General features: G+C 42.2%; 2 protein-coding genes across 4 annotated transcripts in view; both read right to left on the bottom strand.

The window, feature by feature from the left end:
- Positions 1 to 26,082, bottom strand: part of COL14A1 (collagen type XIV alpha 1 chain) — a gene marked incomplete at both ends in the record, with an annotated part of 120,352 nt that extends 94,270 nt beyond the window's left edge. The window contains 4 exons of the mRNA XM_082499253.1: positions 17,140 to 17,226; positions 19,493 to 19,636; positions 20,604 to 20,720; positions 25,995 to 26,082. Coding sequence (XP_082355379.1) covers positions 17,140 to 17,226; positions 19,493 to 19,636; positions 20,604 to 20,720; positions 25,995 to 26,082 — 436 coding nt within the window. The remainder of the gene's footprint in view (positions 1 to 17,139; positions 17,227 to 19,492; positions 19,637 to 20,603; positions 20,721 to 25,994) is intronic.
- A 24,827-nt stretch (positions 26,083 to 50,909) lies between these two features.
- Positions 50,910 to 129,207, bottom strand: DEPTOR (DEP domain containing MTOR interacting protein). 3 transcript variants are annotated; one of them, XM_082479090.1, is made up of 10 exons: positions 129,168 to 129,207; positions 128,879 to 128,974; positions 100,646 to 100,824; positions 98,511 to 98,634; positions 92,565 to 92,743; positions 77,607 to 77,792; positions 76,831 to 76,965; positions 73,617 to 73,687; positions 72,861 to 72,965; positions 71,851 to 72,137 (listed from the first exon to the last, which is right to left on the bottom strand). In XM_082479090.1, exons 2-10 carry the CDS (start codon positions 128,962 to 128,964, stop codon positions 72,000 to 72,002), a joined length of 1,203 nt encoding a protein of 400 aa, XP_082335216.1. In that variant the 5' UTR covers positions 128,965 to 128,974; positions 129,168 to 129,207; the 3' UTR covers positions 71,851 to 71,999. The 3 variants fall into 3 exon arrangements, with proteins under 3 accessions (XP_082335217.1, XP_082335216.1, XP_082335215.1); XM_082479091.1 differs by lacking the exons at positions 71,851 to 72,137; positions 129,168 to 129,207 and adding an exon at positions 50,910 to 52,077 and having other exon boundaries at positions 128,879 to 129,066; XM_082479089.1 differs by lacking the exon at positions 129,168 to 129,207 and having other exon boundaries at positions 128,879 to 129,066.
- Positions 129,208 to 144,179: the final 14,972 nt, after the last annotated feature.

Genomic DNA, 144,179 nt, shown 5'->3' with positions numbered 1-144,179 from the left:
ACAGATACGCCAGGATTTAAATGGGTTATTTTTCCCCTTTGCTTCAATGAAGTATGAAATCCCTGAGACAGTTTTCTCTGGCTATCTAGAAGGCAGTTAATCATGGGGCTGCAGACAAAATTGGCACTCATAAATCCTCAACATTAATTAAGCTGCATGTACAAATCCCCCTAAACCATGGTAAAGAGCTGGCCTGTGCTTGTAACTAAGTTACAGCTTTAATACAACAGGTAAAATAACAAAAAAAGAGCTTGCATAAGAGAAAAAGCTGTAGTTGTTTGGTTATGTCTCAATGACCAATTTAAAAGAAGAATCGCAAAAGTCTGTGCCACTGCACTGTATTGGAGTACTGATCAGTGAGCTAAGCAGCAATAAATACATCACAGATAACTTGATTTTCTCTTTCTCTAGTTCACAGACTTTCGAATTCCTCTCATCCACTAAAGTAATTATTCCCTGCCACTAACAAATTACTAAATAGCCATGTTGCAACCCCTCAGGCAGGTTATGCTGATGTCTTCAAGCCCGAAACATTTCCTTCTGTTTGAGATTCTCTTCCATTCACTTATTTCTTTGATCTTGTACTTAAGGTACCATCCAGCTAGACAGATAAACAACGCATATAGGCACATCGGTTATGCAATATCATATATGGTGGATAGTTAAATTTTTAAACTACAGAAAGACTAATAATAAATCTCAAAATAATTTACTGAATATTTTCTTCATAGAATCATAGAATTGTCTAAGTTGGAAGAGACCCTTGGGATCATCGAGTCCAACCATCTACCCTACTCTACAAAGTATCCCTACACCATATCCCCCAACACCACATCTAAACGTCTCTTAAACACATCCAGGGATGGTGACTCAACCACCTCCCTGGGCAGTCTATGCCAATGCCCGACCACTCTTTCTGTGAAAAATTCTTTCCTAATGTTCAGTCTAAATCTGCCCTGTTGGAGCTTGAAGCCATTCCCTCTTGTTCTGTCATTAATTACCTGTGAGAAGAGACCAGCACCAACCTCTCTACAGTGTCCTTTTAAATAGTTGTAGAGAGTGATGAGGTCTCCCCTCAGCCTCCTCCTCCTCCTCAAACTAAACAGTCTCAGCTCCTTCAACCGCTCTTCATACGATTTGTCTGCTAGGCCCTTCACCAGCTTCGTTGCCCTCCTCTGCACTCGTTCCAGCACCTCGATATCTCTCTTGTATTGAGGTGCCCAAAACTGGACACAATACTCGAGGTGTGGCCTCACCAGTGCTGAGTACAGGGGCACGATCACCTCCCTACTTCTGCTGGCCACGCTATTTCTAATACAAGCCAGGATGCCGTTGGCTGTCTTGGACACCTGGGCACACTGCCGGCTCATATTCAGCCGCTTGTCAATTAGAACCCCCAGGTCTCTTTCTGCCAGGCAGCCACACTTCCCCAAGCCTGTAGCGCTGCATGGGGTTATTGTGGCCCAAGTGCAGGACCTGGCACTTGCCCTTGTTGAAACTCATACCATTGATGTTGGCCCAATGATTCAATCTAAGTGTCTCTGTAGAGCTTCCTATCCTCCTGGGAATCAACACCCCTGTTTAACTTGGTGTCATCTGCAAACTTGCTGATGATACACCCTATGTCCTTATCAAGATCATCAATAAAGACGTTGAACAGAAATGGTCCCAACACTGAGCCCTGAGGCACACCACTTGTGACCGGCCACCAGCTGGATTTAAATCCATTGAGCACCACTCTTTGGGACCTTCCTGTTAGCCAGTGCTTGATCCAGCAGATCGTATGCTCATTCAGGCCGTGCGAAGCCAGTTTTTCCACGAGAATTGTATGGGGGACAGTATCGAATGCTTTTCAGAAGTCCAGGTATACAACATCAACAGCCTTTCCCTCATCCAATATTCTGGTTATCTTGTCATAGAAGGAGATCAGGTTCGTCTGGCAGGACCTGCCTTCCATAAACCCTTGCTTCCTTTCAATGCCATTTATAGCTACTTTACGGTGTTTCAAAGGCTATAAAACAAAATGACAAGTCTTATCTCTAAACACAACTAAATTTAAAAAAATAAAACAAAAAATCTAATAAAGAACCTTATCCTAAACACTTTAGTACAGAGGTTTTTGTAACAATTTCACTCTATAGAGGAAAGCAATTTGTTATCTTTAATTTGTACACACATGAGAAAAAAACTAATCTGATTTCGCAGAAAAGGTCTGCATAGAAAGTAGTAGGACTCTAATGACTACATTGTATATGATTTTTTTAAAACATCTTCCAGAAACAATGGCAAATTCTAAAGCTGTAAGAATTAATTTAAAATTTACACTGAGGAAAAGACAATTATTTTAATTAATCCAGACAAATTATTGGCTGCTATCCAAAGCATACAACTGTTATGGGAGCTGTCAAAACCAAAGGAGAGGCCTGTCACAAGGTACAGACTATGCTTAGACATCTGGGTTTGGTTTTAGTTTGGCCAGTAGCTACTTCAAATTTACAATGTCCATAATCAAATTGAAACTGCTGGCCCTTACCTAAACCATTTAGTTCAATATACACACATACAGTTAAACTTCTCTGATACCTGAAAAGCAGGGTGAAGGCAACCATATAAAAAAATAGTAAATAATTAAATAGTCCTATGGAGCTCAATAGAGGATCTTTTTCATTTCTTTTCCAAAGAAAAATCATTAAATATTCAATAAATAATTATTCAATACTCACTGAATTCAGTGATTCAACAATCTCAGTTGTTCTTGTTCATTTTTTTTTTTTTCCAATCAGTAATAATTATTGCATCATTACATTCTACTAGACCAGTTTGGGGGTTTCCCTCCCACCATCTGTTTCCTATTCCCAGATTAATAAAATACTAACAGTTGCAAGGCTGGCAAGTGACCTGTGATTCTGTTGGGACAAAACACGAGCTTCTGAGTGTCATTTTCTGTTTTTTTTTTAAGCTACAGCTAAACAGAATTGCCCCATCAAAGTCATAAACTTATCTCAACCTGCCTCTAACAGATACATCCTTATTGCTTGCAACTGATGCTTTATTACTACTTCCTAGAGAACAAAAAAAAAAAAAAAAAAAAAACAATAAACATTATAAAGCTCTTAAGGCAGAAAGATCACCTCCCTGCCCCCTATTGAGCTAAATTTGGATGTTGAGTTTGAAAGGTCTTGAGCATAGTGAGAAGGAGAGATGAGATATGGGGTAGGGAGATGAGATAGGAGTGGTATTTCACAGGCCACAGCCAATTTAGTTTTTTTGAAGGAGCTACCATCCCTATGCTGACAATCTACAGCTCTCACTCCTTTATCATACTTACTAGAACGACCAGAAATTTTACCACATTTTTAACCACATAAACAAACCAAACCCAAGCAAATACCCTGCTGAGACTAACATTTTCTTCTGAAACAGCTGTCCACACTACTATGCGGCCCTAGTTCTGCTAACTTTCCTGCGTACAAGGAAATTAAATATGCTCAAGCATCAAGCTGGTGTTCCAGAGAAGCTCCTTTGAGGATTCCAGTAGAACAAAGTACCAGAATACTACAGCTCAACTTACTGGGGCATAATGAGCCAAACAAGCACTTCATGAGCCAAAGACACATAACGGTCAGAAAAGGAAGCAAGACCCCCTCATTATACACAGACAGACTAGTATAATCAGTACAGCTAACCAGACAGGTGAGAACACCTTTGAGCTGGAAAACAGACCACTCAGCCAGGTAAGTTCTGTTTCAGCCACTAACTAGCACCATTTTAACCACAGAGCATAGCTCAGTTGTAACGCCAGGGCTTACTCAGCACACAGGGCACCGGGCAAAGGGTGCTGGCAGTGAGATAGCCCACAATCAGACAGTCCTGCATCAACAGGTCTAGCAAGAACACGAAGACTCTCAAATTTTGCAGCGAGGGTGGAAATGACCCTGAAGCCATCTTTCCTCAGTACAACCTCCTGCTTGATGTTGATCAACAATGGTAGCATCAGATGAATGAGACAGACTGCAAAACAAGACTCCCCTCACAAAGGGGAAGGAACAGCCTTGAAAGAGAACTTTACAGCAACCAGTTGAAGAGCAAAAGTTTCAGCACCTTCTTGCATTCAGGACAAGGCCATCTCAGGGATCACAGTCCCTGAATAGAGATACCAAAACAGTAACCTTAATCTCCCATTTTGCTGTCCAAAGCACAAAAGCAATGCACCTTGTTCATCAGGGTACTCAATACAACTGGAATGTAAATCCACGATAGAGAAGTTTGCTGATGAATGCACAGGTCTGTTATGAGCAGAGCTTTCTTATAGGAGGGTCTTGGTCTTGCACTTCAGTGTTTATTAATGTATCCGTCTGCTACCACCTCCCCAAAGCTTTTTTGGTTCTTCCTTCAAGGTTGCCATGCAAATTTTAAAAAATGTCCAGAGGTTCAACTTGTTACTATGTAGCTTCAGTTTCAAAGACTAGATAGTGTCTCATGGCAAAAGCAGTCACCACTCATAATATATATTTACCTTGAATATACACAGTCATGAGCAAGTCTACAGACTTCAAATTAAGAGAATTCATGCTGGAGATGATGAACAAATCTTAAGGAGTGCCTCCGCATGGTAGTAATAGAAGTATTTCTATAATGAAGCATGTCAACACAGACCCTGAATCTGACTTAAGGGAACAGCCTCTTGCTGCCAGCAGGATTCAGCCATGCCAATGCCCTGTGGATTGGATGGACGCTCAAGAGCTAATGCCTTGAAGAGATGAAAAGCAATCTGAAGAGAATGAAAGACCATTCATTCAGCTAAGCTTCTATTAGTCAGTCGTTCAAGAACATGAATAGTAGTCTCTCACTTCAAGTAAGAATAGATTGCACCAAAAAAAAGCCAGTGCCTTGGGGAAAGCTACCAAAGAAAAAAAGAGCCCAGACAGGAGATTTTCAGCTGGTAATGTTTCAAACTTGCCAAGCATTATACATATTTACTGTGCAGAGATATGAGGACAAACATAACTCAAGGGTTATGAACCTCAGTAGTTCGGATATGAGGAACTGGATCACTTTGACAAAATTGAAACTTACATTTAGATCCAAGACAGGCTGTCTCTTTTTTTACTCTGAGAGAGTAGAAAGGCAGCTATAAAGCTTTTTTTTTTCCTGCACTTCAAGTTTTCTAGATATCTATGTCAACACCGTGTCTAGTTTTCAATGAAGCAGATGCATTCAAGGAGAGTTCCTAATAAGGGACAGGGAGGGAGACTGTGGATAACAGAAAGGCAATCTGTCCAATCTCCAGCTTCTGCCTGGCCTGAACACTGTATGACAGGTAATGCACAACCATGACCATTTATATGACGATAAGATACTAACAGATGGAAGAAAAGCAGTTCCTCCTACAGAAAGGAGAAGCCAGGAGATAAGTGGAACCGCTGGGTAAAATGGAGACTGGCCATAATTTCTAATGCCAAGCTTTTTATTTCCTGGACAAAGCAAGGTTTGTCTGGCATACACAAATTGCAGAAGGTATCCATCAACCTCCATGTCAATACTCAATCTCAAACCAGGCTAAGATAAAGTTATTCACAAGTTTCTAGATATCCAAAACAGACAAGGCAAAATATGAGACCCTTCTTATGTTAAGATCAATCCCTCCCACCTAAATCTCTCTCTTCCTTGATCTCACTTCAATCAGCAATTCCTTCTGACAGGATCAAGATGCACTACACAAAGTGAACCCTTTCCCAATTCCAGCCTTCATAGCCACTTTTGAATCTTCAGTTTCAAGCTTACTTTCTCACAAGAATATATTTCTCTCTTTTTCAGACAATTTCAAACACTCGCAAGTAAACTAATGGCTATATAGTTTGGCCAGATGGCACATGCTACAGTCTCTAAGCGTAGCTTGCTTGGTTTTCTCCAAAGCAACTACCAAAATGATGGCAAAGGAAAAGTATTTAAGAATTATGTCCATGTCAGTGCTGATACTTCCTATCAGGTTTTCCAGTTGTGGGAGGCAGGAAGCAGGAGTCTGCCGAATGATCCTGGCCAGGTCCACAAAAGTATTGCCCTTGCAAAAGGAAATCCAAGTTGCAAGGAGTAGTCAAAGGATACAAAGGCTTAGCTATGTCCGCCAGAGAAATTCATATGATGAACTCCTGGAATAAGCATTGATCATCCACAGCACAATGAGCTAAACTTTCCAGACAGTAAAGGGGAGTTTACCCAAGAGTTTCCTTGCAACAGAGTCCTCCAGTGACTAACAAGGAATTTCTAATGGACAAAGCTCTGCATGGGGACGCACAGGTTTATAGGCTACCTTGGAAACTTAATTGATGCCTCCCATCAAATTCTACCTTCCGAGAAGCACAGAAACCAACAAGGCTTGGATAGGGTATCCTAAATTCCTATGTCAAAGAAAGCAATGGCATGTTCAGGTAAGCCTACTTCATCTTCTGTCTGTAAACAACTATTTGCATCCCCAGAAGTTGAGAAAGAAGGTGACGCCCATGAGCAGTCACACAGAATAATAGAAAGCCACCACTCACATGGCGTAAGTTAAAAAATAGTCAAAATAACCCCATGCTCTGCCAACCTAGCATGGATCGGGGCCTGCTGATAGGATTGCTGGGCAGGTTGCAAGTGGAGTCCAGAGCAGAAATCTTTTAGCACCACATCAAGATGGTGACCTGACCAACGGTGAAACCACTGACACACCAGACTGACTGCAGGCATTTAAGTGACAGTCCTATTGGCAAAGATCAGATGGTCAGATGCTGCTTTCACTAGTGAAAGCTGAGACAGGATGAATCAAGGATCCTCTGCTTGGGCTAAGGTTGGACAGAACAAAGCCAAGTGAATCCAAAGCCAAAGTGATAGTGTCTGAAACCAAAATAGGTCTATAAAATTATCCCTGGGTTAAGCAGCTTCAGAGTGGTCAGAAGAGTGTGGTGAGGGGACCATAATTATAAATGCTTGCCAAATCTTTGCGGTGGTCCAAAATGTTCTCGGAATGCTGCAGCGTGGTCCAAGCATTCCCCAATATTCTCAAGGGAGGCATAGGGATCTGAGGCGACCCCCCTAAAGAAGCATGGATAAATCTACTATTATCATTTTTATGTTCATATTACCTTTAATTGTTTAGCAAATGCTAGAACGAGTAGGTATACACCACACACACAAAAGCTATTCATAATCAGGTCAAAGACTGCATGTCACAGTGCTGAAAAGCAATTTTTGGTAAAGACTACTAAAATCCTTGTCAAGTTGGTAAGCACAGAACTCACAGTAGACTGGAAAAAAAGCAGTCCTGAAGTAATGTAACAGCCTACACAGAGCACACATCCCCAGCTGTGAGGCAGTTAAATGACAGCAAACATGCATCCTGTTTCAGTACATAGCAAGGTAATGCATCCACATACACCCTACAGACACTGCAAAGATGAAATATTCATGTCTCAATATGATGTATAAACATCTTTTAAGGAAACATAGACAGCCTGTCATTTAGACAAATGCAATCAATAGGTCTAAAGTTCACTATAATTTTTCACTCAGGCTTTAATTTACAAATGTAAAAAAACGAACCCTATCATACTGAAGTACTCCACAATGTTTAAAGAACTTACCGTATCTCCAAAGTAGGAAATGCATCTGTCCCTGTGCTGCAGCACCTAAGAAACTGATGCTAAAGACTAAGGGCCAGGGTTATGTCTACGCTTCGTATTGGAGAATAAGGCAGAAGTCCTCAAGCTAGCTAGTTCTGAGCAGGCTAGCACATTCCACAGAGAGTGCTGTACTGGACTATATAGCTGCACTGCTATTAGTTTTGTAGTAAACTTAGTTGCATTGAGTTCAATAAGCCCTTTGGTATTAGTAGTTCAGTGTTTGCCTGTTGTGCAAATAGAGCACAGACCCAGAAACAAAACATTAATTACAAGGGTCTCCTCTTCACCTTGCTGTTATCTTCCAAGATCAGGAACACATTTTTATAATTTTTGTTCACATTTTTATAACTCCTACTTACTTCATAACACGATCTGTTCATGGTTCACACTGATGGGTGTTATTGCGACTCATGGGACACAGGAAAGAGTACATGATTTAGTATGATATGTTTAGGGGAGGAACCAAAGGCAATGAAAAGAAGGGATCAAGGTAGTTTGGGGAGGAACAAGCATGGGAAAATAGAAAGATAAAGGGATTAAAGGGGGCCAGTTTCATCAACACAGGTGGCTGGATAGTATTTGTTTGGCCAAGCCCTGTGCTTGATCACCCCAGACATATTAGGCCTACATGGGCTACTACTGGGCTACAGAATTCAGTGATCCCAAACACAAAACAAAAAAAGAAATCATATTGACAGTGGAAGAGCCAAGTACTTTCCAATAAACTTTGCTTTGACCCTCAGACTGCAGAAGTGGATTAATGTGCAAGGCCTAAGATAAGGACTATTTACAAAGAACAGAATGGCACTGGGGAAAAATGCCCACACAACATAGTTACGATCTCTTTCCTCTGATTGCTCCTAATACAAGAGCTAAAGTGCCCTCCAGAAAGCTCAGGGAAGCACTGTTAGTAAGGCCAATTACATACGTTGTACAAAGACATAGTTAATGAGTTCCATAGCCTGGGAGTTCGGTAAGTTATTAAAAAAACAGAAAAATGTCATGACTAAAACCAACATTTGCAGTTACATTAGCCAGGATGAAGTGAGTAAAACTATGAAACACAGCCAACAGAGCAGAAGTTCAGAAGGTATTCATTCCTGTGGCTTAGTCAAATACCTCATAGCACTCATTTCACACTGTCTAGTAATACTTACTGAAGCATCTGACATTAACTAAACAGACAAGTTAATAAATTAGATAATTAGTCTCTTCTGCTGAGTAGTATATTAATATACCTCTGCAGATTTTTTCCTACTCTGCTTAAATAGTGCCATTCAACAGCTACAGAGTGAATGCCAAAACTTATTTGCATCAAAGGTGATAGCAGTATTCGAAGAAGAAAGTACATCAGTGTATTTTTCAAGTTTACTGCATCTCTTATTTCTATCTCTATCCAAAGACTGATGTGACCTCCCTGCAAGAGTTATTATAACAGAAACCTCAAATATGTATACCATGTCATTTTGAGGAATTTGCATTATCTGATAGTGTGCATATCACTGGAAAAACATTCACTTTGAAAAACTGTAGAAATAATGTAAATAATAACTAATGATGTAAAATACATTGGGAAGAAAAAAAAAAATCAAAACTATCGCACTACAAAAGAGAGTAACTGTAGCTATGTCTACACAGCTTTTGCAGGCAGCTGAGAACCTGTTTTCCAGACATGGACCAGGAAGCTAAAAGATGGGTTCACAACACAGACTACAAAAGATCTAGCACCGAAGAGACATTGTTTCTGCACAATTCAGACCACTGGGAGAGCACACTCTCCTGAAAGAAACTGCAGGCATACTTATTCCTGTTAATGCTTAGCAGATAAGTATCTCCTGACAGATTGTTTCAGATCTCTTTCTAGGAGACTTTATGATACTGAACCCTGATAGTGCTCAAAACTTGGAATTTAGCACAGTACAAGAAAAATCTCTTCTCCGTGCAGCACTGAGTAGAGAAGAAAACAAAGAGGAGAACGGGACCAGCACGTGTCAGAGGGAACTCTGAGTGAGCAGCTACTCTCCATGATATTTAAAACTTGTATGTATATATACATGTATGCATAATAATAATAGTATCACTAATAATATTAAATTCATTAATGGTCACTAGTAAAGGTGACTAATAATTAATTTTTTTTCAATTTTATCTTTTACCTCTTCCTCAAAATCTTTTATATGTACATTAATATGCAAACACAGGAATATTGATCAAGACACACAAAGTCACTATTCAATGTTATATTACCTACATAAAGATAATACCCAGCATCTGGACCTTTCTATTATACTTTCTTGGCCGACAAGGTATGGCATTACATAGCTCATTAAAAAGAACTTCTGCAGTTTTTTGCTATCTCTGAGGCCCACTATGATTTCTACACTATTTTTCATTCACCCAATGTCCAATTTTTCCCTTCCCAAGTTGTCCTTTCTAGACCCATAAACCAACAGATCAGCTATAAATTTTCTTTCCTAAACTTTTACCTGATTCTCTCAGTCTTCGACAATGAGAAACTCAGATCTAGCTTTTATTGTCATTTAATTTATCCTAGAGCTTCCTCTTGTGTACTCCGTTTGGGCAGGGAACTGAGGAGCAATACCCCTTATCTGAGGTCATCCAGCTGGCCCCACACTGGCCCAGGAGCTCAGCTAATGTTGCACCAGTTTGGTTCCTGGCATGTGGTTAAAAGTGACTCCATCAGAAAGAAGCATCTAAGGGATTTAAAAAGCTTAAGTTCTCCCAGGATTTTTTAACTAGGCCACGTCACTAGATTTTCATAGGAATCAGTAAAGAAAACACACCCGCCCATAATGGACTTGCTCCAGGGATGAAACGCAAGTTTCATTTGGGAAGGCTGAACTAACCAGCATGTTCTGTGCTGTGCACTGAAGATCTCTGACCTCCATAACAAGTCATAGTTACTATATGACTATATTACACGCACTTCACGATGAGAAAGTAACTGTTAGATTGCATCATACATAAATCACAATCTGTTATGGGAGCTTATTTCTCATTTTAATGGTCTACAGTCTGTAGAAGGTTTATCCTGTGAAAACTTGATTCAGAAGAGAAATCTGGTCCATACATGCTCTATGATGTTCTAAATCATCCCAATTTGAGATTCGCATATGGGAATTTTTGAACAGAACAGGTTTAAGACCATGTAAACACTTAACTCTAGTAACGCATTAATAGAGCACCTCTTGTATTGGGCGTCTGCCTAGGTTTGGCAGCAGGAAGGCTGCAGGGGTGGCCTTTTTGAGAAGAGGCCAGGGGCCACCCTGTGCCTGTGCACAGTGGTGGCACCTCTGGAAAACCATATTTAAGAAAGGGCAAAAAATGCTAGGCAGAGATAGGAGGAGGGGGGAAAAAAAAAAAAAAAAAAGAGTGAGAAACAGTAGAGGGAAACCCAAGGTCAGAGGATAAGGTGCTCCATGGTGCAGCAGATATTCCCTGCAACCTGTGGAAGATCCCCACTGGAGGAGAAGAAAGGTGTGAGAAGAAAGGAATGGCAGGGGGAAACTACCACATCCTGATTATAACCCCTCAACACCCCTTTTGCACTGCTTGCTTCCTCTCTGAAGGGACTTAGACCAAGTGTAACCTACAGTGATAACAAGGGAGGAAGCGAGGAGTCTGGGAGGAGGAAAGAGGTCAAGTTGAGCCTGGGAAAGCAGGGAGAAAAGCTGCTGTTTTCACATTTGTCTTTGTCCCACTACCTGCATTAGCAATTTACTTTTTTCTTCTTTTAATTAATTTAGTTGGCAATAAATTAAGTAAATTTTCCCCAAGTTGAGTCTGTTTGCCTACCATGGTAATTGGTAACCAGTCTCTCTGTCTTTATCTCAACTCCTGAGCTTTTTCTTTCCTGTTCTTCCCATTTTCTGCCCCGTCCTGCTGGGGAGGGGAGTGAGCAAGCAGGTAGGTGGGAGTCTGGCTGCTAGCCTAGGCTAACCCACCACAGGTCTCAACTAAAACCCCCAAAATAAAGTCCACAAGCAAGAAAATAAAACTGGTCCTCAGTGTTTTGTTGGTTTTATTGAAATGGGTCGCTAAAAACCTTTCAGGCACACAGAAAAATACTCTGCAGAGAAAGAATATAGTTGCATATTTGCCACAGGACATAGTCAAAACACTGTCATTCTCCCCTCCCCAAAGGGATTTGATTAGAGAATCACTTGTAGAAGCTCTTTGAGAAACTGTAAAACATCTGAGAAGGTACAGAATGCATTAACCCCTGTCACTGTACAGAAAGGAGCTTTGTACATGAGGGAGCTGGAGAAGTGCCAGGGTACAAGTACTCAAATATCAGTGCACGCTGAAAGAAGCCGAGTCTGTGAACTTTATCTCAGAGAGAAAGAGAAAAGGCTTCTGACATTATTAATATGAGAGTGCAGCAGCGATAAATCACTAAACTGAAAATGGACAGGTTCTGAAAAATATAGAAAGAACTTTCAAGACTTGAAAGTGGTTGTGCAGAAAAACTAGAGAAGGTTTCTGGAAATCAAATATAAAGTGAACATTTGACGGATGAGTGCTAGAGATTAAACCTGAATTAATTCGGCACAATGACATTACTAGATACACTGGAGGTCTGTTTGAGGTAACAGCATAGTACTTAGAGCAGGAAAGGAAGGAGTAAATCTTTTCAAACTAATTGAATGGGCAGGACACAATAGATGGAAAATTTTAATCTAGGTTACTGAAACTGCTGGAAAAATCACTAGGAAGCCACACAAGCCACTGACAGAGTGAAACCCAAATGCAAGCTAATTTAAGGGCAGAAGAAAAAGATAGACTTGGGAGGTTAGGAGAAGACATCCCCACCTCCTAGCACTACCTAGAGCCTCAGAGAGTTGGTAATCAAATAGTGGACAGCAGTGCAGAATCAGTCCTCCAAACCACAGATTAAAATCTGAGAATCTCTGAAACCATCTAGAATCATTAACATAAATATCTATCTTGTATTTCTTAGTGAAGAGCTTGTTTCTATGAGCAGAAGGGTTATGGTGAAATCTCTGTCCCACTGAAGCTGAAAGTGAAATTTCTGGATTTTATTATGTGACCCTGAAGAAAATAGCTAAGTATTTATAGACAATAAATTTCTATTATTTTTGCCTTTTATGCCTTTACGGAAAATCAGAAGCATACATGTAGATCAGATCACAAGAGTTATCATAACGCACAAACTGGAGCTTGCATTATTGACAGAGTCCACATGCTTTTTCATACACTTTAACAAGTGTATTACTGCACTTGTCATAGTTTTGTCCCAAAACATTGATTTCAGATCATCTGGCCTTCTAAATGCCAAATATGTCTGAGTACTCACCCCAGAGAATTTTGCCAAATAATTCTCCACATGCAGGAGAATAACTGATGATCTTTGCCTTTCTAAGCCAGCTTGGCCAAGCTGGACATTCACAAGTCCATGGGCCCTGATGGCATGCATCCGCGAGTGCTGAGAGAGCTGGCGGATGTTATTGCTAGACCACTCTCCATCGTCTTTGAACGGTCATGGAGAACAGGAGAGGTGCCTGAGGAAGGCTGACATCACTCCAATCTTCAAAAAAGGCAAGAAGGAGGACCCAGGGAACTACAGACCAGTTAGTCTAACCTCTGTCCCTGGGAAGGTAATGGAGCGACTCATTCTGGATGTCATCTCCAAACACGTTGAGGAACAGGAAGTTATTGGAAGTGGTCGACATGGATTTACCAAGGGTAAATCATGCTTGACCAATCTGATAGCTTTCTATGATGTTATAACTGGTTGGCTGGATGAGGGGAAAGTCGTGGATGTCATCTACCTTGACTTTAGCAAGGCTTTTGACACTGTCTCCCATAACATCCTCATTAGGAAGCTGAGGAAGTATGGGCTAGATGAGGTGACAGTGAGGTGGATTGAGAGTTGGCTGCGGGACAGAACTCAGAGGGTTGTGATCAGCGGCACAGAGTCTAGTTGGAGGCCTGTAACCAGTGGTGTCCCCCAGGGGTCAATACTTGGTCCAATTTTGTTTAATATATTCATTAATGACCTGGATGAGGGGACAGAGTGTATCCTCAGCAAGTTTGCTGATGATACCAAACTGGGTGAGCTGGCTGACACCCCAGGGGGCCGTGCTGCCATCCAGCGTGACCTGGACAGGCTGGAGAGCTGGGCAGAGAAGAACCTAATGAGGTTCAACAAAACCAAGTGCAAGGTCCTGCACCTGGGGAGGAAGAATGCTAGGCACCAGTACAGGTTAGGGGTGGACCTGCTGGGAAGTAGCTTGGAGGAGAAGGATCTGGGGGTTGTGGTAGACAGTAAATTATCCATGGCCCAGCAATGTGCCCTTATCGCCAAAAAGGCCAATGGAATCCTGGGCTGCATAGGGAAGAGTGTGGCCAGTAGGTCGAAGGAGGTCATTCTCCCCCTCTACTCTGCACTGGTGAGGCCACAACTGGAATACTGTGTCCAGTTTTGGGCTCCCCAGTTCAAGAGGGACAGGGAACTGCTGGAGCGAGTCCAGCGAAGAGCAACTAAGATGATTAAGGGCTTGGAGCATCTGCCTTATGAGGAAAGGCTGAGAGAGCTGGGACTCTTTAGCCTGGAGAAGAGAAGGCTGAGGGGAGACCTTATTAAGGCATACAAGTATCTAAAGGGTGGGTTGAAGGAGGATGGAGCCAGGCTCTTTTCAATGGTTCCCAGTGACAGGACGAGGGGCAATGGGCACAAGTTAGAACACAGGAAGTTCCGTTCAAATACACGGAAACAGTTCTTTACGGTGAGGGTGACAGAGCACTGGAACAGGCTGCCCAGGGAGGTTGTGGAGTCCCCTTCCCTGGAGATTTTCAAGACCCGCCTGGATGCAGTCCTGAGTAATGTGCTCTGGGCAATCCTGCTTTAGCAGGGGAGTTGGACTAGATGATCTCTAGAGGTCCCTTCCAACTCTGATAATTCTGTGATTCTGTGAAGTCTCACAAAGACACTCTGGGTTCTTCTTCTATAAACAACCTTGTGTAAGAAGGGTAGATGTTCACAAAAGGCACCTCATTACATCAAAACTTGACTTTAATACTTGCAGAAATAGTGAAATAAGCTTTTGCTATCCTTTCAGTCAAGACGAGCAGAAACCACAACCACTGACAACACCAATCTGGCCAATGGTTGTTTGCAATTTGTTTTGTGGGCAAAGATGGGTCTTTTTTTCAGATAACATATTATACTACCCAATGATTTCTTTTGTACTGTTAACTCTTAAGGTCTTACCAACTTGATCAACAACATAACACAGGCACAGAATGTATCAGAGTTGCCATTAAATCCATCAAATTTAGCCGTATACTAAATTGTTATGAAACCAATTAACTGCTGGCCTGAATTCATTCGTTCATACTCACATAATTTCCTGTCAAACATCTGCAGAAGATCAAGTTATTCTTCATGGTTTTGCCATAAAATTTTGCTCTTACTTCTTTAATACATTTCTTTCACAGACTTCCTGAATTTTTTTTGATCCAACAGCAATTTGAGGTGGAAAAGTCTTTCTGTATTAAACTAGGAAATTTTTGATACCATTACGCTTTGTGTATCAGTTCTGAATTCACTTTTATCCCAGCTATGCATTTTTTGCTGATGCTGTTATTTCTGCACAATGTTTTTGCTTGGACTCTCACCCTACTCCCACTGAAGTCATTCAGTTGGAATCTCCATCACTTTGAATAATCATTACACTGTGCAAAGGGAAGAAATATGCAACAGCTAGACATTAGGAAAAAAAAAAAATCTATTACTTTACAATAAAATAGAGCTGGATTGGGAATAGAGCTAAACAAAAATCAAGAATTCATAAAAATTAGCATAGCATTTTTTCTTTTTGGTCAGTTCTGCTGATCAAGAATTTTGTAGGTTTTGCTTTTCTTTCAAATACATACCCCAGGGTTCTAGTAAAACCTGCTACAGTAAGCATAAGGCAATAGCTTTTCAGAAGTTCTAGACAGAAGTATATTTTGCTCTGATACAAACTGCCCCAATACAACTTAAGAAGTTTAGATGAGTAAAAAGTTGTGCAATGAGGAGGAAAGCAATTGAACTGGAGGCTTTGCAAGTAAACAAGAATCCTAAAAAGGAGAGACTGCAGTCCAAATCTCCTCTCGCCAACTGCATTTTTGCCCCTACTCCATGAAGAAGCATAAATCCTCTCCCACAGTCTGGCAGACACTTTCCTCTGTCTGCATTCAATCAACATTTTCCTATTACAGGCTCAGTTTTCCCTCCTTAAACTTTTATCACTTGTCCTTCATTAAGAAAACAAATCAAATTTTCCTTCTTTAGTTCTCTCATTTCTTCCAACTCAGTCTTCCTCCAGACATGAAAGAAAGACCACTTATCTGCTACGCCATCATGCACTAGCAGACATAACTTGCTTCTTTAAGTGTTGTAAATACTAGCTAACATTTTCTCCAATGCACCCAATGTAATGAAGTCAAGGGTGCTTCTGCTCGAGAAATGCTGTATGGAAACAGACTTGTATAGTGTTAACAAATACATCATGACACAAATATGTATGGTAAGAAGAAAAACCCACTGAAGTCGGAAAAATTTGCATGGGCTTCAAGGAGTTTTAAGTGAGGACTTTGATACTTGCATTAGTAGGAGACAGAGATAAAATGGACAAGAGAAATGAGATCCTTGAAACTGTACAATTTATTTACAGAGAAACTATTTAAGGTCATATCAAGCTATTCTCATCTGTGCTTGTTCTGTACATCATGAATAACCACTGAAGGGAATAACTACTGTTGGGGCTACTTCATAAAGAAGATACTCTTTGATTTTTAGAATAACAGGAAATATAGTTATATATTAAGCTTGAAATAGATTTTACTGTCCATGCTAGATGAGCTTCTCATGACAAGCAGTACCACATTTCACCAGAAGATTGGCTTCTTGCAACCAGACAAAACAAAATCCTCCTTTTCCCCTCAAAGTATTTCAAGTGTTTTCATATATATAACCTACATTAGGACAGAGTTATCAAGTTATTATGCACCTGATTATACAATAATTCCAATTTGACCTTAGGTGGGAATCAATACTGCAAGTCTGTCTTGCAACCAAAATTATATGAAATTATTCTTATGTATATACACACACACATGCGCGCATGCAATTCTTTCACTACTTAAAGTGCACTCAGTGGGGAAGTACAGAAAACACGATTTTTTAATGCATGTTCAAAGACTGCTTTTATGCTATTTATGGTGGTATGTAGTGCTTACTGTATAAAGTGGTAGAACACAGAACTAAAAGCAATACCTTTGTTGTAGGAACTCTCCAATATTCCTGAAAATACCGATTTTTCCCATCTGTTTAACTTAACCCTGGGAAGCAGATTTAAAGTACTGACTTAAAGAAAATCTATACAATGGCAAAGTTAAATAAAAAAGCTGATTATTTTCAGAATGTCTCACAAGTATTGTGTTATGATCTGACCTTCTGGAGCTGGTTTACTCGCATTTGTTTTTTCCGGATCCTTCACCTTGGATTTACTTGTTTCTTTTCTTCTCTCTATATCTTTAACTGAAAAGTAAGGGCGGGAAAAATAATCAATCAAACTAGAAACAGTGCAGTCAGAAGCATGTAATATTCTTCTCCCAGGTAAAGAAGTTGCACACAACATCTTGCAATATGCTTAGGTAACAAGTAACTGTTACTGAGTTTTCCCTCCCTCCCTGTGGGTTTATTCTTTTCATGAATCTTCCCCCATCCTATCATCACTAAAGTTCTCAAAAATGACTCTCCTCACACAGGAGAGTCCAAATACAGTGACATCAGCACCTAAGCCCACACTGACAAGATCCAGCACTAGAAATATAGTCCAGAAAATTGGCAAAAACTAGCTGGGGAAAGTCCAGCATTGCAGAGTTCCACTTCAAGTCATTCAACACAAAAGCACATGAGCCAGCTGTTGCATTATCCTCTTTAAAGAATCAGCTTAGATCCCATGCCCAAATCCGTATTCAGGGCACCAAATACTCCCATCAGAGCAAAGTTGCTCCAAAGCTCAGACTTCAACAGTTTCCTGTCCCACAAGTGGGTGGGATACCTCCCTTATTACATCCCAAATCTCTCGTAACAGCTAAGCAGAACCTAGCTTGATTAGCAATTCCTAATATTACATTAGTAGCCAGTATCACTCTACTCAGTCTGAAAGACTGGCAATATTATTGGTAAAGTCATATATTAGAAAAAAAAAAATCCTTGCAGAATTTCCTTAGAACGCTAATTGGTGTCAATGCCTCAGCTGTCTGCAGTGGCCAGGAACAGATAAAGAGAATGAAACAGAGAATATCTTTCATAGAAAATAAAATTCTACTCCAATTAAAATCTTTAGTTTATGTAGGCCTGGATTATGACCAACATTCATCCAAGCAGGCCCTTTCACCAGTTATCTTCAATTACGTACTATGTACAATAACTTACAAGCAGCACTAGAATAAGAAAGTATACATGGCTATATAAAGAGTAATATTCTTTTAACAACAAAATTTTGTACAAATAATTCTCAAGCCTACAACATCAGTTACAACTCAGCAGCATTAAAAACATATTTCCAATGCACTAAACCAGAGGATATTCTCAAAGCGTTGTATATGTTTGACCTTTTTCCACCTCAAGAATTAGCAACCACTTGTCAGAGAAAGGGTAAAAAACATAGAATACAGGATAACAAAAAAAGAAGGATTTGTATACATGCTGTATCTGGTTTTACTCATGCAAGGCATCATGTTGTCAAATGAAACTCCAGCCTCACTAAGTACTACGTGCTTTCACCTGCAGCATAGAAACAGTATACTAAATAGAACGTAACCCCCATATTCTTAAACCAAGTTGCCAGCTCTACTTTTCCTGAAGAATAGAGGTAGCTTAAAAACCAGCCACACCTAATACTACAGAAGTTGGTGTAGCTTTCTGTGGGCTTCTCTTTAACGCTAAAGTAATCTGTGGTTTTGTGGGTTTCCTGACCCAGATAGGACTTAGAGTAGTAAACACACAGTTGCAGTGATGAAAAGCTAGAAAGATTTTGACACACACCACATCAAGCAGTCAGCGTATTTTATCTTGTGCTGGTTCTAAGAGAAAGGTGGTTTAGCTACAACGGTGGGAAAAAATTCAGTGTCAAGGGAATTCAGCAAGCTTCCAACTGTACTCCCAGACTGTCACATTTTTATCTTTATCGACCAGATCTCCACTGTCCATATTTAACCAATCTGTTTAAGATGCAGATCAAGACAAATCAGCTAATGCATATATGTCATTATGATATAGACATTAAGAGTATGTGTAGGTCAGATAAAAAAAGTCTTAAGCATATTTGACAGTTGAAGACCAGTAAGAATTTAACCTTTCATAGTACCATTAAACTAGCAACTAGCTGCCAGTTGGCACAGCTATAAGAATTTTTTAATTAAAAGTTGGACAAAGGGAAGGAAATTTTTTAAGTATCAGAATATAGCACTTCCTTTCTTGTTTCCACTCACTGAAGGTTCTCTTCCATGAGATACTGGCTAATTTCATAACAGAATGGGGAAGAAAAAGATTGCAAACCAATACAAAGATAGCCCAAAGCAAGAATCTCCTGTGCAAGAGCAACTGGATCAATTCAGGCTTCTAGCTGTATGTGTACCAGTTAAAAGCTATGGCTCTGATTAGCCTTCCACCACAGAAGGCAGCTGTCGCCCTTTGTCCTCTTATTGTCCCCCTTTGTGTCAGACTTTGTTACAACTTCATAAGTTACATTAAATATTTGATAAATTCTGCGCATCAGGCATAAAAAGAGACTTACTTCTGAACTGGCCTTGTGCTGGCTTACTCTCCTCATCTTCACTGAATGCAATGATCTGAAGGGCATAGTTTTGATCTGGAATAAGACCTTGAATAATTGCTTTGGTTGCAGTGTTTTGAAGAATTAATTGATTGGTTTTTCCACCTGTAAGAGAAAAGACAAAACAACCCATAAATACATAACTTTGTTTGGTTTTCTTATAGAACAGTAAATGTAATGACTTAAAACTAATTCAAGCTCTACAATGACCTGTGTTCCACTTTTGGGACTATCCATACAGCCAGGCTAGAGGGCATCCCAGAAAAGCGAGAGGTCAGGCAGTCTGACCAGAGACATGAACACTTTTCTTAGACAGACACACTCCAAGATCAATCAATCATCCTTTGTATCAGGGCCTCATGGAACAGCCACAGTGTCCAGCAAAACTTTTAATTAAGAAAAAAAAAAAAAAAAAAAGAAACATTTGACAAAAAGCTGTCAAGTCTGGTAACATGATACCCACAGGCTTTCACACTCCTCCATAATTAGCTGTCAGTTCTGAGCCCATCATACCCATATCATCTCTGAATACCCTCTTTGCCCACTTCCTTTTGGCAAGGAAATTCTCATGTACAAAAACAAATATTAAACATTTCTATGTATACATATACTTACAGATTGCATACACATATGTACAAATAGGTATTTTAGATGTTAAAAGTGTATCTTTATGAAAATTTAAACATGTACCGAAGTAGTACCTCTACACAGGTAGCTTGATAATAGCCACTTTGCTGCCTATCTTTACATGTCAAGGTTTCATTCAGAAAAAATTTAAAAGTTGAGGTTTTTTGTTTGGTTGGTTTTGGTGTGTTACTTGGTTTTTACGTTTGGTCTAAAGTCTTTTTGATCTTTTCTGGGGAGCTCACTATGGGAGACAGCCCAGAGAGATCCACCTCAAAGCTCTGACTGAAACAGGGTTCCTGTGTTCTCCCTTGAACACTTCCTAGACTTCCTTACGTGTCACTGGAAAAAGGTAAAGACAGAGGATACCAGCCACAGAAAAGCTGTTCAGCCTTAGGATGATAGCCCTTTCACCTTAAAAAAAAGAACATACAGACTTTTGTTTTACCTGAACTTGGAGTGACAAGAAGCTTATATCCAGTGAATTGCCCTTTGGGAGCTTTCCAAGAAATCTGTACGCTGTCAGGACTGACTACATTATATCTTAGTCTTGTTGGTGGGGACACTGCAAGTGGGGAAAGAAAACAACATTTTAAATTCCAATAAAAAGCAATTGCCAATTCTAAACAAACATAAAAATAAACACATATAGGAAGACAACACAGAATTTTAATGATAAAGGATGCAAGTTATTCAAAATGTCACATATATCAGTTTATTAGTTTGTAAAACGACATCCCCAGGTGCACTACTTCCCTCAGACAATCCTTTTACTCATCTCTTTATAAAAACAAACTAACAACCTAACAGCAGAGGACAGGAAGACAAACAGTGTTAGATGTTAAGACTCTAGCAGGCAAAGCTGGTAATAAAAATGCTCTTTGTTAATATATGGGAATTAAAATTGCTCTCCTTGCTTACACTGACAATCTGTGTTACCTGCCTCCTTTACCTCACATTACTGTGGGAGTTTCCCCATATTTAAGGTCAGTCAGGGCCAAATTTTCAAAGCTTTGTGAAGACACAGAAACCAAGAGGAAAGATAGGCATGCACGAGGCAAAGGGAACATCAGCTGCTCAATTTGCAAACCTGGCCTAAACAGCAAACACACCTGCCCAGCTGCAATCACTGCTTCAGTCTCATCAAGACTAAGAGGCTTAGTGTGCAGCCTGTGGTATCCAAGGCTGTCAATAAGGGGAAATCTTTACATGTTTGAATCAGAACTAACTCATCTAAATGGAAACGCAGCCAGGAAAGCAATCCAGAGGCTGAGCAACAGACAGTGCTAGAAAAACTTAGCAAACTCTTCCATCAACCTCACCCCTCCTCTTTGCACTACCTCCACAGCCCCCATGAACTTTTTCTTTCACCTTCCAAACCCTTGGTGCCTCTGCCACTACCACCCTCAAGGTTTCTGTTGATAAGTCCAAGAAATAAGGGAAACTATCTGAAGGCAAGAAGTAGCTATTTCTTTGCTCCAGGGCCCTAGATAGCTCTTAACTTACTATGCTCACATCCACAGTTTGTTGGTCCACGAGATACAATAAGCCAATAGTTCTCATAGTATTTCGGGGATTTAAGGATTGGAGCATAAGGAGCATCTGAGTCAACAGGCAGAATGTGCTACCAACAGTCTCTGGCCTCTCCATTTGACCTGCTACAGTCAATGCAGCTCTGGCAATAGCAGCAGCCAAAGACCTGTCCTGAACTGATTACTTTTTCCTACGTGCTTCTTTTTCCAAGAGTTTGGGAGAAGAAAGAAGAAGGAATGAGGCAGGCTATAGTTTTGAGATTTGGGGTGGTGTTTTTTAAAGCCATCTAACATTAAAAATATTTCAGGTCTTAGAAATAAAAATCTGGATGTTTAATACAAGAGATGTATTCCCTTGCATCGAGCCTCTCAATCCATAAGGGACAGCTTTGCCAGAGCAAAGGCAGGTTCTGTAGTTCTCTGTCTTGAGGGACTTAACACCAGAACACAGAAAAGAGAGTACGTAAGAACCAAAAGCAGCTTAGTAACACCTCCACATTCTCAAAGACCTGAGAGAAGAAGCTGAAGAGAGGCAAGGAGAGAGAAACTACAGGTAGCACACCAATTCCACACACAAAACTGTTCTGATTGGCAGCACTGGGCTTACACCCAAACAGTGCATTTCCCCAGTTGCTGGGCACAATCTTGTCAGACTTCATCTTCAGACTGCCTGTCACCTCCCTGAAGTTTAGAGAAAGAGGCTGCAAGTACGAGTGCGTGCAGGAATCACTGCAAATACAAAATCATTTCTTTGAAAATTTGGCCCTCGTACTGTAAAATGTTTTGCTGGACAGGTTTCTACAAGAACATTCAGCATGCTATAATTGAAATAAAATGACAAAGACTATGGTAAAAAGTTTTGAAAGCCAAGCAGACTGTAGTTACGGATTACAGCTTTTAATTCATACTCAAGACTCATTCTGTCTTTGAGCTATACATAAATCACAATTAATTGGGGCTAAATGAACCAAGAGTGATAAATCATATCTAGAAATTTGCAAAATATGCAATTCCTTTTATTATTTATTTTGTCTAAGGAATAGCAAGTAAACTTTTGAACAATGACAGTATGAAAGTGTAAGAATGCTGCACATTTTATTAGGATTAAGTGGTAAATTTGTATGGGGATTAAAAGGCAGAGCAGAGAGCAAACAACACCAGGGATTGACCAAAAAAAAAAAAAAAATCATGTTTTAATATTTCATAGTTCATTTTCTCTGCCATCTTCTTCCTTCCCCTGTCATTCTATTCCATCCTATTTTCAACTTAACAGTTTATAAAATCACCTTCTAACAAAGAAGCATAGTTCTGGCCTAATTGCTATTAGCCATCACCAACCAGGCAAATTTTGGGAGCCCCTAAAAAACAATCACAGATCTTACAAGCAAAGAAGGACACAATCACCAGAAGTTTTTCTGTTTACTACAGAGTTACAATGTGAAAGACTACAAAAGTTTGTGCCAGAGTAGTCTTTACATAACTAGTCAATTTTCACTGGATACTTTTTGTATCAAAGATGGCAGTGCAGGGGAACAAGCATTCCCACACAGCAATTAACGTTAAGGAAGAACAGAATTGTTGACCAGACAGATACTCCACTGTGTCTTAGTTGTGCAAAGACTAACTTTCTGGCATAGAAAAGTACATATAGCTAAGGAAGTTAAAAATCTAACACTTGAACAGACAACAAAATATTGATGGGAATTACTACACATTCACCAACCTGAAGAGGGTATCTTTATTTCTGTGGACCTTTATTGTCTGTGGAACAAAATCTCACTTCTTCCAGAAAGGGAAAAAAATGAATCCAAGCTGAGTCAGTTAACTGATAAAAATCAGTAGCTAGAGCTTGTTAAGTGGTTTTACAGGAATGCAAAAGCGAATGGCCATCAGCAACATTAGAGCAGTCACCCAATACAGACAAGTTCAAGGCTTCGGTTTATGCCACCAGATGAATTAGCACTCTAAATACATGACTCTTGTGGACAACTAGGGAAAGAGTGCTTTGAACTATTCAGTATCTCAATGGAAAGGAAAAATACCATAAATTGCATATGTGCAGCTCTCCATGACATCCAATACTCTGAGATTAGATACTAACTAAACCATGTGGCTTCCAATTTACTTTTGTCATAAGAATCGAACAAGTTAATACGCACTGCAATTACATTAGTAACACATGGAAATTATTGCTACACAAAGAAAAGTTTCCATCTTTAAATATAGAAATAAAATTCTTAAAGCAAGTTACTCCATGAATAAATGGAAAATTCTAAAGTATTTTTCTTGCCCAGCGCTATTTTTGTGTACTATGTAAGAACATAAGTAGACAAAAGCTGAATTTTTTTGTTGCTGCTGTTTACGTGACATTATGCTGAATGAGGAAGAAATAGCAGTGATGACAGAATAATTGTTGTCAGGTAAAAACTGAATGGCATTATGTGGTTTATAAGGCATTCAGGCAATAAATGAGGGGAAAAAAACAACATGTAGCTCAACGCAAATAACTCCTCAGTTGAAGGAATAAGTTGTAGCTTCAGGCATGTTGACTTCAGTCTCCCAAACATATTCTCCTTTCCAAGAAGTCACATTACACACCTTTACCTAAGCATCTTTGCCAAAGGAAGGAAACACAAGCTGGAACTAATACCAGCTCTTCCTACACCTTGGCAGAGTGTACAATTTCTTAAAACAGACAAACATACTGTTAGTGCTGTATTCAATTGTAAACAGCGAGCTGCATGAAGTTTACTGCAAAGGGTGGCAACCTTGAGAAAAGAAAGGATTTGAGAAACATCTTATTACTTGAAGTGCAGCAAGAGATATTTTTACTCTGCGAACATGGAATAGAGACTTCATATCACCTCATAACAGTCATTTTGGACCAAGGCAATAGTCCACTTAGCTTAGTATCACACTGCTGACAGCATTCAGCAGCTGATGCTTGTCGAAAGACTATAAGAACAAGGGAAGTATTGTTCTTCATTCATCAAGTACACCAACTCTAGTTTCTGCTGATGTGATGACTGAAAAAAAACTCTCTCCGACCTTCATTTCATTGTATTAATAGTTTGATAGTTTTCTCCCTTAGATATGACCGATTAAATCAAAGTTTAAAAAAGAAAAGAATGGTGGGAAACGTATGGTTTTCCAAGCTCAAGGAATTTTGCAAAACTTCATGGAGACGGATCTCAATCCCCAATCCTGTTTTGCAAATCTTAACCATATGTATTAAGACTGAAATACACAGAGAGAGGACGAACCATATGCTTTGCTTTATTGGCTTATTAAATCACAAACATTCTGGACCTCATTTCTGACCAGAATTGATGTGTTGAACATTGAAAACATGTATTTCTTCACTCACCTCACATAACCCACACTAAATATTACTGCTTACATGTGCCCCTAAGTTCTGGGAGAAGCTTGTAAAATGCTTGCAGATTCCCAAACATCCAAGATGGTAAGCTTCCCCAGCATCTGAGTGCCACGCTGACTGGACAGCAATGCTACTTGCATTTACAAGAACTTGGAAAGCCTCAGGTTGCCACTATCTGAATGTGCTCATGAATAACGCATTATACAAGACGCTTTAGAAGAGACCCAGGATCAAATTCTGCTTCCAGTTATGTCTATGAAGTCTCATATCAAAGGGATTACATAAATATAAAGTTGAAAGAAACATCTTTCTTTAGAAATCATAAAAACTCATTGACATTCTTTCTCCTTTATTCTCCAAGCAATAGGATAAATTTTCTCTAGAAGTCAAACCACTGTCAATACAATCCAACAAGTATTTACACCTAACAATCTCAGTAGTACCTTTCAATACCCACAAAGTAGATTTAAAAAAAAAAAAAGCTGCAGAAGTAGTCTGTGACATTTAACAGTCTTGTGCAATACTGTATGATGTAAGTGTTACAATAGCTACTGTTCCAACAAAGAAAAAAAAATATATATATATTCCATACAAGCTTAATATCATAGCTGGTTCTTCAAAGTTACTTGATTACATAGAAGACAGTCACAGCAATTTCTGATCAATACTTTCATGTATGTAAGAGTAAAAAAATGTTCCATATGACGCATTTTGAGACATGTGAATTTGCAAAAAGATTTATGCTATTTGAGATACTAGTTTCAAAGAGCACACATGAATACATAATTCTACTCCCCTCCCTCCTGCTTCATTTCAGTAGTACTGGATCCATGTCCTACTAAGAGGGAAGTAACACTTGCATCTGGAATAAGAAAGTCTATTTCTGCACATCAGAGTGAAAAGCGCCATCTTCTTATTTATAGCTTACCTTGGCCCTGGGCATCACTGATGAAGAAAGCTGTGACAGCTAAAAAAGCAAAGAGGAAACAGCTCTGTATCTCACACCGACAAAGCATCTTCCTCCCCTCAATACACACAGTATCAGCAGACCTGAAAACACATAGAACAAAAAGATTTATTAAACTTGCAGAGATAAAAGCATCCACTTTAATGAAAAGTGTGGGCGAAATCTGGATTCCATTAAAAAAACTTAGGAATTTGCCGTAGACATTGTTGGAGCCAAGATTTCATCCTAACAGCAGTTTTATAACCAAAGCATATCTTACCTGAAAGAGACAAAGAACCCTATTTGGGCTACTCGACAGTTCTGAAAATTCAGCCCAGGTAAAGAAAACTGATATTCTCTGCTAAGCATACATGAGTATTGGAAGTAGAGTTTGCTATGTATAACAAGGCAAAATGGGCGTTTCTATACAATCCAGTGTGCAAAAGCACCTTGTCAAGATACCTGTGGTTGAGAACTCTGAAGCTCTCCATAACAAAGTAAGACGAAAACTGTCATCTACTTTATATCCAGAAAGCATCCATTTTGTAATAAAAAAAAAAAAGAGAGATAACTTCCCTGCAAGCCTACCATAAAATAGCAAATACATATACTCAATAACTCCAGTGAAATAATCACTGATCAGTTCAACTGAGCAATTTTGCACGTCAGTTGTCAAAAAAGGCAGAACTTTGTTCTAGGGAAACACAACTCTTCTCACTGTCCTCTACAGCTTACTCTGTTTTTCTTTTTTCTATCTTATTCAACTTAATCTGTGCTCTCTGTTGTACTACCTGACACTTACGATGATCAATGCAGACAGCTCAGAAGGCATGCAGGGTATCAGCTGAGTAAGCACTAATTCTGTTTGCAAGCAATGCCATTGTCAACAATATTTACTCTAATTTAGTCAGTTAGGAACATCAACACTTGTGGAGTGCAGCACTATATGATGAGCACTCAAGGTAGTCCTAGGTGAAGCAGTTGGGTTAGAGGAAGCAATTATGATGCCAAAGAACAAGTTCCAGAAGGGGTAATTTACCTGCCCACAGGAAGCTAGGTTAAGAACAGCACAAATTTCATTACCTGAACTGGTCTTTAACACTTTCCAGTACAGTTATTCAACATATATAGAAGCACTTCTCAAGATACATCAACATGTTCATAACATTGTGTTTATAAACATTTATCTATTGCTCAACTTTACTGAACCAGTTTTAGTTGATTTTCTGGGCTAGGAAGAATAATTTTTGCTGCCCTCTCCAGTTAGTATTTAACAGAAGTAAATTAAGATGATTAATAGCAGATTTCTTGCTGTCAACAAAGAGTCAGCATTTGAAGGTTTACTTTGGTAATTTTTGGTTTATGTATTTCTGTTTTGCAGGTCCCTCCCATCTACCTGGGTCATTTTCTCTAATATTCCCAAGATACCATGATTGAAGTCACCTTTTATGTTTTCCTTGTTTTATAGGGAAAGCACAAAGCAAGTGGTTTAACCACTATAAGTGACAGACTGAAGTACCTCAACAATTATTAAACAGATAAGAGGGTAAGACCTGCATCTCCTTCTCTCTTCAAGTATTTACAATTTGCCAAGACTTGGTAGGACTACTGTTGCAAATCCCAGTCATGAATGCTTGATATGCCACCTAGAAACATGTAAGGGGCTTAACCATTGTGAATCCCAACCCCGCAGGAGGTTACCTAAGTTTTAGCCAAATTATCAATAAATTTCACACTACTTATATATATATATTTTGAATTCATCTCTTACAGCATAAACCTCTCAAGACAGAGGCAAATATCGAGATCCAACAACAAAAACATGCACCAAAAACTGTCTTGGGACACAACCTCCAAGATGGAATTCAGAAACCTGAGCAAAGCGCCCAGGCTTCCTTGGGCCATGAACACAGAACCAGACACCCAAGCACTGGATCCAGACTAGCCAGCACAGTCACCAGACAGTTGCCTAGTGATAGCAACAGAAAAAACTAAGACAGTTAAATCTTAAATGGTCTGAAATACACACCTTCTGTATCTCACACTGGGTATCGAGGCTTTTCCCCTCACTCAGGAATACAAGCTGGAGCAAGTAAACATAGACTCTTCAAAGACCAGCATACAACTCATTCTTCAGCGCACTCACCGCTGACAATGTGTGGATTTCTTTCCATGCAACGACTCCGGCATTAAAAAATTCACTCACAGTGGTGGCTCCATTCCCCATCTGCTAGATTTGATATAAACCCTCCTCCCAAATAAGGGCTATAAATACTAACTGGCAGGTAATCCTCCATAGAAACACTCTGTGTAGAAAAGCCACTGCACCGAGAAGTAAGATTTATTGGGATACATACGACTGGCGCTGGAAAAACTAGGCACAACTTCAGCTCCACAATGACCTGCGCTTCAAGGTTCACTGAACTAGGAAAGGCAACCACCAGTCTGCAGCCACCTTGTGGCTGACATGATCTGGGAATAAAGAGAAATATCCTATTCCTCCTACTTCTTATCTATCCCACCTTCTATTAACTAGTTGGTAAAACAATTATCTGACAGAATAACCCTGGCTGCAGAGATCAAACCCTCCTGAGCTCACAGCTCCTCTCCCAGGTGGGCTCCAGACCGGCTGCCTTCCCCGGGCCTGGCAACAGAGGACCTTCTCGCAAGGGAACAACCTGCCCGTGAGACCTCCCTGCCCGGCAGGACCCAACGCACACCTCCGTCCTCCCCACCGCCATGGTTGCAGAAGAGTACCCAGCCCAGGCGAGAAGGCAGAGCCGCCTGGGCACGGCCCTGGCACCCTTTCTCAAGGCCAGCAGGTTGGCACTGCCCTCCTGAATGGCAGCCCGAGGTTTATTTCTCCTATCTCGGTGGCTCGTTACGAAGCGGGGTGACCCAGTGCCCACCACGCTGGGCGAAAGGAAGAGCGTGACCTACCCCGGCACCGCCGCGGCCTCGAGGGAGCGGCCGGGCCCGCCGCCATGGCGGCCGCCCCCACACGAGAAGGGCGGGAAAGAGGCGGAGGGGGCCGGCGGTGCCGCAGAGCCGCCGGCTGTGCCACGAACCGGCGGGCGCGTTTCGTTCCCTTCCCTATAGCCCTCTCAAAGGCGGCTCCAGCCTGGCCTGAGGGGCCGCGGCTCACGGACGCGGCGCCGCGCCTGACCCCCCCCGCCCGCCTCCTCTTCGGACACCGGTACCCACGGGCCTCCCGGTGGAAAGCGAGTTCTCCCCCGCCAGGTTAAGAAAGAGGCAGCGGGGAACCCGTTGCCTCCGCCGAGCTGAGGCGAAGGACGTGCCCTGTGAGAGGCAGGGGCTGCCGGCCGGGAACCCCCCACCGCCCCGCCTGCAGCAGCCCGCCGCGGCAGCCCCCCGCTCAAACTGCAGCCTGCGGGCGCCGGGCGTGAGGAGCCGGGGCAAAGCTGTCTGCCTCGGCGCGCCGCGGGAAGGAGGAGAGGGGGGGCGGAGGATGCACCCGCGGACAGTACCCAGACCCTCCGTTTTACAGCGTGGCTGGTGTTTTTTTTGTTGTTGTTTTGTTGTTGGTTTTTTTTTTTTTTTTTTAATTAAAAGTAAGGCTTTTGCAGGAGTTTCCAGGGGGCTCCCCCTCCCCGCTTTCCACCCCTCCATCTCTTCCTCCCGCACCCAGCGCCGCCCCGGGCAGGTGGGCGGCAGGCTCTCCCGCTCCTACCCCCGACCCTCGCGGGCTTTAACTCCCCGGAGCCAGCCAGCCCCCTGCCCGCCCGCCTCGCCCCAGCCCCGGAGGCAGAAGCGGCGGAACTCACACCGACCTGTGCGGGCATCGGCGTTCAGGCGGGGCTGCGGGCGCTGAGGCGGTTGTGAGAGAACCGCTTCCCTCCCCTCTGGCCGCTTTTCCCTTCGCCGCGCCGCATCTGATAAGGCGAAAGGGTAGAGAAAGGAGGCGGGCAATTATAGAGGAGAAGGTGGAAAGAAGGGGGGGGGGGGGGGGGGGAAGAGGCACGAGCGATGCCTGCGATCCAACCCTCCGCCCCCCGGCTCGGCGGCGGGGGCCGGCCAGGTGCGCGGGGAGGCAGGGCCGGGGGCGGCCCCGGCGGCGGAGGGGGGGGGTCCCGGGCAGCCGTACATGGCAGGTGCTGTGCTCCTCCTGTGTTCTCTTTCTCCTGGCTTTGCTACCTTTTAACTCGTTTTCCTCTCCGCGAAGTTACGCGGTTCGCTTCGTTTTAAATGATTTAGAAGGTGTTTGCTCGGCGGTACGGCTTGGAGCGCGAGTGTCCTCCAGGGCCGGGTATTGCGATGCGAGGAGTAATGATTCATCGGGGAAATATTTATATTAAAGCGTTCCAGTAGTTGTCTGGCTTGGTATAAACCGGGATTAAAAGCATCGTAGTACATATGCACGTTTTTGCAATATGCATATACATTGGAATTGCAGAATCTATATTCGTACAGAAATATGAGTTACCCTGTGGTGTACCCTACTGAAATTACAATTAAGGCTACTACTCATGAAGTCTGTTAAGTCCCAAGAATTTAAGAGGTGAATGAAAATACTTATTACAATGTGCCTGGTCATCTGTATAAAATTACAAACTAAGCCACTGAAGGACTGCAGTTAAGAAGTGACAGGCGTAGGTGAAATGGCGACATGCATCCCGTTCTTAATGTAAGTCGGAGCCCCTTCTAAGGGAAGGGGAATGCAGTCAGTCTCAGGGAGACGACTGCGACTAAATTCTGCAAAGCGGGACCTTCTGTTGCTGAGTGGGGTTCCCAGTCCTGCAGGCTCTTGTCCAAAGTCACAGTGCACAACTGTCTTTCCACTGAAACTGCAGAAGTGTTTGAGCTTTAAAGAAACTCCTTAAGTCCAGTTGTTTTCTATAGGAAAGGTTAAAAAGCATTCCTAGATGTAAAAAGCATCTCCCAGATCCCTAGATCCTCTGCAGTTATTCTACTGCACCGCCAGCTGTGTGCAATGGCTAACACTTTGTACCAGACAAGAAAACAGCTTGCAAGATAACAATTCCTCTGAAGCAATTAGATATTCAGCTCGCTGATGCTAAATGCGATATATTTCATACCTTTTCAGTCCCTAATTTATGTATTTAGCTAAATGATAATGTCCAGGAGACAAGGAAGCAGATGGATAGGTCTATTTGCAATGCCCTTGAAGGCTCAGTAAATGGAGAGATATAAATCAACGTAATCCTTGACTGCTTGCTGGCTCATGTGTTTCAGGGCAGGAGAAGGAACAGCCTGCCAAAGGGAGACTCTGGCTCCCTCTCTCTCTCACACACACTTTTTCGTTGGTTTGGTTTTTTTTTTTTCCTTCCCCCAGATTGATAATGTAGTATGCAAAGTCCGTGAGCACCATCCTGTGGCTGCAGCTAGTCAGAGTACTGGGGCCCAGTAAAAAGTTGTGAGGATCCCACTGGCTGATAAATAGATTCTGTAACACTCTGCAGCCTTCAAATGGCTTTTACTTCAATCACCTGTTTGCATCAGCAATGAAACTAATATTTTAAGCTTATGCAAAGTATATACTTTCAAGGGTTCAAGGGTAACTCAGCTGATTTTATTAATATCAGTTTATTTTCCTGATTTTCAATGCTATTTTTACACTGTCCACTTTTTAGAGTGAAGCATGCTTGTTACCACTGAGCTTTACTCAGCTTCCTCTGGAAAGCACGGTAAATCTCCTTGCATAGTTACAAGGAGGAGCTCATGTTGGTCAAAAGTTCAAGCTAAAAGGTAAAGCTTCCTTGAAAGAGTTTGTATAAGTTGCACATCTGGAAATAGAGTAAGATCACAATGTGCACAATATTAATGTATAAATGATTTGCCAATATTTCCTTCTTGTCTTTCTTCAAAAAAAGATAAACCTGAGAGTTTTGAGAAGAAACTTACTGAGTGGGAATTGGCCCCATGAATTTACCTTCGACTATTTTGAATTGGGATTTCAAAAGAGCAACAATGATTTACAGCCGCCCCATTTTAAAAGTATTCAAACCAACAAGATATTGACCATCCTTTGCTTGGTTAGTATAGATTCCACGAAATTTCCATAAATAGGATTACATGGGAATGATATTGAAAACACAGCTGGGAACAATTCCACTAATCCAAGGCCAGTGCCACAAATAACAGAATTAGCACAGGCTGATGAGCTCAAAGTGAACTGGGCTGAATATCCAATAGTACGACTGAACCAAGTAACGGATTACTGACAGCAGTATTTGTGGGAACTGAACAGAAACCAAAAGAATGGATATTTTGGGTTGCTGTGGGGAAGAATTACACTGTAATTATCAACCCTCAGCTTTTTAGATTATCTTCTGCTCTTTAGGATATACTTAGAATATTTTTCTGACTTTTTCTGATGTATTAATAAATGTGATGTTAATTGTGCCATTTTGCACAAGACTTTTGGGAAATAATATCAAGTTTGGGGGATATTTTTAAATTGCAAATAATTAAAAACTAAGCAAGTCTTGTATTATTTTATTACAATGATGTTTTTAAAGGTGACTAGTGTTTTTATATCCTAAACTAATGTATCTTACAAAGAGGTGTACATTTTTAAATGCCCTCTTTCCCCTAGCATCCAAAAACTACAGTCACATTCAAAGATTTTGACTATGGATATCCATATTTGCGTGACTTGAACTTGTCCCTAGGCCTAACAACAATTCCTAGAAATGTTTTTTTCTATCTTTTTTCTATTAAAAGAAGTACACAAAGACAGAGGTAGTACTTGAGCATAGCTGACTTTTGCTTTAAATTTTGTAATTCTTATTCAATATGATGGTACATACAATGCTCTTTGGAAGGTGGTTTGCCAAGATCAGTCTGTCAACGCTTGCAATAATTAGGTGATTTCTGATGTCATGTGCTGAGAGATCGGAGAAGGACTTATGACTGTGTTCTTTCCAAATTAAAAAGACAAAAAAATATTTTAATGACAAATGTAGTTGTGATACACCATCTTTAACATATTAGCTATACTTGCTTTTTGAATTTTCTTGTCCTTGGTAGTTAAAACAACGTCACAGTTATTTTGTGATATGAATATGCAGTGAAATGACTTCTGAAAAGGGTAGCTATTTTTTGTGAAATATTTTTTTCTAGTGACTGTCTTTGTGCTACAGCTGTTCCTCTGTTATCAACCCCACAAATGGGGCTTTTTGCAGCTCTATTTTTAGGCAGGAACTGCCAGAGTAGTCCAGCTTTGCTTCGTTATCGGTTGGCAAGTCTGATGAGTCATTTTCATTTCCTTGATACTTTTTAGAAGATTTCAGAGCTGTCAGCACTTTAGTGAGCTGCTAGGTTTATTCATCTGAAGCTTATTACACATAATGAGGTAAATGAAAGGGATACGTATGAAGCCAGATTGATGCCATGGCCATTGAAGTGTAACTGTTCGTGTTTAGGGTTGGTCCTGCTCCTCCAAAAGTGCAGGGAAGGGAGCAAAACTGGGCAAAGGGAGAACAGGGAGATGGAAAAATGCAAGTATTTCTCAGTCATGTATTTTTCTGTATGAGGGTTCCAGAAGGTAATGGGAAGAATTATGAGTTTAGTGTTTCATAGAGATAGGTTTTCATTCTACATTTGAATTGGATGCCTTTAGATTTGTGAGGTGAGATTCATCTGTCCTGGGTTTGCACTTCAACATCTGAGCTGGTTGCTGAGCCCTTTTCTGGCCAATGCTGAGGAACAGACATGTTACTTGTGTGAGCCTGGAGACGCAGGGAGCAGCTAAGCTCCCTCTTCTTAGCCTCTGCAAAGTGTAGCTTATCCAGACCATTTATGGAGGGGGTTCAGCCACATGTTATGGTCCATGAGCAGCAGGGAGGCTGAGTTCAGCTTGCCGAGAAACTGGAGCCATGGCTGCTAATTCCTACACCCACAGCTTCCTTGCAGCAGGAAGTGAAAAGGCAGTCCACCAGAGAAGTGACATTGTCCTCTCTGGGTGTGCCAATGTGCTCAGACAGTAGTAGCTCACCTTACCTCACTGGACATGGAGGGCTCATGTGTGCTAGTTCTCCCTCAGGCTACAAGAAGAAGGAAGAGTTCTCTGGTCTCCTGCTGGGCAATGTTCTGGACCTATGAGCATTACACAGGATCACAGAATCGCTGGGGGTGGAAGGCACATCTTGAGATTATCTAGTCCAACCCTCCCTGTTCAAGGAGGGTTAGCTAGAGCAGGTTGACCAGGGCCATGTCAAGTTGAGTTATGAGTATCTCCAAGAATGGAGACTCCACAACCTCTCTTGGCAACCTGCTCTAGTGTTTGACCACCTTCACAGTTAACAACAACAACAAAAAAAAGGCATTTTCTTGTGTTCAGATAAAATTTCATGTTTCAATTTGTGACTATTGCCTTTCACCCTGTTTCTTGGCACCACTGAGAGGAGTCTTGCTCCCTCTCCTTTCTTCCCTCCCATCAGGTATTTATCCATGTGGATAAGATCTCCCAAACTTTCTCTTCTCTCAGCTGAACAGTCTCAGGTCTCTCAGCCTCTCGTCTTATGAAAGATGCTCTAAGCCCTTAATCATCTTTGTGACCTTTCACTGAACTCACTCCAGTAAGTCCAGTAAGTCCAAGTCCATGAAGCCTAGCACTTCACCCAGCATTCAGGTGTAGCCTCACCAGGACTGAGTAGAGGGGAAGGATCACCTCCCTTAACCTGCTGGCAATTATTTTCCCCATGCAGACCAGGAGACTGGTGGCCTGCTTTTCTGTGAGGGCATGTTGCTGGCATCGCTTGTCCATCAGGATCTTTTCTATAAGGCTGCTTTTCAGACAGTTGGCCACCGGTGCATACTGGTGCAAGGAGCTATTCCTCCCCACGGGCAGGACCTTGTGCTTCCCTTTGCTGCACTTCATGAGGTTCATGTTTCACCATTTCTCCAGCCTGCTGAGGTCACTCTGAGCAGTAGCACAACCACCTGGTGTACCAGCCATTCCTCCCAGTTCCCATCTGCAAACTTGTTCAAGGTGCACTCTCAACCATCGACCAGTTCATTAAAGAAAAAAATTAAACAGTATTGGCTCTAGTCAACTCCTGGGGTACATCACTAGTGACTGACCCCCAGTTGGACTTCATGCTGTTGATCACAACCTCTTGAGCCCAGAAATTCAGTCAGTTTTCTGTTCACGTCACTGTCCAGCCTGTGCTTCATCAGTGTGTCTATGAGGAAGTTATGGGAGAAAGCATTAATAAACAGCATTGCAGTCAAAACGCAAAATCTGTAATCACTGCTCCCACTTGCTCCCAGACTTCATGCCTAAACTTCATCAACCGGCACAAGAGCACTGCACTTAACGGGCAAATCCTGGGAGGCTGACAGCACGGAGGCGCGGGAGCCCTCAGGAAAGAGGAAAGACCAGACTTTATTATGTTTTGATCTGCCAGCACCTGGAAATAGGTAGGCAGAAATATGGCATTAGGCTGGCAAAAGGGAACAGGATTTCTTTTCACTGGATTATGCTGCAGTGCAGATTAAGTTGCAGTCCACCAATGGTACAATATAAAGCAGTGAGGGAAGGGTTCCCCCCATTTTTTACTGAATAAGCAGAAGACCTACAGATTCTGGCTGTCTGTGCCAGAAGTAATTTTCTTTGGAATGAAATCCAGGCTGAAATGAATATTTAAACCCAGTAGGAGCTGGAAGCAATACCATGGTGGTCTCTGTAATATATACCTTGAGTAATGAATACAAGAGATGTCTGGAACAAGGAAGAACTCCTTTCCAAATAACATATATCTTCGGCTATTACTTAAAAGAAGCAAAGCTTCTTGTTTGTCTCCTATTGAGCTTCTTGTCTGAGCTTCTACCATATACACTCTTGAACGCTGTAATTACACGTGTCTGGTCTGCCTCAATCTACTTTAAGCACTTCTCTAATACATGTGTCCATGAGAGTCAAATGCTTGACAAGAGGAGCAAGATTTGTTAAATGCTGTCCAATGATCAATTTTTCCAGCTTGTTGATTAATACAAAACTATGAATTTTCAGTTTTTCTAATTTGCAATTTTCAGAAAAGCATGTCTGTTCACTAGACTGAAAAATAATTGCGGAGTTGTATCCTAGAATAATATTACATGACATGCGCAAGTTATTTTTGCCACTGAATAAACACCTAAATGAAACTCTCCTTTAAAACAGCAGTTTATTCACAGATTTTGTTCATCTAAACTGTTTTCTTTGTTCAGTTTTAAACAGCCTGCTTCTCTTCGCTGCTTTTGTTTTAAGGGATTTTAAGTGGATGATGAGATTCTGAGATGGGTGCTTTGTTCCCGTGTACATTTTTAAGCATTGCAATTGAAATTTTCAAGAACAGACTTATTTTTCCAACATTTATTTCAGCATATGTTAAACATATAGTTAGCTTTAAAAATAAAATATTGAATTGACAGAAGAAATTTTATGAAAGAGAAATGGTACTGCTATTTGTATTTGCCAAAGAGAAAGCTATTATTGTAAAAAAACATAGCCTGTGTTTCAGACTAATTTTATACAAAATGTGAATGGAGAAAGCCAAGAGAAATATGAATATTTTATTTGTTGGAAACGGCTTGATAAAATTACCGCCACTCTAATACTCACTGAAGACATTCAGTATGCCTTCCATTTTTGTATTTCAGGAGCATTTAAGCAGCTGAAATAACTGTCAGTAAATTATTCCAATAAATATTAATACTAAATATCAGTATATTAGAAATCTCACTTTATCGGGTATGAGAAGGAGAATTTCCAGCAGTTTTAAACATTTTTTTCAGTTGTGAAACAGTAACAGACGGGGGCAGTCTTGGATAAAAATCTCCTTGTGTATTAAGAAGCCTCTGTCTTTCTAGCTTCTGTGCATCCAAGTACTGTGTCTGCTAAAATAAAAAATCAACTTTACTAGTCCCTGTGCTTTGATCTACATTGTAAGAGTCAGGAAAGGATCAGCTGTGAAGATCTGTATTACTCAGCCTCTGTGCAGGAGGGCTCCACTCAGCCAAAGCCAACTCATATAAAGCTCCTCTATGGAGAACAAGGTGCTACCATGGGATGGACTGTGGTGCTGCTCAGGGTTACTGCTAAAGTCGTAGAGTAGTACCTACACTGCCAGACTGGGCGTGACTGTTGTCAACGAGCTGTCCCTAAGGCTGAGATGGCCATTTGCTGTCTCGTTGCCAAGAATTGTTACTATAAAGAGAAGAAGGAAGCAAAGTTCTGGTTCTTCTCTGCATGTGTTGCAGAGCTAGCGCTCTGTGTCGCACATGCACCCAGGAAGTGCTTGGACACTTCCCACTGAACATGATTTAAGTGCCTTAAATATAAAGCCAAAAATAACAGGAAATTACACAGGAGGAAAGCAAGTAGATATACCGGCCTTAAACAAATAGCCAGCGGTAATTATGCTCCAAAGCGATTGATCTGCTGACTTAAAGAATTATAGGGTATTGTGACAAAGAATGTGCAAGCTGAAGAAAGGAGAGGCAGTAGTCTACAACCACAAAAAGCAGATAACATCTCAAAAGCTTTGGGGTTAGCCTTTTTTTTTTTCTTCCCTCACTCCCAACACTCTGAGACTATATTTTATGCATTTGTGCAAGTTTTTGCAGTATCTGGATCTTGCACTGAACATCACCTCAATCCACATTCTTCACAAAACCCAGGTAAAAATAGGATGTTCAGCAACACTCCATCCCTGATGCTACTCCGTTTTCTCATATTTGTTCATTTAATTCTAGTGACTGACTTTTCATCTCGGGGTTTTTGACGAAGTACTGTAATCCACATGTCATCTTTTTTTTGCTGTTTCCTTTAGATTATCACTGTTTGGGCCCTATTGTAATCTTTAATCTACTGGTGGCAACCTTCATAAATGCTACTTTAAATGTTCTTGTAATACTGGCACTGGCTGCAGTAATGGTCTTTGTCTTACACTTCACAGAAAAAAACTTGTCCAGGGCCTGTTTAAATTAGCACAGTGGTTGAGGTAAATCAGATTACAACAGGGCCTTGAGGAAAATAAAGCCTTGAAGAGTGCAATGTTTCTTACAGCACAATCTTCAGAGACCCTGGTGGAATAATAGATGTTATTCACTCTAGCACAAACAAAATCTCTGTCCCAAGGTTTGCAGTTTGGAAGAATATTTGGAAGAATAGCCAAAACATCTGCTTTAGGCCACTGGGCATTTCATAATGTTGATAATAATGACAGTAATTCAGCACACGGAAAAGAGTTACTGCTGTTTGGAACATCAGCCAATCTGTCCTATCATATATTAGAAAGGTTTGACTTGGGGAATTAGTCTTTAAAATCTGGAAGCTCTGAATGCTCTTGCACTGAGAAGCGAGCATGTGAGTCCTTGGAGTAACAAGCCGTATGTTCGTATTGCTGCTGCATATGCTGGCTTGTTAGAGCTAATATTAGCCTGCGTAAGATACTGTGTATACAGCCAATTAGACAGCAGATTAATTAAATCAAGATGGATCATCATCCTATTCTATCCTGTTCAATTCTTTTTTCCTGATGCCAGCCAAAGGAATAACTTGCCTCCCTATCTCCCATATAGCACAGGTAACTCTCCATAGGGACGTCGGACTATTCTTTGGCTGACAATCTTTGGAAAGCTCGCCCTCTCATCCTCCCTGCTCTCCATCATTGTTCAGACTGCCAGCCTGGAAAGCCTACCTGGGAAGCTGAATAGGAGGAGAGTGGAGTGTTGAGGCAATGAGCCTTCCTCAGTAAAATAATTCTTTGCTGGACCTAAGACATGCAAACTGTAGGAGTCTCCGATGAGGACTTGAATCCATGCAATGATAAAAGCAACTTGGTTGGGATTTGACTGTATTCCATTAAAATCAAGAGTGAAACTCATTGGTAGGGAAGAGGGAGGATAGGATCAGCTATCAAAGAGAGCTATAAGCACCTTTGAAATTTGGGAAGCTTCAGGCTCAGTTGTCACACACAGCAGCTCTCTCTGAGGTCATGAAGAGCCATCCAGATGTCCACCAGGTCACACAGAGCCATCCAGATGTCTATTAGCTGCTTCTGTACTGTATCGGTAAAAGAGGAACAGGCCGTAATAATGCACTTTGTTACCAACATCAACTGTTAAGCATAAAGGTACATTTCCTTAAATCATGTTTCTGCCCTTCTCTACATTCTAAAGTTCATTTTCTTTGCATTACATCTGCTGATAGTTTTAAAAACTCGGGCAGTTATTGGTTATTGCCTGCACTCTAAAGAAAAAAAGAAATAACTGGAAAAAGTGAAGAACAGCTTTGTTTCTCCAGTGTGGTACATTCTTCATATATTTTACCTTTTTAAAAAAATTCCACCCATGGCCTTGTGCCATGTTCAGAAAGCATTACAACCGCAAGACAGGGCAAGTAGGTTCAGATTCCTATGCACATTCTGTTCATTTTCAAAAATTTTCCTCATAAAACTTGGAAAATATTTCATAGTATATAAAATTTTCTCAGCAGAGGAACAAACGGGTGAACACCATAAGAGTGCAGTGCCATGATTAATTTCTGGATTCATATTCTGAGAGCCTAGTGTGCCACACTTAAAGTAACCCATTAAAACAAGAGCCTGAACAAGACTTGGTGCTTTAGTGATGCTGAATAGCCACCTTGTATATCAGCGGAACAGCATAATTCTATATTGGCAGTAGACACGATGAGCAGCCACTCTCTTTTTTGTTGTCTCTTTTTTTTTTCTAGACTGATTTAGAGAATTATCATAGTCAAATCCATGCTTCTCACGTTGAATAATATTTCCTGTTAAACGAAGACTGCATTTGGTGGGCAAGTCCAGTTCAGATTTCCAAAATAATTTCCTAATGATGAGTTGTCTTTTATCTTTCTGCTGTTAAAATCAACCTGCCTATAAAAGGTCAGACTAATTTTGCTTCTACGCTTATACTCAAGTGTCATTTTTGTACAATTAATGGAATTATTCCTGATTTTCAAGTGGGTAAATAAAACAGAAGCTCACCATAAATATTTATATTCACTATTGTCATTTGCCTCACTGCGTTCTCAAAGAATTTTTAGCACAATTTATTAAACTAGTGCTAATTTTCTTCACTTGCCTAGCAAGCATGTAAGATTTATATGGCTTTCTATATGTGATTAATGTCAGTAATAAAATTAGAATTATTGATAAAGGTAAAACTAAACATCTGAACTCTTGAAAATTCACAGTCTTCTTACATGAGTGAGTTGTCATAGTTCAAAGGATGTTAACCTGTCATACTTACAAATTCTCACTTAGGTTATTTTACTAAAAATATTATATGATCTGCAGCAATACTCATTATTTAGCTATGATGTTATTCCTTTGAAAAGCCTGTGGGCTTCCCGACGCTTGCTTTTTAGCGATATGCAGGAATGTGCTGGACAAATCAAGCCCTGAACTGAATGTGCTATCGAGGGTGTTTTGTACAACCGGCTTCTCGAGGAACCGCAGACTGTTTTTGTGGCTTCGCTTGGGTAAACATGGCTCTTGCTGCACGGCGCGGGGCCGATTGCGCAAGGCGGCATGCCGTTTGGCCTCCACATCCTCCCACACGCTGCGCCGGAGCGGTTGTAGAGTGCCCCGGGCCCAGGGCCTGATCCAGCCCTCCACAAGCTCTGCTGGCAGCCTGCGGGGTTTGGCACTGAAGCTTGCTGCAGGGGCAGCCTCTGGCTTGGGGAGGTTGGGAGGTAGGGGAACTCGGAGAGGAACTTGGAGAGGACCCTGGAGCTGAGGAGCTCGCGGGTTGGCTGCACGTGATGGGTACCTGGCACACTGGTGACGAGAGCCTGCCAAAATTGAACATACAGGGTTGCAAATAAATATACGGCTATGGAAGATTCCAAATACATAAAGGGTAATAATTTTCTACAGCCGTGGAGCCCATGGGTTGCAGTCAGTACAGGGGATTGTTGTCTTTCCTCGTTAGAGAGTGTGTGCCTTGCTTCCCCTCCAAAGTCCCTGGAGTAAAAGGGTTGTCCACTGGGCAGCAAACTGGCCAAGTTCTTGAGAGAGCAAGTTTCAGCTCTGCTTCTCCACAGGCCTCCTGGATGACTTTAGGTATCCAGGTTGCCTGTGTGTTTTACCTTCTCTACTGAGGATCTAGGAGCTCGTCTGGTGACACCTGGAGAATGGTGGATGTGGAAGTGGAGCGCTGCTGGTTGTAAAACCTATTGAATACGAAGATGTATAAGCCAGGTAGTAGGGTATACAGTCACAGCACGTTAGGTAACTGCTGGTGAAATCTTCAATGCTAATGGCCTGTGTGGGTTAACGGGTATTTTTGATGAACTTTTTTTCTATGTCAGCACCTAAATTCTCTATAAATTTCACTTTGAATTCCTCATTTAGTTTTGGGCACTGCCTCAGTCTCCCTTCTGCTACAGGGGGTGAGCAGAAGCTACCCTTGTACCAAGGACTGGGATGTCAAACACTGAGATACGTGACTGACTGTGGTGCAAGGGACATAGTAGGGAGAGCCATCACTGAAGCATATGGGAGGTATATAAATACTTCAGGACACCTGAGAGCTACCATACCTGCTATATTGCAAGCACTGGAATAAAACTTGGGTTTAAGTGGAAATACTCAGCTGCTGCCACCTCTGTTCTCATCTGCGGTGGCTGCAGTAGCTGCTACTCCTTCTTATGATCTCATTTCCCTAATGGGAGCAGGTTGCTGCCTTGCTGTGACTCACTGGGTGAAATCAGTACTTTTCAGGACAACTTAGAAACAGTAACACCCCCAAAGCAGGAAGAGTCTGCTGAAACATGCAGAGAGTAATTATGTATGGTCATTTAGATACATGGATTACAGCTCAACTGACAAATGTCTCTGGTCCCCTTTCCTGGTGAAACACAATTCAGAAACAAAGCTATCCTTGGGTGAGAGGCCACTTTGCAGCTTGACAAAAAGCATAAGAAGAAAGGAATAGGAAACACATTTCTTGGGACATTTAATAATAGCACATCATCACAGTCAGTTCTTCATGATATAAGTGTGCAATGACTTCTCGGAGGACTGGCTGGATAGCCAGGAAGTTCTTTCCCATCAACAGCGCTAATTGATTATACAGCTGGGTAACTCCAATAAAATAACCAGCAGTAAGACAGTTGAATTACAGAATCACAAAATCACAGAATGGTAGGGGTTGGAAGGGACCTTCGGAGGTCATCTAGTCCAACCCCCCTGCCAAAGCAGGTTGGGCAGGAATGCATCCAGGCAGGTTTTGAATATCTCCAGAGAAGGAGACTCCACAGCCTCTCTGGGCAGCCTGTTCCAGTGCTCTGTCACCCTCAGAGTAACGACATTTTCCTCATGTTCAGATGGAATTTCCTGTGTTCCGATTTGTGCCCGTTGCCTCTTGTCCTGTTACTGGGCACCACTGAAAGGAGTCTCGCCCTGTCCTCTTGACAACCACCCTTTAGATGTTTATAAGCATTGAGGAGATCCCCTCTTAGTCTTCTCTTGTCCAGTCTAAACAGATCCAGATCTCTCAGCTTTTCCTCATAAGAGAGTTGCTCCATTCTGTTGATCATTTTTGTAGCCCTCCGCTGTACTCTCTCCAGTAGTTCCCTGTCCTTCTTGAACTGGGGAGCCCAGAACTGGACACAGTACTCCAGATCTGGCCTCAGCAGGGCAGAGTAGAGGGGGAGGATGACCTCCCTCGGCCTGCTGGCCACGCTCTTTTTAATGCACCCCAGGAGACCATTGGCCCTCTTGGCCACAAGGGCACATTGCTGGCTCATGGTCAACTTGTTGTCCACCAGGACTCCCAGGTCCCACTCTACAGAGTTGCTTTCCCTAACCTGTACTGGTGCCTAGCGTTCTTCCTCCCCAGGTGCAGGACCTTGCACTTGCTTTTGTTGAACCTCATTAGGTTCTTCTCCACCTAACTCTCCAGTCTGTCTAGGTCTCGTTGTATGGCAGTGCAGCCTTCTGGTGTGTCAGCCACTCCTCCCAGTTTTGCATCATCAGCAAACTTGCTGAGAGTACACCCTGTTCTCTCAACCAGGTCGTTGATGAATATATTGAACAAGACTGGACCCAGTACTGACCCCTGGTGAACACTGCTAGTTACAGGCCTCCAACTGGACTCTGTGCTACTGATCACAACCAGTTGAGCTCTGTCATTCAACCAGTTCTCAATCCATCTCACTGACCACTCACCTAACCCGCATTATTAGCTGATATTAAGAGGTAGTTATTGGGGATGTCATTCAGTTGTTCACACATAGGCGTCTAGTGCCGTTTGAAGTATCCTACAGTATTTGAGACACCGTCTGGGACTTGGTCTCTAGATGTGAATTCAAGGCCATGGGCTTCCTCATAGGTCCTCTCTGTCCCATAAGAATGTCTCAAATATACTAAAGCATCTTTGATGGCACTCAACATTTATGTGTATGCAACAGAACCAAGCCCCTGCTTTCTGAGTTCAGATTTCAATTAGATACATAGAAGTAGATGCCATCACTCTGCTGCGATGCTTTTTCAGATTATCTGCAGAGTGGGGAAAAGAGCACTGCATTAGCCCACGTGCCAAAGGTCATCTTTGCAATTACAAGCCCATTGTTAGGAGTTAATCATGATAACTACTGGGAAAGGCTATCATCAAAGAGCCTTTAAAATGTGGACAATTTGACCCTAATTATGAAATTTTCATTCTTGTGTTACATGGCTTCCTGAAGATCTGCACATTAAGACAGCGTTGTCTGTTTTTTTTTGCAAAAGAAACAGTAATCAGCCAGAGTTAAGATAAATGAGTTTTGTGCCTTCGTCTTCAAAGTGCAATTTCCAACTGAACCAGAAGAGATTTTTTCTTGTGATTATGTAAGAGATAAGGTCAAGAGGATTTATATTTAAATGGTCTCTGGAATGGAATACTGATGCTGCTATAAGGAAGGTGAATCAATAACCCTCAGAAAATACTCTCTTAGGAGAATGAACAAATAATATGATCATGCAGATACATGTATAGCGGGTAATGAAACAAAGTTTTAAAAGTGTAGTATGTATTTTGTCATGAAAATTGAACATTTAAGAGAGTAACTCAGCACCCTTTTGTAAACCCTCCCTTTAAGTATATTTTTTAATAGATGATTTGCCTGCTGGAGTGTAACGGAAAATGAAATTTTGAATTTTTTAAATATTCAATAGGATCGTGTTGATTCTGGCAAAACAAACAAAGCGTACGCACATCCCAATCTGCAGTAGCAAACAAAAGGGTGCAGAAAGTTATCTTCAAAAAGCAGCTGGGCTGACAACGCTTATAAAACAAAACAGGCAACAGGAAAATGTAACATTAAGGTCTTAAATACTTTCATGTTTCTTCCTTTCCAAGTTAACCCATAAAAGCTAGCGGGCTCCCTCTGCTATATTTAAATGAGTTTTAAGAAAATCTTGGTTTTAGAAATAGTTTGCAGTTAAAGCAAGGCTGTTAGAGCACTTTGAGATCAGAAATTGAATGGATTCCTGATCCTGCAAACTGCTAAGCACTTCTTCCGAGTGGAATCACTTAATATTTCCCAGGCTTTGCTCAACATCACGCTTAATTAAACTTTTGCTAATAAATGTGAAGAGCTCAGTTTAGCCCCATTGCTGGACTCCATCGACAAAGCAGTCGTTCAGACAAGCCTGCTTATCTGCATGTGTATTTAGTTTTACCTAATATGTGCAGTGTTTGCACATATATATAAATACTTTATAAAGATTTTACAAATTGAAAATATGAAAAAAAAGTTTTGGTCACTTCGCAATGTAAATTAAAATTGTTTCCTTAAAGGAAATGTTTTGTTCGGGCAGCTTGTTGTATTTGAAACTGAAATATTTCACAAAAAAACATCTATCATCTACTATGTTCTTATCTAGTGCATTTCATGCTTGAATGTTTGTAAAGGCAAAAGTATTAATTACAACTTTGTTCTTATTGAGAAGACAGGGTTAGGAATGTGAATTGTTAACTTAGTCATAAAACTACAACATTTTTCTGCTGTGAGATGCTATTAAGAAACATAACGTGACAAAAACCTTTCTGTACACACTGTCAGGGCACCTGCCTGACGGGTGCTCTTCTGGCTTCAACACTTATTTTGCTTCTGATTTAAAACCATCAACAAGAAGTTTAAAACAAGCTAACTTGATTGGTGGTTTGTTTGTTTGTTTTTTTTCAAAAACTAATGGTTTGTACGTAATATATATTTTCCAGCTATCATCTAGTAATAGGCATCGTACCGCAGGTTTTACTACAGTAACATTTTCGCAGGGAGGCCCAGTGGAGGTTTGCCTGAGAAGTGCAGGTAAGAACTAGTATTCCCTGAGTTGTGCTTGGGTACAAACAGGCAAGTGTGATTTCTGTTCATCACATGTTCCACCGGAAACATAAGGGGGGAAAAGTAGCACTTCCTAATTGGAAAAAACATAAATAGATGGAGAATTATTTATTTTTTTTCTGTTTAGTACAAGATACTCTAACATTTGAGGAGGAAAACATAAATCCTAATGATTAAATTCTCCAGTCATTTACAGTTTGCAGTGAAAACATGAGTTTATGTGGTTCTGGCCCAGCTATGGTTGGGAGGCTGTGCTCCAGCCGGGACAAGATGGAAGGGTGGAGCAGAGGGGCTGTGGTAGCTCATCCAGAGGACAGGAGGAAAACGACACTCTTTGGAGGTCTCACATCTTTTCTCTCCATAATCTGAGAAAGCCAATGAAAGCTATGACCCATACTGAGTTACGAACCATATGAAGCTCCGTTAAGAGTAGGTGGGTGTGGTGGTATTTTATATCTCAAATTAATTTTATTCTTTGGGAAAGAGTGGCTGGAAAGCTGCCCAGCAGAAAAGGACCTGAGGGTGTTGGTCAACAGCCGGCTGAATATGAGCCAGCAGTGTGCCCAGGTGCCAGATGCCAACAGCATCCTGGCCTGTTTCAGAACTAGTGTGGCCAGCAGGACTAGAGAAGTGATTGTCCCCCTGTACTCGGCACTGGTGAGGCCCCACCTCAAGTACTGTGTTCAGTTTTGGGCCCCTCAGTACAGGAGGGACATTGAGGTGCTGGAGCATGTCCAGACAGGGGCAATGAAGCTGGTGAGGGGTCTGGATGAGGAACAACTGAGGGAACTGGGGTTGTTTAGCCTGGAGAAAAGGAGGCTGAGGGGAGACCTGATTGCTCTCTACAACTACCTGAAAGGAGGTTGTAGCAAGGTGGGGAGTTGGTCTCTCCTCCCAGGTAACAAGCGATAGGACAAGAGGAAACAGCCTCAAGTTGCACCAGGGGAGGTTTAGATTGGATATTAGGAAAAATTTCTTCACAGAAAGGGTTATCAAGCATTGGAACAGGCTGCCCAGGGAAGTGGTGGAATTGCCATCCCTGGAGGTATTTAAAAGACGGGTAGACGTGGTGCTTAGGGACATGGTTTAGTTGTGGTTTTGGCAGTGTTTGGTTAATGGTTGACTCGGTGATCTTAAAGGTCCCTTCCAACCTAGAAGATTCTATGATTCTGTGATTATGGTAACTTTGTTCTTTCATCTCAATGCTTTGTTTGTATGTTAGTTAACATTTGAGAGTAAAGCAGCAGCCAGTTCACCCGTTTTCCTGGAATCTCAGGCTTGATAAATAAGCTCCGCTAATTTATGAAGAACTAGTGATGATGACCATAATAAGGAGCCCCTCAAAAACAGACTAGTAAAAATGACAAAGAAAACAGGGCCACTAAGACCTCCAACAACCAGTTTTTGAGCTGGAAGCAGAAAATAGGACTACTGTTAATGAGGTGGCAAAAGAATTAGAAGAATAGGAAAAAAACTAAATATGTCCATAAAACACTTGTAGGGGCAAAACACTCTGGTGGGCATGGGCTGTCCTTTACACTGTGTTCCCCAGCTTGGCCTGCTTGGGTGCATGCAACAGCAGGAGCAGTGGGACAATTTCCCAGTAGAGGAGGCGTTCAGGTGCTCAGGCACGATGTAGATACCTCTTTGAAGTGGCCTGCATGCCACTAGCTGCCCACATACAATAATCTAGAGACCATTTTGTAGAGGTCTCTGGGTAGAAGCGTCTTAGGAACAGAAGCAAGAAGTTGCACGTAAAATGAAGAGAATTTCCTTTGGCTCTGACCTCCTGCAAATTCTGAAAAGAAATGATGATTATCATTTGACAAGGCCATACAAAAGCTAGCAGACAACTGTTGTACTCTAAGTTCAGCAAGAGCTACGGTGACATAGGATGGGAAAGCTATGCGTGTGTGGCAGTACTTTTTATGTAAGAGGCAACACAATGATTTGTGCTGCCTAGTGTACAGTACCTGCTTCAAATGCGTGCTCTTGAAGCTAAGCATTTAATTTTAAGTGTGTGTTTATACGAGTTTCAACAGTACTGGAAATGCACAGCTCCCATGGATGATATGAGAATGGTTACCTAACTGCAAAACAACAGCCATTTTTCTAGAGGACAGTCAGTTTGACAGTTATAGCTATTCCCTTCTGAATATTTCTGAATTTTGCTGAGGAATTGAAAGCATAAAGACTACCTATATATGAAACACTGTATTTATAGTATAAATTCATTTTATCATTGAGTCCTGTGACATTCTTTGACATTCCTAGATTGTCTCTTGCATTAATGGCTCAGTCTCGAAATGAATGTGTAAATATTTACCTATGTGCAAGTTTGTAGAAAAATCTAATGGTTTAAAATCACTCAGCTTCTCTGGAACATCAGTGATTTTTATCTGCACTGTGTGTATACAAAAGGAATTATTACATTAGCAGTTACTATTTCTGGTTTTATAAGTAACACATATAAGTGAAAAATATAAGCCACATCACTCACCAGATAGAGAAAGACAAATTTTAAAAGTGTGATTTATGGAAACCTTTAATGGCGGTTTTATTGTAAAAGTGTAGAAGTTCTCTCACTTTGTTTGAAGAGTGGTGTGGTCTAGCTTTACTTATACATGTGACATACACATGCTTTTTCATTTATACAAGTGGTCTAGTTCTAACTATACACTGGGAAGTAAATACTCATAATTGCAGCAATTGATTTCTCAGTCTGTCTTACATTAGGCAAACATTTTTGCAAACCATATTGTCTCGTTTTTTCCTGTCTCTAAAATTAGAATAATTCTCCTTTAGCAAAATTAACATTAAAAATTAGTAGTTAATTCCCAGTGGTCTCTGAAATTATTAGAGCATTACCCCATAATCTGATCATTCTGTCTCCATCCACAGGGAAAAGGAAACCTCCATGCATCAGAGCTGTCAGTGCAGATGAAGAAAGAAGTCAGTCACTCCTTCTTCTTCTTCCTAATCCTCAGACTGCTCTTTGACTATATCTACGTTAGTACATCACATCGGTACAGGACTGTTCTCTGGTCCTAAGGCCAAGCGGTGCAACAAAGCCTGCACCCCTATGCCCAAATTCTGATCTGTTGTTATTGTCTGAACTACACTTGGGCAATTTTCTTGGAGGTCTAGACCATGCTAAGGGGACACGCTGACCATTAAACCAGTAACTGTGGAACAGTGTTTGCCACATCCCTAGCTCTCTGGAGTTATTAGTGAGGATATAACAAGAAAAAGGAAGAAAATACCGAGAGAAACATGCCTACTGCATGACTTTTTCCTCCCAAACCTCTTCCTGGAGGTATTAGCATAGAAGAGGGTAGTAGGACAAACCCACTGATGCTGCAGATGCTGCTATGACACCACTATGTCTTTTTGATGCTGACAATTTTATTTTCAGCTTCTACAGAGATCTAAAATGCAGACAATCAAATTCTGATATAACTGAAGCGGTTTAGTGCGTTATTTCATGAGTGAAATGCCTTCCATGGATTCTAGCTGCGGAACCAGTTGTTTTCAATAGTATACATACGGTGTTTGATTTTGACAATCAAAATTATGTATCTTGTAGGAAATAGAAGAAAAATAGGAGAAATATTGCACTGAATTAATGCTTCAATTAGCTTAACTGCTACTTGAATTTAATTAACTATTATATTGCTTGAAGATGTTCCATAAATGACTTGCAAATGTACACGTGCAGAAGAGTGGCACTAATCTGTGTTCTTAAGGCATAAAGATTTATTAGAGGATCTCATAAGATCTATAGTAACCAAAAATGTGATCCATAAAAGAGTAAGTAAGTCTTACAAAAATGCCTGTGTTTTTAATGAAGTTACTACTGCTGATGCCAGAGGTTTTTTTCCTTTCTGGTTTCTTGCCTCAGTCCACACTGTGATATTCATGCATCTCTTGAAATGCCTCACTTCTGTGAATAATCTTACGTTTCCCTTGGTACTTTGCAGGAAGCAAGGTGCTCTATTATATTCAAAATTCTGTGCCCTCTGAAGTGCATGAGAGTTTGACACTGACTCCTGCAGGATGTCTCGGAGGTTATGTATCACCATGTGCAGACAAACTGCCATTTAATTGGAAATGATGCATTTCATAGCTTAATTGTTAACTCTGCATCCTTTTTTCTAAAATACAAAATTTCATTGCAGGGATAATTTGAATATCTTTGTCACATTGAGGAGGGAAAGAATTAATTAAATTCCAGATTGCCAATCAAGTTGAGAGCAAAATATGGAAATCCCCATTAAACAGCAGGCAAGTAACGGTGCTCAAATTGTGATAGAGACTAATGTATCTCGCAAATGAAAATGCCATCTCCAATCTGTAACATAAAGATACACACAGATTTCTCCCTGCCCCCATTCCCACTCTTCTTGCTGAAGTCTAAAGTGCACTCTGTGATGCATTATTAAGCTAAATTCTGACCCAGTTTCTTAATTATCTGTAAGCTACAGGGAACTTGTAGCAGAATATTAACTAAGGCAAGAGATGTAAGACAGAAGAATCCATGATGGCATTAGAGAGAATCATTAGCATTTTGCTAAAAAAATCCTTCACATTTCAATATTTAACCTAGTCTAACGAGTAGAATTTCTATTTTAAAGTAGTACAAACTATATACCAACAAAGCCACCAAAACAACCCAGGCAAAAATGAAAGGAAAAGAAAACAGACGTATTTGGGGAAGCATTCCCAGATTCACAAAATCAAAAACTTTTAGCATGCTGGGACATTTCTGGGACAACAGGATTTTTTCCAACCATTCTTAGTGGATACTACTAACGGTTGTTACACTCTCATATAACATTATGTGCTGAACTACTTATTTTAGATGAACTCTAGAATATAATCTGCTATGGATTATATGAGTGTACCAAAATTTTTGAGGGTACAATAGGGATAAACAACTGTCATAGTAAATGACACTTTGGAAGAATCTTCCAAACGCTTTTATGCCTGGTTAGTATCAAGTTAGCGGTTGCAGTTTTATACCTCCCTGCACTGCTGCATATTAGTGGAACACGAGAAGTTTTCATGGTGAAAAATCAACCATGGATATACTGTATCAGAAACAAAGAACACATGGGCTTCTACCTACAAAGCTGCAGGCATATGTGATTCTGAAGACTTGCTGTATCTCTGATGTAAAAGTGTTCAAGCGAGTGAAAAACATACTGCAAGAGCAATGTATTTACTGAGAACAATTTTTAATATAAAACATATTTCAAAATTATTTGAGGAAAAAATACTTTCCCCACCCCGAAACTGAAGAATTTGTGGTATGCTCATATAGAAAGTCAAGCTTTAATTGTAAAACTTAGACAGCAGAGAAGGTCTGCAATATATATTTATAATTTTGTGGACAAGGATGTATGTATTCAGTTCAAAGATTAAAAAAAACCCATGCAGTCCAATTAGCATCAAGCTGAGGAGTCACCTAACTGCAGAATATGGAATTTGGATATACATTTTTCAAAGATATTTGTTTCATGAATTCATCAATGAAGACATTCTACTGTTTTAAAAAGAGTAAGAGTCAGTTAAATACAATGTTTTATTAGTAATAGTGTCAAATGCAACTCATGTGGGAAGTCTGTAGTTCGCAAAACATTTGATCATTGGAAAGTGCTAACAAATTTAATGTACATTCAAGTACATTGCTTCAATTTGAAGTGTACTTTCTCTACTGGAGCATCTGGATGTATCATCGCTAATGCTAACACTGTGAATTTCCCACTTCAACGCACCAAATATTCTTTTTCTGGGAATAAAGGTGTCCAAAATTTCTCTCAAGTGACGAACGGCAAGGCTGAGATACCTTTCCTTTACAGACAAGGAAAAAAACAAAATCAACATTTTATACTTGAGCACCTAAACCAGTGTGTAGGCACCTAAAGAAAAGCCCAATTTTCAAAGGCAGATTTTGTAAAAGTACCGCACGCTTTTTCATTTGCATGATTTTTCTTTCTAGACTAACCCGTGTATTCGGTCAGGCCCAAACATTCATACCAGAGTATCCTCTAGAGAACAGACACGTTTTTTTCATGCATTTGCAGTTTGTTTGTGTTTGATTGCAATCAAGCCAGCATTTAGTCAGCTGTCCCTCGGCCCAAGGAGAGAGCAACTGCGACAGCACGTGCTCCTGGGACAAAGCTGGACGCCAGGAGGATGTTTACCAACGTACATATGTCACGCAAACCATCTGTGACATCCACAGTGTTTGGTTCTTTCATCTCCTGAAGTGCTTTGATCCAGTGGTGGACTGTGAGGAAATCTGCAGGGCTCTTAGGTGGGAAAGCATCCTGACCGATGCAGATATGGCTGGACAGACAACCTAAAGACCTTGTCCTTGTCTCCGGCAGGCAAAGAAAAGTCCTTAGTGAAAATATGCTGGTATCTATTGTTCACTTCTTAGCATAATCACCAGTGCTATTATTGTTAAATGAAAGAGAGCCCCCCGCCCCTAAAAGCGAAATCATCTACTTAGACACAGCAATGTTCTGCCTCCTTGTGTCATGCCGCTCCATGGTTATCGTTATTTCTCTCATAAAAATGTCTAGTAAGAGGGTTTTTTCCTTCTCAGGACTCTATTTCTTCCATCACTTCCATCACAATTGTTCGAGGGCCGGTCAGGATGAGGTTGCTCACTGTCCTGTAATCCACATGGAGAACGTTGAGGCCGTTGACAGATACAACAAATTGGCAAACCTGAGGAGAAAAGCAAGCAGCAAAAAAAGTTATGCATTAGACTTTTTTTAAAGATTATTTACACAGGTTTACTATTGACTTCTTGCGCATGCAAAACCTCCAGAACTCTTCATACCATCTCATTCAGCACTCAGGAAAAACAGGTTTCTTAAAATTAATCTGGAAAGTTAATTTTCCATAAGATTTTTTGAAATATCACTGCAACTTTCAAATCTGTGGAATTTTGAAGTTCTACATCAATAATTTTTCTTATAACACTGATATTTTTCTTATAACACTGATATTTTCTGATATCAATGGTTATTTTCAAATAATATGGGACAAGATAGCTCTGGCACGTGCAAAGAGGCTGTTATCCTTAGTTTATCTTAAACACTTTCATAGAAACCATTTCAGACAGCTCTTGGTAGGCACGGTAAAAATATGCATCATGTTTCCAGACTTAGGGCAAGGTCTGGATGATGACTTCACTAGGTTCGGTGCCAAAACCTCCACCGGTACAACATGAACCCAAAGGATCCAAGTTCTAGGAAATAATATCGTGGAAGATTAAGTCAGTACTAGGACGGATTAAAACGTCACTGCCATTTCCAGGAGATATTCCTCCACAGATTTAGTTCTTTTTACGTTTTATGTGAACAGTTTTTGGTTTTCTTCAGCAAGTACAGATCATGAATTCATTTCAAATATGCTAATATTTTGGTTTTTGTAGCCATCACAAATTCAAATGTTGACAGTCTTGTATCATCAGAGGCCATTTTCTGTCCAAAAAGTCTTGATAGACTTGACCAACACCACTGTATATCTTAAAAGAGTTAATCGGAATATAAGTCATATCAACATTGTAAAAACCTGAGAAGGAAAAGAAAGATAACAGTACTGATTTCTCAAAAACATTAAGCCTTCTCTGCATGTAATCGTAATATTACAGTATTTGGTAAAAAGGCCAAAAATGTGTAGTGTCTAGATCTGTGTTTTTAATGCCAAAAATACGGAGCCTAAAGCAACAATAATATAATCCTGATGTTTCAGTGCAAACAATGAATTCACTAGAAGGTTATCTTACTCACAAGTCATCTTGAGTCTGCAAGAAAGAGGCTACGAAGCAAGTATCACTAGAAATTGTCATGCTTTATTTTATATTTTTACATTTCCTATTTAGGCAGAAACACAACACAGAAATGTGTGCAGGAGAGGTGGGAAGCAGCTCTGGTGTCTTCCAACGCTAGCTCTAAAACAGATTTTCTCGCAAGCCAAGTCATTTAACTTTTGTGCATCAGCTACCTTCCCTCTGGAGTGAAACGTGTGGTGAAACTCAATTTGTATTTGTGCAAAATGTACAGAATGTAGCTATCGATGTTCCATTTCAGGAAAATTATAGAGGAGGCAAAGCCAATCCAAAAATGTAACATTTCATCAAAAAAAGCCACTGATGATTTTAATCTCTGCTCCTTGCAGCCTCTGCACAGGGAGAGCGGGAGCAGCAGCCCCTGAAGGGGGGGCAGACCCCTCTCTTGCACCTTACCCCTTTCCCTCAGAACTCCTCTGCAGAGCTGAAGATCCTGGAAGTCAGCCTTACTGGCTGCCTAGATGATCGTCAAAGTATGGCAATTAGCAATACCACGTAGCCAACTTCCGTGCCAGTATGGATCTCTCTTTCCTATACATTCATATGCTATATTTCAGCTGCGAGTAGCATTGGGAAAACGATTTGGGTTTTGCATACAGACAAAGCCTTCTGAATTTTAAAGATTTTAGTTGAAAAGGTAACCCACCATGCTCTGTGGTGCGCCTTGATTAGTATTTAAGAGGCATGCCTATTTAGTTTAAAATGCAGATTACTGCAGTATCTATAGGTGTCTCAACTCCCAGCCGTATTTCCTAACGCTTTCTATGGCTTTCCAAGATTGTATCAAGTTTTACGGAATTATAGCTCTGGCTCCAGAATAATATCTGGGTTGATTTAAAACAGATCTGCAGAAATAACATTGTCTCTTCTGGCTTAATGCAATTTTTGGAAGTTGAATGGCTGACGTTTGTTTTACTGCTGCATATTCTCAGACTTCTTGAGTTACTGGAATCCCAATGCATGGGACTCGTGTTTGGCCAAAGACAGGCATGTAAGCGTGTGATGGATAAATCTGCATGCTGGATCATGCCAGGGGCATTTGGGGGCCTCTGGGGAACATCCCTGGCAGAGGAACAGACTTTCCAGACCGGCCAGCCGTTCACACCAGGGCTGCAATGGAGTAAATGCAGATGGCACAGGCACCGCAGTAGTGAACAGCAATCTGGGTGCCAAAGAACAAATTTCTTACGCAAAAGACAAGAGTTGACACGTCTGCATTCTCAATGTGTTTGTTTTAATGTATGCCCTTGGCGGTATTACTAATTAGCAATGCGTATGGGCTGAGAACAGCCCCCTTTGTGCTGTCCTTTGCATTGGATCCAAATGGCTTATTAGTTTCACCATTTCCAGTGGATAGGATTAGGTGCAAAAAGTCATAGAATCATAGAATTGTCGAAGTTGGAAGGGACCTTTAGGATCATCAAGTCCAACCATCAACCTAACACTGCCAAAACCACCAATAAACCATGTCCCTAAGCACCATGTCTACCCGTCTTCTCAATACCTTCAGGGATGGCGACTCCACCACCTCCCTGGGCAGCCTCTTCCAATGCTTAACAAAGTCCACCCAAGACAGACAAGAAAAGCAATGTAGAGAGGAGGACAAGGCACAGAAAAATGTACTTCTGTCCTAAAATGGTATGATGAAAAGATCCATGAGAAACAGATGATAATAAAGAGCCAGTCACCCCGGGGACAGAAAGCTCTCTCCATGGCCATCAATTGGCCAGTGCCGCCACGGGGCCTCTTCAAATTTCAGATCTGGCTCCCTCAGGGATAAAGGAATGTGGAGCCATTTCCCGCATCCTCCAGTCCTGATGAGGGGAAGGTGGTTTGCACAGTCCTGAGCCCTTCAGTACGCTGAGTGCCTGCAATTGACCCAGTTTTCTTCTGCCCACACAGGTCTTCCATCCCATGCTGCATCCAGCACGGTACATGAAATGCAGCGCAGCTTCGGGCATTTTGGCCATCATCAATTCTGCCTCGAAAAAGCCCACATAGTGCATTGCTCTCTTGGTGAAGTTACAAAGTGAGCGAGAGCGAGCGAGTACTCCCAATCCAGCCCTGATTGAGTATATCAACCCACATACTATTATCTCAGGAATTTTCTTAAGGAGACTGGTTTACAAAACCACAAAGATTTAATGTTACATTTATAAAAACACATTTCAAAAAGCTGTAAGTGCTCAGCTCATAGCTACAGCTGTTAAGGGCTTTGTAAGTGTAAACATGCAAAATTTCTCTGTTGGTTTCCACACATCAGTAACTATAATAGATAACAAACTAAAGTTAAAAGAGCCTCAAAGAGCCTTTTATTGCTCATTTCCTCACAGCTCTCCAAGGGGCCTGACAGGAGATAAGCATCCATTTTTATCCCTCAGACTTCAAGAAATGACAAAGCCCAGAATAAATTCCGACCATTTTGTTGGTCAGGATATGGCAATCTAAAAACCACAGAAACAAAAACAGTTAAATAAAGTAAGACTGAAATGAAAAGACTCCCTTAATTAATTTCAAATATTTAAATGTTATGGTAATGAACATTTATTGTTAAGTATTTCAGTTTCCCAACCTGGCATACAGCAGCCCACAGAAGTAGGGAGAGCAGAAAAAGGCACCTCTGTCTTTCTGCAGGTTTTCACTGGCACATACAGAAGGTTTAACCAAATCCAGGTGTTCCCAGGAGAAGGAAAACTTCAACTTCGGGCTTGCGTTTGAACAGAAAGGATCTGGGAACGTATCGCTTAAAGAAGTTAGCAAAGATTTCTCATTCCATTTATCATCAAACTGAAGATGGCAAGAAGAGTATTATAATTAGTTACCATAACATTTAATAGCCAAAATGGGGATTGTGCTGTACTTGGAGCTGTACAACCCTTCCTCCCCCTCACTGGTTATTGCTCTTCCCACCACAGCAAGCTTTGGCTGCCGGCCCCTCCTTGGTCTTGCCAAGCTGCCCTGGAAATGTACATCCCCACCCCCTGATTTTTGTGCCGGGAGATTTGCCCACTGGCCAAATCCCAGCCCCGCTCCCTCACGGGGGCTGCCTACACTGGGGCCGGACGGCTCAGCCAGCGCTGGTCAGGAGCTGCGGTGAGGATGACTGCGGGATGCTCCCAAGGGACATCAGAGACCGGCTGCAGGCATGGGCGTGGGATTGCACAACTGCCTTAAAGCCAATTATTGAATAAAAACATTGCATACCTGTCACTAATTCTTAGCATTCTGCCTCAAGATGACCATAATATTTATGAATGCTATAGGAATATTATTTGAGGATAGGCCGTTAGCCTAGATCCTCGGATATTCAGACGCTGTTTCCACTGTTGGCTTTAGTCACCTGTCCCTGTGGAGCCAGGCCTCACTCATTGGAATTTTTTCAATTTAAAAAAAAAACAAAACAAACCAAAACAAAAGCTAATGTTTTCCTTTCATTTTCTAGGCACACTTTTTAGAAGTGTGCCAACCACATCCTGGGCTGCATCAAAAGAAGTGTGGCCAGCAGGTGGAGGGAGGTGATTCTGCCCAGGTGACTCTGCTCTGGTAAGACCTGAACCTGAAATATTGCGTCCAGCTCTGGAGTCCCCAACATAAGAAGGACATGGACCTGTTGGAGCCGGTCCAGAGAAGGGCCACGAAGATAATCAGAGGGCTGGAGCACTTCTCCTATGAGGCCAGGCTGAGAGAGTTGGGGTTGTTTACCCTGGAGAAGAGAAGGCTCCAGGGACACCTTATAGCCCCTTCCTAAAGAGGGCCTATAGGAAAGATGGAGAGGGACTGTTTATCAGGGATTGTAGCGATAGGATGAGGGGTAACGGTTTTAAACTGAAAGAGGGCAGATTTAGATTAGATATTAGGAAGAAATTCTTTACTGTCAGGGTGGTGAGACACTGGAACAGGTTGCCCAGGGACGCTGTGGATGCCCCATCCCTGGAGGTGTTCAAGGCCAGGCTGGATGGGGCTTTGTGCAACCTGTTGGAATGGAAGGTGTCCCTGCCCATGGCAGGGGGGTTGGAACTAGATGATCTTTAAGGTCCCTTCCAACTCTAAGCATCCTATGATTCTATGAAAGATCATGAAGAGCTGTAAATTCCCCCCACAGATTTTGGTTTAAGTGATGACTGCAAAGTTCTTTGGGACAGCCCTAAATAAAGCATTTTATTTTACAGATGCAGTGAGACCAACCATTCATCGCTGGTTGCAAAGCAAGTAGCAGCTATGCAGAGTCAACAGATAATATATCTCAAAACTGTGGGATAAACCCATGATTTAACTTTGACATAATTTTTTAAAAAAAGCCTGAGATGAAGAGGAATGCCCATGCCAGCACACAGGAGACAGCGTGGTTGGGGGTGGCTGGGGACTGCCCTTCCCCACAGCAGCAAACGTGTGTGCCCCATTTCAGTGGCCACGGGTTAAGGCTCTAATTCTCAATGGATTTACCATTTACATTTCAGTGTCAGGATCAGTGTCTGGAATCCACTCTGCTCCTTTTTTTTTTTTTTTTTGGCTAACTTCTATTTAAGGAGGAGAGTTTAAAAGCTATTACAAATACAGATCAAATAGGTACCAAAGAAATCAATGTTGCCAAATACAATGTAGGCTGGAAATTCTTGAATACAATGCTAGATTATGCAATGACACATTAAAGACAGTGGCAAAAATACCATTTTTCAGCAGTACTGATATTTTACCCAATTATCTGGGCAGTAAAGGGACCATTCAGAGTCTAAGACTGCAAAGCACAAAGTGTCTTCCAGCACACTTGAATTTTCTCCTCCACCAGCACCAAGGTCAACCAAACAGCAAGGTTTTCACAGGCTGTTTGACACTGATACATGCTCTGGCATCAGGTGTTAACAGTGTAAAGAGATGCTGAAAACATTGCCACCAATTCATTTCCACTAAAGGTGCGAATATTACTGTACATGTGGCAACTGCATGAAGGAAAATCTCAAAAAACGCCGGAGACGGAGAGAGAAATCCAGCCCTGCATTAATCTTTCGCTCTGGAGCAGCCAGGATTTCACCCCTGGACTCAGTGCAGATCTGAAACAGATTTCTAGCAGCTGGCAGCTCCAACCAGGGCCATGTCCTGCTGCAAAGCAGATCCCTTTGAAACCAAGGTTCTTCAAAAGTTATTAGGACATCGCACAGAAACATGCAGTTGCTGGAAAAGCTGTGTGTGAATCAGCGCTGGCTCAGTCGTCCGCCATGAGACAGACTGGATTTAACCCTTCGCTCTGTTCATCATTTGTATGCGCACCGACTTACATACAGCTATCGGATAGTTTAGGACACACTCCCTTGCTTATTATTTCTTCTTACCATCTGGTGTGACGCCAAAGTCACACAGATAATTTTTACTGTAATACAAGCCATTCCCAAAATACATGGAAAAATGTATTGGGGTTTTTTTTGGTCTTTTTAAAAAAATCTTATTAGCATCAAATAGAAATGATGAATTCAACCAAATGTAGGAGTTATTTTCAACCCTGGAAAGTTCTTCAGCAGTTTTCCTAAGAACTAAAATAAAAGCTTCTAAGTATAACTTCTTTCAGAGCTGTCTAAAGTAAAGTATATTTTGACAATTTTACAGAATAAAATTGATAGCAGAATTGACAATGTAACTATTTCAAAAAGAATAGTCCAATGTTAGTAGGTTTGCTTTTTCTTCTTGCTAATGAAAATGAAATCCATTACAGAAACAGCCTGCTTACATTTCTGTTATAGAGATACCCTCAATAATTACAAATAAATGCTTTTTTCATGTCCTACTAATCCTGCAGGGACAAGAATCAGCTGGCCAGTTTGAGTAGCTCAAGTTTATAATTGTTTCATTATGGTATTCTGAAACTCACTGTGATCTTCCAGGGGAAAGGTTCTTCACGTGTGGTTAGCAAAACCACCTATTTTCTGTGTGTAATCTGCATGAGACCTGCAAGATCCTGATTTCTATTAAATATCAGGCCATGCTGCCAGTAAGAACCCTTCCTTACAGGCACCCATGCAAACCGGGGCTGGAAGTTAAACATCTTGCAATTATAGATACTTTTCAAAACTCTGGGCCAGTTCTAAGATAGAAAACTTGCTGGTTGGCTCCTGTGGTACGGCCACAGCTCTCACCTGTGAAGGTTACTGAACTGGTGAAACTGAGAAGGAAAAAGCAAAGCAAAAAAAAGAAAATATCTTCGTTACCATTGTTTGTTTAAAAAGGCAATATATCTGCTTTGGCTTTTCTTGTCTTGCTGACAGATTTCAGCAAAATTTGGAGAAGGCTTAGGTGCTACAAGAATGAAACACAGCTTTCCAGCCTTCAGCAAGGAGGAAGGGGACATTTCAGCTTCCAACATTTTAAAGGAAGAGTTATGCTTGCACCGTGATTTCCCCTCCCTCGCATTCCCCTTGCTCCTCTGGGGATGCTGGGAACCGCTGCCCCCATTCCCGCCTCTCGAGCACCGCTGCGCTCTCAAGCAAACAGATGGAAATCACGGCATCATTTTTTAAATCTAATTTAAATATGAAAAATGAAGGAGTTGAGCGATGAGCGAAAGTAAACACTCCCATCTCAGGCTGTTATTTGGTCACAAAGAAACAAAAAATGGCACTGTTTCTACTTTTTATTGCAGTTAACGTTTAAAAAGGAGTATTTACAAGCGGGTAACCAGGCAGGTTTGCCCTGCTGGTTTTTAGACCTCTTAAATAAATCTTCTGACCTAATTACCACATCATCACCTTCTACTTCACACACCAGGCCATGGGTTTGTACACAAACCACTTAGTGACAACACCAGAGAACAAGGTTTCCCTCTCCTTAGGGATTAAAGAACGAATCTTACTTTTAAAAGAAACATGGGGGGAAAAAAAGGTTTGTTTACTAAAAGTTGGAGCAGTAACCTGATCTGGGACCCCGCAAGCCTTTCTGCCAGCAGAAAGGGATACCCTCGGCCTGAATTGCCAAAGACTCTGTGGATCCTGGTATGAAACCTCTTCCAAAGGGGAGGAGGGTTCATACCAGGACTTGGTGCCTGCACTCCCAAGAGGTGCTCCTGTCCCTTTGTGCTGGCCCGGGGAACAATGCGCCAAAGCCAGGCACCGCTCCCTTTTCATCTTGTGCCAGCAAAAATAAATAAATGAAAGGACTTGTCTCCAGGCAAAATAAGTTCCCTGATGTGCTTGACATGGTTGGAGGAAGGAGGCAAGAGATACATATCTGGTTGGAGGCAAAGGGAAAGAGGGAGATGAAAAGGAGGTGAAGATAGGATCAACCTTTCTGGCAGCAGCTTATACTCAGAGTACTAAACTGCAGCTTAAGTTTCCAAATAACTAAAAGTCACTGTGAAATCAATGGCAAGACGGATATGAGGGTTGAAGGAACAAGCGCAGAGAAATCTGAGGCGGGAGAACAACGGTGCAGGAGAGAGGCCGCAGGGCTCAACCTCTTCTTTTACACCCTTCCACACACAACCTGCACTTACGCTGATGCAGCGGCTCTTCTATTTTAATAGGTAACCCATAGCCATAAAGCAGAGGAATCCCCGTGCTCAGCAAAGAGCCCAGGCCACAGAGATGCTGAACATGCTGCCGCAGAAGAGCCTAAGACACAAGATTAACCTTCTAAATAAAAGCAAACACAGGCAGCACTGAAGTATTTGCTCCCACTCTGCTAAGCTTTACATTGTCACGCTGGAATGAAGAAAAGAGATGAAAATCAGAGGTCCTAAAAGCTATGTTTCCAGTTAGATTTTTATCTTTTTTTTTTTTTTTCCCCAAGAATTCATGCAATCTTGCTAGGACTAGTAAATCAAAGCTGGAACCTAACAATTCCAAACCTACTGCATGTTGCCGGAAGTTTAAAAAATCATGCAATGTCCTTTTCAACATAACTGAGGTTACTGGATGAAACAGAATAAATTGCAGCTGTGTGTTCAGCTCTGTAAATATCTCCAGCAAATGTGTAATTGGCTGTAGAGTGGGTGGTGTGGGAGTAGGCAAGTATCCAGGTCTTGCATAAACACAGGATTTTCTCTCTGGAGGGACGCTTTTCTTGTTCAATCTTTACACCAGTGTTAAGCTGTCCCACTGTCCCATCAGTGGGATAGAAACTGGGTACCAGCAGAGAGCATGGTGCAATGCATACCTGAGAAAACAAACTCCATTTACAGAATTACAACCATAAGTGTGTAGCTCGGGCTCTCCATCCTGATCTGTGGCTGCGGTCTGGTATGGATGGTTTGCCTGCGCAAGCCTTCATCCTATACTTTCATAAGATACATTCATTACATACTTCTTTATTTTAAAAAGGAGCTGAATTTTTTATGGTATTCCAAACTCATAGGCCTCTAATTAAAAAAAAATCAGAAATTAAACAACATACTGTAAAACCTACATAATATAAAAATAATAAATAGATGTAATAACGTAATATATCTTTTATGACATAATAATTCACATAATATAAAATTAATCCATAGATTATCAAAGGGTCTCATCATTGGTTCAGATACTGCCTCCCCCCACCCCCCGACCCCCAATGGGAATCAATGGGAATTTAAGTCTTCTTTTTTTTTTTCACTAGGAATAGAATGAAACCATTGCTGTGCAAACTCCACAAATAGCGTGGACAAATTAGAGGGGGAAAAGAGCTGACCTAACAGCCCATGAGAACAACTCTTGTTTTGGGGCGGGCAGCTTTCGGTCTGCACACAAGTCTCAGCTCTGTGGCAGCAGTTTTCCCAACGGATTGACTGAGCGGTCAGACAAGCGCCAACACAGCAAACGGGAATTACTCACGGCGCTCAATTAAAGCTATCTGTAGATACCTGGAGGGTAATAACAGTAAGGACCTAATATCCTGAAATGCAAACCTGCCATAAACAGGGAGTAGGGAAATATAGGTCACTGCTTCTCGTGGCCCTAATTGGGAATTGGTGTGTAAAATGACTGACTTAATCTGAGTTCTAGCGGCAAATACCCACAGGTAAAGCTGAGCTGGACTGGGCCACATCACGAAAGCAAACCCGTGACTGCATGCTTAACTTTATAAGCATTTTTATTGTATACTGCAATTTGATACCTACCACAGAACAGCTCTGAAAATGTTAAATAACTCGAATGGCTAAAGGTGGCTCTGGGTGAAATACTGCATTAGTAGCAGAAGAACATGGAGTTTTAGCTTAGAAATAACATCTTTTTATGCTTGGGTTGACATTTTAGCGGTGGTGTGTTGTTTTTTTTTTTCTGGTATGTCTATACCCAAACTAGAGTTGCAAGAAGAGAAACACACACAATGAATAAAGAACTTAATAGCTATATATCAGTTTACTTACAAGGACAAATATAATTAGGCAAAACAAACTAAATGTAGTTTGTTTAGGGCTGTATTAGTTAAAAATAGTCCTTAAACCAGCCCAAACAAGGGCAGCGAGATCTATGCGGGGCACCCTCAGTGCCCTCCGGTATCAAGACTGTAATGAGCGGGGATGGTCTGCGCCATTTCAGACAAACAGCTGCTCTCTGTTTGCACAGACAAAAGTGCAATTGTTTTTCCATGTGTTTGAGTAGCTAAACAGAGCCTTGGCTTTAATGCAACATGTTTCCCAAATCATTCGCTTATATCATGAAAGGAAGCCAGCTCGTGTGTCTTGAGCAGCAACAAGGAGTGTGGGGAAGGGTCTGCGAAGCAGGTGGCTGCGGAGCAGTGGCATCCCCGAAGCGCTCGGGGCAGGGACTGCGATAGCCACGATGCCGTAAACCCAACAGCGTCTGAGGAACCCTTCAAGGCTTCGAGTGAAAGGGACACTGCAACTAAACCTAATAATACAAAACGTTTTTCATCCTCAGTTGAGAGCAAAAGCAGTTCAAAATGCCAGCATCTTGCTGTACCGGACTCTAATTTTATGTCTTTTTTATAAACACATAGGATATTCTTTTTAAGGTTTCAGCCGTTCTGCAGCAATCCAGCAGTGGGATAAGTTTTTCAGCTGACAGTGCCCTCTTTAGAGACCCTGGTCTACCTAAGAGTGACCCGCAATAGCCAAAGAAAGCTCGAGCAAGGGTAAGATCCCAGCTGTTCTGGTTGGCACTAAATCTCAGCGCTCAATGGGCTATAGACCGCGCTGGAATTTGGAAGTTGTATCAAAACACAAGCACAGCCCTGTTTTACAGTGCAGCTGAAACCAAGACCGCTTTCTCTCTTTCTGAAAAGCTACAGCTGTAAGATTTCAGAAACAACCAAGAAAGCACTTTCATAAATGCAGGGTGTTCAGATATCTGGGTTAGCCTGCCATACAACACCACTTACTTAAATTTTTTAAACCTACTTTTTACAAAAATAATGGGACTAAATTTAAAAAATCCCCTGACGTCCAATTACGAACCCGCAGACAATTTTTTTTTCTGAATTGTATTTGCTATTGATAAGAAGGAGCCACTGCACAGACACAACTACAGTAGGTCACTTGTTGCCCAACAGCATTTCAGGTGACCAGCCTAGAAACAAGTTCAATCCTAATGTCAACTACACCGCTGTGAATGCAGAAGAAAGAGCTCTGAGGTATTATGAAACTTTCTGTATTTGCATAAGGTTTCAGTTGTTGTAAAGAAAAAAAAAAAGTCATTTTATTGCCCAGTAAAACTCTCTCTCTCTTAAAAGAGTCTTTAGAAAAAAATCACACAGAGTTATTGGAAATCTAATACTGTTCTGCAGGCCAAAATTCCGGGATAAGCAAGTAAAACCTTGCTAAACCTGTAAGTTTTGGGGAAAAAAGGAAATTCGCTGTTAAAGGTGAAATTTATACTCAAAAAGCTAAACCAACTCCTTTTATATTTTATGTAGGAATTCCCATCGCTTTAATTCCTTTCTCCATAGTGACTAACATGGGTCCTGCTATTCAAAAACAGGACTGAAAATCAGAAAAAGATTTTTTCTATTTTCTTTTGAGTGTGTAGTTTGCAGTTTACATCCTGCTGGAGCCCTGTTAGAGCACTGAGCTGCCCGGCTGCATGGGAGGGGATCTGTCCCATATTTTCTATACTTCAGGGGGTGACTTTTCAGATGCAGAGTTTTGATTTCTTTATCATCTAAAAGTCTCTGACAGCCACAGCAAGCACCTAGTCTCTAGTCCAATATAAAGCTGGCTGATCTTTTTAGGTGATTTTATGCTTATTGACTCTGAAGAACAGAAGTCCATTGATGCAAGTGCAGTCCTGCACCCCATCTACCTAGTGGTGACTGCACACTCAGAGACATCTGCACGAGGGTGGAGTTCGCTTAACCATCCAGCTGGGGCCTTGGAAGAGATGCCTTCAAAACAAAACGATCCTTAAACATCTCTGTGGGGAAAGAGGCAAGGCAAACCAAGGAAACAAGCCGAAAAATGGAAATCCAACAAAAAAAGTAGGAATGTAGGATGAAATTCTGACATGTGCAAAGACGCCAGGAGCTTTATAATGGCTTTTAAAGAACCAGAATGTCATATTTAGAGTCTAATGATTTATTAGTGGAAAACAGAGCAAAGCAGAGGAGAGTTTTGGTAAAGATTAGCAGAGACTAGAATACGGTAGCATTGGAAATAGAAAGTCTCTACCCCCAGAGCAGTTACAACCTGGGCAGGGATGGCAGGGTGGTACATCACAAGGAAAGTATTTGGAGTTCATACAAACACAAATTTCTCATCAGGAGGGAGAGGAGGATGGCTTAGAAAGAGGACAGTTGTCCAAACTAAAGTTTGAAGCTCAGTGGAGCCTGTGCCCATGTAACATTGCTGCATAGGAGTCGGTCGATCCAGTCTGTAAATTTGGATCTACATGTTGCTCTGAGACTGGGACACCTAGACCATACGCTGTGAACCGCAGCCCCAGGAGACACAAGGAAACTTTAACAAACCTGGAGGTTTTTTCATTTGTACTTGTACCAAAATGGATCTACTCATCAGACTTTTTTATTATGTCAGATTTGTTGGCATTTTCCATCCATCTAATCCCACAGTACTTTACAAGAATATCTATGTGTACTGGTAGGAAAATGGTCAACGTAGCGGCACAGAGGGTGTGTGACAGGGTAAAGAAGAGAATCCAGTCCAGTTATGTCTCCCGGGTGGCCACCATGGGGCAGGTTCAACGCGCAGGCCAGTGGTACAGTGTCTCTAAGACAGTCACCCGGCCATCAGAGAGGTCCAGCAATGACAGGACTTCCACCACAAAAGAGGAATGAAACAGACCGAGTAGCTGGTGCAACAAAGGGGCAGAAGAGAGACGGATTAGCAGCTCATCCAATGCTGCACTGGGATTCACTGAATCACGGAGTTTTCGGAGTTGGAAGGGACCTCTAGAGATCATCTAGTCCAACTCCCCTGCTAAAGCAGGATTGCCCAGAGCACATTACTCAGGACTGCATCCAGGCGGGTCTTGAAAATCTCCAGGGAAGGGGACTCCACAACCTCCCTGGGCAGCCTGTGCCAGTGCTCTGTCACCTTCACCGTAAGGAAGCTTTTCCATGTATTTGAACGGAACTTCCTATGTTCTAACTTGTGCCCATTGCCCCTCGTCCTGTCACTTGGAACCATTGAAAAGAGCCTGGCTCCATCCTCATTCCCAATGACAAGGGGAAAGGGGCACTGCTGGGAAAACATTTAATGATTTCAATCAACCTAAAGACACTGTACTAATGCAAAAGATGATCAAGGCCATAAGGACTCTGTTGTCGCACATGCAGTATTCTGTAATGAAAGCAAAGGAGGGATTTGCCAAACCTTGTCTCCTTTTGGCAACCAGACAAAGTACTGGCATTGACACACAATGCAGCTCCCAAAATCCCATTTTCCTTTCGTAAGAGAAGCCCCTAGTGTGGTGAAAGGGCTGAATTCACAAAACTCTCAGACAAGAGGAGATGGGTGCAATGCAGTTTGCTGCCCACTACTCACAGAACTATTTTCCTGTGGTAATTTTGATGGCAATAATCCCAGTACAGTTTTAAGGTAGGTCCAACCTATTGAAAAGTGGTAACGGGACTCACTCTAAAAAATTTGTGAACTACTCATTGAGGTTAATTAAATACACCCATTGGAAATGGAAACCTTGGGACAGTTACAGAGACATCACCACAGCTCACCAGCAAACTCCTTAAGCAAATGATGATCACAGACCAAAAAGAGAAGGCAGAAACAGAGTAGGAACACTCAGGCACAGATTCATGCAGCAATCGGGAAAGTACAATGACTACTAGACATGCTCTTAAACAGTTGTCAAGGACAATCAATCACTAATCCATTTTTTTTATCGATGGCAGAGTTGAGTATTTTTACATTCACAAATATTTGATCTCTTCCAACTACTGTTGAATCATCATGTTACTAACACAGCTGCTTTACTAAATTTTTTGAGAGTCTTTTAGAAAGATTTCTACTAAAGATCAAATGAAAAAAAAAAAAAGCATCCACACTGCTGACCATTATGTTTTTGCTATGCTCTTAACACCTTCTCATGTGACAACCACTCTTCTTGAGCATGACTTACAAGATGTTCAAGGCTAATGGCTACTCTCTTCACCTCACTCTCTCCAATCTCTGTGACGGATAGTAGCACATAAAATCTGAGGTTCTGGTTACAGCTGCACAAAGTGAAGGATGGAGCTACAACTTGTTTGAATTTTCTTTGGTTTTGCAAAGCTAGAGTTGATTTTATGGTAACATATCAAATATGATTTCTTAAAATTAGATTTGTCTGAAGTCATATGTGCTTGAACACAGCTTCCACATTTCTATGGGGAGAATGGACTTGTATGTTATAGTTTATAATTAAATGCTATCAGAAAATGAGACACTCATGGAGGCATGTTTGAAACATATATATATTTATATTCAAGCCCTACAGTAGTGGCATTCACTGCACGTAGTGCTCTGCGCATTTAGCTCTGCTGCTTCTCTATGGACAAGCTATGAAAGTGGTTTGTCAGCAACTTTTTTTGAGTGTTCACATTACTAAATACATTTCTTCTGAATTCACTCTAACGTAATTATCAAATTCAGCAGTGAGCTGATAACACAGCTAAAGGAAAATACCAACCTGCCTCAGTGTTTTCATGCTGTAATTGAAAACAGATGGCAGCTCATGTAATTTATGCTTTTCTACAATCAGTAACATGTTGGTATAAGATAAGAATTCAAAGACTGAATTGCATCTGCTTCAACAACACCATATGCTAGTGCACAGTATAAATATTTATCCAAACCTACTTCATCTTCTCATTTAAAACTCAGTCACATGCGACAGTGAAAGTACCCTTCGGATACCTTCAATTAGCACTGAAGCATCTCCCCAGTGCTTTAAAAGGTTAGAGTCCCAGCACCAAACACTGAGGGGTTCTCCCATTCCTTACTAAGCTTCATGACGAAGGTTAAATGGAGGCACGTTCGTTATGTCTTCTTTATATACTATAATCCTGGTCTTCAAGCTCCCACTAGGCTGCCTTTAGGAGTTATAAAGAAGTTTCTCACTTACAATGTCCAAGCTTCTTTACTTTTCCCACTATTCTGTAATACATTGGAGATTGGCCACAGCCATAATTGGGATATTTTTTTCCTTGGGGAATAATATTTTTATTTTATTTTATTTTTAGACTGGTTTATCTTGCTTGTCAAGCAGTTAAGCCAAAAGATTGGCTTTCTTCCTCCTTTCCAGCTGTTAAATTGCATTATAGACAGTTAAAATAATAATATATATTATTTATATAGTGTAATGTATATATTATAAATACATTAATCATATATATGTATTATTATAAATAATTATACAATTACCAGTTTTGAGGTCAGACTGGCAAGGATCATGGAGTGGGTTTTGTGTTTCTCTGCAGCACGGGGCACGTTCAGCCTCCTGAGAAGTTCACAGTTCAAATTTCTTCCTGTTGCAAAATGGTTGCTTTTTCCCCCACTTGGAATCTTATAATCCATAGCTTTTAGTCCTTTATGTTACAAGCCTGTAATATTTTGTGACTGTGGCAGTATTTGTAGTCTGTGGACTGATCAGACAGTACTTAAATTCCTTTGATTGCAAGAAGACTGGGCTTGGTCTCGATGGACCTGACAGCAATCTGCTCCATCAAAGAGTGGCTACTCAATTACACTTGAGATTTGGCTTTTATTCTGCTAGTCAAATCATTTGAGAACCTGGACCTGAAATAATCATTTGTGAATGCAGAAGATGATGGCACAGGCAGAAAATTTATGAGGCTGACCTCCTCCCTGCGCCAGCTTTTAAAGGTCAGAAGAAGAGCAGAACCACGCTGAAATTATCCTGGTTGTATACTCTAATCCCCAAGCAGAGCTCAAAACAGAAGAGGGTGGTACCAGTGACTATACATGGTCCTCCAAACGCCCTGCTACTAACCGAAATGAAGAACTAGAACAGTGTCGAAAAGCTTGAGTGGCCTTTGGCAGCTTGTATGCTACAAAGACCTCAGGTGTAGCAGCTATAAATACTGATTTGCTCATAACCAATTTAAAGATAGTCTTTAGCATTCTGCAAAGGTTAGAGCTGGGCACTGATTTCTCCAGCAAAAGGGAAGAACAGATAACCAGCAAAACGAGTGACTAATTTGTCTCTTTCACAAGCCTCACACTAGGCTCGGTCTGCTCGTTCTCTCACGCTCTGTTGCAGTGATGTCACACTAAATAACAACCTGCAAGGCACAATTTGAGTCATCAGTTTGAAGTTAAGTTGTGTAACTTTTCAAAGAATACTTGTACCTTAAAAACAGAAATCAATTTACATAATAAAACACTAAAAAAAAGGGGAAAAGTTTTCCTGACAGCTGGCAATATTCAGCAGCGTCATCTGCAGAGACCTGAATTTTGCAGCCAGTCAATACTGAATATTAAAGCAACCTGGGAACTTCAAAATTGTGCTGCTCCTGTCTTCCCCTGCTGACGACAGCAGACAGCAAAACAGAGCCGCAAATAACTTCGAAGTACGCATCGCAACACTGACTCCTTTCATAGCCCCACATCGCCTCCCGCTCCCACTTCTTAACGTGCTTACAGCAACCACGCTCTTTACAACGCTGTCACAGGCAAACACGCTCCAACAAACCAGGTCTAAAACCACTTTAATAAAGCTAATTGACAAGATATTTGTGAAATTATTTGCTCAGCTTCATACCTGAAACCTCAGATGCTAAATGGTAATCCCATTTACCAGCCCCAGAAGAGGTATCAAGACTTAAAGCCAAAACCATCGCCCCCCGTCACACCTCTTCAGCAGACCATGCTAGCAGGGATTTTCTCAGAATCAAATTGTCTGAAAATTCCCCCCGAAGAGGATGTCACATATAACAATGAGATGGCAAGTGCTGCCACGCAGAGGTGCGCATGTGCGATGGAGACCCGCACAGCCCAGCTGCCCAGCGCCGGGCCCACCACGCAGCCGCCGTGTGTGGTCAGAGCTCCATCCCAAGCTCATTGGGATTTCTACTGGGACTCCCAATTCACAGCACTTTGGAACAGGCCAGGAACCCAGCCAAGGTCAGACTGAAAGCAAGACACCAAAGTCCTTCAGGTACACTGAGCCTGTAATGTTCACTGCTTCATATAATACACGGTAGTTTTAAGTGCACAGTGAGGTCCCGCAATGAGATTGTAGGCAGCAGTCCTCTCTCAACAATTTGTCCAGCGTAATGCAAAGACAGGAATATAGTGCTCTCTAAGGGAGATAAGTGCAAAATCACAAGCTTTACAAATAAAGACATTTCCAAAACCAATTACACTGGATACGTCTCCTTAGGAGGAAAAACCCTGCTGCTCCTGCCAAGAACTTTTCGACAAACTGCAACGCCAAGTCTTGGCTCTTCTTCAAATTCTTGCCCTTTTCATCATAGCCAACTTTCCTTGTTAGCGCTTCTTTGCTGTAGTGCTCGGAGCAACACTGGCAGACAAAAGCCTCTTGCACCAGCCCACCAGAAGTTACCGAGCCCAATAGTTCTGTTTTCAAAGTGCCCCTCCTGCAGCTTCCACACAGGGGAAGGGTTATTTTCAAGGAGCTGTCATCTAAAGCCTGTCATACGATTTCCTTTAAATTTGCCAGATCGAAGAGTTCTGTAAACAGATGGATTAAGTGACATAAATCTCTTAAAATTTCAAACATTGCACTATAATTTACATACCTATTGCCATGGGAACACCTCAACAAAACCACTTATTTTTAAAGAAAACTGGCATTTCTTCACCAGGGGCTAAAGGTATTCAGCCTTTCTGAAAATGGAGCACCAATTTTGGTGTCTAAACAGGGACTCTACTAATATATGGCCATAATGTTTTATGTGCAATTCTGCTCTGAGAAGTGATTTTATATAAAGATAGCACCTTTGCAAATAATCAGATCTCTCCATTGTGCAAATTCAAGACAATATATGCCAGTTTTACTGTCTAAACTATTGTTTGGTCCCCTCAGAACAACGGGTAGGTTTAGACCGAACATTAGGAAAGAATTTTTCACAGAAAGAGTGGTCGGGCATTGGAATAGACTGCCCAGGGAGGTGGTTGAGTCACCATCCCTGGATGTGTTTAAGAGACGTTTAGATATGGTGTTGGGGGATATGGTGTAGGGGAGAACTTTGTAGCGTAGGGTAGATGGCTGGACTCGATGATCCCAAGGGTCTCTTCCAACCTAGGCAATTCTATGATTCTATGATTCTATTTTTCATTCTTATGTCTTGAATGGTTCAGGTAAACCGCTGTAAACCATCAGAGTACATGAGCACGAATGGAGGACACGAGAGCATAATTTGGTACATAAAACCTGTTTCAGAGGTGAAACATGAAAGAACCCAGCTTAACTGAAATGTCCTAGTGCGTAGTTGCGGAGATGTCAGCATGAAACCAAAAGTAAAAACAAACCAAAGGCCCACTATATTCAGCTCTAAGCTGCTGCGCTCAGAAGAGAAATCTCTAAGATTATACATATGACACCACGGTGCTATTTTTACAAGTCAGGTTTCAGAATAGGTCTACTATATTGCTAGCTGCTATAGTCAGAGAATAAAAGATGCTGTAAAGTACTAAACTCCCAAGTTCAGGATCTAGAGCATACACATCAATAAATTTGTTATTTTTAAATCTAGGTCCTTTAAATTTTAGGCAGGATTACTTTTCAAAAACAATACGCTACAGATTAAAATTGTAACTGTATGTTATATTTAGGTATTGTATAAAACATACAAAAAATCCCAGCTCCCTCAGGAATGAAGCCGTTTGCCAGCAGGATGTGTCAGAGTGCTGCCTGCACCAACAGGCTCTGCAGCTGCCATTCCCCCTCCCAGGGCTTTGCCTGCCCCTACTCAGAAAAAGTAAATGTTTCAAAGCCAGTACATTTTACAAGTTTAGTGGAAAAACAAAACAAAACAAAACCAAAATCCCCCAAACAAACAAAAAAAAACCCCAGATGCCAGAGAGAAGAAACTCCTGCAGTGCATTTGCTAAGGAGGGTGCCATGGCAGGTCTGGTGTCGTGCGATGGGCAGGATGCTCATCTCTGGAGTCGTGGCAGCGCACTCTGCCTCCAGCTTGGTGGTGTGAATATACGGGTGAGAGGCAGCTCAGGTGAATGTGAGGGGAAAGAGAGATAAACTGGAAGGCAGGACAAAATTCGCGGCAAACTGGTCTGCATGCCGAAAACATCTGAAACCTTCATCTGTGTTGTTACCATACAGCAAAACATGACATAAACTGATCATTTAATCTTTGTGTCTGGCCCAGCCTGGACGCTGGAGTAGGTGTAGCAGTTACTTTCCGTTTCTTGCTTTCATCTGCACTTGGCATATTGCTTTGCTTTTATTTTTCCCGCTGTACAAGAGCGTGAGTAATTCACAGATATATGCAGGACGAGATCCAACCCCGCAGGTAAGTCAACGGGCTCTGCATTAGCAGTACAAACCCCTTCCTGTGGAATTTGTACTTATTTATTCTTAAATCATATATGAAAGCATTTAAACTATTATGAAATATGAAAGTATCGCGCATTATTCTTTCCAACAAGTCTTGAATCTTAACTGCTTTACAGTGAACAACGTGTTATGCTAGCTTCACTTGGAATAGGTGTGTCTGACTTGGCTTCTTCCTACTGTCTTTCCAAGTCCTGTTTGGTGGACTTGGCAGTGCTAGGTTAATGGTTGGACTCAACGATCTTAAAGGTCTTTTCCAACCTAAACGATTCTATGACTTCTGTAAAGGCGAAATCCAGGACCTGCATACCAACAACCACATAAATAGCAAAGACAACAGGAGGGAGGCTAAAATTGTGCAGAGTTGGAAAAAGGTGAAAATAACAAAAAAAAAAAAAACAAAACCACCCCAAAACCCACAAAAAAACCCAATCACCAAAACAAGCCAACCAACGACAACAAAAAAAGGCAAAAGATCAAGAAAGCAACTTGGAAAGGATAAATGAGTTTCATGTGAAAAAGGGACTTGAAGAACCCCAAGGACAGAAGAAAAGAAACAGGAGGGGGGTGAAAGGCAGCAGAACTCACTGTGCACAAATGCCTGAAACTGAGACAACGATCCTCAGCCCTGGAAACAAAACCCTTCCCAAGTACAGGCAGCCTGAGACCTTCACTGAGCAGCACAAATACTCCCAGTAAATCGTCCTGTTTTGAAAACCCACCTTCATCCCGGCCGCGGCTGCCGGCCCGCTGGGGTCCACGGCCTGGATGTGGCAGGGCTTGCTCCCCCGCACCACAAAGCCCCAGCCCACCGCATCGCCGACGATCTGGAAAGAGAAAAGAAGGATGTGATCACCTTCAGGCAGCTCGGTGAGATTCAAGGGGGTAACATCTAAATGGTTCAAGACATAATTTCAACATCTCTATAATAAGGACGTTGTGAACAAGGTGTTACATCACTCATGGGAAAGGCTCTATCCAAATGATTCCCCTTGCTTTTAATGAACATTTTTTGTTGAACTAGGAGGCTGTAAAAAGCCGTGGTTCCAAAGACTAGGTTCAAAAATGTCTGTACAGAAAGTCTTTCTCTAATAGTGAATATGAATCAAAATTTCTGTCCCATCGTAGTCTAGAAAGACCTAAGTAGAAAACTTGGATTTGGGTAGGCAATCCACTCCTGCAGTGCAAGTATTACCAGCAGCACAAAGTCTAGAGAGTTTGTATAATACAAATGTTATTGGCTTTATGTAGTTTTACACTCCATTTAAGTCAGCAGTACTACATTGGCATAAAGACAGGATAAACAAACGCAGAATCAGACCTGAAATGTGTGGAAGTACTGATAACAGTGTTTGGGATTTTAAAGTACAAACCTTAGGAAATGCAAATAAGCTCTAATTATCCCATCAGAAAACATCTGTTTGGATTACCTTATGCATGCAACATGCAGAAAATAAAGAAAAATACTGGAAACATACCGTGAAAGTTTTTCTTACGTATGGGGCTCCAGGCATCAAGAGCTCATCAGCAGTCACGGCTCTCTTTAATACTGTGGAGGTACATAAATGAAAAATCAATATTAGCATTCCTCTAGAGGTTTTCATAATAAATAAGATACAGTGTTGGGATGCAACACCTTCTTGGTCCCACTTCCCATACACTCTTTCAGTTCCTGAAGACTTGCTTGAAAGCAGTAAAAGAGCCAAGGAAAAGGCTGCAGAATAACTCCGAGTACAAATTATGAGATCATTGGAAAATCGGGGCGTTTAGCCAACAGACTTTGTTGTCTGCAATTAAGATCCGCTATACACTATCACAAGCATCAGAAGTGGCTGTTCCCGTGTCCAGTGTTGAAACAAGTGACCGACCTTCCTGGCATGGAGCAGCTTTTCTTCCCGGATCGCTCTGTGCCTGTTGGGTGCTCTCTGCCATTTCATCTGAGTCGGGTTTGAATCACAGAATTAAATAATAAGAAAATTCTCGAGTCAGGAATTAACGCAACAAAGAGATTTCTGCAATTGTAGACACAGACATCTAACCCCATCTTACCCAGGAACAGCCTAGATAATCTATAGCCGGCTGGGATTTCACATGAAAGCAAATACCAGTGAGTTTCTGCAGATGATTCCCCATTGCCTTGCTATGTCATGGGATAATTCTACCCTGAACAAAGTAAATGTAAAGTTCTGACAATTCAAATTGATACCATTCTGCATACCAGTTTTCATCTGTCTATAAATGTTTCACAAGGTGGAGGACGATGGGAAGATATATGCTGTTCACCATATTTGCCTGCTTCACCTCTCAAATTGTGGCTGCTTTTCTTCTAGTAATAAATAATTTTGATGATGTCTTCCTTTTCAGTCACAGGTGGAAGATAAAATTTCCCACAGATGGTATTCAAAGACATTCATGAGTTTCTTAATGACATTCATGGGAGCAGGGAGAATTCTAGCATACAAACCAATACGTGGTTTTTTTCTTTCCCATGGATTTTGACAAACTGTCATTTAGCCAGCACTACACTTTGCAGAGGATGCCTGGCCAACATAAAAATCCTGAATGATTATGCTCATTCGACAAGTCAGAAGCAGGTAAACCATCCAGGTAGGATTCCCTTGCATGCCTCCCCTCATTATACCTCCAGAAATTCTTTTTGTTTGACGACTGGTTTTCTACATGACTGGTCAAGTCATGACCTGGGGTTTTTTTAAGTGTTTGCCTGCAAGAGAACTCATCTGACAATAAATACACCTCTGCCTTGTGTTTATTAGCACACAATTCAGCAACATGCTCTGGGTCTGGATAGCAGGAAACAGTTTGTGAAAAAAAGTCACTTTATAGTCCAGCAGAGGATTAAGAATTCCTCCATAACATTTACATCTGACGGTCTTATGTTAACTTAAGCGAGATGGCGTGTGGATCTGTACTTGTGCTAGGAGAGAAATTACCCTACGTTGCCGGTAATTGTATAATTCTTAAAAATAATTCTGTTTATAAGTCTGTTGCCATCTTCTTTCAAATATGAGTCTGCTAAAGCTATTTAGAGTTTGAAAACTAGTCCTAAAGGAGAGTTTCTTTAAAAAAATAAAGAATTTATGCAAAGGCAACATCAGCCTATCCTTTTTCTTCCACTGTTGTGTAATCAGCTGAATTAAAATAAATTTGTTCTCACTACTCATGGGTTGACACTTGGTATATAATCAGAACCACAGATGAATGGAATAGTCAGCATACTTCAGATAACACACACATTTATGGATAACGCATGAATGCTGTTTTATCTGTCGCAGAAAATTTTCCAGGATGTAATTAATGATGTACTGGAGCCAAAGACCATACCATACAAAATCTATCAGAGAGTTTCTGGGAAGCATACCCGAGAGATATTCTGCCAAAACATGATACTGTGGCACTCTTCTATAGGGGCAAACCCATTGCATATAGGGGCAAACACATTGGAAGGTGGTGCTGAACGCCCAACAGCAGCGTACTCCAAGGATGCAATGACCACCAGCAGTGAGAGCGTTCCCCCAGGCTGGAGAGCAGGTCTGGTGTAGGGGGTTATGGCTTCTGCAATCACACTGAGTCCTTCAAAATATTTTCATTTAGAGCCTCACACTGAATGCCCAGCAGAGCTTAAGGAGAGGGACGCAAATGTGCTAAAAGGAGAAAGAAAGAAACTGTCCCCATAACCATGCCGTTCTTTCTGACGGCCACTCCGCACAGCAGGAACGAAACGCGCTTTAGCTCACACATCTCCAAAGTAAATTGTCAATGTTTCGAACAGGATTCATACAGTGCTTGAGGCGCTCTCTAGTAATCATTTCAAATGCCAACAGCCTTTGAAAGGAAAGCGTACACGTAGCCTTCCCCCATTGCACAACGCTCCCCACGCTGTTGGCAGAGACCCGGTAAATTTGAAATAATAATAAGGAGCACAAAGGGCAGCAGGGACTCCGCTTTGAAATTCAGGGCTGTTTCTGAGGAAGACGGAGAGGCTGAAACAATATCTATCCTGGCCTCTTTTTCCCATCCCAGATGTATAGTGAGAAACAATTTTAAGTGAACTGTGGAAGAATGAGTGTCTTTAACCGGTGCGTTTAACAATCCAGCGTGGGATAGGAAATCCTTTCAAAAGGAAAATAAGCTTCAACACTACTGTTACCTTCCTAATCAGACCGGTGTAAGACCTAAACAAATGAAAATGTTGCAATGGTCTCTGACAGGCTGAAACAATGCTGCCTCTTTTTTCAGAGGCTGCTGTTTTCTGAGTTGTGTTATTGCATAGCAACTCAAGCGGCCACTGGATAGTTAAACTCTCCTCTGACTTGTACTAAAGGAATGTCTCGAGGAGGAGATCTGAATCAGTTCAGAGCTTGGCAATGAAGAGGCAAAGCTGGGTCTCTGACTGCATGTCCTCCTAAGAGATAAACTGCAACTCAAACCGCAATTATGGGCTTGATGCAGAGATTATTGGAGGCAGACGTCTGGCTTGTGTTCAGCCGGTCTTCAGGCTAGAAAATGATAATAGTCCCCTCTGGCCTACAAAACCCGTGACGCTGTGAATTTTTAATGTATCCTTGAAGAGATAAACTTAGATGGGATGCTAGGCATTCTTCATGTTGCCCTCTCCCCAGCCAGACGTCTGCGCCCTGGCTCCTGTGCATTGTAAGTGATGCTGGTGCTCACCGGACTTGGGGTTGCAGAGCACGGGGGGACTGCTGCTGAGCGTTGGGCTACTGCTGAAGTACCCGCTGCTGCCACAGCTACTCATGCTGCTCCTCCGTACTGCCGACACGATCTTTATCTCCTTGGTGGGACTCACTACGGAGAGAAAATACAGAGAGAAAAGGAACCGGTATCAATTATTAAACCCATTTCCCTCATTTCTTTAAAACAATAGCAATAAACCCCACTTTCGCTGACAAGATTGGGAAGGGGTTAGTGTGTTTTACATAGTTAGACGAGTCACTGCATGAGTATGATATACTCATGTATACTGTAGCTAACACAATGGCTGAACTGCTCCCATTGCATTGTCTTCTAGGAGGCATTTCAATATGGGGAAAAAGTTTCTTCCATTTTTCCTTCTACTTCCCGTTTATTCTTTCGGTTCTTGCTAGGTGTTGCTGTACAGGACCCCTTCTCCTCATTTTTACTCTTCTTGAAAACTCCACATAGGATATATAACTAATTACTTTAGGCTCGGAGGGATTTTAACCAGTTCTGTTTGTTCATGGACACCAATTTTTGACCAGCATCTGACATGCTATTGATACAGGTGCAAAACTATCCCAGGGAGCTAAAGATTTGGTAAATTGCGTGAATGGACAATCCCTGTGAACAGGGACGCATGATACCCTGCCCTGCTTTTTTCAGATAAACACTGAAACCCCTCACCCAAAAAGGATTGTTTAAAATCCCACGGAGTCACCCTAGAGACAGCAGTATAGTTGATGAGTCACCTGAGAGAAAACTGGTGTGTTTTCTGTTGTCGTGGTTCTGCTTGCGCAGGCAAAACGGACTGTCATGGCTTTCTGGCATCAGGCGAGATTTCTCAGTGAGCAGCTCCATTAATCGCCGCCGCCGCCGGAAATTCATTCTGCACTGGTAGAGCAAATTGCTGTCCATAAAATGGTGCTTGTTGGACACTGAGAAAAGAAACGGATAGAAAGTCTATGCCTGGTAGGACTGAAATCAGGGCATACCTCTCTGCAATGTGTGCAGTATGTGCCTCGCTGTAAGGAAGCAACACTCGGAGCTCTCTCCTTCTGCAGACTCAGAAAAAGGAGGAAGGTGGTCGGCTTCACGTGGGTCGCCTCTATAGACATGCTTTTATAGCGCTGACAACAAAGTAGAAACTTTAGTGGCCACTGCTGAGAGGAATCTTTTACACTACCTTGATTAGTGACAAGCACTTCTTTTTGTCTAGTGGAAATGGAAGTACTTTATCTTTCCATGACAGGGTGCACAATGGTCCATCTCCACGCGTGCTCCCTCCGTATGCCGATTGGTGCTGCTGGTCGCTACAGACCAGACTTAGCTCCTTACATCGAGTATTTTGTAAATCCATCCATCTAGGGCAGCCCCTGGGGGCTCTGACTGACTACCTCCTTCGGAGCTACAGGGCAGCAAAGAATGGAGACCTGTGTATTTCCTCTGTCTTGTTCACCACAGACACCGTGTCCCAGACGCTTCCTGCAGGCCGCTTCCTCCCCCTCGCGCGGATACGCAACGTTTGGGAACAGGCACCCGGCCAAAAATCATTTCTTACATAATGAACAGTAGTCTTAATTACAACCTGTTTTTGACACTGAGAGCAAATCCCAGGTTGCTGGTGTCACAGCAAGAGCGCCGAGCCTACCCGCAGGCTGCAACATCGCCTTAACATCTGAGTGTTCGCTGCCACTGATGCTGCATCTTAATAGCGATGAAAAATGCAGCAGTAGGACAGAGTTTTGTGCCAGGTCCTGAAAGTGCTCTGAATCCTTTAGGGCTTGATCGCAGGAAAGCCCTCTGGAGCACTCCCTGCATTAGTACTGCAGCGTCTTAAATAGCTGCAGTAGATGTTTTGGCTGTGTTTTCTATTTCTTCACCTCGCTCCTGTGATCATGTTCCACAGAAATTATATCTCCCACAGTTGGCCTTCTCCATGAAGGATCTAGATTCTGGATTTACCTAGTTTATAAATCGCATTTCTTCCAATACTGAAATATAAGAGCCTGTGAGTTATACATATTTATATGTAAAGTGTAAACAACAAAGATATGCACTCAGACATCAGCCAAGTCTTTGTGTACATGCCTTCTACGGCAGCCACCAAACTTTTGCCTTGGTCTCAGCTCTGCCCAGCATGTGGGGTCCCAAAACAGCAGAGCCCAAGGTGCTACACTAGATCCAGAGTCTGGAGCCCTGCTGTCCCCCTTTCCCTTCATCCTCATCCCCAACACACTCTTTCTTGCTCTCATCCCTTCTTGATACCTCTGTGTGTCCCAGATTGCTCGCCACGAGCTCCGCAGAAGTAGCCCACATACATGGTAGGCAAAAAACGCTGTATTTAGGCATTAACTTCCAGTATGTCATTTGGTGCGGGTGAGCTGAAGGAATAGCCTCAAGGACGAAAAAGCCCAGCTACCTTCTGCTGCAGCTGGTGGTCTCAGAAAGAATACTCATGGCAGGGACATCAAGTAAGTTATCACCATCCAGACAATAAAGAAGAGGCTGGTCCTAGCCATGGTCCTCAGGGCACAGCCCTCCATATGGATACAGAAACTGCCATATGCGGTCAGACAGTAAGTCCATCTTGCAAAGAAGCATGTCCCTTGCCTGCCTGGGCCACTGTCAGAGAGGGGACACTGTACAAATGGACTTTTGCCTTTGGGACACAAGGAATAATCAGGATATGGGAGCTTTCTGAACTGCACATGCTTCTGCCCGAGCTGCCATGCAGACTGTCTGCCCCAGAGTCCCCCAGTGTGGCATAGGCTGTAGGGCATTCCTGAGAGTTTTGAAAAAAGGTAGAGTTTTGAAACTCTATCTTTTTCCATGAATAAGCAGAAAGGTCACACCAATGAGCCAAACAGCAATGTTTCAAGTACCATCTACAGAAAAGACCCTTGTCGCCTAGATTGCCTGGGTCTGTTGAAGAGCTTTGGAAGAGCCAATGCCACGTGGCTTTACTCAGCTTTGTTTTGGTGTTGAACCTGTTATTTCCTCAAATCAGCCACATGCATCCTCTGTGAGCACAATGGCTTTGCTAAGTCAAATTTAGCATTGTGTTCTGACATGTTAAATATTGCAGGCGTACACTGCTGCTGTGCTCATCGTTTCAGACACATACAGTACGCGATACCATTAAACAACATTACTAATGATCACTATTTTTGAAGAACAGAAATGGAGGAGAGATTTGGAGGCTTGTCTACATCCACAAAAGGATTTGCTATCAGAGGCGGAGTTAATATGTAAGTGTTTGCAGCTACCAGTCGCATTTTCAGATCACTGACAAAATAAATAAAAGTAGCAATATCTATCAATATCCTACCACATTATTAGAATAACCTGAGACAAATACTAAAAACTTCCTTTTCTTTTTTTAATGACATCTTAAAGAGTTCCCTGAAACTTAAAAAGACACGATCTACTTATTCAGCACACTACTTGGATTCATAATCTTAAATGAAAGAAGGCCCCCCAAATACTGCCTTGGAATCACGGAATCACAAAATCACAGAGTTTCAGAGTTGGAAGGGACCTCTAGAGATCATCTAGTCCAACTCCCCTGCTAAAGCAGGATTGCCCAGAGCACATTACTCAGGACTGCATCCAGGCGGGTCTTGAAAATCTCCAGGGAAGGGGACTCCACAACCTCCCTGGGCAGCCTGTGCCAGTGCTGTCACCTGAACCGTAAAGAAGTGTTTCCGTGTATTTGAACGGAACTTCCTATGTTCCAACTTGTGCCCATTGCCCCTCGTCCTGTCAAGCAGAATTACTGTTGCCAACCTTTTGCAATATAAGAAATATCAGTATCTTTTCCGATTCAAGTTAAATATTATGGCACTGCAGTTCTTAAGTAAAACTATTCTGTTCTGTTTGTGTCATTAACTGAAGTGCTCTGACAGTCCTCAGAAATTATGATAATCAGAGATCAACACACACTCGTGTTGCAGACATCCTAAAGCACTCTGAAATTCTAGAATAATTCTTGACCGTGAAACTACATAATATAAACTTTTTTATGCCAAGACACTAAACATATTTTAGAATAATAATACTTGTTTTGACTGAAATATCATAACATTATATATTTACAATAGCAAAGCTTAGGTCTTACACTGAAGTAATTCAGTCCTGCTGTAACTATTTTACACCATGGAAGGATGAATTTTTATACAATAAATGAATACAAGTGGAAAAGGTAAGACCAATGATTATACGTTGTAGAATATTTGTATATGATTTACATAACAAAGGGTTTGTAGCCAGAATGTTTATGAAAAGTGGTATTAGTAGAGAATCTGGAGTGCTCGTTCATTTTCATAGTTTAATTCCTTGTTTCTACTGATAGTTCACATTTCATGCGAGACTGTTAGAATAACAGTGTGCATCCGCAGTTTGAGCAAATAACGTTATTTGTAGCACCATGTAACTTTTTGCATATTCATTAACTAAAAGGTAGTATTTATGTGCATTTAAGGAGAAGCTCAAAAAATAAGTAGTTAGCTCAACTAACAACTTGGCGTACAAGTATCTAAAGGGTGGGTTGAAGGAGGATGGAGCCAGGCTCTTTTCAATGGTTCCCAGTGACAGGACGAGGGGCAATGGGCACAAGTTAGAACATAGGAAGTTCCGTTCAAATACACGGAAAAACTTCTTTACACTGAGGGTGACAGAGCACTGGCACAGGCTGCCCAGGGAGGTTGTGGAGTCCCCTTCCCTGGAGATTTTCCAGACCCACCTGGATGCAGTCCTGAGTAATGTGCTCTGGGCAATCCTGCTTTAGCAGGGGAGTGGGACTAGATGATCTCTAGAGGTCCCTTCCAACTCTGATAATTCTGTGATTCTGTGATTCAAACTGCCTCTTTGTACACACATCATCAAATAAAATATCTCACCATTACTGGTGTGCCCCATGAGGCTTTATTTTTTTTTATAATCATCAACTTTCTGACATATTCATGCTTTGGGATGAACTGTCCATGCTGGGATTCTGCCAAGGGTGAGTGTATCTGGAATGGTGTGGAAAAAAAGGGATTTCCAGACCACGGATCAGAAGGAGGAGGTTGAGGAGGGGGAGGCAGACACCGGTGCGGGCTGTCTCTGAAGCTTTCCTCAGGTGCAGTGGCTGAGTTACGGCGTTAACCAGGAGGAGCTACGCATGCCCTCACCCTCGATAAATCACAACGATGTGAGAGCTGCAGGCAGAGCACACACAGAAGGTTGGGTTCGTTACTCTTGGTACACGCCGGGTGAGAGGTGGCGGCTCAGGCATGGGGGCTCACCCAGCTCAGCTGCTCTAACAGCCCGTGTTTTGCTGCAATCAGCAGAAAAAAGTGGGAGTGAAAAACTTTTCCAAGCTGATTGCAGAATGCTGGGAGGACTGCACAGACTTGCTTAGGAGGGATGTCTTTAAAGGTAATTGAGGTTGTTACCTCAAGCTAATGTGGAGTGTTGACTCAGAGGCAGCAGCAGATAAACTCGTGGTGCCCAACAAGGCTCCTGCTCCAGGTATCTGTCCCTCTCAGGGAATTGCTGCCTCTGGATAGGGATTGACTTAACTACTCCTGAATTAGTTCACTGCTCTTCATAACGCACCCATCTGTCTTGAACTGTCGGGCCATGGCTGACGAGGATCGGGACCTGTATTTGTACATGATGAGGGTGATGTAAAGAGCAAGGTGGGGTGACTACATGGGGTTTTCGATCCAGTTTAACTCACCGGTGCTCATGTGGCAACATGTTCATGTTACGATGTGCACCTTATGAAACAGAAAGAAACTGTTCCAAAGACAGTAATAAAAATATATGGTGACTGGCAACCTCCAGAATCACAAAAGTGAACTAAGAACCTTATGGTCCTGGAGGGAAAGGCACCAACGTTAATTCATAGTCACCAATGTCAAACTTTGGAAGTACGGTGGCAACCCACTGGTCTAATCTCCCACAAACACAGGCCACAAAATTTCTCCCAGAAACAGAATTTAAAAACTATCTTTTAATATTAGGAAACTATAGTTTAATCTTACTTTAGAGCAACCTGAAATGACCACTTTACTCCTCTCCTTAAGAGCTGTTCCAGCCTTCAGTTACTTTCCCTGCCAGGCAATAAAGATTTAACTCAAGGCTGAGTTTGTTTAACTTCAGCTGCTAATCCCTGGACTTCGTCATACCTTCATCAGAAAGTTGCAGGAGATCTGGTCAGAAATCTCGGTAAAGAAGTCTGTGAAGTGATGAAGCCAGCTCTCAAACATATCTTTCTTTGATCAGCTGAATAAAAAACACCCCTTAAATTCTGACTCGTTTTTTAGCCCTCCTTGAGTCCTCTTCAGACTTTATCCTTCCTAAAATCCGGCCATCAGAACTGCATGCTCCCAGTTACAACCTCACGCCTCTTCTGTTCCTTGCTGTCCTCCTTTTTGTACATCTCAGCCTCATAGTAACAGTTAATACAGCTGTACCGCATGAAAAGCATAAGCTGGGAACAGTCTGTGCCCTGGACATCCTCCTTTCCCTGCACAGCATTGCTTCACACCAACGAGCGGAGCCTGTATTCTCATTTTCTAGATCTACTGCCTTCCAGTTACACCATTAGTTATATGAAAGCGCACCCCTTTTTGGGTAATGACCGTTTAATTAATAGAGTTCAATTATTTGTGTACTGTCTTATCTATCCATAGAGTTTGCAAATTTCATCAGCAAGGATTTTAGCTGGTCATTCTCCATTCATATTACTGTTAAGAAGAGAAAAATCAGACTATTTATTTTGGCATTTCTGTAATGGGGAGCACCTAATGTTGCAGCTTTAGTGGTTTTTATGCCTGGCCGCTTCACAGTTTCTGTCCAGAAACATAAAATATAAATTGCAACGTCCATGCAAATCTTCTTTCAGCTTCTGATTCTGACATAAAATCCTGGGATCTGCTCAGGGCTCAAACAGCCTTTTCTTTTCTTCTTTTGCAAGGAGGCTGACGCACAGCAGAGAGAGAAATATTAGCTTTACATCGATTTCATAGAACTGAAGAGGCTTTAGAAAGTACAAAAGCCTATTTTAATAAACAGGGTGACTCATGCCTTAAAAATCAGGCCATTTTCATAACTGGCTTTTCTCCCAAATCCCTCCCACCACTTCAGTTCCCCGTGATTTTTAGCACTGATAATCTGTGTACATCTCCACCGCAGTGATTAATGCTTTCTACCAGCCGAAAGCTGCAGTTCCCAGTAGGGCAGATCCAGTGATGGACTCCAGCTGCTCTGCACATCCCCAGAACCACAATGCTGTCACCAGGCGAGCCCACGGCTGGAGCTGGGGAACGGCTGCTCGGTGTCGAGGGAGCGGTGGGAAAGAGATCAAAGTTCCCCGAGGAGCCGGATGAGCAGCTTTGCTCAAGAGAGAGGACATGAAGAAGTGTGCGCTTGTTTGTTTGTGTGAGCACGAGCTTGTGCTGAGGTTAAGAGGAAAAGGTTATAAAAGCATTAGCAGAGTATACGGAGTTTTCAGCGCCACTACGTCATGTCTTTCCTCACTTAAAGACAAAAGTAGCACTGAACTCTTTCCAGCAGTGCACAACACATTTCTAAGCCTGTCACTGCGCGAGGCAGCAGACCCAGTCTATTCACAGCTGTATTTTATATTTTTACTGAGGTAGTTTCCTCTAGTAAAATGACATTAAATGCAGTTCAAAGCTGCAGGCGGAGGGAGGTGGTTCTGCCCCTCTACTCTTCTCTTGTGAGACCCCACCTGGAGTACTGCATCCCACTCTGGGGCCAGCAACATAAGAAGGACATGGACCTGTTGGAGCAGGTCCAGAGGAGGGCCGTGAAGATGATCGGAGGGCTGGAGCACCTCTCCTATGAGGACAGGCTGAGAGAGTTGGGGCTGTTTAGCCTGGAGAAGAGAAGGCTCCAGGGAGACCTTATAGCTCCTTCCTTATGTTGCAGTTATCTAAGTATTTTTGTTTTATTGGACAAGTTAAACTCATTTGACTGGAGAAATATAACTGTTTTCTGTCTAAAATATAACCAACAGTTTAAACATTTTTTCAGTCAGTACGGTCCCATTCGACAGTGATAATCATGATCATGTAGGCCCCTGGGGGCCTACAGGAAAGATAGAGAGGGACACTTTATCAGGGAGTGTAGTGAAGGACGAGGGGTAATTGTTTTAAACTGGAAGAGGGTAGATTTAGATTAGATATCAGGAAGAAATTTTTCGCTGTGAGGGTGGTGAGGCGCTGGAACAGGTTGCCCAGAGAAGCTGTCGATGCCCCATCCCTGGAAGAGGTCAAGGCCAGGCTGGATGGGGCTTTGAGCAACTTGGTCTAGTGGGAGGTGTCCCTGCACCCAAAGTGTGTCTGAAGAAGGGCCTGGCTCCAGCCCTGTGTCCCTTTGCTTCCTCGCTCCCCTCTCCTAAGCAGAACCAGTGTTTAAAAGAGAAGGCAACAAGTCAACACTGTAAAACAACGGTTCCTTAAAAAAATGCCTCACTCCGTGGATAGCAGCTTGCTGAGCCCATCTCCTCTGTGCCTCCAGCCTTTTGCCGGATCGGTTTCCGTCCCTTGCCAGAGCGGCAGTTGGAAGTGTGTGTGTCCACTTTGGCTTTTGCAGAGTAAGGGTGAGCCCACGAGATTGGAAAACACCGACCAGCTGCTGAGACCCCCCCAGCGCGGCTGCTGGGCTGTCGGCAGGTCCTCGCCCCGGCTCCACACTGCCCACCTCGGTCGCACGTCCCACCACTCCTGCGCATCTCCCTTCCACTCCTGCCTTGCCCCAAGGCACGTGCGGCCAATGGAGAATAACCGACACTTTATTCTGCATTAGACAATGCTTTTCCCACTCCTCTTAGAGCCTTCCTGTTTTTCTAAAGCTAATCTGGCATCTGCAAATGCATTTTAATAATGGCACCTATTCAGATTAGTTTCCTTTTACACATTGATGAAATCCACCTGCTTGGAGCTCCCTCAAATCAAGGGAGACTACAGATGTTCAGCGAGCACAGGGCCTTGGGTCTTGGATTCCCTGCACCACATAAACACAACACTTGCATTTCCACCTTTTATGAATGTATATATGCTATGTAGACTGTAGATAGGCCCACCTGTGAATGTACTCGACCGGCATGTTAAACTCTTGCCAGTGCAGCTGTGCTAAACAGTATCGTTTTCTCATTTGGATCACAAGGAATTCACTCTGAATGGACAACGGATCTGAGTTTGAACTGCTATAGTTTCCACTGATCCTCTGGTATAAAACTGCAAGGCAGACCCTGGCCCTCAAATATGAAATCCAGAGAGCTCTTCCAGCTCATCCTAGCTAAGGGTGAAGCCAGTAAGTGTGTCCAGAAGTAAGTAGGTCCTGGACGTGTAAGTAGGTCCAGAAAAAAAGCTGTGGTATAATTAGAGAACCATGTCCCCGGAGCTGTTTCAATGAACTGTGGTATATTCACGTAGCACAAAAAAAAAAAGTCTTGATAACTTTTACACTGCCTTTAAAGCATCAGGGTTACGACAGGCAACTGTCAAAAGTTGCTTGGGAACTGAAATAGAGAGTGTTCTGCTCTTATTAAAGTGGTACATTCTGCTCAATGTATTAAGATTTTATTTCAGCTGCCTTTAAAATAGGTATGCAGATAAGTGTTTCTATATACATTTTGTCTTTCCAGTAGGTTTGCCATCTCTTTGCAGTCTATTTTCAAGTACAGGCGACTTACTCTAGTAAGTCGTGTTGAATCACACGCATTTCAGCAGTCTTTTCAGTTTGTGTATGAGGATTTATCGTCTTCAATTTAGCAAGTTTACAGAACATAGCCAACTGCTTTTCTTTGCTTCCAAATAAAGTATGGAAAGTACAGTCTGTGGCAAGGGAAGCAGAAGATGAAAAGGCCCATCTGGGTATCTTTTTTTCTGTTGCAGCTGTTAAAAACTGAAACCCATTCTCTGTCAGAAAAAATAGAATTTGGTAGTTAACATGAAAAGAAGGCTTCATATGTTATTTATGTAATGCATAGAGCTTATGGCTCTTTCAAAAACCAAACACATTCCTACTTTAGATAAAGCCAACTGCAAGAAGAGCACAATGAGAAGTTGATAGAATAGGAAGCTGGAAGATTATACAGTCACATGTGAAGTTCTTATTCTCCTACTTTCCTACCAGGGCAAAATCACGAAAAATAGGCAAAGTGGTCTCCAGATTTGGCATAAGCAGTTGAATTACCGTGGGTGAGGTGACTGGCCCCATGTATGGGGACAGCCGAGGAAAAACAGCCACACAAATAAAGAACTGAGTGCCTCTGCATGGCATCGGCTCAGGGAGAACCGGGCTTATAATAAAAACAAAGTTGTGTTGCAGGACTTCAAAGAATAACTGAAGACTTGTGTTTCATTGAGATAAATCAAGGCACCATTAGTAAAAATGGGATGTTTTATAATTTTTTGCATGGAGTATACACTTTGAATGCTTGGATGCATCCAACAGCTGATGCGATCCAGGTGTTAGATCAACCAGAAAAATGCTACAAAAAATCTATGTGTTAATTTCGGAGGAGAAAACCTACAACCATTTAAGTCAAGTATTTATGAGATGGTTCAATGGCACTTATGAATTCCTACCTGCAGTTGATATTTCCAAGAAAAGGGGTTCCAAAGAGAAATCTTAAATTAAGAAAGAAGTGTATATTTCACATTTATAGCAAATTTTCACTTATGAAGTAAGAAATGTCAGCTAATCATAAGCAATTGGACATCTAAAGTAAATGTAACAATACATACTTTACAATTTACAGAAATTTTAGGTGAGAGGAAAGCTTTTAAACAAAACCAAAAGAAATAATACTTTGTTAGATATTTAATCTACTTCCACAAACTTTTAACGGCGTCATGTACCTTGATCCTTAAAACTAAATGCACTGATGGTCTTGTTAAGGGAAATTTTGCTGTTTAAAGGTACAGAGTCCTTGCAAAGAACAGGGAAATTTAAATGTTTCAAGACTTTTCTGCAAAGACAGGGAGATAGCATATGTCAATATTTACTGTTCTCACTAAGTCACTACAAAATGTTTGTTTTTATCTCTGAAAGTAATTTGCACAGTGGAGTTTTGCTGATAAAATGTTAACTCTTGAGAGGTAGTAAGCACCTGCTTTGTGCTGAGCCAGCAGAACACCTGCCTGTCTTGAACGCACCAGGTCTGGTCAAGTGCAATTAACTCAATAAAACTTTTTAAAGCTGAAAGGTATTCTAAATCGGGGTGGGGGTAGAAGACACTTATATCATGCCTAAAACACCTTACCACGTATTTGCTACCATTATAAAATCTTAGCATTGATAAAACGTTTTAAAGAAGATACCTGCCAGCCAGTCGTCTCCAAAAGAGATTTTTCCACCCCTCGGTCACTCAGGAAAGCAAAATCTATGAGCTTTCTGGAACCCATCCCACACCCCTCTGCTGGTCTGAGGGTGGGAATCTGCATCCCACCCCCCCGGCGCAAAGCGGGCAGCCACGCAAACCGCTTCGTGCTGAACCGTGCTGCGGTCGCTGCCCGGGGAAGGTGCTGGAGGGATGTCAGAGGGGAAAGAACACCAAGCCCGTGCACTAGGAGGTAACCAGCAGCTTGGAAAATAGCAGCAGCAAAAGGGTAGACGATGTGACCTGGCACGGGAAGGGGAGCGCTGCTGCTCAGACCCGCATTTCTTGCAGGCTGGACTGGGAGAGCGGCACACGCCGTACTGTCTGCGGTGCAGGGCAATCGCTACGTGTTTACACTCCACAACATATTGAAAAGAATTTCTAAATGCCTTATGGTTTGGTCGCTGCCGCAGAGGAAATGCAAATATTCATCTTGCAAAGTGCAGGTGCTATCCTAAGAAGGCATAGGTTCCTCTTCACAGTATTAACCAGATTTTAAAATGGAAAGTGTTTAGCGCTTGAGATTCCAGACGGTAAACCTTTCTGCAAGGCAGGCAGATTTATCCCCCCAGCTTCCATATCCAGTGAGGCCTCAGATGAGGACAGGAGGACTTGGCTTGTCATGGCGGTGATGCTCCACTGCTGGGGCTGCAGGTGCAGGGTAAATGCTGCAGCCAGTGCCATAAGCAAGCACGAGCCAAAAAATGATGCCAGAAAGAGCTCTGTGGATACCCTCTTTCCTCCTTGGACATCTCAGCATCTCTGTTTTCCAGACTGAGCGAGGGCTGTGACAGTGTGTGGATGTTCACGCTCTCCTCTGCCTGCCCTTAGCCCATCCCTGGTCTGATCTACCCTGGAACTGGCAGAGAACTTCCTTCTTCTCGTGCTACACATGAATTTTGACCACACTAGCTAATTGGTCTCACCAGTTCCATATGAAGAAGAAACAGGAAAGATCCAGTCTCCTGGAGAAAAAGCTTATCTGTTAATATTATAAAGCTCTGTGTACCTCACCATATTAGAAATGGGCTTTTCTGCAGCTGAGAAATGCATTCTGTGCACCTTTTGCCCCTGGCCTTATTGAATGTGCATCACCGTGTTTATAATTCTTTGCACAATCTTTATTTCTATATTCTGATGAAGACCATCAGTATTCACAAATGCAGAGTAACTACTGGCAATTACGCTGCCAACACAAGCCTTCAGGAAATGTACGGTGCATAATACCTTGCTACTTTTCTTTTTTTTTTTTTTTTATTCCATAGTTCCTGGGGGTACCAGTCCATAGGAAAGGACATCTGGCTCCTATTTGTGAAAATGATGGTTTGTGGGTTACGATTTGTATGCGCCAGTGGGATTTGGGGAGGAAGCAATTCAGCACTTAAGCATGTTTCATCACTTTCATGTATGGCAGGGGAAATATGTATAGTTATATATGCCCAAAGAGATCAGGAAGATTATATTTAAACTGAAACATTTGATGTTTTTACAACATTTATACAATTCCTCTTAAACCGCTGTTTTCCTTTTTAAAATTAGCATCAGTGTTTATTTCCTTTGTGAAACCTGGTTTGTGTCTGACCAATTAAAGTGAAGATAAATGTGACAGGAAGCTGTTTTGAATACAGTACCTCTGCTGCAGAATACAGCTCTGAGTAATTGAAATGAAAGTCAGTATCAGTAAAAATAAATTGCGCAATTCAGTTGTGGCTGGAAAATTACTACTGAGATTCGCAACTTGATGCAACTATTTCTATTACATTCTGTTGCATCAGGTAAGGTAACAAATACTTCATAAGAATAGTAGAGCAAGCTTTATTTTATGCCATATTATGGATATCAAACTATACTGCTAGGAAAAGATTGCCTTTAAGGCAGGAAAATGTTTTATTCTCCACTCATGCACAGTCAAGAGTCTTTCTGCTGGTTCTGCCAACAAGGATGCCAATTAGTGTCCAGTAACATTTTGGTGCTGCTGCTGAGATACAAAAAAAAGGAGCATAGTATGGTGAAATGAATTTACTGTACTAAGAGATAAAAAAAATACCTTTTTTTTTCTTTTTTTTTTTTTAATTTGATCTGGAATTCAGTGAGATGGGGGGGGGATGTGGAGAAGAGAATACCACTCCTGCCGTTTTACAGTTTATATCCCCAATTCTGTACTGGGAGTTCTCATTTTGGGCTCCCTTCTTAGAGGAAGCCAGCATTACACAAACATTCAAAATGCACAGATCATATTCACTGGTTAAGGTGAACCCCAAACCAGCTGCGTGTTAATCTTGCTAGTACTCTCATCAATATTCCTAACAGTATCTAGACAAATTGTTTCAGTGAAATCCAGTGGAGAATGAAATCTTCTGCTTAGGAGCGTGCACAAAGCATGTCCATGGTAAAGATAACTCTCAAGGACATAACTCAGTTTTATTTTACCTCCAGCTTCCCCATCGAGTCCGTGTGAAACCCCCACGGAGCTACCTTTGCCCCAGTAAAAGCTGAGTGAGGAAGATGATGGTACCTTGGAGTGAGAAGGCCACTTCCTCAGCAATCCACTAAGTCCCAGTGCCCCTTCTGTGGTCACTTCACGAGTGTCAAATCTCTTTCTACGACAGCCCTTTGCATGTGCTCTGGACTGCTAGAAGAGGATGGACAGGGGATAAATCTGCAAAACCGACCAGGGCAATCCATGAAGGTGAGCAGGGCCCTCGTCGCTCAGGAATCCCCGAAGAACCTGGCTTAACAAGGGCAAAATTATTTCCCTGCCCATGTTCACCACTGAGCATTTGCCTTCGTTAATGAAACAACGGTTGATCTGCAATAAAAGCTCCATCCTGACTTTCTTAGCTCTGCAAAGATTCAATAGCAAAGTAAATCCAGCTTTGCACCAAGTATCAAGTCCTGGTTTTATTTCCTCTGCAAAAATGTCAATAGCAGTGTAAATCTCACTTCCGTATTTCCCCCCCCCCCCCCCTTTTTTTTTAACAAAAGTTTACCCTGTATATAATAATACACATAAAATGCTTGGGTAAAAATAGGAATGAAATCACTGCTGCTATAAAGAGGAGGGGTGGCATACCTTCCCTGTCCATCAAGCTCCAAGCAGTTGGCACCCTATAAATCATAGGAAGCACGGGGGTAATTATAGAACTGGAAGCTGATTACTGTAAACACTCAGAAGTAGCTCCTAGTAATGGGAAACTAAAGATAACGTGAGCATGATTACAACCACACAGGAACTGTGCAGGTCACTTGTGCCCCTCTTTTTCTCTATTCCTTAAAACTAGGTTTTCTCACAAAGCAACAAGCAACCTAGCCAATCTAGCACCTTGTATATTAACAACCTGTTAATATCGTGAATTGTTTGTTCTCTGTCAGAATTAGTGTTGATTTGACAACATTCGGATCACCAGGATCTGATTACTTTCCCGTTGTGCATTAAGCAATGTAGCTAACGGCTTCTGCCAGCTTGTTCTGTCATCTCCTGGCACCCCTTCATCACTCCCTGAGGTCCTGCAACATGTTTACGGTGGAAAACGCCTGGACAAAGAAGGGCAACTTGCACGGGGAGTAGATGATGACAACATGTAAAATGGGTTTGAGTGCCAGGGGCGTTCATTTCTTCACCTTTGGAGCAGTATGGAGAGAAAACTGTCTCCTCCACCCTTAACAGAGGGAGCTGCTTGGTGAAGGTGCGTCTGCCAGTCACATTGTGCTGGACCATGAAGAAATATTAGATTCCTGCCTCAAAAAACTTACACCACCGGGACAAATATAATAACACGTCAGCTGAAAGCGACACCATCTTTCTTGCCCAAACACACTAGAACCACTCTGCAACGTGACCAAGAGGATGCTTTTCTGGCATCAGATTGTGCTCTGCTCCTGTCCTCAAGTAGGAAGATATACAGAACCTGTCATTTTTATTCTACACAGAAAATTTAGCTTATTTCTGGCCCTAATCCCTAGTTGATCCTTACAAAGCTATTTACCTCAATTATATGTATCGCTGATAACCAGTTCTACAAGTTAGTTACCACAAGTGTAGGAGCTTTGATTTTCATCCACATCCTTATGTTGCTATTATACAATCCCAAATTCTAGTTGTATTCTGCATTTGAGGCGGAATTTTCAGAACTAAGACAACAAGCTTTTGAAAGAGCCACTCTTTTATTAAATAAAGTTACCTAGACTCCTACCTGAAATTATTTAGAATTTGGACATATTATGACAAGAGCCCCTCCACATGATTTGACCTGAAGAAAGTGCTACGAAATGTGTAGCTTTTGCTACCTGGCAGTAAATTTCTCACCGTGCTGTATAATCCCGTGCTCCAAAAGCCTGCGGCCGAGCTGCTCTGCTTCAGTCCGTGTTGTGACTTCTCCTTCCTGGATCAGCCAGTCAATGAACTCCGATGCCACGAAGGTCCGTTCATACTTGACTCCTTCCTCTTCCCTGGCTTGCAGAAGAGTATTTTCAGAACTCATCAGCCTGGTATGGGGGGAAAAATTTGGTAGGGAAAATGGTTCTTCAAATAAGCAACTCTAGATTTATTCTGTCAAGTCTCACTGATATTAAGCAAACAGATGTGAACCTTTTCACGGACTTACTAAATCTTTCCTCAAGCTGTCAGTCTAAACTTAGGATGTGAATTACAACAGCTTAATCAAAAAATTTAGGCTTAATATCCCTGTGTGAAATTAATGCTTTCTCATTTTTTTCCCTAAAGGAAAACTAGGTTTTTCAGTTTCACATTTCCCCTACTTAGCTCTTTAGCTTCCCTAAAAGTTAACGTACTATCAACTAGGAAACAAAACTAGCCTAAAAGCACTAGATCGTGACTAATGTGTTCAAAAATTCCTAATTAATTTTTACAGTTAGCAGGACTATGCCCTGAAGTCATTTAGATGGTTTTGAAAATTCTCCCCATAAGCTTTAAAACAGCTGCAGAAAAAATCAAGAGGCAGGCAAAAAGGTAGTTCTGTGGTTTGGGTTTGGGTGGGTGATAAATATTGAGCGTCCAACACCCAGTGATGCTGCTGCAATCAGTGAATTACACACTTGAACATATTTTGACATCTGAGCGTCAGAGTCTCTGTGCCTCAGTTGGCTCCACGTAATACCAGAGTTCAGAGGAACATCCTGAGGTGTCTCTACATCTCCTAGCAACTGGCGTGTACCTGCCTTAAAAGCACTAATAAATTTTTCTGCATTCAAGTAATCTACACAAATGACACAATATGAAAAAAAGAAAATAAAACATCTCAGTATTTTGTTAACACAAAAGAGCAAGGTTGACAGTTTAAAAGAGAAGACAGTTTGAAAGAGAAGACAGGTTGAAAGAAGAAATGACAATTTCTCCCTTTCACTTTTATGTTGTTGTTGGGAGACCAAGCACCATAGCCTCTTTATTAATTAATTCATTTTTTTCATTATAATTCTATTTATTATAGGCTAATAATAGGACTAGGGGTAAGACTTTCAGAATGGCACGGTTATTTTTTCCATGTAGGCCTAGTAAGTCCCCTCCCTTCACCAACTATTTTGAAATTAAGGGCACAACCGAACTACAACAGGAATATTCTGGAAGCGCTTAATCTTTGCCCTTCTGGCAAAAAATTTTAATTTCATGTAAATCCATACGTGGGCTATCTCTTTCTTAAACTGCCAGCATGTCCAGAGTTCATGGAATATAATGTCACCTCCTTTGGGAGGCATCAGAAAAATCAGTGCCATGAGACCACAGAGAAAAGTTTAATTTGAAATTACAGTGAGGAGGTTTGACATGACCCAGCCCTTGTGATTTCACCTCAAAGATTTATTCCCTTGACTTCAACGAGAGCTCACCAGAAGCTTGAACTGACTGGATCTGACCACCAGGCAGCAGATCACCAAATCAGGTGATCGCTGCTCAGCCACAGCTGTATGTCAGTAGCAGATATAATGAGCTGCTCCTTTAGATGTTGGTGCATCACTGCCAGCACCTCCGAGCTGAGTAAGAACTGAGAAAGTCAAAATTAGCTGGCAGGAATGAGGCCAAAAGCGAGAGTATGTGCCACAGGGGACGAGGTGTTGACTCCAGAACTCTTGCAAAGACTTTTTTTCTTTTTTTTTTTTTTTTTTTCATATTTTGATTTACAAGCATCTGCCCGCAAGGCAACAATTTGTCCCACACTAATGACATCTAATACAGACAGAGCTCCAAGGGACCATTTTTAAATGTGTCTTGTTCACCAGGCTCTTTTCCTCCCAGAAAAAAAAACAAAAAAACAAAAAAAAACCACAAAACAAAAAAAAAACAACAACCAAATGCAAAGCTCATGTCTTTCCATACCATCTGTTGCAGGGCTACCCAGAATTGGTTACCCAGGCTCTGTGGGCAACAAATAAAAAAATCCTTAGGATTGTGTTAATTGTTCTTTGATAAGTCTATAATTAGTTGACCAGCTCATTGACGTCGCAGGCAGAGAGGTCCTTGAAAAAAAGATGCTAATCATTAGATTTTTAGAGAGACACAAAAGAAATTTGGAAAAACATCAAGTGGAAAAACACTCAGCTTGACATTTCACACCCTTCTGTGTGTGCCCAGAATAGCACTGCAAAGGATTTGGACTTGTGAACAAACAGACATGGCAAATTGACAGTTTAACAAACCCAGAAACAGCAATCCATAGACTTACGTCGCTAACTGAAGTAAATCACTGTAACTCCATGGCTGTCAACAAAGCTGAACCAATTTACATCAGCCAAAAACCTGGCCTTTCATTAGCCAGAATTGGAAACTGCCTCTGTCTCTTCCATTTTATCCTTGTTTCAAAAAAAAACATGAGGCTATTCATGTCAAAACATATTCTTTGCTAAAAACCGGTGTTATCCTGCATTAAGGGAATGTATTTGGTCAAACAATGAAATTCAAACCCTTTTCAAAAGAAAATTTTAACCTTGTTTTTTCTAAATAAACTGCACCAGAGGATAAATTAACCACTGATGAGTTAAAATGAAAGTGATTCAAAGAATGCAGTCTCAAAATTATCTGAACGATTTCCTGAAATTTAAACCATAAATCTGCACTTCTTTCACTGTGAAATCTGGTTGAAAAAACTCAGTTGAAGTCAACATCATGCGATGACTTATAGCTCCTAAACCCGACTGCACCAGAAACAACAATCCTGTCTGCCTGACCAAAACCTACTGAGAATTGCAAACATCATAAAAATAGGATGCTTGCACAACTTGATTTTTTTTTTTTAAAGCTATGAACTGTCTGTGCTGGTTTTATTTAGGATTTGCAGGGAGGGTTTTGTTGAACAGGAAACATGTTTATCTCATTCGATCTATCTGGTCAGTACTGTACAGTATGAAAACTGATACCGTCTTTGGACCTAATAAACTATTTAGCAATTTTCCGACAAACCAATAGGTTTCATCTCTAGTTATAAAGTTTGAAAGTCAAAACATGTTCACAGAAAGGATTACCAAAGTTTGCAATGATGTGCAGGGAATCTGAGCTGTTTTATGATTTTCAGTGCAAATGAAGGGAGAATACAGTCAGAGACTGATTTTAAATCTTCTAATGGTGCAAGTACAGCCACCGAAGATATCCACAGTAGGTGAGGGAGGTAATGCCACAAAAGAGGAGAATCCAAGGTACAAGAAGCTTTGTGGTCACACAGAAGGGAGACAGATGAGAGCTCCTCACTATGGGGACAGACCTAACGTTCCTATGTCCCAGGGGAGAGCACAGGGCATTTACCCAAAACAGCAGTCTGAATGCGGGGAACCGGCCTAACGCATCCATTCCTCCACACGTGCAACAACCTGCTGACCCTCCTGATGCGTTTTGCTCATTTTACCCACTGAGGGTACAAATCTGCGTGGACTGATGTTGAATAACACATCTGCAATTTTTTGGCAAGCACAAACTACGCTGGCTTCCGAATGTAACGGTGCTCCAGCCCTAATGCGGTGGGTGGGGAAGAGCAGGAAATAGTATTATAATGTCTATCATAAACTAGCAAAGCCTAGTGAAGATCAACAACATCTACAAAATTAGACACAGATTTTTAAAATATGTTGGATTCAGATAGAGTTCCTTTGGCATAGTCGCATTTCTCTCAAAATTAGGCCTACAGGCATTTTGATAAACAAGTTGAATATACTGGTAAGTGACTTCACGTGTGGGCATGAATACTTTTCTCCAGTTGTTGCCATTTAATAACTATTTTAATTGCACTGAATTAATATTTTCTTTCTCAACAGTATAAGCGAACTGATACAACTGATATATTACACATACATTTCACTGCAAAGCTCTTTCTGTAGTAGTCTGACTTTCGGCATTCGATTTTGAGTTTAATCTGCATCCAATGAAACTGTGAAGATGTTGCTAATAAGCATGCATGGACAAGGGACCTAACGAAATCCGAGCGCTCTGCATGCTGGATTTGCTACAGTAAACAAAGTGAAGCCCAGATAGCCCAGGTATGTGTTCTTATCTCCCATGAATACAAAATATTTCTAATGATCCATGGAGAATTTTGACTAGCTTTGACTGTCACAGACTGGTTTCGAAATGCCATGTATTTTTAATCTGGACTATATTTAGCACTCAGGGCTGCTTTTAAAAGTTTCTGAACCCTTTAGATACGTTGCCTAGGAGCAACCACCTCATGAGGATGCAGTTATATTTAGATATAGGTGCTGCTTTTGGAATTAACTCCTTTTCCAAGATGGGAACAATCTATGTTATGAACATCTTTCTGCTAATACAGTGTTGGACAAACTGGACACTAGACACTGGTCTGGAGACAGTTCTTCACGCAGAGAAAGGGGGATGGAAGCAGACACTGGCAGAACAGAGTTCTTCTGACCATGGCTCCTTTCATGCAGAGGACTGTTAGCAGCCTCACCAACAAAAAATTTTGCTCGCAGAAGAATAAAAATCGAAATATAGAACACAAATAGAAAAAAAAAAGGTTTGCTACTGTAGACACATCGATAGGCTTTTCACAGGATGGACCAGGCTTGCAGGCACTATGTGTTACAGAGTCTAGAGGAGCAAATGCCGTGCTTGGTAAGGCACAGGAGATTTTGGAGATAAGTGATTCAGTTCATCTGTCCCAGTCCATCCAATGGAGGGTTTTTTCCAGTGGTGCATTTTCTTGTCATATATAATTATTATTTTTTACTTTAAATAGTCAGAGTCACTGAGTCTCAGGGAATTTTATATGATGGGTGCAACAAGAGAAGTGGCATTTTTAATTATTGGTTTATACTTCCGTTTAATTGCTTTTCACCAAACTGACCTTCAAAGCCTTCTGACCTTGAAAACAATATTTATCATCAGCATTTAAACTTGGGATTGTCCTGAGCGCTTTATCCTAAGAGGGAAACAAAATAACTCCAGCCAGAAGATACAGCATCTCTCCCGGCTGCTGCGTGCTTCTGCTCTAACCAAGCAGGAGAGTGAGCGGGATTCCTTCTGTAGCTATACTTCAAGTTTTTTGGAAAATAACATATCACAACTTTTGCATTAGTTTGCAGTATATGCCAACATGCATTTTATTCACTCTGCTTGAAAGTACCGCGTCACAATCTCTACATCCTGAATAAAAATGTCATTAATTATAGATTGGGAAGTATGGTTAAGCTGCCTAGTTATTTGACGGAAGTAATCCAGTGGGATACTCAGTATCTCAGCATAATCATCTGTTTCAAATCTTAATTAGATGTTCTTGGCTGGGATTTTTTTGAAACTACATTTAATTTAACCTTTCTGACGTAGAAGCTTTGCAGACCAGAACACTGAAGATTAATTTCACCTTTTATTTAAAATCGTGTCTTCTGATACGGAGTCTCAACAGATATGTAGCCACTTGTTCAGTACGTGTTGATGTACTCAAGGTTTAGGTCTTGTGATTACAAATTTTACATGACAAATCATCCATTAGTATTTATTTTTACAGAATAGAGTTCAAGGGCTTAAATTGACATTGGGTTCTCATACAGGATGTATTTACAACCCAGAACATAAGAAAATGCAATTTCATTTTAAGCAAAATGCTACATGTGAACGTGGTAAAAAAGAGAAAGGGAAATGTGGGATAGAGAGAAGGGTTACCCGCTAAAGTCACAGGATTCCCCAGACCCATTCCTGCATGGTTTGGAAGACTCCGACTATTCAAAAATAGATTAACAAGTATCATTTGCCTCCTGTGGTACTATTAGCAACACATTATGGATACTGAATGCAACATACTTTTCATAGAGTCTTTGTCCTCTCATGAAGACCTTCACCTCATTGTCCAGCGGAAACGTCCCGTCGTCTTTTCTGAAGCGGTAGAACAGTTTGACATCCTTGAATTCCTTATGCTCATCACAGACTGAAAGGTAAAATAAATAAAAAAATCATAGGGATGTTAAGGAGTTGAGGATCCGTTTAGCAGGTATCGCTGCTGAACTTCAAAGCAAGCACATATGGAGCCTAACCCCCTGTACTTCTGAGCATACAGCTTTATTCAGTTCTAATAACTGATGAAAGGCTGGAGAAAACTTTCAGACAGGTACCCAAATTTGTAGGTGAGGGCGATAGGTGTTCTTCAGTTTTGTGAGTATTACTGCGAACGTAAAGAGCAAAAACGCATCCATCTGCTATATACCCAGAAAACCTGAAAGCAGTCTGTTAGCTTGTTTGTTTAAAAGGCCACCAGTGTGGAACACCCAGTAATTTAAGGATTGGCAAACATCTTAAAGTTGCTTGTATCAGTTGAGTGATGCTGTAGGAAACTTGAGACTTCAGAAACAGTCCAAATGAAAGCCTTCTGCCCTCTTAAAATTGTCTCGATCGCTCTGCCATGCCAGCGAGCAAATAGGAGGTACAACAGAAGCACAATGCAAAACACTAAATAAGGTTTATAAGAGAGCAGCTCATGACGGGCTCCTGTAAACGCAGAACAGAGCTCCAGCAAGGGCATAAATTAATGGGAAAGATATCCCAACCAAGCTGCTCCTAGTGGATTTGTCAGCCCACGTACATGGGCTCACCTGCATCACAGGAGCAGGAACTGGTACCCCTTTCACTTGACACGGGAGTTGAAAGGATGCTCTGAGCATCCTGCAGAACCCGATTGAACCTCTCTGAATTTGCCCTAGCTCACTTTGCAAACAAATTTATTAAATTTGAGTGCAATATATGAATTTTTTTAAGAAACACCTGCTCTATATGTAACATATACACACATGTATATAAAATTTGCATGGAAGTTACAGTGTGCAATTGGATCCTGAGGTAGAGAACATTTGAAGGTTGTTAAAGCTTTAAACAAGCATTCAGCAATAAAACATCTATTGTTCAATTAAATTAAGTCACTCGGGCATCCACGCAACTCTTCACTGACATTTTCTCAATAGAGGATTAAGTAGTCAGATTTGAATACCCTATAATTACTTTATTCTTTAACTATCTACCGTGAGTCCCAGTTTCCATAACAACCCAGAATTTTAATTTAATAGCCAAGCAGAAGCTGTAGAAGTGGCACTCATTCAATATGTGCATTTCTTACTTTAATTAAGGTGTTGTTAATGTACTGCAGATAGCAGCAGTATTGCTGCACATACCGTGACCCCTGCAGCACTCGTCTGTTTGCAGTCACTCAGTTTTCCCTTAAAAAAGAAACAAATGGTACATTTTGCCTTTTTGAAATGGGTAATACTATACGCTTGAAATCAAGGGCTTGGATCTTCTTTGTTTGTGTGCTTCCTAGCCTTTTTGTGCCCCAAAAGGCAGCTAAATGCTACCACTGAATTGGAAGTATCCTTTTCATCAGCGTAAATTGTTATTCAAGAACCTGAAAGGAATAGATCTCAAAGAGACAACAAGTTTAGGAGAAAATTAATTGGGGCACAGTTGGACCACTAACTTTCTTCCAGCTGTACCAGCACTAATGTTTGTGCAGCTGGTGTGAGGGACAGGGCCAGAGAACTAATCCACGTGAGAAAAATGACCTTTTTTTGCTGGCTGATTTTTCAGATGGGTTTTTCAGCTGGAAAACTGTGCTCTGGGGAGCTGGGAGACGAGGGCAACAAGGAGAGAGGGGACAAGATCCAGCTGGGGCTACTCTGGAGGCAGGGAAGCAGCAGCACAGTCTCCAGTGACTTCCCCAAATGTAGTGACATGGGGAATGTCACTCCACACCTCCTCAGCCTCTCCGTGTCCCTCGGGACGTGGGGCACTTTGCGGAGCAGCACAATACAAGGGAGATGCTCTCCTTCTGGCAGGGAAGTGATCCTACCTGTCCTATATTTGGTTGAAGAGCAGGAGTGGGATTTCCCTCTGCTTCACAGCAGTCAATAAAATTTAGCTTAGAACTTTGTAGCAGCTGATATTGCACTTACCATGGTGGATAATGCTGTGATCCAGTAATTTCTGCACCAGTTTGATTGCCGTCTCTCGATCGGAGGCCTCTTTATGGTCAATCAGCCAGTCGATCAGCTCTTTGGCAACGAAGCAGTTTGGGTATGTCTTAAGGTGGTGACGCCGATCTTTAATGACCTTCTCTTCATGCAGTCGGAGCCTGGGGGTCAAATCACCATATGAGTATCATGTGCAAAGAGCTTTTGTCACTAGCAAGACTGGGACAAGAGTGGAGCAGAGGGACCCAAGCCCTGCTCACAGGATGGGCTTTGCAGGTGCTGGGTGGAAGAGGAAGAGACTCGGTCACACGTCCAGCGCTGGTGTGTGACCACCAGGCAAGCCACAGGAACCATTTGTTTCAACTTTAAACCCCATCCTTGGAAAAACTTGTTTTCTGCCCAGTGGAAAAGATTAAAAAATGAAGAACAGCACAGCATACTAAGCCCATTAAAATACTTCCTGTAGGTCAATTAAACTGTCAATAATTTGGAATTAATTTTCCCACATTACCACTAATATGTTCCAAGTTACTCTTTTATTTTGTGGTATCACTGACACAGGGGTGGTTTTTTTAAATCTCATTCTTTTTTTTTTTCATGTAGTTTCTTCCTTGGTTGGGTAACTGCATTTTGCCTCCAGCTGCACGACAAACATAGCATTTATGATTCAAAATTTAGGTGCAAAGCTGTTCCAACTCAATGGTATCCAGCATAAAAAAGTTGTCTCCTACTCTAAATAAAGAGAAACTGATTTCTCACTTAGGAAACTGTTGGTAAACACTATCTATCTGCAAAAGCATTTTGAAAGCAAGTTGGTTGGCTTGTTTTGAGATGCTTGGGTCAAAATGCAAGATCCTGATTAGAGTATTACCTTGTTAGCAAAGGTTCTGGGGTTCTGCATCCTTATTTTTAGTCATTTTTTTCCAAATAAACCAAATAAGTAACGCTATCTATAAATTAATGGATAGAGGTTTTCTAAAGGTTTTTAAATTTTTCTGTTTCCATTTGATTTAACAATTTTAATAATTCTGTTTTTATAGTGCCATGTCTATACAACAGTTCTGAAGAAAGCATAGAAACCACAACGCTATGCTCCTATCATGCGCAGAAGTACTGCCGTTCATTTCGAAGTGGCCGGGATCCTACTTTGTAAACATTCTCGCTGATTTCAAAGAAATTCCGAGCAATGCTGTAATAATTGTAGGGGGTACAGCTATATTTCCTAGAGAGGGAGACGGAGCAGAAACGCGTTAACATGAGCCTCGGGACGCACAGAGCAGGAGCCCAGCCACAAGACCAATTTTCCTCTCAATGCGATCCCAGTATGAAACAATTATTTCTCCTTAGAATCAAAGAAGGGGGAAATATTTGCTGAAAACAGTGAAGAAAATATTACTAGGGCTTTAGACAAGGCTTATGTAGGCTTCTACCCAAAAATAGTAGCAAAGCAGTGTTTTTGTGCAGCATTTAGCCTTGAACTACCCTGGAATGCCCAATCTGTGATATGAATTCAAACCCAGCTTTGCATACATCATGAAAAAATGAAGGCTTTTATATTAAAAATACTGATAAATCAGATTAGTATTCTGGAAAGAAGTGCTGGTAAATATCCCATGCGTTGTGAAATTCTCTGAGCTAAAATACCTTTGCTTAAAGCATATTTTCCAGATGTGCTTTAACAGCTGTTGCCATACTTAGAAAGAAAAGCCTACACAGTTTTAATTATAGAACACACAATTATCAGTATGTCTGACTGAGCTTTACATTTAAAATATATTCCAGGTTCTGTTAATGTTCATCCAGTCTTATGTTACACAATAATCTGCAAGAACAAAAATAGGGAAAGAGCGTATAATACATATATGCAGATGGCTCAACCCATCTTTCAGTCATCGGTTTAAGTCCAAATGGATGGATTTCGTATGATACAAGAGGAAAACCCCCTTCTATGAAATTGTTTGTCCAAACGCCGTGTAGGGGCGTGCCAGAAGTGGTCTGGTATTCCACAAACAAGCCAGTAGCCAAGAGCCCCAGAACTAAGTATTTATATCTTAAATTATGACTGAAGGCTTTTCTGCACTTGGTGGGCTTATTAATATTTCATATCTCTGTCATGTCAAAAGATATGGGTTCCCACTACAACCTTCTTCCTCACTCAGAACACTTATAGCATCTCACTATATACCTTTTTGCCTATATTCATAAAACTCAAGGAAATCTCATTATCTTAATTATCTCCACCCACTTGCTGAAGTGGATCCAAATTTGCTAAGAGGTTACAAAATCATTAAGTCAAACAGAGCATGACCACATAAACCTCAAGAAACCTGAAAAACCACATTTATCCACAATTTCCAAATGGAAGTGGGAACTTCTTCTGCAGTCTATAGCAATTGTATTCACACTGAATTATGTCCAGGCTAATTTATTTGGAATAAACAACAGAAAGGGAATTCAGATTTTCTCCCCGGTGGTGTATGCTGTTCTGTCAGGGCACCCTCACCTCTACAAACCTGCTAAAAATCAAACCGTATGGAGAAGAAGTAGCTCAATAAATTGAAATTGTACCTAGTGTAAACCACAAATATAAAAGCCTCAGGTAAAGTTATTGAGCATATATTGCAGTATGCAAACCAAAAGTTTAGGCAGGAATTCTAAAAATGTGTCCGTGTTCAGAAATATTTATCAGGAGCCAAATCGCATAGGATAAAAAGAAAAAAAAAAAGTATCAGTGAATGCAATTATGCACTGGAACCAACACTTAAGTGAAGTGGTAAATTCTTTATCCCTTGGCACTGGGAAACAGGCTTCTCACCAAAAGACCTTGATGTTTTCTCTTTAAGTAATCTTAATCACTTTTTGTCAGCTAGTCCACGTGATGACTGGAAAAGACCTATCTTGACACCAGTCACATTTCTCTCGCTAGAAGAAGTTTTTCTCAAGAGCTGCTTAGGACAATTAGCTCACTGACGAACCCTGACCAGTTTGAGGGGAGAAGGGGGAGAAAGGAGAGGGTGAACGACAAAGGGTGATGGGGGGACACCTTGATTCAACAAGCCTTTGAAAAGTTATCCCTCTTTCTACAACTCAATAGCTTAACACCAGAAAACAGTCTTGTGTACACCAGTCCACCATCCATATGTAACTCCATATATTATTCAAGAGTACCTGCCAGATTTTGCACTTGGGGCCACAGTCTCCCCTACCTGCAGAAAACAATATGAGAACTAAAGCATTTGAGCAATTGCCTGTGAACTGCAACAGGCACATGCAGCCCTTTCATATTTACAAATTGGTATCCATGGCTCTCATTCACGCTTACAACAAATAAAGACAGTCTGTATTTGCAAGCACGCGTGCCAGAACGGTTTTCTTGGGGGCTTGTCTAAACAGGAGTTGCTCCTAATTAACAACATGTAGGGACTCTTACTGCAAATAGAAGCGCCTTCCTCCTGCGTAGCATGGAACAGGCTAACTCTGAACACACTGCTCCTCCTTGGCAGTAAACGTGTTCCGAGTGAATCAGGAACAATGTCATTATGCCTTTTCTTTGCCAACTGTCAGAAAAGTCATGATAGTGGAAAAATCAAAATTTTTGCCTAGAAAGGAATAATCAGGCACTAACTTGGGAAGAAATGGCTCTCGCAGCCACATGAAACTTGCATTTTGTTTTCCACCAGGGAAATTATGCATTTTGAAGTTTCTTGCATCTTTTTCTGAACCAATGGGTACGGATATTGCAAAGGCAATGCCTGCACAAGAGTTTAGCTTTCCTTTCAAACCCCAGAAAAGGCCAGCCTGCTGCTGAAGACAGTAATGATGTCTCTAACTGGAGCACAGTCCAAATATCTCACCCAGCTATTTCCCTCTATTAAGTCTAGTAGTTCGTGTTTGGCTAGCATAGATCTTGCAAAGCACCATCCAGTCCTGATTTCAACGCATGAAAAGACAAAAAGCCTCCTGCCCGTCTCGGTAATTTTCTGAATAATTCATCTACCTTTTTCTAGTACTTCCTATATAGTCCGTATGTTTATCCTAGCAAGGCTCAGTAAAAAAAAAGCAGGGAACAGGTCAGTTCCTGACACTCGGTAGACATAATGGTATGAAGACTTTCATATTGTGCTCCACTCACTCATCGCTTTTAACCTTTCTGAAGTGATCATACACACCCATACATATGCATATATCATAGAATCATAGAATAGTTTGGGTTGGATGAGACCTTTAAAGGTCATCTAGTCCAAATCCCCTGTAATAAGCAGGGACATGTTAAACCTAATGAGGTTGCTAAAAGCCCTGTCCAACCTGACCTTAAATGTTTCCAGGGGTGGCGCATCTACCACCTCTCTGGGCAACCTGTGCCAGTATTTCACCACCACCACTGTAAAAATGTCTTCCTTATACCCAGTTTAAATCTCCCTTCTTTTAGTTTGAAACCATTACCCTTTGTCCTATCGCAACAGGCCCTGCTAAAAAGATTTTCCCCATCTTTCTTGTAAGCCCCCTTGATGTACTGAAAGGCCACAGTAAGGTCTCCCTGGAGCCTTCTCTTCTCCAGGCTAAACAACCCCAACTCTCTCAGCCTCTCCTCATAGGACAGGTGCTCCAACCCTCTGATCATCTTCATGGCCCTCCTCTGGACTTGCTCCAACAGGTCCACGTCCTTCTTATGTTGGGAGCTCCAGAGCTGGACACAATATTCCAGGTGAGGTATCACGAGAGTGGAGTAGAGGGGGAGAATCACCTCCCTCTACCTGCTGGCCACACTTCTTTGGATGCAGCCCAGAATATGATTTGCCTTCTGGGCTGCGAGCACACATTGCCAAGTCTTGTTGAGCTTCTTCTCAATCAACGCCCCCAAGTCCTTCTCCTCAGGGCTGCTCTCAATCCATTCTCTGCTCAGACTGTATTTGTGCTTGGGATTGCCCCGGCCCACGTGCAGGACCTTGCACTTGGCCTTGTTGAACTTCATGAGGCTTGCACAGTCCCACCTCTCAAGCCTGTCCAGGTCCCTATGGATGGCATCCCTGCCCTCCAGCATGTCAACCCCTCCACACAGCTTGGTATCATCAGCAAACTTGCTGAGGGTGCGCTCAATCCCACTGTCTATGTCATTGATGAAGATATTCAACAGTACCGGTCCCAATACGGACCCCTGAGGGACACCACTTGCCACCAATCTCCATCTGGACATTGAGCTGTTGACCACTACCCTCTGGATGCGACCATCCAACCAATTCCTCATCCACTAAACAGTCCACCCATCAGATCCATACCTCTCCAATTTAGAGAGAAGGATGTTGTGGGGAACCATGTCAAAGGCCTTACAGATGTCCAGATAGACGATATCCATAACTCTTCCCTTGTCCACTGATGTCGTCACTCCATCAGAGAAGGCCATGAGGTTGGTCAGGCAGGACTTGCCCTTGCTGAAGCCAAGCCACACAGACAGATAGATAAAGTGTGCATCTGTATTTTTTATATGTTATGTACATATATATGTGATATACACAAATAAATCATATATATATCACATCTATATTTGTATGATATATATTTGTATATCTCATGTATCATGATATACATTATATATATTATATATGTAAGCTATATTACAGACTACATCATTATAGAATGACTACTTTTTAATGCAAGAACAACATGCCAGTGAAGAGACTATTTAAAATGGCGATTCTTAGTAGAATTTACTAATTACTGAACAATACACGCTGACGTTGTCATGGCATGAAGCACGTCCTACTCCAGAGTGCTCAACCGCCAGAGAAGAGTTCCAGCGCACTCACGGGTTACCACTGCATTACACGTTGCTCCAGCATATACCTTCCATTTCAGTGACTACCCCAGTTTGGACACTGCCAGTCAGCATGCACTGCACTACCACAGTTTTATCACCTTAAGGTAAACTCCGAAAAAAACTGTATTCGATCCCTTGAAAATTAATAGTGATATGCAGAGGGCAAAAGCATTGCGGGTGGTTTCTGCCATCTTCAAATTCATTCACAAGTTTCATATATGTAGAACTTCTGTCAGAGGAGGATTTACTTATTTCCAAGTAAAGCAAGTCATGACGTCCTTTGTGACAAAAATATATGGGCAGAAAATAATATCTTGCCAAAGATAAGGACAATTCATGGTGGCTAAAGAGCACAGGTTTTCCACACCCCTTCTCAAGGGACATCAGAGGTGCTCTGCTGCAGGTAGAACTGCCCCTTTCTGTTGGAAACAGAACAGGTTTGTATCCTCCCAGAGTTCACAAAGTTTAGCTGCTTTCTGAACATAAGTGCATGACCTGTCTACAAGTAGATACTTACAAAGAAATGGCATTTTCCAAAGTGTCTCGGTGACTTATAAGTATAATTCCCACCGAAAGTTAAAACTCACAGGTCAGCTGCAGACCCAATTCATTACAAAATAAGTGAGCATGTGGCAGCGTTTGTGTATATATACACACCCAGAAAAATACAGAACTACACCAAATGTCGTTCACACTACTATTTTGCCTTTGCACTGTCAGAAAAAAAAAAAATAGGTCAGTGATGATATAAACTTTGTACACAGAAGCGATAGTGAAGGTACTCTGCAAATGCAACGTGTGTTGCTGGGACAAGCATTTCCAGTAGGGCTTGCCAAGTCTCAGCTGAAGTGTCAGCGGTTTGCTGCTGCCTGTTCCTCTTTCTATTTATGCTTCAGCTCTGCAGTCACTTAGTTCTGTTACTTGATATTCACAGGAGCTAAAATACCCTTTAAAACATGGGGTCATACTGGAAATAGGATGGAGATATTTCTGTGTTGGTAGCAGTGCCAGAGAAGGAATTCTACCATATGAAATAGGGTTAGAGAGGGTGTCTTCAAAGCAGCTCCTGATATCAATTCCCATCACTGTGTTTATTTCCACTTTTTTGCCTGCAGCCATGTAGTCAATGTGGGGAGATGCCAGAACACAGAGCCAGATAGAGAGATTTCAGATAAACCATCTTGGCACGCTGCGGAGGAAATCCCAAAGCTTCCAAAGAAGTGATGGTCCACTTCTGTGCTCCTGTGGCTTTAAAGAAAACATTGGGGCTGCCCCCTTTTATGAAGTCCTTTTTTATAAATTCAGAAGGTGAGAAGGTCACCAAGCATGCAGCCGAGCCCGCACAGAGACATCCCCAATACTCATAACACTTTACTAACTCCAGCGGGGGTCAAAGCAAGCTCCGGGGAACAGACCCAGGCATGGTTCAGGTTCTAGGATGAAATCAAAATTATGTCTTTTCAAAACGCTATTTCAGTTCACAAATTCAGGCCTGAAATTCAGACCCACAGCCTCCCTTGTGAGTATTCCAGACTGCAAATGAAATTAGGTCTGTGTGTGTCTATTGATCTGTCATAAAACTAGAGAGCATTTGCAAAACCAACGTTTGGATTTTTAAACCTCAGAGGTGTATAACCTGAGACTGTATCTGGTCTTCATTTAAAACAACACAGCATAACATTGTTGGTCTGGTAACACAGTGAATGTAAACAGGATCTTTAGGTAATTTTTATATCAAGTTTTGGAATGTTTATGTTGGCATTTCTCTAGGGATTAACATCGTAAGGGAATGGAATGTGCTCAGTGGACTGCTGACTCCTCTCCACTTTTCTCTTTAAGCTGTGACATACCCACGCGTGAGGGCAGTCTATCAGCATCACCAAATCAGAACAGTATCTGTTTACCTCTCTTTTTCAAGAAGCAGGAAAACTTGGTATCTTGCAAGGTTACAGATCTAACGACACTTTCTCCTCATGTCCGCAGGAAGCTGTGAATCTCCTCACCTGCCAAGCCATTTCACTTTCATCTCACTTTTAATCAAAATGTGTGCAAACATGAATAATACTTCCAACTGCCTGCGCACTTGGACCTTGAGAGCCTCTGTCTCGCTGAAAAGCATAAAACTGAGTTTTACGAAGATGAAAACACAAAATGCAAGCAATTTATTACTTCACCTGCCCCTAGTCATAAGGAAAGTGGAAGTCCGCCTGTCTCACTCCAGCTGCTTGGTTTCTGGGCTGAAGCTGTCAGAACTCAGGAACTCGCAGTTCTCCTCCTCTAAAGGAAGTCTAATATAATTGTGCTTCTCACTCATGTGCGGAGGAGCTAGGATGCACACATGGGACAAATGCATGCACATCAAGGTCTATGTGATAGTACTATGTGGATCCCCAAAAGAACCGATGTACTTTCACTGAAGAATGAGCATCTTTGCTTATGTCCACCAACCAGGTTTTAGTCACGTTATTTTTCTATGTCTCCGCTGCAAGGATATTCTTAGGCTTACTAAATCAATAAACACTGAGGGGACTAATTTTCTTGGGGATGTCTTCCCAAATCTAAACTAAAGACTTCTACCATAACCCACCAAAATTTCAAAGTGCAGACCAGAAACCATAGGACAACTGTTGTTATAGACATCCCTTGACTGGATTAACACAGTAGCCAAAAGCCCACCAACTCTCATGGACTTATGCTAAAAATCACTCTCAATGAAAGAAGTATTTTACGGATAGAAAACTGCAGTGTAGGTCTTATGGGAGGCCAGTGAAAATCAATGAAATTTGTGTCAGGAACTGTATACCTGTTATCTCGGTAACATAGTTGGGAGAGGTGAACGTTCCTTTGAAATGCTACACAGGGCAGATACAGGTCAAACAGCCCAAGCCCTACTGCTACAGCCATTCCCACCCATCTCCCACATCATCTGGGGAAGAGCAGATCCATAACCCCAAGAAAGTTTCCACTTTCCACGGTTCCACTTAAATTTGAGAAGAAACTTCTTCTCAGTGAGGGTGACAGAGCACTGGCACAGGCTGCCCAGGGAGGTTGTGGAGTCTCCTTCTCTGGAGACATTCAAAACTCGCCTGGACGCCTTCCTGTGCAACCTCATCTAGGTGTTCCTAGGGGGGATTGGACTAGATGATCTTTTGAGGTCCCTTCCAATCCCTAGCATACTGTGATACTGTGATACTGTGATACTGTGATACTGTGATACTGTGAAAGCACGGCAGAACTGAACAGGTTTGCACTGCAAACAGCAAAAGGTGTTGTTACCTGCTGGAGGTAACACAAGAAATTCATGGGGGAGCTGAAATTAGCCAAGTGCCTTATCTCAAGTGCAGTTGTGATATTTGTCCCACCCTGTCAATGAGTGACAAACAGTTCTCCTGAGACGTTTTATGGCTTTGGGTAACCCCCGATCTCAAAGTCCTTCCAGGCATGGCTGCTTTCAGCCTGAGAACCACAGACCTGCAGGAGCTCTTCTCCACGATATTTTACGCTCCTCAGAGGGGCACCAACTGTCTGCACTCCTTTCAGTGGTCCTTGGCAACCCTGCCAAGAGCAAGCAAAAGATTTTCTGCCTTCATCATTAGCAATATGTCACACTGCAGTAATATATCAATTGCTTTTAGCAATTGTTTTCCACCTCTACACAAAACTCTCAACCAATTACTGTGCTGTGTAATCATGAGCATTATTAAGCATAAATAGCCAGTACCGGACAGGTAATAAAATGAGTGATAAAATACTTAGTACTATGTACTATTGTTACTAAACAGAATTTTATATTGAGGCTATGATTCAAGACTTTTTCATCACTTCCAACAAATATTTAGGCTCATCTTAAAACGAGTAGATGCAGTACTCTTCAACACGCAGTGTGTTGCATTAAAAACATCGTGTTTTGTTTATCTCTTCTCATTGCAAATTAATAGCTTCCTTTTCTCGTGTTTAGTATAACTGCATTAGTGGGGTTTATTTTTATTTTGAAGGAAGCTGTGAAAGCAGCAAGTGAAAAAATACTAACTAGAAAAGGCACTCTGTATTGAAAGTCTTTAAATAAAAAAAGCCTCTTAACATATTTTGGCACTGATCATGCTTTTTTTTACCTCCTATGGCTGGCAATACCGCAATATGCAGGATGTTAGTCTGACAGAAGACGTGATTCAAGGGAGTTCTTTCCACTATCTTCCAGAAGTCTACTGAAATCCAGGACTGACCACTAAACTGGAAAAATAAAATTGGAACTGATGCAAATTTTTAAAACACCGGAAGTAATGGTCCATGTGACTGGATCACCTAGACACGATTAAATTGTTAGTGGATGACATTCACAGTGCAAAAATAGAAACGGAGGAGCAGGTAAGGCTATAAAATGCAAGGTTGTGCACTAACAACAAAATGCTCTGCTGGAAACTGAGAACTTGGAGGCTGAAAGCAACAGAGAGTAAGAAATAGCTGAATATGCAGTAGCTAAACTTGCACTGACTACAGGCTATCAACAGGCTGACACCCTACAAAAACCAAAAGCAATCTTAGGCTGTACTAACATACATGCTTCCATAAATGATAAGAAATCCAGTTGTTCATGTCATTGTGTATGATACTACAGGACATCATCTAAACGTTGTGTATCGTTCATGCCATCCTCATTCAAGAACGATAAGCTCAGAGATGCAATGAAGCAGCACTACGCTGGTATGAGAAATGATGAGCCAGTCTCATGAGCAGAGAGAACAAGATACTGGCTTGGGAGTCTAGCCTTACTGAAAGAAAATGTGAGAAGGACAGAATTGTTGTCTATAATCTTTCAGGCGAGTTAAAAGCAGAGTGTAAGGAAAGCTATTTAAGTGGTGCTGAGGGATCCTAACGTAAAAATTAGACAAAGTTTTGTAGCAAAAATTTCTAATTGTTACTTGAGGCAAGGACTTAAACAACTTTTAGAGAACTGTAATAAATATACCAAAGGATTATGTGCTATAATATTCTGCAGAAGACCTTCCACTCCCATGCATTATAATCACATGACTGACTTACACTGATTTCTACAAACCACTTTGGGAACACTACAGGGAGGAGGAATATCAGAGGCTGGCCTTTGAACGCACTTTACCAGGACGCATAGCTTTTTTAAAGTCCTGGTTTATGTCAGCTGCAAAAAAGAAAAGTTCAAGTGCTGCCTATTATTAAGACATTGGCTGTTTATATTAAGGCTTTTATCAAAATTGGGTATGCAGATGTACAGACATTCTTTGTCTGCTTGCCAAAGCACAGGAGCTGCAAGTACAATGAGAGACGTCCGTATTTGTGAGCGTGCTTCCTTGGGTTTGCAATAGAGTCTTACTTGTTTTTCATTTTTACTGTTCAAGCATGCAACAGTCCTTACGGGGCTGTCTGGAAAGATGGGTATTTAACGGTGCTGTCTGGAAAGATGGATATTTAACTGGCCTGTCTTTATCGTACAGTCAACACCAAACTAGTGGCACGTTTTCCTCCAACCTCTGGGGGAAATCCTACGACCTTTGTGACGTACAACTGTGTCAAAAAACGGCTGGGGAACTGCTGTGAGGAAACCCCATCAGTTGGCTAGCAGCATGCAGAAGGGCAAGGGTCTGGTCTGCTTCCTTGCTAAATCATAGAATCATAGAATGGTTTAGGTTGGAAGGGATTTTAAAGATCATCTAGTTCCAATCCCCCTGCCATGGGCAGGGACATCTTACACTAGACCAGGTTACTCAAAGCCCCATCCGACCTGGCCTTGAACACTCAAGTGTAGAAGCCAGAAGGAACTACAATGGCAGAGGATCCCTCTGCCAGTTCCACGGCCTAACTCTACATTTCACCCTTGGGCGAAGTCTCTACATGTCTGTAGTCAGCTGTCTTTCCTGCCTCCAGGTGCAACACCCACACATCCTGCTGAGACCCAAATCATCAGGAACCTCCAGCCCCTCATCTGAGGTCTTGTGAAGCTACCACAAAGCACCGGACTATATAGTCATAGTCACCCTGGTCTTTTCAAGCCTAGAATTTGTCTAATTTCATATAGCGGTGTATGATTTTTTTTAAATTTATTTATTGAAATAATATCATGTATGTAATTATTAAAGAAAATAAATCAAAACAGGACAGACTCATGTTACAGCCTTTTTCAGTTCCCTTAAGTTGTCACGTTTGCTTAAGAAAAACATTGCTTTGAGTGTAAAATATAAGCCAGTATGACCTTCACAGCCAGTGGGAGGCAACAAATCAGTATAATCCTAATTAACATTCTGCTCATTTATATATGTTTTTCTTAAAAAGAAAACTGTAACACCCAATAAGGCTTCACTGCGAGTGCCAAATGAACAAGAAGAAATGCATCACCACGAACACAGAAAAAATGAAAAATGTCTCGGAAAGCTATTGATTGCCCCAAACTATGCTGAATGACTTCCAAAAGCATCTATGCCAAACGGTAACAATGATTTTACTCAACAATTCTGCAACATAACATTCATTTTTTAAACAGAGAAAGGATTGCTCTCTGACACAAATGTTTTAATGATAAAGAACCATCCTATCTGCTTTAAATCTCTTTCTTTATCTAGGTCATACAAACACGAAACATGAAGAATTATGGTATATGAATTTAAGGGGATTACTTAAGGGGCATGAAGTTACTGCTTAAATTCTGGCAGGCTAATGAAGAACTTTATCACTAAGGAAAATGTATTATCAAAAATCCTAGTTAAAGACTAACTCTATTTAAAGGATTTTACTTTTGCAAAAATCTAGCCTGCGTATGGCTTCTTTGGATGAGCTCAGCATTTTCCTACATCTGATACATGATATGAACAGATACACAGCTGCTGCATAACCGCTCTTTATGAATAGTTCCTCTGTTAGGACGCTATCAAGGATCTTGTCTTGTTTGATTAGGCCTTGTTAAATGTTCGTAAGTAGATGAGCTTTGAAAAGATAAATACTACAGAAGCATTCTTCCTCTGCTCTTAAGATTAAATGGAAATTTTCCTTTAAAATAATAACTAAATCAATAAGGAGCCCAGAGAAGTTGTGCTGCTCTACTGAACAGCTTGCTGCCATTGCTGGGCCATGTGTTTGCCATTTTTCATTCTATGTAAAATTCTCTCTCCACACATGCAGGAAGCTCAGTGAACAGGTATTTATGTGCTCTGACAATAAATTCAAACTGTGACTTCTCAGTGCTTTAATAACTCAGAACATGCACCCTGACCCTTATTCAGCAAGCACGGCATCAGCTTTACGTAGGATATCAGCCTCAGTTGAATGCTGGTAGACTTAGATTACAACAATATGGTTGTGTTTACAGCATACTCCAAACTCTGGGTCAGGCCTGAACTTGAATCCAAAACACATGTTGCACAGACAGTTAGGGATAGGCTTTAGATGGGCAACAGGACAAGAGGAGAGGAGAGGTTAGGGCCTGCACTGTGCCTTTACACAGACTCAGATATTCACCTATCATTGGCATAAATGGCCCAACGCTGTGTGTTAATCCTAAATCCAATTCATTTACTTATGACGAGCCTTGACATCACCCGTCCTGAAGAAAGGCAGGATCCGTAGGAGCCTGGGTATTGTTGCTCCTCAGATGGTGTCAATGACCATGGTTGGGCAGATGGACGGCGTCACTTCTTGTTGTAGCTACCCAGACACGTGGAGGCATGCTAAAGAGCATGCCAAGGTTTAGTCCATTACTCACCCTGGCTATCAAAGCACAATCAGTTCCAATTAGGTCTTAACTTGAACATAACTACAATGAGCTTTCTGAATGCTGAACTATACAACATTTCGGTCCATATGTAAGCAGGCTGCGCATATATGAACTGCTGAAACTGGAAAAAGGATTTTGGCCACTGAAAACATGAAATCATTGATCAAGTGGCCTACACCTTTCTGTGCCTTTTTCCACGTCTATCATTTTCTGAGGTGGAATACTGGTATTTTACATGAAAAGATACACTGTGTACAGTCTTCAGCCTGCAAGCAAAATGTCACAATTTCCAGTCCACTGGAACTTTTCCTTAGCCACTATATGTTTAAATAAATTCTTCTCTCCACGTTTATTGTGCTTCTCCTAAACAGTTTACACAATCCTTTTTTCTTGCTCCTTTGCCCCAGTAATGTGTTTCCCAAGAGTACCATTGTTACTGGCCTCGTATAAACTCAGATGTTCCATATTCATCAGAAAAGAAATCAACACAGAGTAGAAACATATTTCATGTGAAATTATGTAGGATACACTGCTTCAGCTGGTGTTGATTTATACATTTAACCAAAAAACGTCATATGAAGCTCTTAATATATTCATTTGGAGCAGCTCTAGCCCCTCTGTAGCCAAACAAAGTGAATGCAAGCAATTATCTTTCAACCACCACTGTTTGATTCACAGCAGTAGGCCCAAAGTGTAGCATTTGGAAAAACCACCACTTTATTGAAACCTAAAATGATTGGATTTTCCCCCACTATTCAATATTTTTAAAGGACCTAGGCCTTGCAGCATGGTGATAAAGCACAATGGCATACAGAGAAAGCAACAGATCTCATTGCTTTGTCTAAGTTGAAAGAAATATTACTATTTTCAAAAAGGTTGGACAGTGGTTGGGCACACGCTTGATTTAATCACATCTTTGATCACATCTGTAAAGGCAAGGGAATAAATCTCGTTACTTTCCAAATGGATTATTGGATGATATCTGCCCCTCCAAGGGAAGAAAGTGTTAACAGTTCCAATATCTTCTTCCCTCAATGCGGGACTGAAAATCCACTTTCAACAAGCAAAGTTGGAGCCGCGAGACTACAGAAAAACAGGAATTTATGAACATAAATAAAATCCCAAACTGGGCCCTTTGTGCACGGTGTGAGAGGATCTTAGAGCTGTTAGTTGTATCGCCGTGCAGGCAGTGAGAACGGAGGAGCAGGTGGCTTGCCCTGAGATTGCTGTTTCTCTTGTAATGCCAACATGACAGAGTCAGCAGGATTTCTGGCACTAACGTGATCTCCTGGCCTGCCAGCATGTAGTACTCTCTACACTGCCCCCAGTCCTTATTCTCATCCTTCAAGGACTGATATAAATCCAGTATGTCCTAAGTGTTCGTGCTTTGGTTTCTGTTGCCCAAGTTCTTAACAAATGGATCTATAGTTAACCTCACAGACACCTTGAAAAGCTCTCTTGGTGGCAGGAAGAGTTGCAATGTTGGCATCTCATGAATCTCACACGATATGAGTAAAATCCTGGCCTGACTTAAGACAGCGTAGTCAAGGAAATCAGATTCTCATCTTCACATCTTCATAAAAATCTCAGTTGAAACAGAAAGATTTCAGAAGTTCTTCGGCATTCATTTGGAAATGGATGCACTTCTTGCCCTTAAATTTGCTTGAAAAGCTGGACAATGTGAAAGGAGTGGTACTGTCAATCACTGCATCCGTTGTACAAACTAACCCAGCTGATTTTGCACTGAAGTAGGCTGGGAAGTATTCTCACATGCCCTCCCATCAATGCAACCAAGTGGATAACTATCTCTTGTTACCAGCCAGTAAGAAAATGCTGATAGTATCAGCCACCACAGCTTAAAGAAGACATCACACTATGACTTCATGAAATCTAGAGTAATTCAGGTTAGAAGAGACCTCTGGAGGTCATCTGGTCCAACCTACACTGAAAGTTAGTCCAGTTGGTACAAGTTGCTCAGGATCGTGTCCAGACAAGATTTTAATATGTCTGAGCTTCTCTGGGCCCTTATTCCAATTTTTTACTTACCCTCACCATGAATAACTCTTTCCAAATATCTAATTAGAAATTCCCTTGCAAATTTTGCCTACTGCCTCTTGTCCTATCCCTGTGCACCTTGGAAAAGACTCTTTCCCTGTTTCCCTACACCTTCTCATTTAAGTGGTTGTAACCAGCAGTGAGATCCCCCTGAGCCTTCTCTTCTCTGGGCTGAGCAGACCCAGTCCTCAGCATCTCATTGTACATCACGTGCTCCAGCCCAAACCCACCCTGAAAGCCAGCCCTCCTTGGGGCTTGCTTCTTGTACGAAGACACCTTTTTGTCTCTCTACTTTAGATAATGCATAAATTTGCATGAATTAAGGTTAAATAAATAGTCTTATTAAAATAAGCTTTTAATAAACCTTGCTTTATTTCTTTTGTTCAGTGTGCTTTTAAGAACTTATTTTCATTGTCTCGTCTAATTAGACAAGCAGCAATATGATACCAACGGCTCCTATTATGGAGCCATTTTTCTTGTCACAGAGATCTACTTACTAATTTAACCTCAGCTATTTCTACCGTTTCCCAAAAGACTTGAAAGGTCTGAGTTTGTCCAAATGCTATAAGTTTTGAAAATACTTTAATTGTCCAAGTCTTAAAGCTTCTAGCCCCAAATAATTCTCAAAATGGTATTTATGCAATCTCTTTGGGGATTTGTACGTGATAATGCTACTATGAGCTTCACATCACAATCTCCCTCTGTCGGCACCGACCAAGCAGCAAAATAGCAGTTTAAGCTAGGAGTTACTCTTTCTCCATCTTAGTAAAAATAAATTAATTTCAGCTAGAGGAAAGTATAAGTTAATTACATCCCGAGCATCAGGAAACAATTAACAGCTTTCTATTATATCACCCTGATTTCTAAGCTATACAATTACATGCTACTGCAGAAAAGGATGTGTGATTATCAAGAGAAGGAACTTTTCTGAAAAAAAATGAAAGGAAATTGTTCCCCCACTGACAATCAGGGCTATAAATAATGCTTAGCTAATACCTTTTCAGGAGTCATTTCCATTATTTGCAATCCTGACTTTGAGTGATGTCTTGGCCACGTGCTGTCAGATTCTCCTCCTAAAGAGGGTGAGCGTAAGTGCTGGACTCTGATTCCTCAGACATGCACTCACAACTTCAGCTTCCTGCGAATATTCTGCAATACTCATCGGAATGAAATTAAAAATCATAGTTTTTATGAACCATATTGTAATTACGCCTTGCATTTGGTTTGCCTCTTAAATCGGAGCTGGGAATGGCTTGTGAAAGCACAAAGGAATACACAGGCTTGCTTTAAGCAGCCCCAACACTTTGAAGACACGAGTAACAATGTGAAGAGCAACGGATACACCATATGAACACTTCTTTTTAACTCCTGCCAATGAACTCATTCGGCCCAATATGCAGGAAAGTGGTGCAAACACAGAGCCAGTGGGTGGTACAGCAGTTCAGCTGAACGCTAATGGAAACATTACGGCAATATACCCATTTTGGCGATGGCCCTTAGCGTGAGAAACAATGAAATGAACCCACATAAACCTCCACAACTCCAAGTCAAAGGCCACTGTGCTAGATGGCAGCTGTGTTCCTGGGGATAGGAGAATCTTCCCAAACCAGGCAGATTATATAAGATCCATAAAGGAGAAATATGATGGTGCTAGCACTGCTTATCAGCAGAAGAACTTTGGTCTCTGTAGACCCCTTGTGCAATGCACCTCTAGGACAGCTATACCTCTCACCCAGAAAGTTCAAGTTCTGTTCCAGGTTCTTCTTCCCTATTATCTTACACCTCAAGGTTTCTTCTATGCGCTGTCCTAGACAAACATCATCTTGTCTGGCTCTTATCCATCTGGAATGCTTTTGGAAAGATAGTTTCCACAGCCCTTGGTCTCAATAATGTTGCTTAGCTCCCTGATTCCTTCCACTGCCTCCTCCTCTTCTGTCACATCAAACACTATTACTGTGCTTATCACAGAATCACAGAATTTTCAGAGTCGGAAGGGACCTCTAGAGATCATCTAGTCCCACTCCCCTGCTAAAGCAGGATTGCCCAGAGTACATTACTCAGGACTGCATCCAGGCGGGTCTTGAAAATCTCCAGAGAAGGGGACTCCACAACCTCCCTGGGCAGCCTGTGCCAGTGCTCTGTCACCTGAACCGTAAAGAACTGTTTCCGTGTATTTGAACGGAACTTCCTGTGTTCTAACTTGTGCCCATTGCCCCTTGTCCTGTCACTGGGAACCATTGAAAAGAGCCTGGCTCCATCCTCCTTCAACCCACCCTTTAGATACTTGTAAGCATTAATAAGGTCTCCCCTCAGCCTTCTCTTCTCCAGGCTAAAGAGTCCCAGCTCTCTCAATATTCACTTGCAAGCTCCCACCTTCGCTGTCACCGTCTCGCAGGTGGCATTGGCTTTTACTCTGACTGGCCACTTAGTTCCAGTCTTAAATCTTCAAGCGAGCATCTTTGTACTTGCTGCCTCTACACACCGGGGGCACCCTCACCCAAACAGCCGCGGAGCTGTCTGGATGTGGTCCCCCAAATCCTGTCCAGCATTGCCATGATCTCTACGAAAAGCTTGACATCTAAATAGGGGTTGGGCAGAAGAATGGCTGAAAGGGGTGAGAAGGGGCTCCTGGGCTGGTGCAGCTGTACTTTTAACGTCTGGGTTTGACTCCATGAGAAGCCAATCTCACTGTGGGGTACCCCAGTAAAAGGAGGGATCTGTGGAGCTCGTCACCCTCTAACCCCAGGCCAGCTGACCTTATCTCCCGCACTGTCATTGGCGCTGGTTTGACATGACAGTAACCTGGCTGAGCCCCCCAGGCTGCTCACCGTGGGGCTGGACATGCACCAATGCAGGTGGCACCAGGACAAGTAGCAGGAGCCCTGGTCCAGGGCAGTTGCGCTGCCCTTTTCTGCGGTAGCAGCTAGACACATCGGCTCAACGCCGCTGTAAAACCCATGGCATGACCTACAGTCCCCTGGTTCTCCACAGAAACCAGAAAACTCTCATCTGCCTGCAAATCCCTGAGACACAGCTGCGGGAGGCCATGTAATCACCCACACAATTGCAAGGAAATGGAGAATTACGGCCTTGTTATGTGAATATCAGCTTCTATATTTGCTCTGAATTAGCAAGCCCAATCAGGCATATTTTTTAATTATTTGTAAATGTGCCTTTGAGATCTGAATGCATTTACTGGATTGAGGCACTGTTAAGAAGCAAACTACAAAAACTGTAAAATTATAGGGCTGATAATTAAGGTAGGGGGTTGCATTCTGAAGTAGCACTGTGATGCGCTGGTCATATAAATTACGTAGTACAAATTTCAAAAGATATGAAATGTCAGTACTTGTATCTATTCATGAACAATACCCTGACCATGGTGCAGAAGCAAAGCTAAAAACCTTGAAAGAGAAATAACCTCGGCAAACTGCACACATAGTTCCTGTTCCTATCTGGTAAGAACATGTGCATTGGGCATTTAAACTCAACATGATTTTTATAGTCTGTCTTCTACTGGAATCTGAAATTTTTTAATGGGAATCCAGCAAATGTTTGGCCCGTGTTGCGTTTAGGCAAATTAAGCACTGAGGGGGTGGGGTGGGTGGTCAAGCAAACCCAGCAATGGCTGCCGCCGCCGTTCCCGCTCTCTGTCCTTGACCATGCCTTTCTGCTGGCTCCATCACCCCAGTGCTGGCACTGGTCTGACCTCATGCTGAGCCTGTTTAGAAAGTTAAATTTATCTTATTTGGCTTCAGCTGCTTTAGTTCCCTGAACTTCTGATCCCAGACGAACACCAGTACACGGTGCAAGGGAAGCGATAAGAGCGGGGCAGTAGCAGCCTGCAGCTAGATCCGCTGTATCAGAAAACCACAGCCTTAAACCAGTGACGCAGGGTAAGCCAGCACCCATTTCTCCCCCGTATTTCTTCAGAGAAAGCTTTTATGTGGTCATGTGGTAAATCGGTTTGTAAAACTGACCCAACTGAAATATCAGCCATCTAAAAGCCCTGCAGGTCACCGTGTGGTGATGGTCCAGAGATGCTTAAGCCAGTCTGAAGGAGGAGAAGCACAGAGGAGGGAACCAGGAGGAAGAAACACCTATGTTGGTGTGGGTACAAGAAGAGGACCACCGCTTTCAGCGGCAGTATGAGCTTGAAGTTTTAGCCACACAGACTATTAGCCCTCCCCACTTCTCTAGCTGCAGACGTACCTGGATCCCTACATACCTGTACCATGATGAAGAGCTAAGCTGAGGAACAGGAAAATACATGTACCAGAAGCAGACCTGCTGATGATCACATCCTGAGGAGGTTCCTTTGACTTCACAGGTTTCTCTAGAGCCTGAGTGAGCCTGTGACACAGTCTGTGGGTTATCTCTTCCCTTTCTCCGTGCTTCCATGCAACTCAATGCTTCAGAGTTTTCAAAAAAATAAAGGAGCAAGATTGCACATTATATTACATCCACTCCTGCTATATAGCACTCTCCTGGCAGTGTAGGTTTAAATATTTTATTTTTCTTTAACTCTGAGATCAGTTTTATTCCTTCTGCTGCAAGGAACAAAAGCATATTCACAATACAGTCATTTCTCCTTAAGCCCACAGGAATAATGTGGGATTCAAGGTCAAATCTCCAAAGAGTTAAAAAAAAAAATAAAAGTCATGACAGTTGCTGATATTTACAAAATTGATTAAAAATTCCTCCTCAGCTTTGCTCCTGCTAGCTGGTGGAGCCAAACTGCCTTTGTAAATCTGTCTCTCCATTCTATTATGATACTAATAGTCTTAGTCGAATGAGTGTAACTAAGGATCCTTGTGAGACTGTGCTCAAATAGGTTTAAACTGTATTTAACTCCAGTAGTTTATTCATTAAAATTGATTAAAATATATGGCATATATGTTTTGCTCTTGCTTAAGAAAAAAAAAAAAAAAAAAACAACCCATGACTAACATGTGAAGTCCATCCTTCACTCAGCAAGCACCAGCAGTTCTGCTGAGGCCAGAAGCTTTGCAGTTTGTCATTATTAACCTTTAGGGTTCAATGCAGTTTTTCTTCAGGGACCACATACACAAACCAAACCTGCTGAGCTCTTGCTTCTTACCCAGCCTTTCCTCCCCTTTGCCAGTTCTTCATCGCTTTAATCTCTTCCCACAAAAGTTTATTTTGAGGAGGTGACTGTATTCAACCCCGGCCCTGAACACAGGAAAAAAAGTATCTTTCTGTTAGCAAAAGTACTCGCACAATCCTACTCTGCCAGGAAGAAAGAGGCAAAAGAGTTAACACAACCGTAATGCAATGGTTATGAAAATAAAATGCAGAATAAGTGGCAAGAAAGGCAGAAGGATCCAGAGCCTCAGGAGAGACTGTCTGTTTCTGATAGCAGACCTTATGCTGCCCACCAGCCAGGCCAGCACTCCCTGCCTGGCAGTTAGTGATGGGGAGGAAGAAACCTATGTCAGGAACTGAGGTGGACTGCGCAGAGGCTAACGTTTGCTGCTGTGACAATATCCTTCACTTCCTTAAGTTTTACATCACAGAAAGCACTGAAATTCTTAAAAGTTTTACACTTCAAAAAGGACCGGAGTCTACAGATATAAGAAATACTTCAATTAAAATGCGAGGCACTGACTCCTCCCTAGTCCTTGTCCATTTATCCCACAGCAAAAGCCGGTTGAACTCCCTCCTAGCTTCAGTCTCATCTCTCACTCAGCAGATGTGACTTTGGATGGAGAAAAGAGCAGATCCCTTCCTGAACACGGTACCCAGAGCTCCCCACCCATCCCGGCACGCACAGTATCACCTCTGCATCTCTACACTTGGGAGGTATTTTTCTCTGTGCTTTTGAGATGCCACTCTTGGGCTCGGTATCTGACCTCCCAAACCAGAAACCCCAATCCCAAGAGAGTCCCACTTCCATTCCCTAAGTTTGGTGGCTTCACACAGACCCTCCCTCGCTGGCCAGAGCCCACTACCGCTGCAAGAAACTGCTACCAACTGCAGCCAAGATTTCTGTTGCAAAGGCTTTCTTTTTCTTCTGTGCCTACCCCTGCCAGGACTTGATAAATAGCTCAAATTCCTACACGCTATCGCTACACAAATAGTAAATAATAACAACAAGTGATGGGAGGACTTCGCTGCCACGGTGCCAGCCTACGGCCACTGCTTCCACAGGAGCCGGGATTGTGTAATCACTGCAAAACTAGATTGCCTTTGGCACGTTAATTCTGCATGCACAGAATATCAGAACAGTTTCCTTTACCTGTTCATGGGAAGTTCCTCTAACATAAAAGAAATGAAGAATAAACGAATGAAGAATAGACAAATAAAGAATAAAGAATAACAGAAACAAAAAATATTCTTGCACATGCTATGCACATCCAGGATCCTTTGCTTGCCGGCTAGTCTCTGCTAACCTGAGACAAAAGTTAATGATTGACTCCATCTGGAATGGAATACATAAAATATACAGCACAAACCACTCGTACAACATCCGCCTTCTTGTGTACATAGCGAAAGAGTGATCGCTATTTGCACATGCGTTGTTAACTACTCGATCTCTTGAGTTGTGCTTGAGGAAAGCTGCTGACAGGAATGACTGAATTATTAAAAGGCTTCAAGGAAAGAACTGAGCAAACAAAAGCCTTACATCTTGATTTCGAGAAATGTTGAATAGCCACAAATTTTACTGAAGGACATGAGAAATTGAGATTCCTGGCCCTGGAATCATATACATATATACACACACACACAAATACATATGCCATATATCATATGGTATATATCATACATACATACATATATGTATGTGTCTGTGCATGCATGCATGCTTATATATACATATGGGATTCAATGTCATTAAAATTAGTACAAATGGGCAAGATTGAAACACATGAGAAGGTGCATCACGTATCAAAGGTTCTAGAAAATTGAACATGTTAATCTGAGAAAGACATACTTTTTATAAAATTAAAATAATTTATATTAAATAAAATATATAATTGTAAGTGTCGTGATAGGGTAGAGTTAGCGGGAAACTTCTTGATTTCAGAGCACTTCATTTTCCAGCTTTACCAGCCTTCACTTTCAAACCTTTTCTGGTAGAACCTCACAGAGAAGATTGCCAGTTTTTTGGTTGCTTGATTTTGGAAAACAAATTAATGACAGTGAAGTTGTTTGGACAGAGAGTTCTGGAGCACTCTGTTCCACAGAGATCTGATGATACAATCTCCTGTGTCCTATCCACCCCAATGAACTCAGCAGACAGGAGCCTTCCCAAGGGAGACGACTGAAAACTATTTTTTCAGGGCTAGTTTTGAGCCCAATCAGTAGCTCTTGGCTAAAGAAAATGCAACCACTGGTGGAGAACTAAGCAAGTTGCAAGAACGTGGTGCAGGGGGTGGAAACGCACATCAGCCCTTTAGGTGGAAGTACAATATTAGATTGGCTTAGGCACATCACAAAATCTCATCTTAATGAATTCTGTCTCTAAAAATGGCATATATGTTTGTTTAATATCTGAAGATTGGTCAGGACCTGACTTGAGTGGAAGTGACCTCTAGACAATTCTATATCTTGAATCCTTCTGTTCCTTTTAGAGTATAAGCTTATACAGTTGTAGTAGAGCATCACTAGAGTGTTAATATACTTTCAAACACAGTGATAGCATTTAATAAATTACATAACTATATGGTTAACATATTTCTATATTATAGCAATACATTAACACTAAGGCTGTCTTGATTACATAGCTCTAGAAACATTGTTATGTGCCCTGGGTTCTTTGCACCTTAGAATGCCAATGAACTTTTGAACCCTACCACTGTGGAAAAGGTTGACTATTCATTGCTCAGAATAAGAAAAAAAAAATATAGACCTGTAGGTGCTATCATCCTTCAGAAGTTAATGACTCTGAAAGTTATGCACTTCAATATATTAAGAAGTTTTCTTAAAGTGACAATCTTCCTGAAGTGAGACCTTTGGAAGACCAGTGAACACTGGTTTTCCCTTTTTGCTTGCAGCTTCAAAATGTATAGCTGCTTACCACATAAAACCTCTTTCGTAAAATGAAACTCCTATACAAACTCTGATAAAAAAGCAAACAAATTTCTGTTGAACCGTATCTTGAATTTTGTCTCTTCTGAAAGAAAGAAAAATCTCTAAGAAACGGTTCATATTTCCCTAAGCAGAAAGAAAGAAGATGCTGAATTATAAGAACTATTCCATCAAAATAATCTCATCTAGCAACTTTCCTAATTATTTACTCAACTATTTAACAGAAGTGTGAAATCGGGAAAGATGTTGCTTCTTGTAAAGGCTGGTGATAAAGGGGTATCCAAAAGTCTGCAGAGACATCAAATGTCATTCAAGTTACACCTACTACAGAGCACTGCACCACATATACAATGGCAATTTCTGATTTAAAAAAAAAAAAAAAAAAGTGCTCTTTTAATATTGCTGTTTGGTCAACTGAAGCCTGCGGACACCCTGAATGATGAAGCACATTTTCTGCAAGAAATGAGGGACTTGGAAGATATACCAGATTTCAGTGACAATGGCATCAAGAAACAATTAGCAGACAAGGAAGATTTCAGACACCCCTGACTCATAAAACAGGTAGCCCCCAAGCATATCAAAACATGCCCATTGAAACTGCTTTTGGTTGCCAGAGGCAAGCTACCTCTAAGTTCATGCTCAAACCCCAAGAGAGATACTTTAACCCTTCTGCCAAACAGTGCTGAAACGGGCACAACCTGTGGCCTTCAACCAGGAGGGAAATGAGCTTGGAATTGCTTTGCTTCCAATAAAACCCTTATCGACTTCAGTAGTGCCGTTATATGTTCCCGTTACTAGGCTTCCAAATGATGACTACCCAAAGCACTAGGGCTGCAATACCTTCCTTCAGACACACCCGGCGAGACCAAGGAAGCTCCAGGATGTTCGGTTCCCCCAGGCTGCCCCCCAGGCAGGTGTTTGCAGGCAGGGACATAGCAGGGTGGAGGCTTCAAAGGGCTCTCCCAGTCCCGAGGAAGCTGAAGGCCCCGTGATCCTCTCAAGCACAGCTCATGGTTACTTCAGGGGAGAGGTCACTTGTAACCTATGGAGCCTTTGAAGGCCACCTCCAGTGCAGCCATCCTCAAAAGAGTGAGCTCACCACTGAACAGCTAGAGGCTCTCTGAAACTGCAGCGGAACAGGGGGAAGAGCCACAGTTTTGGGTGGTTGGAGCTGTCAGGCAGCCAGAGCCCCAGCAGCCTGTCCTTGCAGGGCCGTCGGTGCCCAGAAAGCCCACAGCTGTATCGTGCCCACCCCAGCTCTCTCCTGGCTCTTCCCAATCTCCTGCCTGGCAGCAAGAAGCTGCCAAAGGGGCTGTCCTTAAGTGCCACACTGTTGAGATCTTCAGCTTTGCTTCATCAGGCTTGCCAAGAACCAAACTTCAGAAGTCCTCACTTTAAAAAATATGTTTCTACTAACCAAAAGTTAGGTATCGGCTTAGCCAGCTACTGGGTGTAGAGGCAAAGGACACTACTGGATGTAAAAATTCACCATGTCAGCTAAAATATAGCTCAAGCTCCTGTTTCTGTTTCCATAAATCACCCCACCCATGGACCAGGATTTACATCGTGGCCCCATCTCCCACAAACTACTCATGACCAAAGCTGGTAGGTGCAAGCCCAGAGCGAGCACGTGCCAGCAGCCAGCTCCCCGGGTGCCAGCAGCCATGGCACACACCGGGCCAGAGCCTCCTGACCTTGCAAAGGAGAAACACAGATCACAAGCAACCGAGGGACAGTGTCAAGAAAGAAAAAGCTCTATGGCCTCCTGCTCTCCCTCCCCTAGCCAGCATGCATTTGCTTGGGGAGGGGAAGGGGGCACAGGGCTTCCATCCCCACCGCCGGCACTGCCAGCGTGTGAAGCCTGGCTCACCAAGGTGATGCTCAGATGACTTCAGCCCTCACTGCATGAGGAGGTCTCTGCCAGAGAGGGATGGATGAGCAGCAAACAGGCCACAGGAACGGGGACCATGAGGCAATGCGTGAGGCAAGACGGGCAATAGGAACTTTGTAAAGAATTTAAATCAAGCAGCTCTCGTAAGTATTTGAGTTTAGACACGTGCGCTGTTTGGTTTAGTGCAAGAGTGCTTTAAATACCTACATTTGGTTGGGTTTATGTAAGCAACACCACGCTCACAGTTTCATTTTACGTTTTTATTCCTAAGTTATGCATTCATCTCGCAGTATGCAACACTCGCTCGTATGCACTTTCACCCAAATACGCACATAATCACCTGTCCAGTTGCATCGCTCCTGCTGGGGGCTTATCTTGTGTTTGTAAGCATCACTAAGAATAGAGTACAGTACGTTTCCTTGAGTGCATGTGTGTGCTGGTTTTCTATCATCTGTTTGCCTGCCCAAAGGCTGCTGAGATAGCCTGTCTTTGATCCTGAAAACCCTCCACGTTTCCATTCAGCCTTAACAATTGCACACTTATCTTGGACAGGAAAAGGGAAACTTTAAATGCAGGGTTGGCTAAAATTTGTCTACCGGCCAGTTTTCTATCGCAGATTTTATGGCTTTTATTGTCTGCAAAACTGAAGAAAACTAACCCTTTGCATAGAGTATCCCAACAAACAGAACAAAGCTAACAAAAAACAAGGTGAAGAAAGACAATTTTGGGTGCAGTTTCACAGGATGGTTCCAGCTGACCCAAGAGCTCACTGCTGCCAAAACGGGAGATCTCACTGCTTCTCCACTACCTCATCTTCTTGCTCCTTGCTCCACATTCCCACTATCTATCTCCTGTGGGTTCTGGCAGTTAACAGATCAGAAAACTAACCTACCCCCAAAACACCGCATTGGATCTGCTCCAAAGAAGTGCAAGAAGTCCCGGAGCAGGCACGAGGGAGGAGGTGGGACTACACAGCCGGGAGTGGGGTGTAGCAGAAGGCTCAAGGGGAGAGCGGATCTCCCTGTTCAGCAGTAGCTAGACGTGCAGGCTGAGCTGTTCATGAAACCACAGTCCAAGGAGATCTAGGACACTTCCTACAGATTTGCAAAGGAATGCTCATAGGTTACTTCACGGGATGGGGAATAATTATTTTGTATCTCTAGATAATCCTGCCCAAAAATACCACCATGTTTCATTACCTTAATAACTAACACATGTCATCCTTGACTGTGACACTAATGAGGTGATTGTAGGGGCCAGATTTGTTGAAGTTTCCTCAGTCTTCTCCTTAGGGAAAGACTGCAAAGCTTGTGCTTTTATGTTTAACTATGAAGTATATAGAACGACTAAATAGGATCTTAATAGAGATTTTGTATTAGCCTTCAATCTTCAGTTTCTTGTGAGATAAATTAGGAACAGCAGGATTCCTATCAGGTACCTGGACGAACAACCCGGCGCTAGGTTCACCACGCAGAGCCTGCGTGCTGGTGCACCCTGTCACCTTTAGTTTCCCTTCAGGCTACTTTGAAGAGGAATCTCCAGCTTGGAGCAGACACTGGTGTGTACAGGAGCCAGACTACTAAAACAAGGTTTACTCCCCAAATATGGGTATCACTGGTGTGCATCACAGGGTCCTTATCATTTGGATGCAACCAGTAACAATGTCAGTGTCTGTACTAGCAGCAATGATGGCACCTCTCAAATCAAGCAACATTTCTATCATTTTGCAGTGTGTCCAGCATTTGAGCAGAAAGTTCAAAGAAAATTCAAGCAAAAACTGCTGGGAAAATACTTCTACAATCTCTTTCTAGTTACACATGTAACACACAATAATAATAAGATTTTTCTTCCTGAATCACAAGATGTTCCATCAACAAGGCAAAAGCCTTAAAATTTCTTTTTCTCCTCTGCAGCGTATGGGTACAGATGGCACACTAAATACATCGCAGAAATTAAAAATTAACTGAGTCAGGCATTTTTGTTAACGGTTTCTGTGCTGCAATGCAACTCCAGTCGCGCAGCGCTGTTAATTACTGCCGGTGCCGACAGTAGGGATCCCCATCCATCTGTTGGGACCAGCTGATGCAAAATACAAACCGAGCCCGTGGAAGCGGGAGCGGCCCCGCGGGTCACCGCCCGCCGCCGCCGCCGGAGCCGGGGCGCACACGGGGGGTCGGGGCGGGAGCGGTTCTCTGCGCTCCGCGGGTTTCTGGCGGCAGTGCTGAAACACGATTGCTTAGGGTTTGTTTGGGTTTGGGTTTGGGTTTTTTAAGCTTTAAAGACGCAACTCTCCTTCTCGATCGCTTGATCCCTTCAGGGATCCAGCAGCCTTACCCCATGACGCCTCCAAACCCACGCAGGGCAGCGAAGGTGCCCGGGGCAGAAGACCCCCGAGGCGGTGACTTACCTCCCCGGGCTAGCAGCGTCGGCTGCCACCTTCCTCCCCGCCTTCGCCCCCCCACCCCCCACCCCCCGCTGCGGAAAGCGGGGCCGGAGCCCGGGGCCGCGCTGGAAGCAGGGCAGGTGCTGCGGTGGAAGGCAAAGCCCGAGAGGACAGACCGTCGCCCCCGCCCCGCAGATCCCCCTCCCGCCTTTGGGGGGCTGCTGCTGCTGCTGACCCCCCGGTGCGTGTCCACGGCAAAGCGGGGGTACGGCACCGCTTACCGGAGCTGCTCGCCGGTGAGCAGGACCTCGGCCATGTGCTCCAGCTCCGCCGCTTTCTCCTGCATGCTGCTCATGCCCTCCTCCATCGCCGCCGGCCTGCGGGCACAGCACCGCCGGCTGAAGGGGGGACCGGGGGCACCCGCCGCTCCCCCCCGCTGGGGCCGCGCTGCCCCCGCTGGCAGCTCCGCCGGCCGCCTCCCGCCCGGCCCCGGCGGCTGCAGAGCTTGTCGCCGGGGGTGGAGGAAGGGGGAGGGAGCAGCGGCTGCCGCCCCCCGCCGCTTCGTCTCACCTGAGCGGGACAGGTCACTTTTCCCCTCGGCAGGCTCGGATCTCCCCCACCTACACCCCCCACCCCCCCACCCCCGGTGTTATTGTGTCACAGGCAGGCGGAGAAACACATGGCTGCAGCCGCCGCAGTCGCAGCCGGGCTCGCCGAGGCAGCAGCGTCCCCCCCCGGCTGTCACACGGCAGGGTCGGCGCTGCCTGGCCCCGCGGGAGGGGGCCGGTTCCCCGTCGCCTCCCCTTCTCCGAGGGCCACTCCGCCGCCCCGCCTGCCCACGGAGGGGGGAGAAGGCGGCCGCGCACGGAGGAGCGCAGCGCAGCGCTCCCCTCCCGGGCAAAGTCCCCGCCGCCTGCTTTCAACGCGGGGCCGAAGGGAGAAGTGCGCTGGGGAGAAGCCGGAGCGGCTGTGGGGGGTGCGGGGTGGTGGGCGCTGGGCTGCTGGGGCTGGTGGGATGCTGCTGCCGCCCGCTCAGGTGGTGCGCGCTGCGCCTCAGCACTCATCCTTAGGGATACGGCGTGGGGGGTGGGCACGGAGGGAGCTATTGGTCCGGGTTTTCACCCTCAAAAATCGCTGCTGCTCTCCTACCGTCCTGATTTCTGCTCATCTGGTACCCAGGGGTTGTTTTCAGTCATGGGTCCCCTGCCCACCTCAGCTCTTTGTCTCGGGGTGGCAGTGGATGCAGAATTCCAGAAAGGGCAGAGGAGCATTTCTCCCAGCATTTAGTCTTGGCAATGGGAAGTAAAGTGCAAGGTCGTGAGCACTCTTTGTCAACATTTTTGATGGGGGGAAAAAAACAGCCTTTTTAAAAAAAAAAATCCAAGAGGCATCTCCTGCCGTGGTCCAACCATGGCTTTCATTTACAAACATGTGCAATTAAGATATACCTTGATTGCCTACTCATTGCCTTTATTTCTGCCTGCACATACTCTGTGTGCATGGAAATTGCATATGTTTAAGTGTTTGCAATATTATCATTGATTCAGGACCAAGATGACATTTTCAGAAACAAGAGAAGAACGAAGAGGGAACCAAGTGAACCTAGTGGTAACCAGGCTGCCGACAATGGGCAGGAGGTGGATCTCTGCACAGTCCATAGTACACTTGTGGTATTTATTACCAGAGGAGGCTCTGCATGTAAGAGAGTCCTGACTTGGAGTCAGGGAAAAAATGGACAAGTACTTGGAAAAGAAATCTACAGAGAGTTACTGAGCAGACAGTGGCCACATCCAGCTCAGGAAATTCTCTCTGCTAAAAATAATTGGAAGCTAGGCAAGCACTTGCCAGACGTTTCATATATGCTTTCACTGCTGTTCCCTAAGCATCTGTTTATAGTCACTGAGATGAATACTGGACTAGATGGACCTTTAATTCAACCCAGTATAGCTGTTTTAACAAGCACCTTTGCGGGTCTCATAGAGCACCAGAGACCCATGGATGGCAAAGGAGAAAACCAGAATCTGCCTCATTTCATGCATGGAATGGGCCAGGCAGAGAGGACACAGTACAGCTGTAAACACTTCAGCTTGAGCTTGCTTGCTGTAAATTCAGAAGACATGTTTAATCTGAATACTTGCAAACGCTCTCTAATTGCACTTATAATGCAAACATACAAAGTACAGATTCACAGAGCTGGAAACAAAAAGGGAATTGAAACAACCATCTCATCTGACCTTATCTTTAGGACAAAGAATTTACACAGTACTTTTTATCAAGCACTTTATCACATGACTGAAGGAAAGACAATTTCAAGAGAATGTTATTGTACATTGCAGACCACTTCTGGGCAAGCCCCTGGCTCCATCACCTGTGTTTGGCTGATTCAGCCATTCACCACTGCTAAAAGGGGATACACTGTTCTTCTCAGCTCCAGCAGGACAATCTGCAATGTGTCCTGTGCTAGTTTTCCCACTTTTAGGACCTCTACTTGCTGCAATTCAATTCACTGAACAGTCAGAAGAGTACCAGAAAGTGCAAAGTTTCTTCTGGGCCAGCGAGCAGAGCTGTGCAGATGGCTGCAGGGTCCAACGAGCACCAGAGCTGGCACTGAGGTGGAGTGGGCCTGGGCAGCTTGGAGCAAGCACAAAAGAAGAAGAAGGAGAGGAAAAGGGGGAAGAAGCTGTCTTTGGGCAGTGACACACGATTGGCTTGACTCGGGGTGCTTGTGGAAATGCAGCCTGAAATGCGTACTTTCCTTGCATAGTCTTGCAACTTGGAAAATGCAGGTCAGTGCAATTTCCTGCGCTGAATTATTTAATTATTATGCACAGCCATGTTTGCCTTTGTGCACTGGTATCCCATTTGTAATTTGTTCCACATGTTCACACTGAAATTTCTTACAGTTACAGTGCGCCTAAGAGGAGGGAGTTGGGTATCAGCCACTCCAAGCCTGCTGTGACCCAAAAATGGTTAATTAACATAACCCCAAAGGGTCACATTTCAGCCAAAAGCCAGTAATGAGCTACATAAAATGACCTTTTTAGATGTTTGTAGCTTGTTTGTTTCTAATATACAAAACTTAAGGTCTAGCAAAAGATAAAATTGTCTTGACCCTTCCTCCTACGGTGACACCGGCCACAGAGACTAAGATGCTCCTCTAGGAGGCGGGAAAGCATGTGCAGAGCCTGAAATCCTGACAAGAGAGAGCGACAGCCCTCTGAGGTAACCTCTGGGAAGTGGATTGACTTCTTTTTTATAGATATAGGATGAATTTTAGGAGTTGGTGGCTATTTTAGATATGAATGATACTTGCATTTTACTTTAGCATGGCTGGAGTTAAGTGAGATGAAGGTAGCTCGCTAACAGGAAGGCATTCCTCAGCCAAGAGCGTGACAAATCTTTGAACAAGAGCCCTGGGACACTTTAAAACTCGTCCTCCACAACATCAAGAGAGTAAGAGCCACATAGGTCTGGTGGAGAGTTGGTACCACAGGCATAAGGGGAAGCTTAAGTATCTTCTGGTGACTTTTGATGATGCTGCAAGTTCTCTGGCATGCAGTAAGGAACCCCCAAGGTCATGACACTCTGTGGAACATCATGCATGAATAGGGACATTGTATTAGAGTACTGGTTTTAGAAAACATTCTAGTAATCTGTATAAGCTTTCTTATCTCACTGAGTAAATGCCCAAGTGGTGAAACGCTAAGTGTTTACATAGTGAAATAAGAATATTGTTTTCACTGCTTTAAAGAATATTGCATGTGGCCTACATTTTGACTTGATACATTAATCTCAGATTTGATAAATTAATTCTGTAGTCTCACCAACTAATTTTCTGCAAGCTTATTTTAGCATAAGACATTCACATGAAAAAATTAACAATATTCATATTCACATGAAAAAATTAAGAATATTCATGTGTGTACTTCTCATTTCTCCTATAGCATTGTTCCTGAGTTCAATATAAGGTTGTTTGTCTTTCCTGTGCTGGGATGATCAGAGCTTTCTGAACAGAAAAATGACAGACAAATCGTTAAGGCATTGATCACCTCATGCAAAAGATGGTGAAGCACTTGAGGGAGAAAAGACATTAGCAGGTGAGCTGTTCGATGGGTTAACAGTTTTGTTTTTCCTAACATCTCTTGTATAAGAGCCAGCATTATGTAAACATCCAATTCAAAAACACTTGGTCCCTCTTACTGAGGAAGACAAATGCAAAATAAAGTTTTGGCTTTTAAGTTGGCTTTTCATTTAAGTAGGTCTCGCAACCCTCATGGAAAATGAGCCTGGGGACTTTTTTTCAATATTCCCATGCTTATTTGCAAAGAGAGCTCACTTGTCTTTGTGTTTCGACTGGTTCACTTCCTTAGCACTAGGGGCCTGGCAAGGGGAACCAGAGGAACTACCAGGTATTGTCCGGCCTCCCCTCCTCTTTTCAGGCCATGTACAATAGTGTTTCTCATTCTTGGCAGTGGATAGATTACATTCATTGCTGCTCATTTGCTGCTCCACCTTCAAACAATTTAAGTTGTCTGCTAGAGACTGGTCAGAAGAATCAGTGCTTGTGTGATTCAAAGGACTGAATGCATCTGGCCAAGCTAATTTTAGTCTTGTGATAAACCACAGGAAAAGTTAGTAAGTTTTCAGCAAAAAATGGTATGGTTTAAACTTCTCTTTTTCTATTATAACATCCAAGTTCCTGCAAAAGCCACCATGGTGAGATAACAGGAGGAATTTTTCACAATCTGGCCAACATTTCAGCACTACAGTGAGACTCGTATCTGTTTAGATTCTTACGTTTCAGGCAGCACTGACCTGGTAGTCGTTATAATAGCGAGCTGAAGTGCAGAGAAAAAGTCATTTTGATCCTGAGGTATGCAGAGACAATCTGAAAGGGGCTTTCTAAGCCTGTCCTTACTCAGCTTTTCCATTTTGTGTTAAATGTTCAAACACTCACTGGGCCAGACACAGTGAGATTCTTGTGCAGACTAAAGCAGGCTAAAGCACGGCTAGGAGACGGGTACAGGTTGTAGTGCTTGCTCCTGTGAACAGATAAATATTTTATGGAAAAAAACAGCTTAAATGAGAAAAAAGATCAGAAATTCACATCAGACCAGCAGACCCAATAACTCAAGTTGACAGTATGGTCTGCTAAACCAGCACTTTGCACTACCCAATGCCAGTGGCACCATTTGTTGTATACACTCGAGTGCCTCTACTGATCGATTATACCTGGAACTTTTTCTATTTTCCCTTACTTCATATATTCAGTAGTTTTCTAGTAATTTCTAATTTTGAGCATCACAAAAAGCACCTGTAAAACTGGCAGAAACCTTAATCCTTCAAGATTTTGTATGTATTTCCAGTAGTTCTCTTTTGGTTTGTTTTCACTTTATTTTATTCTGCATTTAACTGACAGCAATGATGAACTCATTCAGCTCATACATTGTGTGTTTAGCCCAGGTTGTAGTCCGGGCCTTTTGTAGTATCCAGCTTAGTGCACGGGCTGGGAGGTGTGAGTCAGCTGGGAAGTCTGACTAAAAGCTGAAAAGGAATCGCTCTCTAAACCACATCTCAAGTATGAAGACACCACCTACTAGCCAAGTGGTAAAAGCCAGCTTCTCAAGCTGTCCCCCAGCTCTGTCTGTGTTAGTGCACTCTGATGTCTGGTTGCGAGATCAAAAAGGTTTGCTTAAACCACTGTGGCTTGAACTGACAGTTTGACGCTGCACTGTAACCAGCCCTGAACACTCAGGCGCTTTCTTTTTTTTCTTCCCTTGGGTGGCAACACCTAAGAGATGAGACTCAGTCTGAGACACTGTTCCTTACTAGTCCTTTGGTACCTATTGCTGCTTCTCAGCCCCAGTTTCTGTTGACTGTTGCTCTTTCCACACTGCCTGTGATGGAGCACACTCTACCTTACGCGATTTGGCTCTTCCGTGCCCTAGAGTGAGCAGCACAGCCAGTGTTTGGGGTGGGTGGTGGGGACAAGCAGGCAATGCGCACGTATCTGTAGATATGTGGTTCTGGTGGCAGGAACAGATGCAAACAGTTTGACAGGATGCCAAACAGCTGCTGCCATGAGATACAGAATCATACTTGCCTATGATTGATGAGGCATTTAATAAAGAAAAACCGTCTTTATCAAACAGTACTCTACAAAGCAGAGGTTTCAGCATTGTCTCCATCCTTAACCACATCACATCCTGTTGTTAGGTGAGGCTGTGTGGCACACAGAGACATCCTATGGCTGAGGAACACGCGCCAGCAAAGCTGCTCCTCCGGCTGACATTGCAATGATGCCACCATTGCTGCGAGAAACACTACAAACCGATGGCATCGCTCAGCTTCACTAGGCTAATCACCACCAGCAGCATCTCTGGCTCGCCTAACTGTGGTCTGTTTACGTCTGTGAAATAAACTGTTTCCAGTGGATATGTGTTTAATCACTCTGCCACCCTGTGGTCCTTTCAAGAATTTAAGTATGAAAATGCCTGTCAGAAAATAGCTGTGAACTGATGCTCGACACAAGAAAAGGACTTAAATGAAAAAAATGGTAATTTTATAAGGGAATATCTTTAGACAATACAATTTTTGCACAGGATTACGAATACAAACATACTTGACTACATCATTAATTTCCCTCCACAATGAACAACAAAACAAACACCCAATCTAGTCAAAATGAAAAATCAAAGCCAGTAAAATACTAGATATGTCAATATTCTCTTTTATGAAAGTGCTTTGCAAGGAAGTGTCTGAGACCTCCTGGGTTGTCAAAACATTTATGGATCTCTTGGAGTGCTGGAGCAATGAGATGAACTCAGCAGAACATGCTTCTAAAATAAGTCAGATAGCACATTGTACTGAGATATAGCAAAATGATTGGATATGACCAGTCCCTTTATTGAACCAAAGAGAAGGTATTTTTGGTGCTACGGGGAACCAGAATTCTTTATGGAGAAAGAGCTTTGCTGCAGCTCTGTGTCAGGGAAAGTGGGTACCAAAGGATCTGGTGGAAGGAGGCACTAACAGACAAAACTGGGATGAAGCAGAAGCATAGCAAGGTTTTCTCAGAAGAATAAATTCCGGTCTTTTGGAATACAGAAACTGGTAACAATATTGCCAAGGCTGAACTGTAGTGGGAACACAGTCCTGCTCTCGAAGTCTCATCAGAAAAAAAAGCATCTGAAAATCAGTCTGTAGTTGTGTCTGGGAAGAAAACTTCACCAAGGTGTATTCACCCAGGGAAGAGGGATGAAATGAGGATAAAAAGGTAGAGGAAAGAGCTGTGAACAGAAAAGGAATGAGGAGAAGAGTCCCACTAAGACCAGAGGTGGGACTTGAGCTGAAGAAAAGAGGGGGAGAGAATCAGGAAGGAAAGAGAAGCTGAAAGGAATACAGCAGCAACAGAGCCAGGCTGAGGTAGGAGGTGGAAGATATAGATTGTCTTTGAGATGTCCCTCAGAGCTTTTCCCCTCTGCATTACATTGTCTTCACAGGGGGATGCTGCCTGTCTCCACAGCAACCAGCCGAGAGACAAGACCTTTCCCCCGTGTCTGCACTGACTCTCCAAATTGTCAGTCTTTAAGTTGTCAGTATAGAGAACTGGCCTGGCAGCATCTCAGGAGACCCACTTACTGCACGTCCCCACCATGGAATAGGATCAGCTACACCTCTGCTTTTCCTGTCACCCAATTTGGCAGACCCCAGCGCCCACTCCCCCAGGAATGGAACTTGCACGAAATTTTTAAAGATTTCTAAGTTTCTTAATTGCCTTTGATGTTTCTGTCATTCAAGTTGTTAAATCTGAGGGGAAAACACATTTAGCTCTTCAAAGAGGGCTTGAAGGCCAGTATCGCCCTTCAGGCCTCACACAGCATCTCTTCTGAAGCAGTTCATGATGACAGCAGCCTCATCATCCACTTACCGAACAATTTCCTGGGGAAAGACAATTCTTTTAGTAAGGTCCATGCCAAAACTGATGACCTAGTCTCCAGCACCTAGAGGGGAGAAGATGAGAGGACAAGGATATCTCCTAACTGTACAAGCAATTAATTTATTTTCTGAGTCAAGAGTTACTGGAGATCTGAGAGGCCAAAACATCTGATGAATGGAAAGTTACTTCTGTTGACCTGGTTATAGCTTACCACATGATGTCAAATTGTTCAGCGTCTCAAGACATTGGTATTACTTGTGATATACTCACCACTAATCATTACTCACAGAGTTGAAAGAAAAAAATTCCAGCCACCCAGCGATCACAATGGAAAAATGTTTGGCCTCATGACAAGCTCCAGTGTTCAGCAGGAGACAAAAACCTACAGATGGTTAGGATCTACACAGAAAAAAAAATATGAAAAATATAATTGATACAGGAACATTCATGCTTTAGGCATAGGCCTTAGTAATACCTGATGAAGGGGGCAGATGGAAATCCTCAGAACAAAGTGTTTCTTGCAGCGATGTCTGCAGAGTTTTTTCCGCCTTCATGTCAGGCAGATGATTTGGGACTAAAAAAGGACATTGTCCTAGAAGGACTCCTAGGTATATTGGGGAGCAGGATGGGAAGGGGATAACCTGTTCATCTAACATTTCAGTGCCAGAAGGAAAGTTGAAAATGACCAAATTGAGCTGTTAATTCTTGGAAGGTTCCAGCCTGAGATCTATTATTCAACATGAACGAGGGTGAGACTAGAAGGCTCTACAAGCAGAAACAAAAGAAACAAATAGAATTTAACAGATTCAGATATTTGTTCTGCAGTTTACAGATCATGCCAACATTGGGTTTTTTGGACAGAATTCTTATGATGTATTCCTTTGTATTGTTGTTTGAATTTTTTCCTGTGTAAGGCTTCTGTTCCTTTTGTTACATGAGCTTTTCCTAGACTGGCCTCTTCATGGTCCTCATCTGAGTTTTCCTTCTGCTATTTTTCACTGTCATTTTCCTGCACCTCTCTACTCCTCCATTGTACACTCTTCGCAAATAGAATTTTTTATGCATCTTCTTGTTGTTTTTTTTATATATATATTTTGCATAATATGGCTATGTTTTTCACATTAATTAATGTATTTATTTATTTTAGATTCATACAGATATTATAGGCATGTAGTTTGCTGGGATATACTCGTAACACTTAGCCCTAGCAATGCCTCAAAAAATAATAGTAGATTAACTGCAAAAAACTTTCTGAGGTTAATACTATGTAAATACTAGTTCAAGAAGTTCAATCAAGTTCACTCAAGAAGTGATACGATATGCTAACTTGCCAGATGACACATATTGATGTTTAGTACGTCAGTATTAAGATCTCCTGACTGAGCCTTGAAATTAACCACAAAACACTCTACACAGTATTTAAAAACAATTCCATTTAATTCCATTTATCTATAGACATTTATTTCCTAGGTACTAATGATAACACTGTTTCATTCAAGTAATTTTAGCAGCAGGTGTATTATGTGATTAAATTTTAGGGCCCGCAGTAAAGTATTACTGTTAATTTTGCCAACTAGCAGCATCAGCTGAGAGTGAGTTACAATTTTTGCTGTGGTAGAAGCACTCTGGAGATCTATCCAGAAAATGTAGATGGAGCAAAAGATTTTCATGGTGTACTCATGCATTAAATGACATGCACGCCTGTCATATACTCTAAATCTAAAAAGTGTCTATAATTGATCTGTTCTTGAAAAAAAAGTCCTGCTCTTTCACGCCAAGGTTAAGAGAAATCATAGCACCTTCCCACCCAGTGCACCAGTGTTTACACTGTGAGGACACACTGTGTAGCCCAACATGTCCTGGCTGACTGGCTGAGACTGGGAGAGGCTATGAATGTAGGCTGGGTACCAGCCTGTTCAGGTTTTACTCCACCTTAGCAGGAATGACATCAGTGTGACATGACCGATCCTCTGGCTTTGTTTGCAATTACATATGCTGTCCTTGCAGACAAATGACGTAACAATGAAACAAGTACCTAAGCGCTAGTTGTCTCATGAGCACTGGGCATCTGGGTTCTTGTTTGTCACAACTGTGTGCTGTGAAATAATCAGTCATTTCCTAACTTGTTGGTGGTGTTTGTGCCCCAGCTATTTTGACACATGCTCTCCAGCTTTGTGCTTGAGTGTTTCTTCTCCACTATTTCCAGCACAGAACCAATTTTACATTACTGAGATACTCCAAGCTATTATATAGTTTAGACAAATATTTAGGTTTGGTTACAACTGTTTATTTTCTCCTAATTTGAATATAACTGTTTTGCATCTCCCTGTTGGCCTATTAAGAATGACAAGACAGCACTTATCCAAGGTAGCAATGAGCTATCTGGTTATTCTACTGATTGGCTGAAATTTTCCCTGTTTGAGTCTTGGACTCATTATCTCCTGCTTTGTGGTGCTTTGTTGGCTGACATCATCAGGTGTGAGGGTTTTACTGGGACATGATAATACAAATTAATCAATGCCTGGAACATAGAATATGCAAGTCACTGCTTTGCTATTTTAGCTATTCATTCAATTATTTTTTTAAAAAAAGTAAAAATATGTCTAACTTAATAACCAACTTCAATGGAGACCAGAAGAGTGTGTGCTCTGGTGATTTAGAGGATCTGAGTTTATTCAGGGTCCTGAGTTCTGACTAAAACCTCAACATTGTGATTAGCAGAGACAAGCACATCTAAGCTTTATGAATTTGTCCAACTCTTCTGTGGATCACACTCATTTTGACTCCTACCTCGTAAGTTCCACAACGTATGGCATAGAAAGGTCTTCTCCCCTGTTATCCATAACTTTCTGTTCTTTTCAGCGGTATTGCCTGGTTCTTACATTTGAGACAGACCAGAAAATCATTATTCAAGACATGTGAGCACTGTGGATTTATACAATGGCACAATTATGTTTTCTGGTTTTGTGGTTTTGTTTTTGTTTTCTTTTTTTTTTCCTTTCTTGTTTTCCTAGGAAGGAAATGTAGCACATTCATTGTAGACAGTTATTCTCCCAGTGTCTCACAGGAGTCTGCGACATGCTGAAACGACATTCAGTGCTCTTGTGCTTTAATTCCAGTCACACCTACAAGTCCAGCTGCCACAGTCACCTTCTCTGTTGAGACACAATGGGCACGTCCACTGGCAGGTATTTCTAGACCATGAAAGATTGTTGTTTAATGGGTGAAAATATAACATACAAGCTGTTTTTAAATATTGCAGATGGCATTTCAGCTGAAAAAAAAAAATCCTTGAACTAAGTTTTGTGAGGCTTTAATCAAACTGAGCCTCTCTTGTGGAATAATCTCCAAGAACCGTTAACTGTGAATTGTGTAATTATCACCAGGCTGATAACATGTTACAAAATCCAACGTTGGCTCTGTGACAGTTTTTCCAGCGCTGGCTTTATTCTCTTTTTACTTTCACAGCTACCTATGTTGTGCTCTGAAGGACATTCAGAAGTTTCTGGTGTGTACATCTTTCTTTGACATTTAAACAACCCATTTCATGTAGCCCAATTTTCTGACTACATTTTACTGTATAACTCCCAAACACTTGAATTGAAATCACACCTGGGAAGTCGTCCTCCTAATGTGCTGCCTGATGACGAGAGCCTGGCACTGGTTATGTGCACTGTTATAACATATGTTATGTTATGTTATGTCATGCTTCATTGTTTTATGTCTTGGTTGTGGAGCTTTGGAGTTATTTGAACTTCCTTTCTTTGATTTGTCACAGCTGCCCTTCATTTATTTTGCTGTTCACATCCTTGCTGTTTGAGTCCTGGGAAACATTATACAGGGCCAGGGACTTCAAAGGCAAGACTATAACAATCCTGAACAATCCATTTTCTGTTTTGCTAACTTCACTCAACATTAGTCAACCAGATTCCATTAACACTAATTTCCATTAACATTAGTCAATTGAAAAACTACACCAAAGCTTATCTTGCTTGAAACTTCATTCCCGCTTCCCCTCCCCAGCCCAGCTGAGGATACAGGCTATTTAGTGGTTCCATCTACTTCTCCTATTACAAGAGGTGTACCAACCGGCTGTACACTTACAGCAGTCACTTAAAGCCTCAAACGTGCACCTGGGGAAACTGACTTCACTTGGTCATCAGTTAAGTTGGGATGGCTGAATTAATTGCTTCCTCCACTATTTCTTCCATTCTGCTACAGGAGATGTCACACGCTCCTGAACCCCTACAGCCCATCATACCAGCTCAAAGTGAAAAGAGTACTCATTTACGATACCACAATTGCAGAGCAAATAAAAAATCCTACAGCATCATTATAAAGTAATTTCAGGATCCTATCAAGCTCCCTTACCATAGCATGCATTTCCTTACAAATTGACAGCAACATTGATAGTTCAGCATCTCCTCATTTTCTCTGTAATCCAAATTCATCACGATTCATCTGTATTTCAGGAAACTAACTTCATGAGTTCCTACACAAACTACTTTTTGTCAGTTAGGTCACTGCTCTAGAGCATTCTCAGTGAAAACAGAAGCATAATGCAAGTTGTTTCCTGAGAAATGAGACATGTTTCCTATAGATTTACGTTTAGAGGAAAGGGACCTGGGGGTCCTGGTGGACAGCAGGATGACCATGAGCCAGCACTGTGCCCTTGTGGCCAAGAAGGCCAATGGCATCCTGGGCTGTATTAGAAGGGGGGTGGTTAGCAGATCGAGAGAGGTCCTCCTTCCCCTCTACTCTGCCCTGGTGAGACCGCATCTGGAATATTGTGTCCAGTTCTGGGCCCCTCAGTTCAAGAAGGACAGAGAGCTGCTGGAGAGAGTCCAGCGTAGGGCAACTAAGATGATTAAGGGAGTGGAGCATCTCCCTTATGAGGAAAGACTGAGGGAGCTGGGTCTCTTTAGTTTGGAGAAGAGGAGACTGAGGGGTGATCTTATTAGCGTTTATAAATATATAAAGGGGGAATGTCATGAGGATGGAGCCAGGCTCTTCTCAGTGGCGACCAGTGATAGGACAAGGGGTAATGGATTCAAGCTGGAACACAAGAGGTTCCACTTAAATTTGAGAAGAAACTTCTTCTCAGTGAGGGTGACAGAGCACTGGAACAGGCTGCCCAGGGAGGTTGTGGAGTCTCCTTCTCTGGAGACATTCAAAACTCGCCTGGACACCTTCCTGTGCAACCTCGTCTAGGTGTTCCTGCTCCGACAGGGGGATTGGACTAGATGATCTTTTGAGGTCCCTTCCAATCCCTAGCATACTGTGATACTGTGATACGTCCATGTTTTTGCTGATAGGCCAGTTGGCTGCTGCCTCTTAGAATGGATCAGAGCTGTTTTCCCCTAAGTAGGGGCTCCAATATATTGCCCAGCTGCTGATTTCCACAAAACTTCTAGGAACTTTACCTGCCAAATTCACCTGAACTTGAATAGCATCTTCCAAAGTGGTAAGTGACGGACAGGTAGAGAAAGATGGCAGGCAACACAAGCATATATGTCTCAGCTCCTTAGGAAACAAGATAAAAAGCACCTACAACCAGAACTACTTGGATAAACAAAAGCAGCTGGAAAAATTAATAACTATTACAAATGTTCCTGACCACAGATCAGTGCCAACTCCTGAATAACATTCAGTGATTTTCCTCTCATTGGGTTTTTGTTATGTAGCAGAGCTCTTAAGATACCAACTCCATGAATTCATGCCTTCGATTCAGTTCCTTGGCTACATCAGAATCTCTTTTTTTTATTCCACAGAATCAAAAGGAGAAAGGAGTAGAAGCAGTCATGCAAGGTCATTGGAAAAATATACAAATTAAGGTATAAATTAAACCCAGCATAATTAAGCTGCTATTTAAACAGTTAGTGACTGTGTGAGCATTTACATGGTAGAACAGTGATTTTCTGGTTTACCTTTAAGGTGTGCAGGAAAAGATTTACATTAAAGCAAAATGTAACCATCTCAAATAAGGCTGTACACATACCAGTTTGCACCTACCCATTAGTAGAAACTAGCCAAAGTCAGAGTGCCTCAGGTTTCCTGTGTACACAGTGACTGTATTTCCCAGTTCCGATAACTGAAATAAAACAAGAAAATATGATAGATGGCTGAGTCTGTGAACAAGCCACTGCACATGTGACAAAGGTAACTGCCTCATTACTTCAGTCGGCTTTCTCCAAGACCGATTGCCTCGCTGGCGCCACTTGGGGAAAGGACCTTCTGAAGGCAGAAGGTGCCTGACTCAGTCACATATAACAGCAGTTGCTGTCTGCTGGGTGCGTACCAAACTGAGCTAGCTCCGTCCCATCGGCTCCTGCATTTGATTCCAACACAAAGGTGCTACGACCTCCTTGTCTGGGTCATTTGGTGCAGGTTTACACACAGAACAGAGAGACTCTGCAAGCGCATACACACAATTTAGGAGTGATGTACTTTGAAAAGGTAAAATTTACTTGTAAAAGGTAGAATGTATTCTAGCAAGTAGAATTTTTCACTAAGTGAGAGCAAAAAGCTGTAAAAAGGTTACAAGGCCTTGTGAAACAAGACACTTTGTATAAACAATACCTGCCTTGCTAATGAAAGTACCCTTGAAGAAGAACAGAAGGCTGCTAACAAGGGAACATACTACCGCAAAAGATGCTGAAACTGGCTGAAAAACGGACAGCTGCTGGAAGAGGCCTAAAGTCAACAAAGATTTGCAGTAACTGGGGAAAAGTAAAGGCAGCAGTGGGAGATCCCGACCCCCGACTCAATTAGAGACTGAACAGAACTGCCCCCCCACATACTGCACTGGAGCATGCACACATCAATTAAAGGACATTGTGCCTTTAAATGAAGGTGAGAGACTGTACTAACCAATAGACATTGTTAAGATAAGGTACTAACCAATAATTATAATTAAGGGCGTGTATTTCTGTGTTTTGAACCATATAAATATTCCAAAGAATCTGTAGCCTGGTGTGCTAGCTTTGTGGATTGCCACCTAGTGCCCATCTCTGCAGATATGACTTAAATAAATTTCTCTACTCTGTGTGTATATTGGTGTCTTGCATGCCGGGTAAACAACCCCACTTTGGGACAACAGGAGCACAAAGTCATTATTTGCTAACTAATGCACACAGCAGACAGCCAGGACTCACATGCTACTAGGCTGAGTGATAATACGCCCGGCAGCAAGAACTCAGTGGGCATTTGGGGAGCCAGCGATCCTGGACGAGGCAGGGAAGGTGCCTCCTGTGCTGCTCCTCGTAGAGGACTGACCCCCAGTGGGGCTGAGCTGCTGTCTTCTGAGCTTCCGCTTTTGGGGTTCTTTTTTTATGGTTTAAGGGTGTCAGAAGACTTCCTCTTGAATCTCTGAGCTGCGGACTATTTCTATTGCAATAATCGTGCCTGCCTGTGGTTTTCACCCATCTCTGTCATGGCTTTAGCTCAAGCACTTCCCTCAGCTTCCTCAGGCAGATGGAGCCCCGGTCAGGCCACAGCTGGTCCCGGAGTCACGTGGAGATGAATCGCTCTGTGGGGGCCAGATCCTTTCTGTCCAATCCCTTTCCTAAGGGATTGTGTGGCCATGAGAGGCAGCAGATACTTGCCCTCGGTCAGACTATCCCCACAGCAGCAGATACTTTCCC

The sequence above is a fragment of the Vanellus vanellus genome (assembly GCF_965231255.1).
Source record: "Vanellus vanellus genome assembly, chromosome: 2".
Classification (NCBI taxonomy): domain Eukaryota; kingdom Metazoa; phylum Chordata; class Aves; order Charadriiformes; family Charadriidae; genus Vanellus; species Vanellus vanellus.
This window is presented reverse-complemented; position numbering and strand designations above follow the sequence as displayed.

Excerpts from the sequence above, each read along its gene's own strand:
- DEPTOR (XM_082479090.1), bottom strand. The coding sequence starts at position 128,964 with ATGGAGGAGGGCATGAGCAGCATGCAGGAGAAAGCGGCGGAGCTGGAG. Across the intron at positions 77,793-92,564 it reads GCACGGGATTATACAGCACG|TGTCCAACAAGCACCATTTT; the intron begins GTGAGAAATTTA and ends TTCTTTTCTCAG. Across the intron at positions 76,966-77,606 it reads ACACACCAGTTTTCTCTCAG|TGAGTCCCACCAAGGAGATA; the intron begins GTGACTCATCAA and ends TTCTCTCCGTAG.